Consider the following 136,011-nt stretch of genomic DNA (forward strand, 5'->3'; position numbering starts at 1 on the left):
ACTTAAGGGGGAAGCGAAAAATGCCGCTACGAATATATTCGTTTGCCGTTTTCAGTACGAAAAAGTTTCCGAACATATTCGTAGCCTGCCGCTTTTAATATAAAAATAATTCCGAATATATTCCGGCTCGCCGTCAGGAGGGTTAATGAACTGCCGTTGGTCGGAGTTTGAGTATTTTTCCCACCGTACTTTTATTTATAATATTGTTTGAAAGAATAATGTTAGATGTTTTTATTAGAGTATTTATTCATTGATTTCTTAAAAAGATGCTGAAGCTTGGGGATATGTTCCATTAATAAGCTATAAAAGCGATAAATGATACCATTTTTTACTCATTTAATCGGCTTTTTGCAGAATAATTTTGACGAAATAATTGTAGCAATTTTTTGAAAAAATTTTTGTCATGTAACTGAAATTATCTTTAGTAATAATACTTCAAATTTTAATGAAAGCACTGATGTAAGAGGATTTTTTCCAAACTTTCATGCCTTTCGAAAAATATTTCTGGAGTTCTTTAGTAATAATAATAATTATTTTTTCAAGCATTTATTTATGAAAAAAGTTTTTATTTAATTTGCAGTAATATCGTTAATTTTGACTATTAATAGAACTCTAATTGATGCCGATTCGGCTATGCTATGTTATGCTCTGTTTATTTTTAAATGTCAGGAGTGCTCTCACAAAATATTGTGAATGAAGCAACAGTGTGAGAATACTCGAAAGCCTCTAAACGGAATGAGACATTTTATAAATTTAAAAAAAAAAAACAAAAAAAAACAAAGATTTTATAAAAGTATATTAACACTAATTGCATTAACAAAAAATACAGAATACTTACTGTATCAAAAATTAAGGGTTCAATGAACCCACCTCCATTCTCACCAAGAAAAAAAAAACTTTATTCAAGCTTTGAAAAAAAAAAAAAATCTTAATACAACGTTTAAAAGCAACGTGATGTAACGTGATAAATAAAGGTTGATGTAACGCTTCAAAAATCGTTGATGTAACGTTACTGAAACCGTTGATGTAACGTTACTAAAACCGTTGCTTTTGCGTTTTGCAACGAGACATATTTTCGCTCTATCAACGTTACCAGTAACGTGATGTCAACGATTCAGAGCAACGTGATGTAACGTGATTTATGTTACTTGGGTAAGGGAGTCGCAATTTTCCACTTTCTCCCCACGCATCCACGATTGTTAAACACAGAGTTTGTTACATAGTTTGTCGTTTGAAATGCTTGCGAAAGTATCTAATCAGTATAGCTTTTTTTTTAAATAAATAAAATATGTCTTCATCGTTTAGGTCTATAAAAGCTTGGGGGGTAAACATTAGTGGCCGCCCTCGGTGCTCCTTTTAGACGGCACCATTTCATGCTTCAGAAGGGGGCCTTTCCCTTCCCCTGTATCCATACCTGATTACCGGTTCTGTCACACACTTTGAACAAAATGAAGCATGTGTATTAAGAGTAGATATTAATGGACAATGAACCAACACAATGTTCCCTAAAATTCTATTTTTCTTAAACTATGCTATGCTGTTGGGAAATCGACACATACTTTGACAATTGAACATCTAAAAATCAGCGTATTTATTCTACTTATTATAAGTTATCTTGTGAGAAATTCTTGAGGAATTTTGCTTGATTATAAGAACTATATGATGCGACCTGCGACGGCACCTTGCTTTGGCCATACTTGTGCGGCGCACACTCTGCACACCTGCTAGGATCGGCCCTGGCAGAGTTCCCAAACTTTAACGATTCGCGGAACCTTTGAAGAATTTGAATTTTCTCACGGCATCCTAATCTAGTTTTATATACATATTATTGTTACCGTAGACACTTCGCGGCACCCCTCATCCTCACCTCTTCCTGTGGCACCCAGTTTGGAAATCTCTGATCTAACGTATTATAATTATTATCACTATCATATTTATTTATTATTTTATTTATTTTATTTTTTGTCGCTAAAAGATTGGAAATTATTTGTGAGCAACTAAAACTAAAAATTTATTTTTTCTTTCAGAGTTTGGAGGGGGCCCGGGCCCCCTCAGCCCCTCCCTTATATACGCCCTTGTCAGAGACAGCCTGTGAACTTTTTCCATTTCCCAAACCCAAGGTCAATCCAATAAGGACAGCCTTTTGAAGACTTACCCAAGTAACACTGAAACGTTACGTCATCGTTACACCACGTTGCAATTAGTTGAAACATCGTTACCGTTTCCTACACAACGTGATTATCACGTTGCTTTATCGATTCGTTACAAAAAAGCGTAATTTTGAACCGTTACATCACGTTGCAATTTTTTTAAACTTGTAACGTTGACAAACAGTTGCAAAAGAAACGTTACTTATCATTACTTTTCGTTGCACCCTGCCTCGTCTTCGGCAACCTCCGAATGCTAGTGGCAATTTTCAGTAAACAACTTCTGGCTTGCTATGCCGCCATTGTTTTGCAGCTTCGCAATCGCGATCTCTTATCAGTTTTAGCGGTAAGTACTTTGCATTATTGTTAGTGTATTATTGTTAATATACTTATTTAATTAAAAAGAAAGTTTTATTACATATTTTTATGAAGTTAATGAACCGCCGTTTGAGTATTTTTCCTACCGTACTTTAATTTACAATATTGTTTGAAAAAATAATGTTAGATGTTTTTATTTGAGTATTTATTCATTGATTTCTTAAAAAGATGCTGAAGATTGGGGATATGTTCCATTAGTAAGCTATAAGAGCGATAAATGATACCATTTCTTGCTCATTTGATCGGCTTTTTGCAGAACGATTTTGACGAAATAATTGTATCAATTTTTTGAAAAAAATTTTGTCATGTAACTGAAATTATCTTTGGTAATAATATTGCAAATTTTTGTTAAAGCACTGATATAAGAGGATTTTTCAAAACTTTCATGCCTTTTAAAAAATATTTCTGGAGTTCTTTAGTAATAATAATAATCATTTTTTTCAAGGATTTATTTATGAAAGTTTTTATTTAATTTGTAGTAATATCGTTAATTTTAACTATTAATAGAACTCCATTTGATGTAAATTCGGCTATGCTATGTTATGCTCTGTTTATTTTTAAATATCAGGAATGCTCTTACAAAATATTGTATATGAAGCAACAGTGTGAGAATGCTCGAACGCCTTTAAACGGCATGAGACATTTTATAAATTGAAATATATATATATATATATATATATATATATATGTGCGTGTGTAAAGATTTTATAAAAGTGTATTAACAGTAATTGCATTATTAAAAAATGCAGAATACTTACTGTATCAAAAATTAAGGGTTCAATGAACCCACCTCCCTTCTCACCAAGAAAAAAAAAACTGTACTCAAGCTTTGAAAAAAAAAAAAAAAAAGAAAATGCTGAATACAACGTTTAAAAGCAACGTGATGTAACGTGATAAATAAAGGTTGATGTACCGTTTCGAAAATCGTTGATGTAACGTTACTAAAACCGTTGTTTTTGCGTTTTGCAACGAGACATATTTTCGCTCTATCAACGTTACCAGTAACGTGATGTCAACGCTTCAGAGCAACTTGATGTAACGTGATTTATGTTACTTGGGTAGTTGTTAAAATATTTTCATAGAGAGCCTCCAAAACTTCCCATACCCTAAACTTAACCAAACATTGACTAAAATTGTATTTCTCAGACTTCACTGACGAAATTTCTCCAGAGAGGGCCTCCGAACCCTATTCATTTCCTTAACGTCACCGGTTATAGACTAAATTTCAGTTTTAGATGTCGAAAAACTTCCGGATGAGAGCCGCCTAGTAACGTAAATTCACCAGAAATTGTGTAAAACTCCTGGGTTTATTCCATAGACTAATAATAAGAGTAGACCGAGCTTTCTCATTCTTGCTGATGAAGAAAATTGGTTCAGAGATGTATCATGTGACTAGTGGAAGGGCTTGGCGAAGACTTTGGCAGCATGGTTGCTAGATGGCAGCATTATCTATAGTTTGGCACTCGACATGTATTTTAAGACAATGTGTTTTCATTAAAAAAAACTTCCAGGTGCAGAGATTGAACTGTTTTTCTTTTAGTTATGCATTATTTTGACATTAGTAATAGTTTTTGATCAGTTTTCGGTAACTTTTATTTCATTTGGAGCTGTCAGCGTTGGCGTGAACGAAATGGCGTAAACGTTTTGCGTTAACGCAAAAATGTACTAATCGGTATCTTAAATTGAAACTGTAGGTAAAAATCTTACCGTTTGCTGATTCTTCTTGGTCGCTTGCATCTTTTATTGCTTAGAGAGTTATTGAAATTGACTAAAGAAAATGCACAATACTATCTAAACGAAAAACTCACTATATTAACAAAATATTTACAACTTAGAATAACAAATTTACAAATCGGACTCCATAAAAGATCATTCTTCCGTGTTCCATCAATTCTATTTATTTTATTTCGCGCTGGCGTGGATCGTCTGCTACGATTAACGCCCGCTGTTGCTCGGATATCCACCAGTCACATGGTTTGGTTTATGAGCAGCAAAAGGGTTGCCATAGCTCGGTCTACTCTTATTATTAGTCTATGGTTTATTCCTCAAATTTTTTTCTGTGTTTATTCCCACCTCTCAAAATTCCTGGGTTGTTTGCAGAAGAGTCCCTAAAGGCTCTAGTTCACATCTGTAACGCTTCCTAACAGAAATAACGTTCGCAAAGTTGCAGTCGATGCAAACAAGGTTGCAAAACTGCTGTGAAAATGTCAAGTTTCTCCTTTTTCTCCACGAATTCTGCAGCTCATAACTATAGTTGTTTATTAGTTAGTTAATTGGCAACGTTATTTTATGAGTATTCTTAAGAAAATGATTTGGCTGAAAGTTGTTTTCTTTCCGGTAGCAGAACACTTCCCACTATGAGAAAATCAATTTTTTTAGCACAATTTTAAATCCATATTCCTCCATTCTTTTAGTGACTATTATGTGGTACTGTATTAATTCTTCTTATTATTTTTATCGCTCCATATGTAGAGAAAAAATGCCCTTTTAAAGTGTACGCAGTATTTATTTGTCAATACCCAAACCACAACAGCAAAATGGGTCTGATATTTAGTCGAGAAAACGCACGAATTGAAGAACTCGATCCTGCTTCTAGCAATGCATATCGTTACCCTCCAAAGCAAGGTTTGTTGACATTTTTAATGCAATTCCTGTGTGTCTGATCCAAACAAAAATTTACTTTCAAATATTGTGAAATCAAATTACGTTTACTACTGAATGTCAATCCAGTTGTAAACAAATTAATATTCAAAACGTTTTGAAACAGATTGAGTTTTTCTTGTAGCGCTTTATATGTCACCAAATTATTTTAAAGAATTGTTTCTTTCTTTTTTTAATATGGTATGTCATATTGAATGGGAATAATTTGTCGATTGTAATCCCAGAGTCTGTTGGGGTAATTTGGGTAGTCGGGGGAATTCGGGTATAAGTTATATTTAATTGAACAAAATGAAAACTATTCATTTGGTACACTTACAAAAATTCACAGTTATAAACATCATCCTTACCTATGAGTACATGCTGAAGAAATACTGCCAGCACTCTTTTTGAAATTGATAAAAAATAAATTCAACTTTTCGGAGATGTCAATGCAATGCAAAAGAACTACTTCCAAATAGTGCTGCTAATTAACCTGTGACTCATTGTTTTTCAAGTTTAGGTATGTAGACATTACATATGTTTACATTAATTTGACATTGAATTGAAACATTTAACAAAGTTAGTTTTCATGTAATTAATAATTTTAAGACATGGGATAATTTGGGTATATATTACATTTTACTAATCAGAAGGACAAATAATGTTATTGGACTACAAACATCGTCATGTATGTGCATCCTCACTACCCAAGGTAATATGTGCTAAAAATGAATTGGAAGGTTGTTTAACACTAGAAAGACGGCGTTTTGCGTATACCTAGAAAGACTGGCAGCGGTCACTTTGACCGCCATACTAAAAAGATAGGAAATTCCTCCTTTCGGGATTTTTAACCAGAGAAAAGATTTGTTTCAACATGTCAGAGTTTAACTTAACAATTTAATCGTAATGTAGTCTGCAAATAAGTCTCAGATAGCCTTTTTTTAAATTTTATGTTTGATCAAGTGAAATACACATGCTTTACACAATTGGCATTGAGAAAGAGCAAATTTGTACAAAAATGAGGATATTTTCTTAGCATGTAATAACTAACAAGTACTATAATCAACCATGCATGTGTTTGGTTTAAAAAAAATATTTAAATATCGCAAGACACCGTACATTACTATCTTTTACAGTATTTCGAAATACTTATGTTATCAAGTCACATGTCGCCCAATCCAAAGTTGCGGGTGTGACATTTACACTAACTAAATTAGTCATCAGCAAAAATATTTTAGAGTATAGGTTTCAATTTTTATATTTTTCAATAAAGATTACTTGCAGGTACATTGATGCCAATTTGCAAGTTGATTGATATTTTATTTATTTTTTAAAAAATTAATTTCTACCCGTTGCGGGTGTGACATAAAAAGGACATGCATTTTCACCTTGCGATCAAAACATTAAAAACTCTGTGAATTATATCAACTGATCGAACTGGGTTTTTTTTTTATGTTAGACAGTAATACTTAACTAATTATTCTATACAAAAATTTAGATATTCACTCAATTAGTTTCACTGTAAAAAATATTCAAAGTTGCCGTTGCGGGTGTGACTTGTGTGGCCAATAAAATAACAACATACACAAATAGTTATCAATCAGACATTTTATGATTAGCACAGTAATAAATAAGAGAAATTGCAAATAACTAAGGAAATTTTTTTTACATAAATCTCATTTCCAATCTAGAATTGATGATTTCAGGGGGTGTTAGTTTTCTTATTACAATGTTCTGTTTCTCCCATGATATGTCGGACTGATTGGGCCAGATGTATACATGTTCTGAGGGGGGTTTTTTTCCCAAGTATTCTACTTGTACGTCTTCTCCATCTATTTGCTTGATTTGACCAATTTTTTTTTTTTTTTTTTGAGGTAGAAAACAAAACTAATTCTACAAAATCTCCAATAGCATTTATATTACCAAGGGAGATCGTTTCCGACTGAGGCAGCAATGAAACTGTTTTCAGTGCACTTTCTGCAGTTAGTGCCTGCCACTTGAATTGTACCCGTATCGATCGGTACAACATGGTGTACCGATTGTAAGTTTGGTATAGCTTTGTACAAGGCAGCAGCGTGCGTGAAGCATTTTTGCAACATCTTTTGTGATATCGCTCTCCGCAGAATAAAGTACTCTGATTTTTTTAAGAGCCTTTTCTGCTCAAATGGCAAAATCCGATGCAGAATTGACTGTTGCTCTACACTGTAGAACGGCAAGTGACACCTTTTTTTTTTTTTGTTACCGCACCAACACCATCCACAGCTCCTTATCTATGAGTCCTTGCAAAGTATGACCATGCAATTTTAATGTTGTAGTCTTTATGGTTGTATGACATTAACAGAAGATTGTACCCGTCTATGGATTGCATTACCAAAGGTTTGAGCTCTTCAAAAAATTGCCATCGACTTCGTTTCTACAGCTGGAGATGGTGTGGCCCCTTTTCTCAAAGATTTCTTTCTCTCTCTACACTTTCTCTGCCTCTCATTCTGGTTTTGCCTCTACATTTTCTTTTTTTTCATGGCCACAGATGTAATTTTTTAAAGTAGTTTCTTCGTAATTTCTATTCTTGCTTTGTTTCTTTCCCTTTCTTTTAGAAAATATTCCGAGTATTTAGCCGAGTTTTCTTTCATCTTTTTACGATGATTTCGGAATCTTTCAGTGCTGTTCATTCTTCTGCAAAAAAAAAAAAAAGTGTAAAGTGAATAAATATAGCACTACAAGTCCCAGAATACATTGTTGAACATGTTGTTTTTTTTTTTTTGAAGTTCTTTGAATTTTTTAACCCCAAATGAAATTAAAAACATTAAGTTTTGATTCATTTAAAACTTTAACTGACAGAATTTTATACAAAGTTTTTTTTAATAAATATTTTAATAAAAGTTTCATTACTATTTTTATTATTTCTTTATATTTATTTTGAATTTGAAGTAAAAAATAATCTATCCCTAATATTACATTATTTGTTTTAAAAAGTAAAGGGGGAAAAAGTCAAATGTTGAAAGCAAAATTATACATTTTTATACATATTAAAAAAGATAAAATATTGTTTTGGTTTTTTAAAGTTTTATTTAAAAAAACAAAAACAAATCTTACCTTATTGAATAGTTGCCTTAATTATAAATCAAGAAATACAAAAATGTTTCTTAGGAGAACCAATAATATAGAATACCAAACTAAATAAATCAACTGCACATGCTCTAAAGATACTAATTTTGAATTAACTGGGGGTCTAGACAAATAAGTCAAAGGCCAAAGGTTAGGCCAAAGGTTAAAACATTAGTGCTGTCATCTACATGCATTCCAGAATTACATTTGTGTTTAATTTAAAAAGATGTTGCGGGTGTGACTTTAACTAAATGTCACACCCGCAACAGGAACACGTCACACCCGCAACGCTTAATAACTCCAATTAAAACATTAATTAATTTTTTTTCTGTTTGTTATTCAAAGTACTTTAGTAAACTATTTTAGAATACAAAGTTTCAAAACTTTTAGGCAAATAAATTTTTCTGTGGAAATATAAATGCATTTTTTTGTTGCGGGTGTGACACAATAATTAAGAATAATTAAATATGCTTACCTTTTGTAGTGAAGATTAGTAGACATTTCTCTTCAGGAAAAAACTGTTGCTAATGAATGTCAGATTATGTGTGAAACTTTATAGATTTCTAGAATTATTTGTTCAGCTGTAATAGACCATGCAACATAAGCAGTTTTGGTGCAGTCTAGTTCGTACTGATATAGTTCCACTTTAGTAATTAAAATAAGAATGTTAATGACATAAATGAAATTTTTTTTCAATAAAATATGAAATAGTATACTTTTAACAGTGCGTATGCAAAATTTCAAATATATTGAATGAAATTTGAATTTTCATCCTCATGTCCACTTTTTTTTGGATTGGGCGATGTATATTAGTCATTAACAGTTTTTTTTTTTTTTGGCAATCAGAAGAAGTGCTCGTAGATTTATTTCCGCATAGTCAATTTCACACTATGTTAATCTTTTTCCTGAGGTAGATATTTATTTATGTGCAGCAAAATTGATTAGTGAGGTGACTTGGAGGAAATTGGAGAAATAGGAGTTCTGTTTTTGAAATTTCCCCCTTTTTTTTCGGCTTCAGATCCTTTTCCCTTTTTCTTTCACTGAGTTTTATATTTTGAGCATCAGTTTTTATTAGCGAGGTTTTTTCTGATTCTAACTTAGAAGAACAATCCTTTTCTGAAAATCTTGGCTCCGAAAAATATTGGCAATAATCTCATGAAAGCAAACTATTCTCACCGCTAGAAATATAATTCTCTTCAGATAAGTCAGACTTCATTTGAACATAATCTGTTTTAGATAAATCTGCAACAGTTTCAGGTATTAATGTTCCTATAAGTTTTGCTTGTCAACGGTTCTTCTCGGCATCATGAAGATAATTATGTGACTGAGCACTTCATTATCATCGAAGAAAATAAACGTCAATGCTTCAAGCAAAGCACATGTTTTGGTGCACAAAAGAATTCCAGCAAACATTTTTGGAATTTACCTGTTTATATTTACTCTTTTTAGACCCAAAGTAATTTCACGTGTCCAGTCACATGCTTTTCAAATTCACCTTTCTCAACTTTGCCCATTGTGCAGATAGCAGAAAACTGAAACCATGCAACCAACAGGTGTTTCGCATTTTTCTAACAGTTCAAAGAATTAAACCTGACCAGCAGGTACTACTCAAGCTCAAAAGAAGATTACTCACCCTGACAACTAACAATGGTCCATAGTACACATAACTGATAAGAGAAAAAAAAAGAAAACGGATGCATAAAGAAAGGTTCACTTAGCGGTCAAAATGACCGTAGTCCGTTTTTCTAGGTATAAACATTTATAGTGACTATAATAATAATCCTAAAGAGAAAAAAAATACTGTTGTATGATCTTAATAAATAGTTAGGAAAAGTCAATGAAGAAAAAGGAGTTTGAAAATTAAACGCAGCGAATATGAGCATTTGAAAATCGTTTGCGGTCAAAATGACCGCTTCCGTCTTTCTAGTGTTAAATGTAACAAAAAACTATTTCCTGTCCATTAACAGCTTGTCATATTGTGCTATTTTCAGTCTAAAATCCATCTTAATACTTTAAAAAATTAATTTTCATACCATCCTATTATTTATGTTGAACCTACATTCAACTTAAGTTTGAAAACAATGAGATCGTTATTAAAGCCATGCTTTACTCTTTAACTGTTACTATACCCAAATTCCTCCATCCATGGGGTAGTTTGGGTATAGTGAAATTTATGTTTGCCATTTACATGCAAATGGATCTATTAACATGTAGTTTGTAGAAAACTATTCTGGAAAATCATAATGCTAAGCTGAAACAAGAAAAAGAAAAAAATATGTATAGATAAATTTATTACAGGACTGGACAAAATGGTCATTTTCATACCCAAATTACTCCGACAGACCCCATACCTAAATCTTTTTTTAAAAAGAATTCTTTCTCTGTGTTAAATTTTAATTATTACAATTTCCTAGAGAACTAGTTCTCCTTGGTAGATCAATAAAACTTTTTATAATTTTAAATGAATTACTCGTTTGATAATTTTTAAGTTTTTTTAATTATCTAATGCTGAAAGCATGTCATAAAAATATTTTGATCCCTTGACAAGGGGAAAAAAAATCTGCCTTGATTATAATTTTTAATTTTTTTGAGAATGATGATTTAATTTATTTTGAAATTATGTAAATCTAATAGTAAGATAAGTAAATATTTTTAATTTAAAACTGCATTTTTCTGGTTTACCAAGTCTTTGATGGTTCAATTGTTTGGACCAAGGTATTATAAGTTACATTTGGAAGCTATTCTCTCCTTCATATATTGTATGATACCAAGGACGTACCAAAAATGTCCTTATTTGGCGTACCTTGTCAATTTGGAACATTTTCAGACATAATTGTAATATTGCAATTTTTTGAATGACTGAATTGTCCCTTTTCATTAGATGCATTAATTATGCGAATACCCATATTTTATCATTCAGCAAAATTTGGAATTTCATTTGGCAATTTGAAAATTTCACCCCTCCCAAAAATTTAAGTCTGCGATATCCCTGTATGAAACTAACATTTTAAATGTTTTTTTTTTTTCAGTTTCTTTTCAAATTTTGCATATGCGTACAATAAACACCTGATTATCTAGTCTTTCAAAATTTTAATTTTTTTTTTCATGGAGAAGGCTGATGATTTACTGAATGTAGATAAATACACCCTCTTTTACTTAACAAGTAAAAAATCTATTTTTCAAAATTCCTATTTCTTTTTTCAACCTGATTTTTAAATCTACACTATTTACAGCTTTAGATCTATGCTACTTACTACTGCTTACTTTTCTTATTGCTTACTACTTCTTTCTGATTTTTAGATCCACACAACTAGATGCAACTTTATTTTTAGATACACACAACTAGATGCAACTTTATTTTTAGATACACACTATTTATTTCTTTGGATATATTTACTGAGTTTTAGATGCGTATTACTTATGTACATAAACAAGTGACTGTGCCAGAATTGTTAAAAAAAGTTCCCCACCCCTAAGAAGGCACCATATAGATAGCTCAATTTTTACCACAGTTTAAAAATGTCAAAAAAATGACATTTTGATATGTATTGGATATTTTGATGTTTTCAATAAGCACAAACTAAAGTCTTCAAAATAGTAAATGCATCCTCCAATCACTCTTTATTTTCTTATATTATAATTACAATACGTAGACTTATACATAATGAAAGAAACCTTTATTTTATCTAAAATTTCATTTTACATTTCTAGAAATTTTATTGGAGTTAATTTAACATTAGTTGTTTCACTCATTTTTCTTCTGTTAGCTACATTTACACAGTTATATGATTCAGAAATAAAAAATATACATTCGTCGGTGCAAAGTCATACAGCATTTTCTTTTTCTCTGACCAATGTTCAATATTTAATTAGGCACTTTTAATGTGAATTAAAACTGTTACATTACTTATAATTTTATGAATGTAAAATAAAAAAGGAATATTATATTAGTTTGTTATATTAATGATGCAATAATACATCATTACTATAACAAAATATAGTACATAACTATGTAAAAATATAGCACATAACGTTTGGTTATTTTAAATAATAAATGAACAATATTACTATGATTGATATAATTTTTACATTGATAATACCGTAGTTGAAAAACTAAATATCGAAAATACCAAAATAATCATGATATTTTCAAAATAAATATTGAATATATATTGTGATATATATCATGATCTATATTTGCAAACTCTGATTTTCTCTAACTTTAAAAAAAAGTTGAAAATTGTGAAATTTTTTTTCCTTTAATGGCAGTAGTACTATGATCCACTTCCCGTGAAAATTTGAAGCGATTGGCAGGAAGTTTTCCCCGACTTATCTCAATCATGTCGTTTTGGAATTTCAGAGTAATTTATCTAATGGATCTGTTTTGGGGATGCAAGGAATAGTAATTTGGCCGAATACCGAATATTCCGCCCCAGTCAAGGCCGAAAATTCGGCTATTCGGCTGCCGAACAGTTAACTTGTTTTTGTTTAAAAACAAAGCACCGGTTGCATTTAAAACACATTTCTGTGCATTAAACAGCTTAAAATACTATATCACAATATTAAAAAAATGCTTCGGAGCAAATTATTTTTTGAAAGCATTAGCATTAACTTTAAAAATATTCGATGGAATAAAACTAAGAAAAGGGGGGGGGGGGATTTTTTGGAACACTTTCTAACGATAAGAGCTTTATTTCTTAGCTTTTGATACATCAATATCTTTCTACTAGAAGCATCATTTCACTATGCTTCTCAAATAAGGGAGGGGGGAACTAAAGAAACCTGAATTGTTGTAAAGTTTTCCGCTATCTGATGCTCATTTCTTATCATTAATATATTTTTTTGACTTCTAATTAGAACTATTTAAGTTATTGATTAATCCTATTCACCTTATCTAAAACTATTTAATTTTCTTTTAAACTGGCAATCTAAAAAACATAAGAATCTATTCAGATAATTCAGTTTATCTCCCTTTCAAAAGAACTTCCTTTTTCAACATTCATCTTTTACTTTCAAAATCTGTTCTTTTGACACCCAACCAACACTTGTTCTGTATCCTTTTCCCTTTAACCCATTTCAACTAATGGATTGGTTCTAACTGATATGAGTTATAAATAGCAAGAAGCAGTAGCTCTGTGCTGATCCAGGTTTTGGTTTAATCTGGTATCACATTTTTTTTTACTTTACAATACCTGTTCTTTCAACACCCTCAACAGTTGTTCTGTCAACCCCTGTACCCTAACCCCTTTCAAAAGAGTGGACTAGTTCTAACTGATAAGCGTCAGTAATATTAGTTGCTCTATGCTGGTATTTTATTCTGTTCTGAGTTCAAAGAAAGCAAAATTGATTTTTCTGTCAATAAAATAAGTATAGTTTGGAGTATTTTTGAACCCATACCAAATGATTACACAAAAGCAAGATGTAAATTATGCAAAAATATTCTGTGAAGAGGAGGAGTTAGGAAAAAAGCAACTACAAGCTCACTGATTAACAATTTGGCTAAAAAACATCCATAAGAGTATTGTGAAAAAAGTAAAATCAAGACTTGTGATGCAGTTACAGAAGTAAATACACCAGCGACACCCAGTACAAGTCAAGGTGTAAAAAGGAAGCAAGAAACATAAGATTAACTTATTGAGAAGAAAAAAAATTGGGACATTAATGACAACTGATCAGTAGAACTGCATACTTCAATTGCGGAAATGATAGCATGCGACAATCAACCATTTAGTTTTGTCGAAGTTGCAGGCTTTATTAATTTAATGAAAAAAGCTCAGCCACAGTATAAAATTCCCAGCCGGGAATAGTTCAAAGAGAAAGTTATTCCTTCTCTTTATGAAGATTGCAAAACAAAAGTCACAACATTAATATCAGATGCAGAATTCATGACACTAACATCGGATATTTGGACTAGTTCTGTCAACAATCAAAGTTTTATGAGCTTTACTGCCCACTGGATATCAAAGGATTTTATTTATCATCACACTGCACTGGAAGCTAAGCATTTTCCGGGAAGCCGTACTGGTGAAGTCATCTGTATGAGTGTTCAAAACAGTGGTTGACGACTGGATTCTGAATGACAAAATATGCGATGAAGAATCAAATATCATGAAAGGAGTACGTATTTCAAATTTGAAAAGTGAATCCTGCTTTCTACACTCCTTGCATTTGACTGTATGCGATGGTTTAACATCACAAAGATCAATAAGCAATTTAATTGCTCAAGGAAAAAAGATAGTTACACATTTCAGTCATTGAAACATTCAAGCAAATGAGTTGAAAGATCCTGAAAAACAACTAAATACAAAGCATGCCTACTCGATAGAATAGCACATATTACATGTTGGAAAGATTACTAGAACAAAAAAAACGCAGTTTCTCTATATGCTTCTAAATTTGGGGATAAACAATTTAAGTTCAAATGAGTGGTCAATTTTGGAAAAGGTGCTCCATCTTCTGAAACCATTTGTAGAAATAACGAAGCACATTTCACAATCAAAATCATTCATTTCTGAAGTCATCCCAATACTTACAACATTAAAATTATATTTGGATAAATCAAGTGACGTTTCTGGAGTTAGTACAATCAGAGCCGGCCTTAAGCCGATTAGAGCAAAAGAGCCCAATAGGGCTCTTTTTCCCCTCACAAAAATAAATACAAAAATAAAGGAAATAAAAAGTTCAATATGCTTAACTGATATTTAATCTGGGGGTATGGAACTGCTTTCAGTGCGATTAAGGATGTAGGGAAGTTTCCTGGGGCAGGCTTCCTGTTAGCGAATACATGTCCAAAACTACTAGTTTCAAATAAATTTCCTGAAGAAAAAAAACATATAGCCAGTTCAACATTTTTAATCCACATCTAAGGCCGTACCCGCTGTACCCTGTAACTTTCGCTCACGAGAAAGTAGGTAGTGGGGAACCAAAGTACAAATTTTTAATGATTATCAGCAGTTAATACGGTCCACAATAACGTAAGGGTCAAGGGCCTTTTCCAAGAATCTTACTAAGCAAATTAGCTGATATTGGAATAGGAGGGAAAACTTTCATTTGCGTAAAAAACTGGCTGACCAGAAAGAAACAAAGTGCAGTTGTAAGGGGAAATTATTCTAATTGGAGTGAGGTTTTAAGCGGGGTTCCTCAAGGATCTGTGTTAGGGCCTGTTTTGTTCATTGTTTTTATGAACGATATTTATAAAAATATTTCTGGGAACATGAATTGTTTTGCTGATGATGTTAAAGTTATGGGGAGTGTAGAAAATGAAGAACAAGCAAATCAGCTGCAAGAGGATCTAGATCATATTACAGAGTGGGCTGATAAATGGGGTATGACTGTTAATGTCGTAAATGTCAAGTGCTACATTTAGGGCATGGAAATAAGTGTACAAATTATTATTTGCAAGGTTCAGTCATTAGTCAGGCAGAAAAAGTTACTGATCTGGGCATCTTAATAAGTCAGGATTTAAAGTTCAGCCAACAGTGTAGCATAGCTAGTAACAAAGCTAATAAGATGCTTGGGTTTATCAATAGATCTATTTCAAACAAATCTAAAGAAATTCTTCTTCCCTTATATAGAAGTTTGGTAAGACCTCATTTGGAGTATGCTGCTCAATTTTGGTCTCTTTATCTTAAGAAAGATATTAATGTATTGGAAAGGGTTCAAAGGCGGGCTACAAGGCTAATAAATGAACTTTCGCATTTAGACTATGATTCCAGGCTTAGAAGGTAAAAATGTAGTCTTGAGCAAAGAAGAGACCGAGGAGACATGATTCAGTTGTTTAAATTTATTAAAATGAAAGATGTTACGGGGCTGAAATTTAGCACTGAAAACGGGACACGGGGTCATTGTTTTAAGCTATTTAAATCTCGGCTAACATGGATATTAGGAAAAATTATTATAGCAGGGTAGTGGAACCTTGGAACAGCTTACCAGAAGAAGTGGTAATGAGCACGGGAGTAGATAGTTTTAAGAGGACCATTGATCTTCACTGGGGATTGTAAATTGACTAGGACCAGTCTAGCTGGGCCCAGAGCCTGTTGCTAGTCATCACTTTTGTATTTGTATTACATGGGAATTGCGGGGGGAAAAATGCCAAAAATTATTTTTTTCAAGTTTTAATTCATTTTTTTCATTTTTCAAAGTAGTAATGTAACATTTATATTTATCATTTTAACCACTTTTCTAGTTGTTGTGTCCTTTCTAGGACTCGACCGATGCATCGGCGCCGATGATTCAACAATTTAGCCATCAGCATCGGCGGCCGATGCTAAATTGCACGAAACATCGGCCCATCGGCCTTAAAAACATCGAAAAGCCAATGGAATTGGCCGATGTTTTTGAGAAAAAAAAAACCTTTGATGTTTTACTTTTTAATACAAAGTAAAGGTTTTTTTCATATAAAATTGTTTACTAAATTTCAGCATGAATTTCTATTTTAGTTACCCATGAAAGAGTTTTTAATACCGCATTCAGGTACCAAACAAGTTAGTTATTGCGTTTCTTGTAGCTGGATGTACGTGTGTATCTCTCATTAGTCATAACTCAAAAATGGTAAACTGTAGAAGGATAAATTTTTGCATGTGGGGTATGCGTACGTTCCAGTTTTGCACTTCCCTTTTTGTTTTCGATTGTGTGTTCTGAATAGCCTGTTTACTCATTTTTTGTGGCTACTAATTACTTATTTCAATGTAAAACTAATATAGCGTCTCAGACTGACGATCATTTGGTGATATATGCCGATTTGGAGACCATGGAAACAAATATGAGATGGCAAAACCGGATTTTGTGTCATTTTGTTAGATTCCCGTTGGGCCGTTTAATTGTTCGATATTTGTAATATAAATCACAGTAATGCAGTCTTTTCTGTATCGCTTCGGCGGAGTTACAAGTTTGGGGCCCGTCGAAATACATTTTGGGGCCCTATTTCTCTATAACGGAAGTTGTAAAACATTTGTCATAAGCATTTTTGTAACTCCTACGGTGCCCCAATGGTTATGGGGCCTCTCGCGCAATTGCAACATTTGCTATATTTTAAATCTGCCATGCACGTCAAAACAAACTCTGGTGCAAGTTTTGAAAGGATTTTTCTGCTCAATGTTTATGATTATTTTGAACTATTTTTTACGACTATTTTTTGAATTTCAGAGAACACTTGCGTGCCCCCCCTCCCACTCCCTCAATTTCTGAAATTAAACTCTAGTTGTACTTCTGAGTTGTTTAAAACTAACACCATTCATAAAATTAGATTTTTTTTTTCAAACTTTATCTATTGTTTAGGAAGAATTTAGGGCATTAATGTAAGAAATTGATTAAAGACGTTTTGAATGGTGACGTAATTCGGAAACCGAAGGGACTTTTGAATTTTTTCTTCGTTCGTGCTGAAATAGATTCAGAAACTCTTCGGAGGCGTTGGTTTTAGCGGTTCTGTACTAAAAAAATTAGGCCGAGGTTGGAGCCGAAGTGTGAGTTACTGCAAAATCGTAGGATGACCCCCCCCCCATTTCGTAATGCGCCATCTTTTTTGCATCATTAATTGCGATCGATTTTTTTTTTCTATTGTAAGTAACTATTTTTATGTATTTATATAAAATCAATGGAATAACCTATTTTCGTTTTTTATAGAAACATTTCAAAGATTTTCTATTATGCAATTTTTTAAATTTCAGAAAATTGTTAAATTAAACAATTTAATTTGAACTTGTTTGTAAAGCTTCATAAAAGATTAAACAATCAAATTGTTCAACATTATGTGTGCAAACATCAGATGAAGTAGTATATGTATTCAGTTATTAACTTGGTGTAAATATTAAGTTTATTGTAGCTGCGTTTTAGGAACCTCGCTCTTATTTTTTTTTTCAGCAAACTTTGTCACTGTTTTAGTTTTTTGAAAAATGCAAAATCTTCTATTCATAAATTTTAAATAGTATAAAAATATTCCTATTATGATTTAATATTGTAATTTCTCTGTTACCTTTTTTGTTTAATTTGATGACTAATATATGTGTATGTGCAATCTTTCCACTTTAATTGCGTAATTTGTTGACGGTTTCATAATTTTATTCTTATTTATTTTATTTTTTTGAATGATTAAACAACATAATTTAATGTTTTTAAACTATGTTTAGTGTACCTAAATCCATACATCATTACAATATTACTAAAAACCTTAGCTATATGTTCAATTTAAAAAAAAATCAATTGGTTATTAAACAGTCTCTTTGTTTTTCTTCTTTTTCTTTCTTTCTTTTTTTTTTTTTTTTTGGCTGTTGTTCTTTCTCTTTCATCATACAGCAGTCAAAAAAGGAGAATCATAACTACATACTGATTGTACGTAGTACGATTCAAAAGTTCGGGGACAAGTTGTATAAAACCTTACCTAGAATAGTTCACATTGCCGAAGCACATCCGCTTTCAAAAGGTTACCTTGAGGGACTATATACTTCTGCCAGTGTTCATATAACTTTTGGAAACACTCTTGGAAGCCATGTTTCGCTACCTTCTATAATGCAGCTTTATCTTCTCCTGACGGAAGAAAGCGGCGTCCATGCAAATTTTTTTTTTGCTGCAAACAGGTAAAAGTCGCACGAAGCTAAGTCCGACGAAACGTTATGTTATTTGCTTGTCATATCAGAGTATTGACCAATTGAACCGTGCATCCTCAACATGAAAGTTGCCTTCTTCCCCACGATGAAGTTCCAGCAGCAGCGCAAGAGGCCTTACAGTATGTTGCGAAAATGTCTCCCAGGAGTGCTTCGAAAAGCTATACGAATGTTCTCAGAAGTGCGTTGTCGTTCAAGGTGACTATTTTGTGGATAGATGTGCTTCGGTAATGTGAACTATTCAGGGTAAGGTTTTATACAACTTGTCCTCGAACTTTTAGATCATACTCAGGGTTCGTACGCCCTTGAAAAACCTTGAAAAGTGCTTGAAAAAAAAAGTTCATTTTCAAGTGCTTGAAAACCTTGAAAAAGTTTTAAAACCTTGAAAAAGTTTCTTAGTGCTTAAATTCTCTCAAAAATCAACCAATTGTGTTTAAAAGTTTTAAAAAAGTATTTCACCAATGCAATTTTCTGAACATGTGTTCAGTATACGCGCGGTTCAGTGTACATCGCGAAAAATTGCTTCCGTGTTTGGGATTTTAAACCTTTTGCATCTTGTAAATATTTTGATGTTTTTTACAACCAAAAGATATTTTGACATGTGGTACCTTAGAATAGTTTATTTTTTGTTTAATTTCATTAATTAACAAAGAAATTAATTTGGAAACCATGACAACATTGAACTTACTCGGGTTTCGCGGAAAATTGCTCTTGTGTTTGAAATTTCAATCTTTTTGCATCCTGCAAATATTTAAATATTTTGGCTAATCAAATGTTATTTTCGCATATGCTACCTTAGATTACTATATTTTTTGTTTCATTTTAATAAAAAACAAATAAATTTATTTCATGGGAAACATGCCACGTCGAACGAACTCAGACTTCGCGAAAAATTGCTTCTCGTGTTTGAAATTTCAATCTTTTTGCATCTTCCAAATATTTAAATATATTCACTAATCGGATATTATTTTCATATTTGCTACCTTAGATTAGTATATTTTATGTTTAATTTTAGTAAAATATAAGTTTATTTTATGGGAAACATGACAACATTAAATTTAATTCGCGAAAATTTGCTTCCCTTGTTTGAGATTTCAATCCTTTTGCATTTTGTAAATATTTTTATATTTTTGGCAATTAGTAGTTATTTTGACACTGCTACATCAGATTAGCTTATTTTATTTTTTATTTTAATAACTAAAGAGTTAAAGAATTTATTACCTTGGTCTTGTTTAATTATTTGCTTATTTATTTTTGCAATTTTGAATTTGATTATCTTTACCTAATTTTTGGTCATAACAGATTTTTCGAAAAAAATTAAAATTTCAGCAGTTGAGCACCTAACAAATTAACTTAAAGTTTGTATTTTAAATATAAAGCTGATTTATATAAATTTATTAAGTTGAATTTTATTTATAAGTACATCATTTTTTTTATGTCTGCTAAAATAAATAAGGTGTATAACAGGGGTGGTTGTATTATGATTATTTACTTGAAATCCAGTAGTGTTCGTTTTTATGCTTTTACCTCCCTATATCTCCAATTTTCCCCTTTTCCTCAAATGTTCAAAATTACTACTTTATTAAGGTTGTGGGTACTTCGAGCAGCTTACTGAAAGAGGCTTTCATCAGCAAAGGGGTAGATAGCTAAAGGAGGGTCATTCATCTTCATTTGGATCTAATAAATTGACCAGGACCAGCCTAGCTAGTCCCAGTGCCTGTTGGTATTTCTGTGCAAAATATTTTGACTTAATAAACTATTTTATGAATTGTATGCATAGCAAAAGTTATTGTTGTACATATGTATATTCAAGTAATAGGGGTCTTAGTTTTAAAAATTATTCCCCCCCCCTCGCCCCATTTTGCTCTTTGAAACTTTCAGGTAATTTTTTATGAACTCGCAATCACAATTACACCTGAATATTATTGCCTTTCTAAATTTAAATTCTAATTTCAACAATAACCCATTTGTTCCCAAAATAAAACTACTTTTGTCATAACATATGTCAACTTCTTGTGAATCTTTTCAATTTCGAAATATGGCTCTATAAATCTGAACTTGCACATTTATTGTCTATTGCAAGTTAATCAAGGAAAGCTGAATAGGCTCAAGTTTGCATTCAGAGTATTTATCACTGTTTAAGCTGCTTTTGTATATTTTGAGGTGTAGAGACTGGACTGTGGACTTTCATAAACTTTTCTTACTTCCTAATTTTTAAATTTACTCGAGGACAGTTGAAATGTCTTATTGGCTGAACAGCTAATAATACATACATACAAATAATTGATTTGCATACTTATAAATGATTTGCAAACCTAATATTTTTAGAACTTAATAGTGCAAACTGAAATAACTTTCTGGGTAGTGTTTTTGTCCTAACCGCCCTTATATTGCAATAAACCACTCTATAGCTATTGTTAATAAATGTTGAAACCAGGGGGGGGGGGGGGCGGAGTGACTTCAAAAACTCCTCTCTGGCAATGCTATTGAACTTGGCTATTTTAGTTTCTTCCCATGAAAGTTAAAAGCACTTATGAAAGTTTTTTTTTTAAGTATTAATTTGCTGATTCTAGAAAATATACAAACCTCTAACTGCTGCAACCTTTGAAAAACCTCAAAATTAAACCTCTTGGTATCTGCTTCTCTTTATGACCAAACTTTTCAAACATTTTCAGAAAAACTTTCGACGCAGTAGATCTTTCATCAAAGTGTCTCTCGTTGTAAAAAAAGCAATTTTGTTTTCCTATACTTTTTTGTATTATTGCCTTATTTCTATGTGTTTGTAGTAAATGAAATCTGCATACAATATTTTTAGTACAAATTTCTGATATTGCCTTGAAAACAAAATTTTTTACCTTGAAAAGTACTTGAAAAGTGCTTGAATTTTTTTCTGCCTAAAGGGTATGAACCCTGATACTACGTACGTATGAGTTTTCAACTTACTATTTCATAACGTTTTTGAGTGACGCAAGTTTACGCGCACGAAGACATCACAAGAGAATTTGCGATAATTAACTGAGGAGGCGTTCAAAATGGATATTTCGGTCACCTATATGTTCTTAGGTACATATGCATGTGGGCAATTCCATGGTGTTGGACGTAAAAAATGAAGAAAAATTTCTCAGTTTTAGTTCCATTTACCAAAGATAAACTGTTCCAAAATGATTAAATTTATTTACAAGATACTTACTGCATCCCACTGAATAAAAAATCCTGTTAGTTTTTCAAAATATATCCCTAAAGTATAAATTAAAATTTTTTAAAGAGTTGGTGTCGAACGTAAACACACAAATAGTAAAATTGATGGTTCACTTGAAAATTATTAAAAGTCTGTGAATTGGCTTAGATTTTAATTTAAAAAACAGCTTAATTCTAAAGTATACTTATGATTGATGCTTATTTCACAGTTTTCAAATGACATTATAAAGAATTTAATTATTTAAAAAAATATTTTTTGCTTGGTGTCGGACGTAAATTGTTCATATTGGGCATAAACTATTGCTCTTAAGCGTAAATACATAACAATGATTACAGTTATAAATATGTAAATTATAGGTTACATATATGGAAACAAAATGTAGCAAGTAAATTCATAAGTAGGGTTGGTTGGGGGAAGTGGGACACTTGGGTAAGTGGGTCACCTCCAAAACTGAAATATGCATATGGTTTTTTATACTTTTTTATATTGATCATGTCATGGTTCATCACAGTGATTAGTTTTGCATATATTTGGGTTATGTGGATTTTTTTTTCTAGGTTAGAGAACTTAATCAAAAAAAAAAAAAAAAAATCTAAAAAATATTTTTTGGCAAGTTTAAGCAGCATTTTTGAAAGAAGTGTTTCCCGGTTAGAATTTATTTTTTTATGATCATTAAACATTCATGTACAGTTTAACTTAAAGTGCTTACTGCAATCAGAATTTTTGAATAAAATATTATTAAAAACTTTTAGAGGAGAGGCTCCACTTATCCCGTAAAATTTCGGTATAAGAGGTCCCACACTATGGGGTAAGTAGTTCCCCCATAACAGTGAGGATTTCAAAATCAAAAGCAACTCTGATGAAATATTTGTATTAGTGAAATACAAGACAACTATGATGACTTAGTAGGAATTGATAGTTCTGCTACAAAAGCTGGTGATTAGTTATTTGTGAAACTTACCTAACAGAAAACCATCAAGATTTATATGGGTTGAAAGTTGATAATGGTTCTTCCTTAGCAAACTTTACTTAGATGCAGTCGTTTAGTGTTTCCAATTCCTTTTTCCACTTATAGTTTTGGCGAATTTGCCAAAATTGATCTTAATCAACTGTATTATGTTCATTTAACACACCTTTTCTCAAAAGGGGTCCAACTTACCCCTATCAACCCTAAATATATATACAGTAAATTCTCTAAGTTGTTTTTTATGCATGTTTCATTTTAACTTTGAAATTAAAGGCAAAAAATGTAGAAACACAGTTGAAAACGTATGTCGTTTAAAAGAATGTAACAGTGTCGGACGTAAAAAAAATTTTACGTCCGACACCTAGATTGTAGAAAAAAATTATCACTTGTTACAAATTGAAAATAGATTACATCAATGAGATTGATAATCTTGCTTTGTACCCAAAAATACATGTATGTAGCTTTAAAATTATTGGCTCAGCATAATTAATTGCACATTTTGGTGTCGGACGTAAAACACTTAATGTACCCCAGAGGAATTCTTTTACATGTCAAAATGAATTATATTTTGACACATTTTTGCAACATCACCAGCACTACATTGGATCTTTAAATGGTTATTCATCTCAATTCATAATATTGGTATGTATATTTTGGAAAAAATAGAACTTCTTTGAGAGTCGCCAAATATGGTTTGAAAATACTCAAGATGTTGACCTTAGTTTAACCTCCTGTAACTTATTTATAACTGAAGTCATCAAATTTTAGACAGGCATTTCAAAATATACAACTCTTTACCTTTAAAATGATACCTTAGTTGTTTAGAAATTTTAATTTTGAAAATATGATCATCTGGTTGACCTTATCATGGAATTGCCCATGTACAGATGTGACGAAAAAACTTGTGAAGTTTGCATTGGGTGGTCATAAAATAGAAATTTAGGTCAAAATCTGATTTTTTTTGTGATTACAATTCCTTTTTCGTAAAAAGGAGGTAAAGTGAAATGAATCAATGATCCTTTAAATCCCTGACAATTTTATTAATTTATTTCTGTTTGATTTTTTTTTCCATTGGCTAACGGCATCGGCAATCGGCCATTTGGAGGAAAACAATTGGCCATCTTTGAACAATTGGCCAACAATCGGCATCGGCCCATCGTCCAAAAAATGCCTTCGGTCGAGCCCTAGTCCTTTCAATTATTTTTGAAGAAATCAATTTGCACTGAGATGGTGATCACTTCCAATAAAACATAATGCCAAGAAGGGCAGTTTTCTTTTTTTTGTTTCCTGCGAAAAAGTCCATTTTTGAGTGATAAAATATGTTAGAATTACTTGCACTCTAGAAGATTTTTATTTCTCTCTCTTCTTTTCTGATTAAAATAATGATGCGTTTTGAGGTTTTGTAAAGTTTGACTGTTCATTTCAATTTTATGACACTGAATATTTTAGTGCAATATTTTTTAATTTTTATTTTCTTTTGTTCTAAAACATCTAGAGAAAACTTCCACTTTTGCGATCATGAATTTTTTTATTTATCTGTGTCCTTGTTGTAGCAATTTGAAATTTAATTTTTCACATGATGTTTAACTGATTCAGTGTACTTCTCTGTTTTTGCATTGATATTTTCCCAGAATATGACTGCCAAACTTTCTGAACCCTTTGGTTAATTATATTTTAAAACTTGATAAGACTTATTTCCTTTATTTTGTAAATATCACATTCAAAATTGACCATTAATACACTTATTTTTGGTCCCTTGATTTAAATTTTTGTTTTATTTTGAAAATCATGATTTTGTGCCTCTATCCTCTATAAAACAAGCTTCTTTTTCCCCTTGTGAAGGCTTTATAAAAATGTTCATTATTCGGTTAACCCCTAACCCGGGAGAACGCGCGTCTCCTAAGCGAACGTTAGGACGCGCGGGGGTCATAGAATGACCCCAAATCAAAATTCATGCCTACGCAGTTGTAAACATTGTTTAATTTTTTTTTTAATCTCAAAACCACATTGCTTAATCCTGCTAGGCATTAAAACCTTCATTAAGACAAACATAAAATACATAAATTAACTTTTTGCGCGCAAATTTGTGTATCAACATGTTACGCATATTTTTTTACTTTCAGCTCATATAAATGTTGCAGATTATAACACAGTATATAAAATCACAAAATTAATCACAGCTAGTGTTCTAGAAGTGATGTTTTTAATATGTAAACTGAAAAATTTATAATAAAAATGTTTTTAAGTTTAATCTAAATGCTAAAGAAAATTATTCGTTTATTTTCATTTCTGTGAGAATGAAGATCTTTAAAATATTATTATTGTTGTAGAAAAATTCAAATACATTTCCACTGATAGAATGAGAAGGGCATGATAATCTAATTGAAGAAGTGCCCCTTTCATTCTGCTTTTCTAATTGGTGAATAACTGCAATTTTTGCCATTCTTTTTTTTTCTTCCAAGAAAGTTAAAATATATACATTTATTTTTATCTTAATAGTACAGGGAATACTTTCCAAATGCTTGTTTTAAAGTACAAAATGTTTTTAATGTTATAAATTTATAGATTAAAACAATTGAAACAATGTACATACCAACTTTCAATTATTCTTTGCTTTTCTGGAGACAACAATTACATACACTAAAAAGGTGTTCCTTGCAAACAAAATTTGCACACAAATTGCAGGCTCCCGTAGTTTTTATGTCCTTATTTCTTGGACAAAATATGCATCTTCCTTTTGAGGCAACTTTTAGTTTCTTTTTTGGATGTTCTTCAGATTCAGGGCGACAAGAGTTTTGTAGATGTTCTCTTAATTCATGGGACAAATTCGGATTATCCATTCTTTTATTGGTGTAATCATTAATGAGAGATAATGCTAAATCCTTAATAAAACGTCGTCTCTTTTGATACAAAATAGGCGGAACCTTATTTGACAGCAAAGCAATCCTCGCATTAATAGCAGCAACATTCAAAATTGAATAAAAAATCACTAGTGGCCATCTATTCGTTTTGCGAGCAGTTGAGTAATTTGCAGCCATTTCATCTACAACATCGACAGCTGCTTTTGTGCAGTTGTAAAATGTGATGATTTCTGGTTTCTTAGCATCTCCGGTGTCCATGTCAATAGCATCATCGTTATGCATTGTCGAAAGCAAAATTACGCATTTACTTTTTTTCGGAACATAAGACACTAAAGTAGCATCTTGCTGAAAGCCAAAGATGGAAGAATGTATTTCTCTTCCTTTACACATTTTAAAGTCAACAGGTATTTGTCTTTTATCTTTTCTCATTGTTCCCACCAGCGTAATCTTTTCGCTAAGTAAATCCTTAGCAAGTTTATAACTGGTGTACCAGTTATCTGTAGTTAGATTTCTACCGGATTTGTACAAAGGTTTCATGAAACGCTTCACAACATCATCTGGAGAATTTGACACTTTGTAGGGTCCATCTGGCTGGCAACCAACATACACTTCCATATTACTGGTGTAAAATGTCCATGCATCCACCAAAGCAAAGATTTTTATGCCATATTTTGCAGGTTTTTTAGGCATGTACTGGCGAAATCCACAACGACCACGAAAAGGCTCCAATTTTTCATCAATTGTCACGTATTCTCCCAAAGTGTAGCACTTTTGACAGTTTGTAACAAATGATTGAAAAAAGTCTCTTATGGCTGCGAGTTTGTCATACAACTGCCTCTGCTTTCTATCATGTATATTATCGAATCTCATACAACGTAGTAGAAACAAAAAACGTTAGTACGACATTGTTGTACGGAAAATGCTGACAATTGTTCCATCAGTTGCCCATAAATCCCGCACATTCAGTCGTTAAGTTTTGTGTAAACCACACATATATAATAAACCTAACAAAGCACGAATTTCGAGAGCATCCGTTTTACGTGCATCTCTATCACGAGAAAAATTTGGTGCGCATTTCTCGATAAATATGTTTGTACACTCCACAATTATTTGTATCATACTATCGTCGATGTATAACTCCCAACTGTTCAATGGGTTTGTCATATTTTTCGCTAGTCCTTTAGTTCCAGGTAAGTGCGATACAATATTAAAACAGCGAATTCGAACATTCTGCCTAAATTTAGTTTTCTTCCACTTTATGCCATCTTTTGCGAAAAACCATTCCGAATTATTTAGTTCTTCATTTTCTGAATCACCATCCTCTTCGGATTCCGTGTCATGCTCGCTGAAATTTTCATGATCTGAAAAATGTTCTTCCAAAAAATTATCAACTGCATTTTCTTCATCTATCGACTCTTCATCAGATTCAACTTCAGCTAGAAGTGAACGTAAATGTTCCATTTCTTTTTCATATGGAGTCGGCACTGTAACGCGCAGGCTAAAATTTCAACGTGATGCAAAAAGCGACGATCGAAAACGAGCGAAAGCTGTATCAGGCAAGCGAATTAGTTGATCTGTCAAGCGAACGCAAGGACGCGCGGGGTCATAGAGTGATCCCAGTAACTGACCAAACGTGTTTCGGCTGAATACAAATGCCTCAAATTCTTTCGAATTAGTGACAAAAGGTAAATGGGGGGTCGAAACTCAGCTACTGAGCAGAAAAAGAGGAACAGATGGCTAGTTTCCCAGAAAATGGAGGTGGAAAAGTGCTTGGGGTCATAAAATGACCCCTGCGCGTTCTCCCGAGGGGAGGTGAAAAAGTACGACGTAACAAGGGACGTGAGGTCTCAGAGACCTCTCTACTATCAATTTTTAAAAAAATTGTGTAATTAAGATACATTCCTGTAAATTCCTTTAAATATTCTTTGCACTTTTGTTAGCACGGGGAAAAAATATTTTTTAATTTTGAACTGAAATATACCTTTCCGAGGAAATTTAACAAATGCCTAAAGATTTTTCGAGATAAATCATATGCTGCAGTAAATAATTTATCATTCATAATAAAAATAAATCTTTTATCAATTAATGATTTTATTTTAGTTGTTTAATATATACAGGACATTTTAATACCGGAAAATTGATTATACCACATTACGGGAAAATTTTGACAGCCCTTTAACTATTAGTATTTCACGTCGTATTTCCAGGAAAAATTCAGCCTTTATTGTCCTTAGAACATCATTGCATAACTTTTGCAAACCATTCTCAACCTCATCTAGAATATTTTGTATTTCTTCCGCATAACGCGGATAAGATAAATGAACCTATATTGGTAGTTGTAACGTTAAGATCCATGTCTACTACTGTTAAAAATTGTAATACTGGAGGGGAGCAGCGGTCTCACAGAGCACTTCTAAGGAATACAATGAAAATTAAACCAAATGCTCTTGCCAAAACATCCTGATGAGCTAGGGAGGTATTCAAGATCACAAAACAAAAAGCTATTGGGAAAAACCATTCAATCAGGCTGAAAATAAAATAGGGGTGATTGGATGAACATTTGAGCGGTCTGTGAGACTGCACCTCCCTTGGTAAGGGTGAAAACAATTTAAACTAATTTTTAAACAATCATATCCTATTTTAACTTGAAACAGAACTTCATTAAAAACAAAAACTTTGTGAAGATTTATTGCAGTAAATGGATTATGCATAAGCAATATTTAAATCTATTGAACAAATTGCTCTATGTTATTCAAAATGGCAATTTATTATTTACAATTGCTTTTTTTTTCTTATTCGTAACTTATTACTTAAAAAATAGCATTAGCACACTCTATATATATTTTTAATGTTTAAGTTGAATTAGCCTATAAAAGTAGGGTAAAAAACCTTTTTAAATTTTATGTATGAAGTATTAAGTGTAGCTATAATATGAAGTTACTAGTAGTTTTAGACTTCAGGTCCCTTTTTGACCTTGCGGCAAATTAAAAATCTGCTTGGATCCTGGTGCTTATCATCAGGGCTGTGGAGTCGGAGTCGAAGAGTCAGAGCGGACTGATTTTGGGGTAAAGGAGTCGGAGTCGTTAGAAAACATGTCGACTCCGACCTTCTTTTTTACTATCATTTTCACTGACTCTCCTTGCATTTTTTAAAAACCGATTACTATGATTACATGGTTTGATTACATGTATAAAAAGCTACTAATGAGAAAATAACTGTGATTATGGCAATCAGCTAGCTTGAGTGCTTACAGAACTTTCTGTAGCCGTCCCCTAGTTTGCTTGCTTTTTAACTTAACATATAACAACCGTCAGCAAACGGTTTTGTTGCCTTCAAGTAATCACTTTCAAATAAAAGTAGAAATATAGTGTTTTGTTCAATCTCAGTTAAAAAATAGTTAAAGGAAAGTAACAATTTAGTAAGTTGAGGCCCGTAGCTCAGGTGGAAACTTTTGAGAGTGTTCGGCAAATTTAACTAAGTTCAGGCCTGAAAGCACGAATCTAAAAGATCCGATGAAATAATCTAGTGTTTTTTTTTTGTTTATTTATTTTTTTTTTTAATTAAGACCATTTCTATATGCTTAACTCTCTCCCCAAAAAGTATGGAACACAGTAAGTGTACGTGATTTCTTGGTTACAACACTCAATAGTTGCAGTTAATCTTAAAATCTTCATATTAAGGTTAATTCTAAAGCAGACTGTAAAATTTAAATTAAAAATTTAGCAAAGAAGAAATATAGGCATAGTAAAAGCTATTCGTACAAATTTGTATACCGCCGCATTTTGTGTAAAATTCGCTCCTGACGTATATGTGCCTTGTTTTCGCTGAAATTTTATTAGTGAAATATAATATAAAATGTTCGAGAAAATTTTCAGAATTAAAGTATTTATACTTTTTGCAAACTCTGAAATTAACTTTGGGTGTCATCTACCAGATGAGTGTCACCCGGGGCAAACAGCCCCCTTTCAAGAACTTAGGAAAAAAGGTTTTTTTTTTCAAGTTGAAACTTTCAAAAATTGAAAACACACGATTTTATCAATATGTATTTGTTAAACATTAAAAGGGGGCAAATTACGAGTAATCCTTTTAAATTATTGAAAAAAAAATGGTATTTTTAGTTATCTTACTTTTAAACTCGTAACTATTAGAAAATTTGATTTTTAAATTGTATTTCTAACATTGTATGCATCTTGGGTTTACAATAAAATAAAAAATTCGAACTTTTCATGAAAAGGAATTAATATTTTAATCTCTGTTTGTGGTTTTTCCCCCTTCCTGAAGGGGGAGAGGGAATTGAAAAAATACAATAAAATAAAAATAAAAAAATCTGGAGTTGGAGTCTGGCGTTTCAAAATCCAGGAGTCGGAGTCGGCCATTTTCCTTCCGACTCCGCAGCCCTGCTTATCATAGAACTGCAGACATTACAAATAAGTTTTTTTTTTTTTTTGAAAATGTTGTAAAAGGAATTTTAACGGTTATATCTGGACAAAATTTTGTATTTTAAAGTATCAGAAATATAAAAGGTTTTTGAGTCTTTTTATTTAGGTCATTCTTAAAGTATGGTTTACAAGGGTATTATAATTACTTTAATAAGATAAAATAAGTATCAACCCTTCCTAATATGTCAGGGGGAAACTATTTTGTATTGTTTTTTCGGGGTAATTTTGTACAGATATCTCTTAGAAACCATTCAATAATGTACACCATTAAAAATGACAGTGCACTGGATAATGAATCTGACATATGTGTTATAGGCTGACTTCATTAAAAATATTCAATAAACATGATGAATACAAATTTAAAGATGTCAAACTTTCAATGCAAAGTGACAAACAAGCTTTTTTTCCCCCAAGCATTCGGCCAAGGCCGAATAGTAAGCTAGGTATTCGGCGACAGGCCGAATAGGTGGAATATTCAGCCCAGGCCGAATATTCGTTGCATCAGTAATCTGTTTGAGTGTTAATTAAAACACATTAGCACCCATTTAATTTTGAATTAAGAAAAATATGTTTATGAAAGTAAATATGTCATTATTTAAGTATAATAGTTTTTTAATCAAATTTTTCAAAAAAAAAAAAAACTGCTTGGCTAGGGCTAGGTTTAACAAATTTATAAACATCTAGCAATGAGATACAATTATCACCTAGGTATTTAAAAAAAAAGAAGAAGAATACATCTCTGAAAATCAGAGTAAAATGACTGAATCTTGGTAAAAAAGTTCCAAGAATGTTGATGGACCTGATTGTCCTTAATTTGAATCTCAATGCTTAAGTAACAGGAAAGGTATAACCAGATAATATTGTTTCATCGGAAAAAAAATTCTTAATGTAAAATATATTAAACTTTTTTTTTTTTTTTGATCTTTAAGTAAATGCAATTAATACAATGTTCAAGTCACCTTTTTTTATGGTCAAAGTGTTAAAGCTTTTTCCTATAGTCTATAGTGTAATGATTTCCCCCATAGATATACATAGAATACATCTCTGAAAATCAGAGTAAAATGACTGAATCTTGGTAAAAAAGTTCCAAGAATGTTGATGGACCTGATTGTCCTTAATTTGAATCTCAATGCTTAAGTAACAGGAAAGGTATAACCAGATAATATTGTTTCATCGGAAAAAAAATTCTTAATGTAAAATATATTAAACTTTTTTTTTTTTTTTGATCTTTAAGTAAATGCAATTAATACAATGTTCAAGTCACCTTTTTTTATGGTCAAAGTGTTAAAGCTTTTTCCTATAGTCTATAGTGTAATGATTTCCCCCATAGATTTAAATTTTGTTTGTTACATCAAAAGTTGATCCTACACTATCTCTGTATATATCATCATTGCTACTATGCTTATTGCTCTTTTTTTAATACACTACTATACTGTTGCAGATACCTCAACTTTGATGTCATTGTATTTTCATGAATTATTTACAAGTACAACTCTTTTAATATGCTTACTAAGTTTTCTCCCTTGCATTATTAACCAAACTTATGTTTTAGGAAATTTTTTTGCAAGCCATTTCATCATGGGAGGTGAACGTTTTGAAACTACTATGCCTGAAGCATATTTGTTTGGAGAGAACATGGATCTAAATTTTCTAGGTGGCAGACCTACTCCTGTAAGTAACTTTTTTATTCTTACCTTTAATTAACCATTGAATTTTTAGAATTAAATTTATGTATATACAAAATAAAAAATAAATATATCATTTAATTTTTTTTCAGTTACTATTTTATTTAATATTTCGGTTGGTTATGTTAAAAGATGAATTCATTTTGTTGATTAATCAATATTCTCCCATGGATCCTTACAGCTATTGTTCTTTTTACTCACAGAATGTGCAGTATTTCCTACAAATTTTTTCACTCAAGAAATATTAAGTAACTAGCCGCCTTGACCGCCCTGCCTACATGCAAACCACCTGGGGTGGGTTGCTGTTCATCCTTGTTCTCCTGAAGTACACCAATCGTGTACTTCAGGGAATTCCTCCACATCCCTTTCTTGCTGTTCGAGGCTTCAAAAGAACATGCCTTACCACCTGCGGCAGAACATTAATTAATAAGTACAGGGGTGCCCATCCTCCTCAAATGTCACCCTCCCCCCCCCAATCAAAATTATTCCCAAAAACACACACCTAAAAATTTTAATGACACAATCTGTGCCATGGCACCCTACTTTGACACCTTTGAATCAACAGTGCATTGATGTAATCCCATTTTTCCCACGTAGCACGTCAAACTCACCACTCAAACCAGGAATTATTGTGCCAAGTTTTCTGTAACTTTGCTTTTGCACAATCAACTATTGGCACAAAGCCAGCTTTTTCATTAAATTTAAAAAATAAAAAAATCTGTAAAATAAATGAAATTGCAGTATAGTACCATAGTACGACAAATATTATCTCAACAAAAGTGATTTTATCATTAATTAAATGTACTGATTGATGTTATGTAACTTTTTTTAACTGATTTTTCCTTTGTGAAAAGCACGGGAAAGTAATACTTCTTTTACTTCCACTTGTTATCTCTTGTGTTTTTTCACTCAATAAAATGTCAAAACTATTATTTTGATATAGAAATATAATTATCTTAAACAAAGAAAGCAACATACTTACGTTAAACAGAAAAGTGTGACTCTTCTCTGGTTTTCCTTTTTCAACCAATGCAGATTTTTACACTGTTTCAAACAAAAGCCTAAATTTCTGCTGAACTTAAAGCCCAATGTGATTTGTTGTTGTATCATCTGAAAGCTAGCAAAATGGGTCAGTTTTTAGTAGATTTGCTCGATTGTAGCTCATATGGTTGTTTTTGAAAGCGTCGATTGAAAACTTTGGCACTATTTCAATTCTGAGTGTGTCCGATGTTTCAAAGCTTGTAGCTCATTGTAAAATGTGACTATCTTGATGGGAAAAGTGTTATTTTGTAAGATTTAGTCTGTTCTTTCCAAATATGTACTTATTTTGTGTGTAGGTCCTAGAGAAATCTCAGAAATTGGTTGTTTTCTCTGAATGCTGTTTTTTTTAACTCATTTTCCTTATATGTACCATAACTCGGTTACAGTTAAGGGTTGGACACAATAATGGGTGATTCTATGCTCCGCTTGGGCTCTTCTGTCACCCCCTTGTGTGGCAGATTCGATCGAACTCGCCATATATATATATACATATATATATTTATATATATATACATACATATACATCTATATATACACATTTATATATTGTACATGTATGTACAGTGAAGCACCGTTTATACGTTTCTCTTTTATATGTTTTTTAAATTGGTCTCTGCAGAGTCTAATATGCATTAACCTATACCCATTATAGGGTTTTTCATTTGTACGCATTTTTTTCAGTCTCTTCAAAAACATATAAACGGTGCCTAACTGTATATCTATACATATAAGGGTGACAGTGTTTCTTTGTTTCTTTCTTTGTTTGTACCCAATGGCCAGAAGACCCCCATAGCACCTGCAGCCCTGAAACTTGGCACAAAATTCAAACCTACCCCGGGGGTCTGCACCTCGAAGCCCGAATTCTAAATTTCTAATTAGTTTTTCATAATTAACTAATTAATCTGAAATTTCACATTTTTGCCTAATTAGGGGGTAAAAAAATCCCTCCACCCTTTAACATTATATGTCCTTGGAAAGAGCTTTCCTTTCCGAACAAGATGTTTGTTCCATTTCTCTCAATTTGTTAGAATAGGAGACATAAGAGATTTTAATTGCGATCCTAATTGAGCCAATTTTCAAGGCTAAACTTGATTTTTGTTTCTGCAGTGACGTCATCTTCGACATACGGATTTAATGTGCTTGCAGTGAAGTCATCTTCGGTATATGATTGCTTTCAAATAGTAGAACCAGTGGTTGCGCTGTTGTCATTTGTGTTAAATTTATTGTGCGAATGTTAATTGATTTTTGTTTTAATTTGAAAGTCGCATGGCGAATTTGGCGATAAACAATGGCGTTGCGGATGATTTGTTTATTTCACATTTAGGTTTTAAAGGGTGTTTACACATTTTAGTTAAAAATATGATTACTGATTATTTGACATCAGAAGGGAGGGGGGAGGTATTTTTTTTTTGTTCTGTATTTTTTTTTTTTCCTTTTTTCAAACGTTAGCTTTTCTATTGTTAAATATTTCATACAGGGTGCAGGATTTCCTTTTTGTCCTAGATGTACAATGTTTTTTAATTGTGTTGTTTTTCTGCTAGGGAGTTGAATCCTTTTTCGTGCAGGATACAGGATTTCCTTTTCGTCCTAGATGTGCCGTGCTTTTTAATCACAATTGCTTATCAGCCAGAGTTTGTTTCTCTCTCTAATCGGGTGGGTTACTGTAGCGCGGTTGCTTCCGTCGGACATTTCGCTGTACCTATTTTATGTTACATATTTGAGTACAGTAATGTTGGCGTAAAAAGGTGAATGACACAAAACACAACTGGAAGTAGGTATGGAAGTTACGAAAAAGATAGATATTGATTAATTAATACTGTTGCCAAATTTATTTAAACAGCTGCCGTAGGCAGCAAACTTAGCATAAAAACAGGAGGGAGGGGAGTGGACTTTGTTGGCATAATTAGAGTTAAGTTTAAAAATCCAATATTATGTTTAAGAAATTTAAACTAAGCTAACATTAAATGGCCGTGAAATGTCAAGTTGGAGACAAGCAAAAAGCATGTTTCAGAAGAAAATTCATTTATTAAATATGACTAGTAAATATAGTAAAACATCCCCATAAAAAGAACACCCCCAAAATATCACAACAAAATGAGTTCCAATAAATAAAGGATAAAATGTCACCAATCTGTCGATAAAGTCACTGGCCAGTTTGAAGTAGTCAATTCCAGGAGCGCACAAAGTCGTCCGGATTACACTTCAGGAACGCACTTGACAGATAGACTACATTGGAAGGTTCGAAGATTCGGCATACATATCCAGCAGAATTTATGGAACACACTTCCCTGACAATATCAATTTGCCGGACACAAAACAAGTGTTTCTTCACCTGGACTCATTTCATTTCCAGGACTTGGAATTCCAAAACTTGAAATGCGGGGTGATTAATTCATCACCAGTTACACGCCACTAAATCCCGCTAGCATAGCGGGGGAAAAACCCCTCACACGTGAGCCGAACTGGGCCTCACGATCAAAACAAAACTGGGGATCGATGAGAAGAGCGAGAGAGTGTTGCCACTCACCTCAATATATATATTCTATCAGCCAATGAGATTGCATGCCTCAATGATGTCATAATACTAAGTACAACTACAACTCATTTGTTTATTCCACTGCCGCGAATTTTCGTACTCCCTCCATGGTACGTGCGGTCTTAAACAAGTGGAATTAATTCAAATCAATCAAGTGACAACTCAACTTTTCTAAATCGACACATCGAGACATGCAATCTTCGACGGTTTTAGTAAACAATTGCCATTAATTATGGCGTGGGGGAAATGTCGATTGAAGTGTTAGCACCAACTAGTCGAATTCTACTTTTACCAGACTGGGCTTAAAGTAGGTAACAATTAACTTTAAAATATTTTTCTTTAAATTATCGGCTGTGGACCGAGAATAAATAAAATAAAATAATATTTTATGCCAACAAATTCCCCCCTTCTCGGTCACACAGCACTATACACTTCAAAACAATATGAAAAACTGACATATTTCAAACAACAATTTTAAAAAATTTTAAACACTTTTGAGAAACATTGAAAAATTTACACATTTGAATATTAAACTTTTACATTTTCATAATTACCAAAAATGAGTTTGCACATTTTTCTCAATGTACCCCGAGTCAGAGGCTTGGTGAACGTATTCGCAGGATTTTCTGCGCTTTTCACATATTTTAATTCAAATGTATTCTGCTCTACTAAATTTCTCAAAAAATAATACCTAACATCAATATGCTTTGTTCTGGAATTTTCTATAGGGTAATTTGAAAATTCTATTGCAGCTATATTGTCACAATTAATCACAGACCCATTAAATTTATATCCAGCTATTTCAAAATGTGATGTTTCTTCTAAAATTCTTTTTAACCACACCACTTCTTTTGCTGCGTCTGTTAAAGAGATATACTCAGCTTCCATAGTGGACAATGAAACACACTTTTGTTTAAATGTTTGCCAGATAATAGGTACTCTGTCAATGTAAATAATAATTCCCCCCTTCGAAATCCTATCGACCCTATTAGCAGCATAGTCCGAGTCAGAAAATCCATTTATTTTAATTTCATTTATTGCAGACAGACTTAATTTATAGTAATTTGTATATTTTAAATAATCTAAAAGTCTTAATAAACACTGCCAATGTTTTTTACCCAGATTTGCTTGAAATTGAGATAATAGATTAACTGTATAGGCACCATCCGGTCTAGTTTTCCCTGCTAATATAGGACAAACATCCCAATAAATTGCTATAAGGTACTTTCTCCATTTCTTTTATTTCTTGGTTCATTTTTGGACAATCACTCAAAGACAAAATTGTACCCTTCACTATTGGGAGGGTCGAATATGGGTATTGATACTTTTTAAAACTTTCACAAACTGTCTTAATATAAGAATTTTGGTGTATAAAAATCCCCCCATTTGTTTCTTCAAATTCTATCCCCAATAGTTTTTTAGTTCTTCCTAATTCTTTAATATCATTATGTTTAGATAAATCCTGAATTGTTTCCTGAATTATAATTTCACTTTTTCCAAAAATTATGTCGTCTACATACATCAATAAAAATACATTTCTGTTTCTTGTATAAACACAGTTACTACATTTAAATTTCACAAAATTTAGACCTTGGGGAACCCTATCAATTTCCAGGTACCAATTTCTCCCCGATTGATGGAGACCATATAGCGATTTCTTTAGACAACATACCCAGTCTTCCTTTCCCGGGATTACAAAACCCTGTGGTTGTCGCATATAGATTTCTTCATGCAAATCAGCATAAAGATATGCGTTTTTCACGTCTAATTGGAAATGACTCCAACCTAGAAATATCACCAGAATTGAAAAAAAAACATTCTAATCAGGGAGAAATTGATAACTGGGGAAAAAACCTGTGGATATGATTCACCTGCCACTTGTGTATTTCCCATCGCAACCAACTTTAAACCTGGCAATTTCCCCTTTAGCATTCCTCTTCAAGTCATAGACCTACTTATTACCAAGTACTGGTTTACCAACTGGCTGGGGAACTAACTGCCACACCCCCCTTTCTTGAATCACTTTCATTTCTTCCGACATGGCTTCTTGCCAATGTTTTACTTCTGAGGTTTTTAAACATTGGTTATAGTTTTGGGGAATTAGCACTTCTGATAAATTTGCCTCTGGCTCGGGTTCAATTTGTTCACTAGGAGAATTAAAAATATCAAACAAAGGTTTATAAGGTACATTTTTACTCTTGAAATCAAATAGTTCAGGATTGTAAACAATGTTATTCTCCCTACAGTATTCCTCTACATCATTGGGTGACCTCAACCTTGTTTTATTTCCCTTTACATAACAATAGATGTCTGTACGGTCCCCTTTCTTTCTTTTCACAGCATCCCTTACCCATTCAATTTCCTCACAAGGGGTGGGAACCTTTATTTCATCTGTTTCTTTATCTAAGAGAACTTCACTCATAGGTTTAATAAAAGAATAGTCATCCTCATTGTTTACATTCCTATCCAAATTTGATTTCCCCCAAATTAAATTTTCCCTGAAGTCCACATTGATAGTTTCAAAAATTTTCTTCAGCTCTGGGTCCCAAATTCTGTACCCTTTTGCTTGGGTTGCGTAGCCCACCATTATGCCCTTCCTACTTCTTGAGTCAAATTTCTTTAAATTTGGTTTTGGCATGCCTCTGTAGGCAATACATCCAAACCTCCTGAAATGCCTCACTGAAGGTTTGTTTCCCCAGAACAGCTCAAATGGAATTTTCCCCCTTTCCTTTAAAACTTCTATTCCTGACGTAATTGAAGCATAAGGCGGCATCCCCCCAAAATTCTTCTTGTAGTCCCGAGTCCTTCAGCATCACCCTTACCCCATTTATCAAGGTCAAATTGTACCTTTCTACCACTCCGTTTTGTTCGGGAGTATAAGGGTTGGTTCTCTCTATGCTGATTCCTTCTTTAATTAAATGGGTCTCAAAAATAGAATTTGTAAATTCCCCCCCATTATCAGACCTTATGGCCAAAATTTTCTTGTTGAGGGCTCTCTCTACATACCTCTGGTACCTGAGAAAATATCTAAAAGCTTCATCTTTTGACTTCAAAAAATAAATAGTAGACTTCCTGGAAAAATCATCAATTATCGTGAAAATATATCTTTTCCCCCCCTAGTGACTCCACCGGAAATGGCCCTGCTAGATCCATGAAAAGAAGCTCAAGTTGTCTTCGAGACCTTATCCCTGGGGTGGACTTAAATGAACACCTTCTTTTTTTCGCCATAATACAAGGTTCACAGTCTGGCCTGTTTTTCCTTTTATATTAAGCCCTTTGACACAGTTCTTCTTTTCAGTTTCTAAAATGCTGTCATAATTAATATGGCAAAACCGTTCATGCCACAACTTCAGGTCTAAACCTTTGACCTCGGTTACATTTATGTTTGGTGGTGAGTCACAACTTTGATTACTTAAAAATGAGGTAGGTTTTACAAAATACAATTTATCAATTAAAAATCCAGTCTTAAACAAGTGGAATTAATTCAAACTAATCAAGTGACAACTCAACTTTTTCTGAATCGACACATCGAGACATGCAATCTTCGACGGTTTTAGTAAACAGTCGCCATTAATTATGGCGTGGGGGAAATGTCGATTGAAGTGTTAGCACCAACTAGTTGAATTCTACTTTTACCATACTGGACTTAAAGTAGGTAACAATTAACTTTAAAATATTTTTCATTAAATTATCGGCTGTGGACTGAGAATAAATAAAATAAAATAAAATATTTTATGCCAACAGACTTTTTTATTCAACGGACTTCCTTTAAATTCTTAGCCCGGGCATCACCGTGCGGGTACAGCTAGTCAGGGCCAGATTTTGAAGTGTGGAGGCCCCGGCGCAACGAAGGAGTGGAGGCCCTTAATAAGGGTTCGAAAAGATCATCAAATTTCGAAAATATCCGATACTTTGATATATATTCGAATATTTTGATAGATATGTATATTTTGATTGATGATATATCTGATATTTTCGACCCGTAAAAGTTAGGATATTTTGTAAAAAATTTATTGTGGGGGCCCCTTTGTTGTGGAGGCCCCGGGGCAGTAGCCCTGCCTGCCCTCCCCTAAATCCGGCCCTGCAGCTAGTAGTGTAATATATATTGTCACAGTAGTGTAATATATACAGTCAGTATGTGTAATATATATTGTATATATACCAGGTAAATTGGTGCCATAATGCATCGAAACTCTGTTTCGACACTGCTTTTCTGAAAAATTCTGTCTTAAAAAAAACAAGTTTTTAATTAATTTTTCAATTTGTTTTTAATATTGCACTGAACATTGTTGCTTCATTTATGTGTTGAACAATTTTCACGGAATTCTGAAATAAAAATTGGAGGCTAAATCATTTGTTTGCTGAAGAAAGAATTAGACCTTAACTTCTATCCTCGTCATTCTCCGAGCTTTCGTCAAGACTTCGTAATTGTCCTGATAGTCCTGATAAAAAATATTTTATTTTAATTTCCTGTTTCTCAGCTTTCTGCCTAATATACCTGATTTTCTTTCTTTTTTTAAAAATCAATTAAAGGGCTCCCACAGGTTTTCAGTTCAAACCTATTTATTTGTTTTAATTTCCCATGTTTTCTTGCAATTTACATTTTTTTTTTTTGGTTTAGTTTGTTACTAAATATTTGTTTACCATTATATATACTATGTACTTTACTAAATTGCTACTTTTGCGGTTTTTTAGTTGAAAGATTTTTGGAATGTTTTTGTTTTTTGTCTTTTTTTTTTTTTTTTTATACTTTATATGTGCCGTCGAACTCCGCTATAGCAAACTCTCAGCAGACTTGCTAATAAAGATTGCTACATACGATTTTTCAAAAAAAAAAGTCAGAACTTGCTCAGATACTACAAAAATGAATTGATGAACATCTTTTATAATGCAATATTTCTCTATTACTAATTAGGGTAAAATTAAGTAAAATATTAAAATAAACAAACTATAAAAATCTATCTTTTTTATTTATTTATTTTCTTTTTTTAGTGTGGGAAGAAAGATTATTTTTGGTTACAAACTGTTTAATTTTATATACATTTCTTTGATTTTTCTGTCGCCTATTGTTAACAAATCTACGACATGTGTATCAAGTTTATGTCATAAAAATTTTGCTCATAAAACTGACAGCTTCTTGAAAAGTAAAACTCTGCCAGATAGTGGCTACAGTTAATTTAGAGAGGAAAATTCCTTACAAATTGAGAATTAGGCTGTTTTCAAATTTTGGAATAAATTTAACATAATTCCCTACAGAAAAACCTTTTCACTTGCCTCATAGCCACTCATAGTCAGGGGAAAGTTCACAATATTTTAAGAGAAACAATGTGTGAGGATTGGTATAGATCAAAGTATTCTTTTGAAAGAGGGATAACTATTGCAAAAGAGGGTGTTTGCCTATGGAAAAATTAGTAAGGTTATATAGGTGCACAAGTACTATGATAAACTGAAATTTTTTGAAATCTATGGATCACTATATCTGATTCTCCAGTGTTTGGTGATTGTTACAAACTTTTGAAGATATATTGACAGCATAGGGCTTCATTTGGTACCATTTAAAAGGTTCACCACACCCAGGGGTTCATTGCATCCTGGTTTTGTTATAGCGGACTTTGACTGTATGCATAGATATATATTATATGTAAATATATATGTATATGTATTGCTTTCTTTTAGTTTCCATATCCAGCACCTCAACCAAATGAACCCACAAGAACATTAAGGAGCTTAATGAACATAAGAAAAGAGTCACTAAGATTTGTGAAGTAATATTTGTACCTTTCATTTCTTTTTAGAATTTTAATTGTCTGTATGGTGTCATAAAATATTTATTCCCTTAATTTCCTTTTCAAAACTTTTAAGGTGATCATTTTTGCAGAATACGTAGCTTAATCATGTGGGTTTTACTAACCGAATGCATTTGTTTGGATACCCTAATGCTACAATGCATTTAATTTTTATTTGAAAATTACAAGATAAGAAAAAGTTAAATATATTTAACGCTGATTTAATTGAATAAATTAATAAATGATTTCATGCAAATTTAAGCCTATTAGACAATTTACCCACAGGTCCTTAAAAGCCCTATTTTCAAGTGTTGTTTTTAGGAGCCCCTCTAAAGGCAATTAACAAAGTGTGGTTATCTTCTTTCAAAATTTTTCATTTGATGGTTAGAGAAAAGATAAGAGTTAAGATGTTAAGATATTTTTTCAAATTTTGTTCAGCAGAGTTTTTGTATAAATACTTTAACTATATAATAGCTGAACTATTAAGAAATATCAGCCTTTTCCATTGGAAAGGAATATTGTGAAATAAGATAATACAGTTCTCATGAGCCTTCAACCAGAGTTAGGCAAATTTTAGTTGCAGGAACAATTAAAGATTAACAATTGATTAATTGGTAATCGTAATTGGTAATCAATTGTAACTGTGAGAAATTACAATTAACGATTAATTAATTGTTAATTGTAGTTTGCTACAATTAATAATTGTCAATTATTTTGCGAATTTTAAATAAAACTAACTCTTAAAAAAAATACTGGTTTTGTATAATATACTGTACATGCGACAGGTCTACCTGGGGTGTGGACGTTGGACGGTTACCATGTTATTATTATCTATTTAAATACACATGTTAGCAACTAATAAAAGATCCATGCTCAACAGTAACTTTATTACGAGCTATAAATTATTTACTGCAGCATTTACGTGTGGAAAAAGCTTGCCTAGACGAAACTAGTTCGCACGGCGAACAAAAATCAGCACTGAACGAAAATACGAAATTGAATAATACTTTGGACTCTGTACCCTGCGCTGTACCTATTGATACATAAAGTTAATTGTTAGTTTTAATTTACGTACGTAATTGTTAGTTTCAATTTTTAGTACGAGCGATTCTTCAACTTGTCCAACGAGCCTCTTTCGATCCACTGATACAACCTCTCTCAAACTCTGACAGTTGCTCGTAATGTACACGAACCCTGCAACGAGGCATTTTTTAAGTTGTTGAACGGTAATCAGAATCACAATCAAACCGAAAATTTTAACAACCATTGAAAAACTGATCCTTATATTCATCTGCTGGAGATCAATCTATTCATTCATTGGACACAGTATTTTAATCATTTGCATATCTGGTCAAAACATTCATCCATACAAAATTTCAAAGCAATTGGATGATTGCTTCTTGATGCATCAATTTTATTGTTATAGAGTGTAGAAAGAGAGCGAGCGAATTTTGTATATTTATATGTTCTGTTTACTCTCCAGAACCACTGTACATGTTTCAAAAATCCTTCACTATATGATCTCTACATAATTACAGAGTAACATTATATTATCCATAACTATTTCTATAATCTATTCTAATAATATAAAGCTGAACAGTTTGTTTGAACACGCTAATTTCAGGAACTACTAGTTTGAATGGAAAATTATTTTTGCATTTAATAGTCCCATTTATTAAGGAAAGCTATAGGTTATATAACATTATGCAATGACAAATAGGAGTGGAGCAGCAATAAATTAAAATTAAATAAATAATAATCATAATGCATTTTTTGTTATATCAATAGCTCAAACTTTTATTGCACAAATTGCTCAGTCGGTAAAGTGCTGGGCCAGCAACCTTAGGGTCTTGGGTTCAAACCCGGCTGCTAGCAGGAAGATTTTCAACATTTATTACTCGGCTCATTTAAAAATTATTTTATTAATCAAGGATTTTCAATTACTTTTTATTCAATTTTGCTTTTGTTTTGATTTTCTTATTTTACGGAAAACATCAATGTGGATAAGGGTGTGCGTAATTTTTTACTATATATATATCATAGAATGATGTACTTAAATTAGTTTTTTAATACATTGTTGTCTTATTAACACGGGTGAAATCATGGGGCACAGCTAAAAATTAAAAAAAAGGAAAGTAAATTGTTTCACAGGGCAATGCTGGGTATGTTTGCCAGTATATATACGTATATATATATATATATACAAGGGTCTGACCAGAGGATATTTGGGTCCGTTAACGGACCCTTCACAAAATCCCATCATCCAAAACGGACCTTTCACGAAATCCCTATCAAACAAAACGGACCTTTCACAAAATCCAGATCAACCAAAACGGACCCTTCACAAAATTCTGATAAACAAGAACGGATCTTTCACGAGTAGTTTATTGAAAGAGCAAATCTGAAAGCAAAATAACGCATATTTCCATGGATAAAACCGATATTTTTTGAAGTCAAATTAGAAGGATCAACTTATACAAAATCTGCTAATTTTGCAAAAAAAAAAAAAAATCATCACTACTAACTTTTTAATTATCGCCATTTAGCGTCTGGTGTTTAACCTTTATAATCACTTCATTAGAAAATATTCTCATCATTTCACCAGCTTGTCAATATTTGCGTTTTTATGTTGCTGTGCGATGTTTAACTGTTATTTTGGGAGAAAATTATATGGGTTTGATTTTTCGATGCTAACAAGGATGATTAACTTTAAATAAACTTTTACTTGCCGTTTTTTTTCTTTAAATGTCTACATTTTGAAAAATACAATCTTTTAACATCCAATATAAGAATCATATTGTGTTCTTTTTTCAAGCTAACTTCGCTTTATTAGGATGCAAATAAACGAAAAGTCTATTTTTATTAGAACACGCATTTCAAGTTTTTAAAGCAAAATTCCATTTTCTTTATGAGTCAAAAATTAAAATGCTGAATCGATGATTTAATTTTATTTTTGCTTCAATTGTGTCCACAGATATTAATGATATGTTTATCATAGGACTCTAAAATGCAATTTAAAAATAATTTTATCGAAAATATTTTTTTTATAAGCCGTTTTTATGCCTTTGATGCCTTCACTTTGAGAATTGCAATCTCTTTGCATCTGCTATGGGAATCCGATTTTTTGAATTTTTGATGTTTAATATGCTTTGTTAAAAAGTAAACAAATAAAATCTCTTTTTATTTTTGTTAAAATCATGGAATTTAAATTTTAAACGAAATTCTGTGCTTTTTTAAGAGTGTCTTGGGTCAAAAAGTTAAAAGCTGAACCCTTGTCTGAATTTTATTTATTTATTTTGTTACAATTATTTTAAATGCTATACAGAAATATTATTAGTATAATTCAACATAATGTAGAATGGTAGAGAAATATTTTTAGTTGAGGGAGTGATGCCCTTTTTTTTTTTTTTTTTTTTTTTTTGCGAAATTTGATTTTTCACAAAATTAATTCATTTTTCACAAAATTATTTTATTTTTCACAAAAAACGGACTGACCCTGTGAAAAATCCTGGACAGACCTCTGATATATATATATAATATCAGTATTTCTTTAAAATCCATAGTTCTATGTTTGCTTAGGTTCAGCCTTGAAGTTGATTTGCTAACTTTAAATTAAGGCAACAATATTAATATTGTGAAGAGACAAAGAGAGGATTTTGTATGTTTTTGTGTTCCAGGTAATTTCCTGAGCCATTGTACCTATTTGAAAAATTCCTTCACTATCTGAAAGCTATTTAACTGTACATAGGTGATACATTAACCATATACATATTTTTTTTTTTTTTTTCAATATTTCTTTAAAATCCACTTTTCTGTGCTTGCTTAAGTTCTGCCTTGAAACTGATTTATTAAGTTTGAAGTTAGCAATATTATTTAGTTTTGTTTCTGGCTACAATTAAAATTTAAATTAAGGCAGCAATTTATTTAAATCTAAAAAATCTGTTTAAAATGAAGATTACAGTACCTGCATAATTTTTGTTTGAAATAGATAATTTTCAACTCAATGAAGACTGGGGCGCTTCGCTAGTACCATAAAAAAAAGGCTATTTATTTTGAATTTTCAGTTTTTATTTTTTTTATTTATTTTTTTTTTTTTTTGAGATAAATCAATCCACCCAGTAAAAAAAAAAAATCAATCAATCATTTATTTTTAACTCGGTAAAGTGAATAAGTAAAGTCCCTTTACTTTTGGAGGCAGTCTCCCGCTCATCCTAGTAAGAGCCACCTTATGTGCCCATTCATGTTGTACCAGTTGTGATACTGTTTCTCCTACCAAAACTTGTAGTCCTAATGAAGTCTTAGAAATCCAATCAGCTGGCTCTAGGCCAATAAAAGGAGAATCAGAACTTTTTTTGCAAAGTAATCTATTATTTCTTTATCTTTGATAACTTAAGTGTCCAGAGACTCAATAGAGAGTTCTCGTTAAGATTTAAAAGAGTGCAAAATATATTATTGTTTTCTAAAACACTGAAAAGTTACTAAATATCATTCAGGGCATAAAGGGCTATTAGTCTGTCAAAGCAGTTATCAACACATCTGTCTCTGCAGCCTATGTTCAAGCAGATTTTTTATAATGCACCAAGATGGTAGTCCTCATCCCAGTAATAAAACTGTCCAAAGGATGAGAATGTTTAGTGCAATCATGAGTGCAAAATGCTCCAGTATCAAGCAACACTCAATTTTTATCTATTACTTTAGGTAATTTTGAATTTGAAGTACATTTTCAATTTAAGTACTTAAGGTTTTCCCAGTTGGACCAAATAAGAAAGTCTTTTTACTATTACATGAATTATATTTTCATATAAATATCATGTAGATAAAAAAATAAGATGTATAGATATAATTTTTTTTTTAAATAGAGTTCCTGACTTGGCTGTAGAGGGAGAGCGATCTACATCAGATAATTCTTCTAATGTAGGAACATCATATAATATTGATTTTACTTTTGATGCAGATGTACGTTGTGGAATCACAATTTATTACTTTTGTACAGAAGAAATAACAGCAAATGGTGTTATGTGAGTTTATGAAATCTTATAAGTTATTTCCATTGCCATAAATACAGGGTGTCTGAAAAGTCTTTTGACACAGCAAAAAAAATTCATAGAAAACCAACTAATTGTCGTATGAATATGGGTGATGGGGGGTATGCACAAGAATACTTAACAGGTACGCTTTTTTTTTACTGTGATTTTCAAAAAAAGAAAAGAAACAAAAAAAAAAATCCAAATTGTGTTTAATGGTGCCATTGTACTATCACAGTAAGAAAAACGAATGTAAGATTTTTGATCATTTTATTAAACAGAAAGCAGTAACTTTCATCATTAGAGTTGAATGTGTACATTGTTTACATAAACTCTACTGTAGTTCATCCCATGTTCTTGCCAGCATGGACTGCAGACATAGTTTAGCCTACTTGGGTAATTTGCATTTTAATATCTTCAATATTATTATGAACCTTTCATTTGGCACAGGTTTCATCGCCTCAAATTTTACCAGTGAGGTTAAAGCAATGTACAACGCATTGCATACTTAAATCTTACTCAACGACACTGACAAAGTCAGTGGTCTTGTCATCTTTTGCGACTCCAAAGCTGCCTTAGAAGCATGATATAAATGTCAATCAAGACTAACCCATGATATCCAACATCAATTTGATGAAATTAACAAACTAAACAAGATATGTATACTGCAGTGGATACCCGCACATGTGGGCATCCCTGTAAATAACGAGGCAGACCAACTTGCCAAGGATGGGAGAAACCTCAATAATGAAATATCCGTCGAGGTCTTCTTAATGATGCTAATGTGATTGAAAAGTTCTGTTTAAGAGAAAACGCCATGAAAACAAAAGACTCACTGATATGTGAAATAAATGCAAATAGAGACCATACCAAAACTAGAAACCACCATAGGACTGGTCACTCTAGAGGTATGCAATCCAGAGAGATGGTAATAGAACCTACCTTTCCTGCAGTTACTGATGATACATGACTCACACCAAATCATGTTTTTGAGTTCCCTGCCATTTTCAGATCTCTGGCCCAGCTTGGGGAATTCTTTCCAGTCGACATCAGTTTGTACTCCAGCAACATCAAGGAGCTGGCCGACTGTGTTTTGCAGATACGTGGATTTATATGGTTCTTCCCATGGACTCAACACCACCACCATATCTTCAATATTAGCAATGCTGCACAATTTGACACAGGAAAAATCTTGAACCTGTGAAGTATTATGGAGTAAACTGCATATTCATACAATCATTTGTTGCTTTGTTTGAATTTTTAAAATGTGTCAAGGACTGTTTAGACACCCTGTATATGTAGCTTTATGTATAGTAGTGATGCTGTGTCATGAGGAGTGTTATGTTTTATAGCTGGAGTGGCAAATAGGCAGTAACCGTTTCTAACTTGAAGCATCTGAAAACTATCTTTGGTTAATCGAAAAAATTTAAATAATGAAAAAATAAGTAATAAAACAATTTTTAAAAACCCTGGGAGATATGCTTTTTATGGTACAAAATGATGTGTCAGTTATTGTATTTTCTCAAGAGAAAGTACAGTAAATCTCTTGTATTAAAAATCTTCCTTTGTAACATAAAACAACATTTTCTATTATTCTATTTATTTATTTATATTGCAATCATTAAAATGTCATAATTTTTGCAACATTTTAACATTGGGCAATAATTCTACTGTATTAGCACTCTGAAAATGCTTTTTGGCTGTAAGTTATGATAGAAAGTGACTAGATTGAAGATGAGTAAAACATCAACATGCCGGAATCTTTAATGATCTAAAGACTGTACAACCCAATGTCCCTGCCGCTCCTCAATTTTATAGTAGGACCAACCTGCTTTAAAGTTGAGAAATGGATTGTACAGTGTGACAAAAACTGAAACCAGTGACGAACTTAATGAAAACCAGAACTTAATGAAAGCCTCTGCTTTAGAAAATAATAGTGAAAAAATTGTGATGGAAGAACTGGACAATGATCATGATAAACCACCTACATAAATTTTCCACACCAACACCAACAATGTTTTTCATTTTACCATTCATTAAATTAAGCAGCACTCGATATAAGAACCTATGGATCACTGAATGAAATAAAACTGCAGCTAAGTTTATCTGCCAAAGAAAATTTCATCTGCCATACGAAAATCTACAATTGTCTTTTTTTACCAATTACACTGCTCAACACAATTAAAGGATATTGAGGTTTTGGGTTGATTTTGAACCTGGAGAACTTTTTGGATGATTGATACATTATCGACAGGCGTTAGTAAACTACTTGAGACAAAAATGGAAAAAATGCACTTTGTGCTTATGAAAAAAAGCGATAAAAAATTGGGGTTTTTTAAAAAGAAAATCGCTTCTAATAGGGGGTATGGTAACCCCGGACGACCAGCAATGTAAAACACCTCTAAGGCATGGAATTAATGAGGGGCTGGGGTATTCTGCCCCATTCCTCCTGAAGCGCTCTTTCCGGTTCTTGGAGAGTTTGGGGAGGTGGTAGGCGTCCAAAAACTTGTTCCCTAGAATGTTCCAAACATGCTCTATTGGGATCATATCTGGAGAACACGCTGGCCATTTCATTCGTATGATTCCTTCCACCAAAAGAAAATCATTCATAAAGTAAGAACGATGTGGTCTGCAATTTTCGTCCATTAACATGAAGTCACCTCCAATTGCTGCAGGGTAAGGGACTACAATAGGTGTGAGGATCTAATCCCTACTTTGATGAACGGTCAGAGTTCCATTCGGAATGACATGCAGCTCGGTGCACCCATCAATGGAGATGCTAGCATGCACCATCACACCACCACCACCAAATCTGACACTTTCGGGCGCGAACGCTGGATTGTTTCTAGTGCCAAGATCCCTCCAGATGAAAATACGCCATTAAATGGATAAAAAAAAGAACGGGACTCGTCAGAGAAAAAAATATTGCTCCATTCATTTCTTCTCCAATTCACATGCTCTGTTACCCACTCCCTGTATCGCAACGGTGTCTCGCAGCTAATGTGACATGACTATTGGTCGAGGAGCATACAGACTTACAGCATGAAGGCGATTTCGGACAGTTTGTGTCAAAATTGTGGTGCCAGTACTCGAACGAAGGTGTCGTTGTAGTGGGGTGGCATTCATACTTTGGTGCCTCGGAGCCGTTAAAGCTAAATAACGGTCTTCGTTGAGCGTTGTTGACCGCCTGCGACCTTGCCCTGATCTACAGCCAGCATTTCTAGTCTCCAAAAACCGTTTCCATCTTGTAGAAATCATACTTTTGCAAAACTCCAATAGTTTCTGCTGCCTTGGCTTCCCTCTAACCTGACAACCACTTTAAAAGCTTCTGATTCCATTAAATGAGTTCGTTGAGGCATCACATTCATCGAAACAACGCGTTTACTGAATGTCGATCATTATTTTCTGCTTTGTCTTACAATAATTTAAGAGTGAAATCTCATTCGCCGCCACTGAAATGTTGTCTTCGACGTCAAACTCAAAATTTGCATACTGCGACACTTGAAATTAAGAAGAATTTGCATTTGTAACTCCCTTCTTCGATTCTATGCAAAAAAATATTTGCTAATACCTTTTTTTTGTACAAAAACTTAACAATATCCTTTAATTGTTTTGAGCAGTGCATTTTTAATGATAAGCCAGCTTTAATTTTTATACTTACAGTAGAGGTGCATAACTTGTTGTCCGCTAGCCAAATGCGACCTGCTGCATAGCAATGTAGTGCCCTCGAACACATTAAAAAAAGAAAAATAGAGTAGGGAGAGGGGTTTAGGGAAAGAAAGAAGAAAGCAAAAAAAAAGTTCTCCTGATAAGATCTTAAGTTGCACACACCAGATCAAAATGCTCCTTGATTTGTTTAAAAACTGATTTCAGACCTTTGATGGTAGAAATAATTTACATGCTCCTAAAAATTTCTATTTTCAAAAGCTTACTGACTACTTAATAATTGTTTAATTTTGATGTAGTATTTGTTCTAGTAGCCACCATCACCATAAAAAAGAAAAGAAAAAAACCCTGCTATTTTGAAAAAACATGGTATATTCTAGGAGTGCACAGCCCTTTTGTATTTTTCCATATTATTTGCTTGGAGTACATACCCATTGTCCTCCTTTAAAATTCTAAATAACCAGTCTGGCACATGCCCCAGTAGTTTGCTGATATTAATGAACATTTGAAAAATTTTGTAGAGAAAAATACTTTGCCGGAAAAAATATGTTTCTAAGAGAAGAAAAGATGAAAGAGAAAGAGTGATTTAAAGTATTGTAATGAAAAGTTTCATCATTTCACTAGTACTTAACAGCTAAGTAGTTATTCAAAGGTAAAAACGGAACTAAAACTAATTTTTTAACTAGTGATTTATTGTATTTCAACAAATAAAAATATAAGGGTAGAAATCTAAAATATTACTATCGAAAACTACAACTTTTAAATCTTGTTAGAAAAGAAAAACTTCAGTAAGTTTTCGCACAAAATTTTTATTCAAATAAATATAAAATCCAAGGAGAGCAAAAAGAAGCGGTCCTTGAGCTCAATTCTTTCTTTATTGGTCATAATTCTTGCCTGAAATTACATTTTTGAAGTTTTAGTTTTGAAAATTGCTGCAGTTGAGTACTAAAGCCCTATCTTTTCCTCTGAAGTTACCAACAATAACCCTGCAGTCGCACTTTCAAGACTACAATTTCGAAAAAATACTATTCTATGCAACAGTTCTGAAAATCGTCTAAAATTGCGGTCTTGAGAGTCGATTTCAAAGTACAGGCATGGGAGTGTCACTGAACTCCATCATTTTGCCTTAATACCTACTAAAAGGTGGCCTACAATTGGGTTTATAAGTCTGTAATTTAAAAAAGAATCCAGGGAGGGTCCCCAAAATCCCACTCTCAACATCATTAAAAATCCTCTAAAATTATTTTAGGGGTTGCTGAACTCAATCCCCACCTTTAGCGTTCCCAAAATAGTTGATCGTGTTTTTAAAACTTCGATTTTAAAAAACTTCCTCTAGAGCCTACTAGAATATTATTGAAGATCCTCTAAAACTGCATTTTTAGAACTTCATTTTCTGGAAATTGCTCTGAACCCCTCCTTCTCTGCTTTCACTACCAAATTTTGGGCCTACATATCATATTTTTAAAATTTCAATTTCTTAGGATTGTCGGGGACAGGCACCTCTTGAATCTCTCTTCTTAAATTTCTGTTGAAGGGTCCATTACCCCCCCCCCAACATTACCAAATATGGCTAAAATTGCGTATTTGGAATTTTATTGTCGAAGAAGCGCCGCAAAAGAGTGCTTAAATCCTATCCCTTCTCCTAATGCTTCCAAGGATGGTTAACAATCGTGTTTTATAGACACACTGGTCATTAAATAACAATAACAGTAATAAATCAAAGGTTCAATAAAACTTCCACTTATATCTCAAAAAGTAGTATTCATTGCAGTACAAAAACCAGTACTATCTACACACTGTAACACAATAGCTGTTGCACCAAGTGCAGAACTTTTTTAGCAGTATACTGAAAGTGAATATACTTTATACTTACTGCGTATGTGAGCATGCTGCATATTGTTAAGCATCATTAACAGCGCATGATTATATTTTATCTAAATGAGTTTTAGTTATCCAAAAGATATCATTGGCTTGAAAGAACAATAGTATTTATATAATTTTTAAACAGTTTTTAACATTCAATAATATCAGAATTTCCTAAATTAAACTTCTTAATATCATTTTCTTTAGTCGCTCACCTTAATAGCTGTGGAGAAATTTCCTTAATTATTTGAAACATATATAATTGGGGAGAAAATTGAATATAGAGTTAAAAGAAATGGTTTTTTTTTACATTTTTCTTTCTTAAAAGGGAAGAAAAACCTACCATAAAAATAAAATTACAGCACGCAACATTCTTTAAGGCGACAAGCTATAAAATTATAAATAAGGATTTCAGTGAAAAAACTAGTCTTCTAATTAAGCCTTAAAAGGAAGAAAAAAAAATGGCTTCTTAGGGATTTTAATCACCATAATAGAAACCCTGAATTCGATATTTCCCACACTGTTCTTATGATTAATCTTTTACTGTAGTTTAAGACTTCAATTTAATACCACATTATACACTCCTGTTTGTGAAAATTGCAACTTCATGAAGGACTTACGGGAGTGAACTGAAAATTGCAGGAAATTTAAAGTAGGGCATGATATGCAAATGATTAGAATTGCAGACCGGTAGCACATGCTTATGCTGAGCAGCGCCCTCTGTACGGTGGATCGAACCTAATATAAACAGACGGCTGTAGAGAGGCGTGTATGATTATGGGTGGTTATATGCTAGAGTAAACGTTAACTGAATCTTTACTATGCCTCTTCGACGAAAGAAAGTGAAATTTGAGCAAATTTCGGAGTTTGAACGAGGCAGAATCGTCGGCCTTCGTAAAGCTGGATTGTTTTATCGTGCAGTAGCTGCTCATGTGCAGCGTAACAGCAGCACAATTATGCATGTTTGGAAGCAGAGGACGGACGATCATCGGATATCTCGGAGATCCTTGAGTGGACCCCGAAATGTGACGTCAACTCGCGATGACAGACACCTGGTGCATATGGCGCTGACGGACTGCACAGCTTCTTCTAGACAATTGGCAGCACAGTGGACAACAGGTGTTTCATTGTGTGCTTCAACAATTCGGTGACGTCTACTGCAGCGTGGGCTGCGCAGAAGGATTCCTTTATACAGGATTCCGCTGACGCTAAACTATCGCCACTTGTGGTTTCAATGGGCCAATGTGCATAGGAGCTGGAGTGCTGATTGGAAGCAGGTTGTCTTTTCTGACAAATCCGGCTTCAATTTGTGGTACCATGATGGCCGAATTTGTGTCAGGCGCTATGCAGGTGAACGGCACGTTCCGGAGTGCATTATCGAACACCACAGTGGACGAACACCAGAGTTATGGTCTGGGGTTCCATAGCATATCATGGACGATCACAATTGCTACGAATTGTGGACAATTTGAACAGTACCTGATACATAAACGAAGTTTTACAGCCCCAAGCTATTCCTTTCCTACAAGGATTGCCAGGAGCTGTATTCCAGCAGGATAATGCCCATCCACATGTCGCCAGGACTGTCAAATCCTACCTTGATTCGCAGCAGGTACGGCTTCTTCCCTGGCCTGCATATTCCCCGGATATGCCACCGATTGAACATGTGTGGGATTTCGTTGGGCAGCGTCTCGCTCGTGATCCTCTTCCTTTTGCTTTGACAGAGGAACTTTGGTTGCACATACAAACAATATAGGATGCTCTTCCACAGGCAGATATTCAAACTTTGTTTCACTCCATGCCGATCGTATAGCAGCTCTTATTGCGGCGCGTGGTGGCCACACAAAATGCTTATTTCTATCTCTTTTTATTGTTTGTTTGGTTTGAAAATGTAATCATTTATTAGTACCATTGCCACTCAACTGTGTATTAACTTTTATTCAACTATGATGCTTCCTTCATGGTGTTGCAATTTTCACAAACATGAGTGTACTTCAGAATTTGCGAGTATTTATTTGAGTTGTGGTAAGTTAAAAAGGGTAAGCTAAAATCAGGGAAAATAATGAGTTTTTCAATTTCTGGTTGGGAAAAAAAATTGGAAATTTTTTCCCGCGATGTTGGTTGATCCCCCAAATTGTAGCCTCAATTTTTGTTTTAAATTTCTCAACTAACATACCATGGGTGCAAGACCTTCCGTCCCAGGTTGGATTTCCGTCTTGGACAAAATTTCCGAGACGGAGGTCGGGACGGAAAGAAATTCGATGACTTCCTTTCAGTTTTTACTTAAAAAAGAAAATTTCAGTGTTTGAAAAATATGCTTCATTTACTGGACCATTCCATAACCACGAATTTACATCGACGTTCTCTCGGTTTTCCGCCATGGGCTTGTTTTGTTTGCAACGTGGTTTTAGAGGAGTGGCTTTTAGACTCGCGACAATTGACTTTTTTTTTAGATGTAGCTCTGTTATTTCCAACTCACTGCATTGCAGACCGCGCAGTTGCTCACTATTCTCCCTGATTTTTCGAAATAATCGGCTCTAACTGATCATCCTTTCGTTTTTTTCATTTGCGGGGTTTTTTTTTTGCAAACTTTACACGCATAAATGAAAATAATGTACGCTCTTAAAATGTCTTAAGAGTTGAATCTGAATCACCGGTTGAGAGTGATTGCTGACAAGATGAAATGTTTTCACCACAGCAAAGGGCGTCCACATACCAGGTAAAACGGAAACTATCAGGAATTTTGAAGATTTTAATGAAAATGGGAATTTTGGAAATAATCGGGGGGAAATTTCAAGCTGGTTGGAAACACCGATGGGCAACCGTTCCTGCATTTTTGACAAAGACTTGAGGAATCACTAAAGTCCAATATCATTGAATCAAGAATGGAATATGGGGAGGAGGGAGCAGAGAGAGAAAGGAAAGGGAAAAAAAAGAACGGGAGCACAAGTTTGCGAAAAAACGCTGCTCTTGCAAAGATAAGTCCGCAAATTAACCACGATACTGAGGTCTTAAAACGTTTATATTTTGGACAATCTAAGAGGGGGGGGGGGACTACTAAAGGGACTCAAATATAAAATATCGAAAAACTGAATTTAAAGCCATTTTTGAAGCTAGGAGTGGTTTGATATTTCTCCTCTGCAAACTCTTAAAAATTTAAAAGTCAAAGTTTTAAGCCGTCTTTAATGATGTAAAAGTGGGGAGGGAGAGGTTTTAAATAAAAATCGAAAACTGGAGTCTAAAAACACTAATTTAGGCAATCTTTGATGACTTTATGAGAGATGGTTTCGGTGTTCTAACATGAAAATGTTTTGTAGCTGATGTATTAAAAACTATTTGAGGCTATACTTAAATGACTTAAGTGAAAGGGCATTTGGAACCCGTAAAAATGTGTTCAAGACGGAAATATTTTCCGTCTTGAACACATCACCAAACTTACACCCATGTAACATACTAATACATTTCGTAATTATTTCAATTTAAGAGCACAAAATTCCAAAAACTTTCATCAAAGTAAGTGTTTGAAAAGTGCCTACCATGCTGTGAAAATTTCAGTAGTGATCCAAAACTGCATATTTCTGTATTCCAAGTAAAAGTTAGAATTTTTCCCATTTTTTCTGAAAAACATCAGTATTTAAATGTTTTTCAAGGCCAATGGTCCGATGTTTTCTCCAAGTTAGCATCGGCTGACAATGCCATTGGCAAAATTTATGAATCATCGAGCATACATCGGTCGAACCCTAGGAAATTTTGGTAAAAAGAGTTTCGGATAAAGTAGGTTCTACTGTACCAATAAACTTGATTTGATGTCAAATTACATAATAATAAGATAGTGACATTTTGTAGGAGTTTGATTTTGATTGTATACTTTTAATTCAATGGTATATGATAACACAGGGAAGGGGAACAAATGTTTTTTCTTTGGTGTCGAGAGTTTGAGAACTGACTTTAGATACTATTGGGGCTCTAAACCAAAATAAAAAATTGTTTTTGTCTTGCAGCTCTAGTTTTTCAGATAAGTGCTGCTGTTTTAGCTATAATGTGTAGTTTTAACTCCATTTTGTCCACTTCTAGAGCAAGTACAAGCTTCTGAAACAAGGGTTGCTTCCAGCATATTTGTCCTATTGTCAGTCTGCAGTCCAGTTATGTTCAGGAAAATTCACTACATTGAGTAAATATCTGGCAAGTTTAGTAAATTCGTTGAAGCGTTCTTACGTTTCAATGAATTAAAGTCAATTTGTAAGTTCTCGTTTTGCATATATTTGCTTCTAGTGATCTGTGATGAGTTGGATCTTTGTACATAATATTTTTAGGGCCTGATTAATGCTGGGGGTGACCCCAAAACAACAATTGTTTGGGGGTCCTCAGCAGTTATACCTTATAAACATAAACATTGATGGTGGACCAGGAGTTGTGATTTCAGCGGTGTTGAGGTGTTGAACCACTCATTCAAAATATTTGTTGGGAAGCAGAGCATCCCATGCTTGTAAAAAAAAGGTAAATAAATAAAGGAGAGTACCTGAATTTTCTTTCCTTTTGTTTAATAACAGACTACTTGAATTTTAGTCTTTTTGTGAACCTTAAAAATTATGGACCCATGTCCAACAGCCTAATCAGTCTGTTTGGTAATTGAGTTCTAATTATTTTTGTAATACAATAGTACTAAGAATCCCATGTTTTGTTTTTTATTTAATCTGTGGATGTAACTTTAACTTAAACCCGTGTGACGTATATTTCAATCTTAAAAATGTGAGCTCCTGGGCAAAAACTGATATCATGTTTGAACTCAGGGCACCAAATTACAATGAAGCACCGTTTATATGTTTTTTCTTTTATGTTTTTATCAATTACACCTTTTTTAAATTGGTCCCTGCAGAGTCTAATACACATTAATGTATACCTATTACATGTTTTTTCATTCATACGCTTTTCATACAGTCCCTTCAAAAACGTATAAACAGTGCTTCACTGTAGCTCCAAATAGCCGGGCACCAAAATGATTAATTTCCTGTGTAATATGTCCAAAAAATATAAACTTTTTCTAGTTTATCTTTTATTTATTTATTTTCACTTATTCATCTTTTTTTTTAAATTTATTTATGCATATGTTTTCTATCATTTATTTGTATATATATTTATTCATACATTTTTTCTCTCTTTTTAATATTTATAGTTACACTCCTCGAGATGCTACTATGAATTCCGAAACTTATCATTATAAAAAAGGAGTAAACCAACAATTTAGTCAAGTCTCACATGTTTTTGATCCAAGCAAATATTCTGAAGAAATGGTAAGCTGTTTGCTTTTTAACAGGGTTCGTACGTCCTTAAAAACCCTTAAGAAACCCTTAATTTCATCAAGCAAAATTAAGGTCCCTAAAAAATCTTGAAAAGTCCTTAATTTTCTGAAAATTTCCTTAATATTTTAACCACTGTATCAAGTTTGGTCCCCTTTTTCTTATTTTTTTCTTTTTTACCCGTTCAAATCTTTATAATCCGCGATATCTGCCGAAAACGTATGTTTTGAAGGCATGCCAACCACGTTAAACACGTACTTCGCCGAAAATTGCTTGCCTTGTTTGAGATTGCAATCTTTTTGCATCCTGCAAATATTTCAATCTTTTTAAATGTTGGAAGGTTTTTTTTACAATATGCTACTTTATATTTGTTTATTTTTTTCATTATTTCAATAATATTTTTATTTCTTAAATTTATTTTAGAAAAAATGCAAAAGACTACCGAAAAAATATTAGCCAACTCCCAGTCTCTGATTGTATTTAAACTTGTCATGATTACTATTTTTATGTATTTAAAAAAGATTTCAATATATTTATGGTGAATCTCTAAAGGATTTGGTTAGGATTTACAGCTTGTAAATTTTTTTGGAATTTGAAGATTAAAAAAAGCAACTTCAGTTTTTTTTTTTTTTTTTTAAATCGTGAAATAATATTATGAAGTTTTTTAAACAAACTATGAGTTCCATTGCAAGGAAAAAGGATAATCAATTATATATATATATAAATTTATTTTCAATTTTTTTTTTTTTTTTTTTTGTGAAAGGAATATTCACCCCCCCCCCTTAAAAATATATATATATATATATGTAATATTGATATTATTGAGTGATACAGCCAAGATTGAACTCTGGCTCCATCAACCGCTTTATTCAAGGACTCAGGAGTTAGAAATTGCTTTCTCTCTTTCAAAATTTAAATTTATATAGAAATAAACAAACTTGTGAGAAATAGTACGATATAGCACATTTGTTCGAAATAGGATTTTAGTAACAATAACAGATCAAAAGCAATAATAACAAAACACTAGTTTAAATATTCAGTAAGTTATCGCCCTATAGCCAGGGCTAAGGCAGAAATACATGAAATACACCGCAAGCTCAGTCAATTCCAATCGAGGACTGCAGTTTCGTGCTTATTAGCACTCATCAGCCCGGCATAGGACTAACTGAGCTGGAGGTGGAAAACCTCTTAAGAAAGCCAAGAGTGCCAAACAACTGGTAGCTAATATAGAATTAGCACTGACCAGCCGAGTGACCAAAACAATGGTTCGGTTCAACTCAAATATTGCAGGCAAGGCAGGTATATTCAGTAAGTTACCGCCCTATAGCCAGGGCTAAGGCAGAAATACATGAAATACACCGCAAGCTCAGTCAATTCCAGCCGAGGACTGCAGTTTCGTGCTTATTAGCACTCATCAGCCTGGCATAGGACTAACTGAGCTGGAGGTGGAAAACCTCTTAAGGAAGCCAAGAGTGCCAAACTCGAGTGTTCAACTCGATTATTCCAGCAGTCCTCGGCTGGAATTGACTGAGCTGGCGGTGTATTTCATGTATTTCTGCCTTAGCCCTGGCTATAGGGCGGTAACTTACTGAATATACCTGCCTTGCCTGCAATATTCGAGTTGAACCGAACAATTGTTTCGGTCACTCGGCTGGTCAGTGCTAATTCTATATTAGCTACCAGTTTGTTTGGCACTCTTGGCTTCCTTAAGAGGTTTTCCACCTCCAGCTCAGTTAGTCCTATGCCGGGCTGATGAGTGCTAATAAGCACGAAACTGCAGTCCTCGGCTGGAATTGACTGAGCTGGCGGTGTATTTCATGTACTAGTTTAAATATCTTGAAGAAAAGAGATTTTAGTTATTTTCCTTCAATTTGCCTCTCACTCCAACCATGTATGCTAAATAATAATGCTTTAATATACAACTAATTTTCTACAGTTATCCCCATTTTCCTAATCTTTTTTTATGACTGAAATTTGAGAATTAAATGCTATGTTTTAAGAACGATATGTGCCATCTATTGTATTAATTACTACCCAATCATTTCAAGCATAATTAATAGGGAAAAACTTTCGTATTATGTTTGAAACTTTTTAATTCGCTATTTTTTGTTGAATTTTGGAATGGCATGGACTCAAAGGGCACTTTGATCTCATCTCTCTTCTGCTTGATTTAAAGAACTCTTTTTTTTCGGGGGGGGGGGGGATTCCTCCTTTTTGCTCTTTGATCACTCTCATCCCTATGATGTGAAATTTTAAAATTTTAATCACTGATAATGGGACATCCCAGTCTATTGCGCCTCTCCCTGCTTTTTGGAAACTGATGCCTTTGTGCATGTGTATATATATAATATGTATCATGTTCTCCCCATATGGTATACGTAAAACTATCTAATCATTTTCCCGATAAGTCCTTTTTTTGAGAGAGAGTCCATAAAAAGTCCTTAATTTTTACTTTTAAAAATGAGTATGAACCCTGTTTAATGTTTTTGATATTGAGACTGCAACAATGGCTTTAAAATGGTATTTCAATTGAATTGATGAATTTCAAAGGGCATTTTAAAACTGAATTCAAGCATTGCCATTCATTTTGTGTTGGGAAAATTATTAGATTTGTTTTGATGATATTTATTGAAACTTAAGTCTTGCACTGATTTTTAAAAAAAAATTATTTAAAAAAAAAAAAAACTAGTCGAAGTTTTTTTTTTCTTCCTGTTCCTTTATTGGTACAAATTTTCTTATGTTTGTAAGGCAAATTGTCTTAAGGCTAGAATCAAATACTGGAAATGGCATCTATCAAAGAAGAAACTTTAATATGATATTAAAGTTGGAGTTTCTTCTCTTTGATAGATGCTTTGATAGATATATATCCGAATGCAAAAAATTATTACTCGCCCAATAGACTATAATTTTAAGATTTTAGTGGTCCATTTTTGCACCCTGATTATAAGTAATGAAAATCAAAGAAAACAGACAAAAATAGGCATGAAAAATTCAGTAGTTTGACAAATAGAGTCAATTAGCAGTTTTCAATAGACAGTTCAATGATGTTTTCTATTACTTTAAAAGCCCTTTTAATCTTAAAAAAGCTCATAACCTTTTCAGATTAATTAATACTAAAACGTTAAAGGATAAAAATTGATTTGTATCAGTAGTTAATTGTTAAGATGTTGTTCACTTTGGAAAAGAATTGTGCAAAATTCTCCACTTCAGATTTAACAAAAAAAAAACAAAAAAACTTTTGATTGAAAGTATACTGAATATTAAGAATAATAATTTGAAGAATAGTGTAAAAAATGCTCCTAATGACATTATTCTGCATGTTTTTTGACATTAAAAGATTTTTTTAAAAAAAGGAATTACTATTGAAAAGTTTTTCATAGCATAAACCTGTGCGGATTACGTAACACTTGACATTTTGTAGGATCCTCCACTTCTTACAATACTCATGCAGCGCAATTCTAGATTTCTCTGAAAGAGATTATTTTTGTTGAATGAAGTTTTTTTAAAAATCTCTTTGAAACTTATTTACAAATTGTTAAAAAATCTGATTTTCGCATCTTTTGATACAAAGGAAATTTGCTCCATCTGCCACCTATAAAAAGAGATCAAACCGAAGGTATTGAAGGAAATTTCGTAAGTTATTCTGCAATAAAGGAAAAGAAGGGTGAGATGACTTTTAATTGAATTAAGAAGTAGAGTCATTTTTAAAAAAAAAAATGCAGTCCACACTAACATGCATTTCATTTCACATTTTATAATCGATGAAAGCTATGCATTGATTCACTTTCAAAGTGTAAAAATAATGATGTGTACGATGTTTGTTTAATGTGTGTACAATAGTATTTTTTGCGTTATTAATGCAAGGTAAACAATTGCTTCTACTTGTACCAAATACAAAAATCACATGCAGTTGGCTCTCTGTTTAACGACTTTCAAGGGACCACAAAAAATCGTCCTTAAGTAAAAAGCGTCCTTAAATAGAATGCTTTCAACACTATAGTGGAGCATCTGGGACCGTGATAAGCCGTTGTTAATTAGAGAAAGTCTTTAAATAGAGCATCGTTAAACAGAGAGCCAACTGTACTTCTTACTGAAAAGAATTTTTTTTCAATTTTCCTCAAAGTAGTAATAATGAATTAATTTTTAAGGCAGTGAGTATGAGTCAGATCATTTAGGTAACAAAGACGCCATTTCAAAACTAAATGAAACCTTTGAACCAATAATGAATTCACCACTATAATTAAAAAGTGATCAGGTTTTTACCTGTTACTAGTATAAGCAGTTGTTTGTATTCATTTTTTAATGCAAGCAACACAGTTTCTAGGCCATAGTACACATAATTCTTCTAATGCTTTGAAAGTGAACCCACACATAGCTTTAGTCGATTATAAAATATTAAATGAAAGGGATGCTTATATGCACTGCATTTTTTTTTTTTAATTTACTCTATCTCTTAATTCAAATCAAAATTAACTCACAATTTTTTTCAATATTGCAGAACAACTTACAAAATTTCTTTCAATGCCTTCTGTTTGATATCTAAAAAAAGATGGCAGATGGAACACATTTCCTTTGTATCAGAATATGAGAAAATCGGAATTTCTATCAATAAATTCAAAGAGATTTTAAAATGTATTTCAATCAGTAAAAATAATCTTCTTTGGAAAAATCTTGAGTTGTGCTGCATGAGTAATGCAAGAGTGGAGGATCATTGTCAGATGTTACGTAATCCAAACAAGTTTATACTATGAAAACCTTTCAATAGTAATTCTTTTTTTTTTAAATTTTTTAATGTCGAAAAATTATTTTAGGACGCTTAGAAGTATTTTTTATGCTATTCTTCAAATTATTATTCTCAATATTTAGTATACCTTCAATCAAAAGTGTTTTTTGTGAAGTTTAAAGTGGAAGTTTTTGCACAATTCTTTTCCAAAGTGAACAACTTTTTAGCACTAAATTATTGATACAAATAAATTTTTTATCCTTTGACAGTGGTGTATTTGTTCTGAAAAGTTTTTAGTCTTTTTTAAGCTTAAAAGAGCTTTTAAAGTAATAGAAAACTTGCATTTTCTGCAAAACAATTTTTTTTTTTTAATTTCAAAATAACCAAAACACATCCTTCCATTTTTTTCTACATAACAAGAGAATAATTTAAATATGCTACAAAAAATATTTAATGCAGATCGTAGTTGGTACACCAGAGCTATAACTTTTTTAATGTCCTAATTCAAAAAGCACAAAAACTGACTTTAGATAAGGAGTGGCAACACCTAACTATTCACAGAATACTTTCTGCTTTTTACACTGAAAGTGAAAATCATTAGCTTGAAATTTATACTAAATTCAGCTTAATTGGTTGGAAAATAAAGAAATTAGAGAGATTTTTAAAAAAAATTGCCAATACAGTGTCTTCAAAAAATGACCAAATGTCAAATTTTTGAAAAATTTCTCCAGAGCGGTAATTTTTTTTTCAAAATTTCTAAAAATAATAATTTGGGCTTATCTCATATCTATTCCTTAAAAAAAATGGACAAAATCGGAGACATGACAGCACATGACATTAGGCAATTTAACGTGAAATGAACCTTTTATGAAACAATTAGTAATTGATATTTTATTATTTGGTGATGGTTAAATTTATTTCATTTAATCAAATTTTCTATAAGTTTTCATTAGTTTTTCTTTCATTTCATTCATTAGTTATATTTATTGAGAATACCATTCAATACCACTTTTCTTGACTGAGTTTTAACAAGGTTTAGACACTAACAACCTTTAAAGTAATTGGGTTATTTGTTTTGATTCACCGTTTAAGGCTTACTCTTGTTTTTCTTTTTTTTAATTTGAAATACAATATAATCCTATTTTTTAAAATGCTTTCTACATAAGTGCCTACCTAATTAATAACTTCTGCATGATTTTAAATAATTTTATTCATAAAAAGAAAAACCTGTGTGCAAATATGTATTATGTGCAACAATGTTCATATGCATGAAAAAAAATTAGCTTTTGATTTTAAATACTTATCTAATTTTCTTTTTGTACTAAGTCTGTAGTTGCTGTGGAGAGGCAATAGATTCTGTTACATTTAAAACCGACCAGATTGTTAATCATAACTTATTATAGCATAATGACATTCTACTCAAATATAACTTAACATTTTCACTTTTGGTGGCTATATAGGATTTAAATGACACAGCATTTTTCCACAGAAAATTATGAAGAAATTTTTGAAGTTCATAGACTGATAAATTTTATCCAGATCTGTTAGGGGCAGAAAATTTTGTTTCATCTATTCCTGGTAATACCTCACCTTTTTGGAATGTTTGCAAAAATGGCCCAAGTTTCTGCCAGAATTTCATCAGAATGTATCGAAAATCTCTGAATTGCATTCAATAAATCAATGACGCTTAAGTCACAGCTAGCCTCATCACTGAGAGCAGTCTCTGGTTGTTTCTATGATTGAGCTGAATGTTAATTAATCTGTTACTACACTCATATTCTGTCTCTGTTATATATAATTCAAAAAGAATATGATACTACTAGTGGAGTATTTCTGCTTTTAAATTTTTATTTTAATTATCTAACTAAACTATATTTTATGAAATATCATGTTTTTACCTACTTGATTTCCAATTTTTGCGCTGAAGTGAATAACGGCTGGCTAAGCCATAAAGTGAGGCCAGTTAAGGAGGAGTCTACTGTAGTTACAAAGTTATTATAGTAAAAATTAGAACTGACTCAAATTCTGAATTTTTGTTTTTGTTGTTTTTTTTAACAAAAAACTTTATTTATTTTTCTTTTTGCTGTATTTCATCACATGTCAAGGTTTCTTCTTCATTTTGTGCATTGCCCATTTGACCTTTTATATTTTATTATTACTACTAGTTTATTTCTCCAAATAATATTATTAACAATTGTTTCAGTTAAATTATAAATTTGAAGATGAGATCATACCTGTTCTTATTGAATGTGTTGCAGAAGAAGGAGAAGGTAATTGCTTTTAATATTTTCATGTTGGTTCATTTAATTATAATTGGTACAGTTTTTAAAATTATTTTAAAAAACGAAAAAATGAAAAAATCCCAAAATACCCTGGGGCTTCATCAGGGGGTACTCCCCAAGGGTAGGGAAAAACCATGAGATGTTTCGTGAGTGCTGCTGGCGAAATTGCCTAAAAAGCAGCACTAGTCCCTGACATCTCACAAAACTAGCCATAGGGGCACTGAAAGTCCAGAATATCTTCATGTCAAGAAATAAGAACATTGAACCTTTTACAAACGATAAATGCAAGTTTTATATAAAGAAAATAGAATAATATTTAAATTACAGGAGAACAAAATTCATACCTGAATTCAAAATCAAAAGAAAGAACGTAAAACAATCAAATTCAAGGAACTGAAAATTGACTACCGCTACTCCTCCACAAGCTTGCAAATGTAATGTTTCGTATGTATTAATATTTGTATTTTCCTTCTGAAGCGTAAGTGTATAAAAAAAAATTGCACGATGGCAAAATTATTTGCCGCTTTATCAACTGTAGTTATAATAAAACTATTTTTTAGGTCCTCTATACTTTTTTTAAGTTTTTTATCAATTATGTTGTTGTTCTGAATCTCCTGAAGATTATAACAATAACTGAATTCATCCAAAATATTTTTCTTCCATTCTAAAAAGCCTTCAGTTGGCCAATTGTATTTATAAGCAAGTTTTAATATGAAAATATCCAATTCTTTGCAAAATACTTTTTTGATCGTTCTTTTACTTATGTGACTCTGCGATCGATATTTCGAACCCTTTTCCATCAACTTTTTTAATGATTCATCTTGAATTATTCTCAAATCTCCTGTAATAATAGGCCCATGATCCTTATCAATATAGTTTTCAAAGATGTTTTCATTGCAGATACAGTCCGTTTCTTTCCTTTATTTGATCAATATTCTTACTGTAAAAACTGTAATTGCAAATAAGCTTTTTTAAATTATTTTCATACCTGAAGACCTTACGTATATTACATTTATATTTAAGTGGGAAATTCAAAGATCTTAGAGAAATTAATTTTTAGATTTTTCAAAGATCTTAGAAAAATTAATATAGTTAAATCTTCTGTTTTTAAAAGACATTACAAAATTTTCCCCTGGCAAATTGGTCAGGTTTTTTAAATTGACAAAGTTTTGTCAATTTAAAAAACCGATGTTTTAAGAGTTTTGTTCGCAGGGTCACATAAGTAAAAGAACAATCAAAAAAGTAATTTGCAAAGAATTGGATATTTTCTTATTAAAACTTGCTTATAAATACAATTGGCGAACTGAAGGCATTTTAGAATGGAAGAAAAATATTTTGGATGAATTCAGTTATTGTTATAATCTTCAGGAGATTCAGAACAACAACATAATTGATAAAAAACTTTAAAAAAGTATAGAGGACCTAAAAAATAGTTTTATTATAACTACAGTTGATAAAGCGGCAAATAATTTTGCCATCATGTGTAAATTTTTTTAGAAACTTACGCTTCAGAAGGAATATACAAATATTAATACATACAAAAAAAGTCACAGAAGCTGAGTCCTGTTTAAAGAAAAGAATCCTAGCCTTCGACAAAATTCTAAACACACGGCATCTCAATTTCAATTTTCCTCTCCTTTTTATAACGGTTAAATTTCATAAAAATCCAATAAAGTTCAGATTTGTTACTAGTGGAACATACTCCTACAATAATCAAGCAGGTTACATATTTTGCGAAAAACTTAAAAATATCTTGGCCAAAATTGCAGAAGAAAAAAGTTTTATAATTCTGAATAACCAGAAAGTTCTGGATCTCATAAACAGTGGTAAATACCATATTCATAGTATTAATACTTTTGACTTTGAAAATCTTTTCACTAACATTCCTCACAAACTCATAATCAATGTTTCAAATTGACTCTTCGACAGATATGAAAAACACATCAATTTAGAAAAACACTCTTGGATCAACCTTGTTAAGTTTTGTATTTTTGAGAATTACTCATACAATGGTTCCAATTTCTACAGACAGATCAATGGAATACCGATGGTCACATCTTTTTCTAGTGCATTTCCAAACCTATTTTTGCATTTTTATGAATCTATTTTTTTGATAAACAGCAGAATAGAAGCATTTAAATATATTGATGACATTATTATTTTTAATAACAATGATTTTCACAATTTACATAAAGAAATTTACCCACATGAACTACTGCTGAAACAAACAAGGATGAGTCAGTTAATTTCCTTGATCTCAATATTCAACTGAATAATAAAGTTCCCAGAATAGCTTTGTATGATAAATGTCAGGATTTTGATTTTAAAGTGTATTCTGTAATTCATTTTCACAGTTGTGTCAATAGAAAAGTGTTCAAAAATATAATCATTTCACAAATTATTAGATATAAAAAAATATGCAATAATAAAACAAATCTGAAAACCAATTCAAATTTTAACTGCAACACTAACTGAAAACCAATATCCGGAGTATCTTACGAAACATTTCATTTGCAAGCTTGTGGAGAGGTAGTGGTAGTCAATTTTCAGTTCCTAGAATTTTCTGTTCCTTGAATTTGATTGTTTTACATTCTTTCTTTTGATTTTGATTTCAGGTATGAAGTTTGTTCTCTTGTAATTTAAATATTGTTCTATGTTCTTTATATAAAACTTGCATTTTTCATTTGTAAAAGGTTCAATGTTCTTATTTCTTGTCATGCTGATATTCTGGACTTTCAGTACCCCTATGGCTAGTTTTGTGAGATGTCGGGGACTAGTGCTGCTTTTTTAGGTAATTTCGCCAGCAGCACTCACAAAACATCTCATGGTTTTTCCCTACCCTTGGGGAGTACCCCCTGATGAAGCCCCAGTGTATTTTGGGATTTTTTCATTTTTTTCGTTCTTTTAAAAGATTTTTTTCTTTCTTGTTCAATCCTTATGTTGATATAATTTTTTTTTTTTTTTCAATGTCGTTATTATTTAACGATCCCATTTTTGTGGAAAGTGTCTTTAAAGAACTATGATTCATACATTCTTCCTAAAAAATTTTTTCCAACTTAACATATTAGAAAAAGATAGATTATTTTCTCTTTTTTTCTGTGGGTGTGGCAATTAATAGTAATTTTCTTTATTTCATTTTACTTACAAATGTAAACCTTGGTATGCTACTTTTAGTAATTGATTTGTGCATTTATTCATAAAATTTTAAATATGCTAGAAGCATGTTTAAAATCAAGAACTCTTTTGGCTTGTTTCTTAGAAATTAGGGTACATTGAGTATTAGACAGTTAAATGTTTTTTTTTTTTTATAATGTTTTGAAACCACTCAGCCTAAAACTAAAACTGGAGAAGAAATAAAAGTTTCAAGCATAGCATAATTATTGTATGCAATCTTGAATTTTAAAAGCAGTTTATTTATCATGATGGCAAGTAAAAACTTTAGAGGCTTTTAGCTTTACTTTTTGATTTTCTGAATATTTCTTGTATTGCTTTATTTTCAGAGCCAAGACAATCGCATGTTGTCATAGCTGTGGTTGAGAAAAATTTGGATGGCACGTACACTCTTAAACCACTTAAACAAAAGCTATTTGTGGATGGTCTTTGCTATCTGTTGCAGGAAATATATGGCATTGAAAATAAAAATGTGTATCAATCAAAGGTAAATGGTGTTTTGAATTTTTAATGAATTTGTTCCTGTTGATAATATTCAGTTGAATTATAAAATACCTGTATCTGGCATATTAAAAAGATTTATAAGAATTACTACAGACTGAAGTCTGCTTTATTAAAGAGATATAGTTCCAAAAATAATAATACTAAACAATTTATCTGCTTCATTGCCATATAATTAAAAATCTGTACAAAAAATACACTTATAGCTTTATTTCATTTATATTTTTAACTGCCTTTCCAGCTCTCAAAGAGTTGAAACTTTTTTGTAAAATGTGTCTAATGGAATACTTTGCTACATCAAAAAAAAAATTTATTTGCTAAAATAAAATATCAATATTAGACATATTTATTTATCTTAGGGAGTGGGGAGGTAAGGATTTGCGCATTCAAAAAATTATTTTTATTTTTTGTGTTTCTTTGTAGTTAAACATTTCAAAAATATATTATTAAAATTTAATGTCAATCCAAGCAAAATTCTCAGTTATTAAGTATTTAGTCTCCGCTCCTTCCAACTGTAGCTTCAACAGCTGCGGAAATCTGAAGCTGCTCTGACACCTCAACGTCAGTGCTGCCTGCTTGGGATTAGTTTGATATAATTAAATAAATATCGAAAGTAAAAGAGGCAGAGGACATCAAAGCTGCTACAGGGACTATACTTTGTGGAGCTGGCATTGATGATTTTAGCTTCTAAAACTTGAAACCAAGGAAGTGCCCACTCATCAGCCACTTTACCAGTTATTTATAATTCACCAAGTTTTGCTGATTAATCGGTGGGAAAAGTATTTTCCAAAATATTTTTTTTTAAGCATACCTTCAACAAGAACTCATGATTAATACGCTTGTTAACAATAAATAAATGCAATTTCCTGCAAACATTACTATTACATGTAGTATGAAACTGTACAGAGTAAAAATAAAACATAGTTTAGAAAGTGTATAAAACTGAATAAAGTAACTAAAGCATCATTTCCTAAGTTAATGTTATGATACCCTTACCTCTGCTTTAGAAAACGCTTTTTTTTTCAGTTATTTTGCTCCTTGTAACTATACACATGATTATATCATACACAACTCACTCTTTAAGTTACTAATTTTTGAATCAACGAAACAATAATTATTGTCAAATATCATTCCATATTTAAATAAAAGTGAGTACATAATTTATTATTAATATTACTAATTTACAAAGTGATGGTTAGAGTAATTTTTAATTTATTTTGAATAAATATACGCATGTACACAATGTTGCTTCATTTTTCATGTGTTATAATTTTTCTTCTTTAGCATAATACTGCTCAATAAACTTATAATATTTTTTTAAGAAGAATAAAAGTGATGGATCAAATGTCTACTAATAATTTTTAAAAGAATTAAATTAAAAATGCTCCTAAATTAGTCTGCTGACCACAGGCTACCCCCTAATATTTTAAACATTTCTTGCCTATAATAAAGAATAAATACCTTTGTGCTGAGAATTAAAAAGTCAGTAATCCAACGTTATTAAGCACAAAACTTGCAAATGATTGCAGACACGTGTTTCGGTGTTACAAGGAACACCTTTTTCAGTGCAAAGAAGTGTGAGCTTTTGGATGAAAAGTCATTCGAGAAAAGCAACACGGTGGAACAGGAGATAGTATAAATATCAAAAAATAGAAATTAAACAAAACAAAAAAGATAAAATGACACCTGGAGACAAAATTTTTTATATAATTCCATCAGGAAAAAAAACCCTTAAGTAATACAGGGTGGCGACAGATCAGGGAAATCAGGGAGATCAGGGAAAAGTCAGGGAACTTTATTAATCAGGGAAAAGTCAGGGAAATATCAGGGAATTTTGAAAAAATAACAAAAAATCAGGGAAAATTGATTTTATGAAGAATTTTTTTTTTTTTTTTTTTTTGCTTTACAAAATTAAGTACTCTAATTCCCTAAGCATTTTTCGCCAATTATCTGTTCAAAAAAAAAAAAAGTAAAATAAATGAGGTGCGATTATACACTGCCGCATATTTGTACATCTTTTTTACTAAACGTCAAAGTATTGAATCTTACTTATTAACCACAAGATAAACTTCCTAAGATTGCTTCTGTGTCTGTTAGGTTGTTTATTTTACCTAGCTTGAAATTTCCTTATACGCTTTCAATGCTACGTAATATAAACAACCATACAGGCAAAGAGGAAGCCTTTGCCTTTATTCCATTGTCTCGAAGTAATTAGTGTACTGTAATCATGATTTCAAGAAGAAATCTTTGGTTTTTGAATTAAGACCTTAAAAGCTTAAAAGTTATTACTTCTTTGCATTTTTAATTTAATTGCTAGAATTGAACTTTCAATTATTTGTTGTCACCGCAGATTATAAAGGTTTTCTTTTCTTCAGACTTAAGGGATTCTTTAATTTTATAACCAAGTTGTATTCTTCTTTTATATATTTTGAAATTAACTAATTGATTTTTTTTTCTTGCATTTCAAAGTTGTTTGTTACAAAAGCAATCTAAGATTTTTTTTCGTTACATGCTGAAATCATTTGAAATAGAGTTAACTTGTGTACTTAAGTAAATATCTTTATTTTTTTTTATTGATAAAATACTGTATTCATTCATTAAAACCTATGTTCTTGATTAGAGAAAAGCTCCCTATGAATGGATGTCAAATGGTTTCATCTGTTTTGCATAAATATGTCAATTAGTTATATAAGAACAACTACATTACTTCAATTCTTCCACTATTACTTGTTATTCTTGCAACAATTATTATACTGTTTGAAAACTTAGTTCAAAATAATTTCAATTACTTTTTAGTTCTATGATAAATACACATGTTTTTAAGAATAATTTTAATAGTTTCTTAAAATTCTTATGCTAAGTGGTTTCTTGAAGTAAAGTTTTTTTTTTTAATTTTCTATAACCTTTCCATGTAGAAAAATTTAATATGCTGTTTTGTAGGGGTTTCCCCCCCCCCCCTCCAAAAAAAATTGACTTGATGTGTTTTTTAAAACCATTTTATTAAAAAAGTAGCATCTTTTTAAAATATCTTTAGTTCAACAACTTTACACAACTTAAAACGTTTAAAATACTGCATTTTATACAAACATACAATGGATTTCAAGTAGAGCAAAGAAAGAAAACATTATCATTGGTAACGTAAATCAGGGAAATTTGGTGAACCTAATCAGGGAAATCAGGGAAAAGTCAGGGAGCTTTTTTTCACAGTTTCTGTCGCCACCCTGTAATAAATTTTAAAAGAAAACCCATAAACAATGCAAAAAGTCCAGAAATGAAACCACTCATAATAAATTAGCAATAAATTTACCAGCGGGAAAAAACTATGTATGGAAGCAATGTATCAAATGGAGAAATGCAGAAAAAAAAACAGACTGAAGGATAAACATATTGGAATTAGTTAATCACAAAACAAAATAAGAAAGCAAAAAATGAAAAAATAAAAGTAAGAAATGTACGACGTTTACATAAAAATAATAGAAAATCTAAACCAATTTTAACAAAGGAGTCCACACAGAGGAAAAATAGGGAATAGCAGTAAGATCGTTAACTAAATTAGAACGGTTCCTCAGGATGTGGAAATATTCCCAAAAATCAAGATCCAACGAATTGGGGCATTTTTGGATAATTTGATAAGAGTTAAAATTAAAAGAGTGATTGTTATGTATTTATGCTTGTAATCGTAATCGTATTTGTATGTGTAACTGTAACCGTAACTTGTTCACTGTAGTTAGTCTGTCCTCAAAAAGTTCGAACGGCTTCGGCCGCGTGTGTGTGTACGTGTTAATAAATGTATCGTAATATACTTGCAAGCCTTGATCATTCGTCTGCTGCTAATGGATAGTGCTACACGCAATACACCCCGTACACAAAAGTTTTGGCGACGAGGACCGGATGATGAATCATCGCGGAATCAGCAGAACGAACTTTTGTGTTCTTTGTGAACAAAATCGAAACTGACGCTGATGCAATTCTGCATGTTCTGTAAGTTGTTTTCGCCTATATCAAGACCAATTGCAAGTATTAAAAGCATTTACGAGTGTTAATTTTTGAAATTGTGTGCAAAATTTTCGCCATCATGTCTACTATCGGAACTCTGAAACATTTTGACGTATCAAAACCTTTGTCGTGGGACTCTTACTACGAAAGATTGGAATGTTTCTTTGAAGCAAATTCTATTGAAAAAGATGAACAAAAACGTGCTGTTTTTTAAGCGTATGTGGTCCTGACACATACTCTGTAATACGTTCCTTGGTATCACCGAGCGTCCCAACGAGTATCAAGTTCCCAGATTTGATTAAAACTGTTAAAGCTCATTTTTCACCCAAACCATCCAAAATATTTCAGCGATATTTGTTTTATCGTAGGAAACAACAAAACGAAGAAACAATTTCTTCATTTGTTTCTGAATTAAGAAGATTGGCAGAACATTGCAATTTCGGAGCATCGCTAGAAGTAATGTTAAGAGATAGATTGGTTTGTGGAATTAAAGATGAAAATCTGCAACGAAGATTACTCTCTGAAACTTCTCTAACGTTTTCGGATGCACTGGATAAAGCAATTGCAGCGGAAACTGCTAGTAGAAACGTAAAATAAATACGAAATTCTGATTCGTTATCCGTGAAACCGATTCAAGTCAGGAATAACAACTCAACTCTCAAGTGGAATCAGAAACAGAATGTAAACAAAGATCGTTCAGAATCTAAGAACTGTTCTGGCTGTGGAGGTAATCACCCTAGAATACAGTGTAAATTTAAAGATGCTGAATTGCCATGTCTGTAAGAGGAAAGGACATATTGCAAGGGTATGTAGAAGTAAATCTAATAATTTTCCAAATAATAAGCAAGTGTTTAAGAAAAATTTTAACACTAATTCTGCAAATTTAATCGACACTGTTCCTGATGTTGAGTCTCTACAGTTAAAATATTTATGTGTAAACAATGTTAACTGTTCAAAATTGAAAGCTACTGTTCATATAAATGAATCGCCAGTTATTATGGAAGTTGACTCGGGTGCTAAAGTTACAATTATTGATAATTTTACATTTAAAGAACTGTTCCCTACTAATCCTCCGAGATTAGAAAATTGTCCTTACATAGTTAGAGATTACAATAAGAATGCTGTCAAAATTTTAGGACAATGTGACGTTGACGTGCATTATTCATCTTTCAAAGGAAAACTTCCAATTTTAATTGCTAAGGAGCCTAGAGAAAGCTTGCTAGGCACAAATTGGTTTGAGCCATTAGGAATATGTTTAACTGGAAATCATAGGATCAGTAACTTAACTCTGAACAGTGTGGTGGAAGAATTTTCAGACGTTTTCAAAGATGAGTTAGGGATTTACAAAGGTGCACATATAACACTTAAATTAGATCCTACCTTTCGTCCAATCCAATTAAAAGCGAGAACGGTGCCATATGCACTAAAACAAAAAATCGAGAAGGAATTGCAACGGTTGCAAGAACAAGGGGCAATTGAGCCGGTGGATTATGCAGAATGGACAACTCCTGTGGTCCCGATTCTAAAATCCAATGGAGAAATTCGACTTTGCGGTGATTATAAATGCACATTAAACAGAGCTTTGGGTCAATACCCATATCCAGTTCCTGCTGTGAGTCAAGTGTTAGCTGAACTTGCAGGTAGTCGTTATTTCATCAAACTAGATCTTTCGCAAGCTTACCTACAACTCACCGTTGATGAAGACAGTGCTATGGCCCAGACAATCGTAACTCACAAGGGTGCATTTAAATGTAAACGCTTGCAATTTGGAATATCTTCTGCTCCCGGAATTTTTCAACAGTTCATTGAAAGGCTGTTATCGAGTATTCCAGGCGTGCTGCCGTATTTTGATGATGTTTTAATAAAAGGATCAACTATGGAAGAACTTACAGAAAGATTCAGGCAAGTTTTAAAGAAGTTTTCAGAATCTGGCTTAAGACTCAACAAGGAAAAGTGCATCATCGGAGCTTCAAGTATTCAATATTTGGGATTTCACATTGATAAAGATGGAATTAAGCCAACCAAAGACAAGGTTGATGCTATTCGCAATGCTCCTACTCCCAAGTCCAAGGAAGAGCTTCAAGCATTTTTAGGACTTTTAAACTTTTATCATGTGTTTTTGAAAAACAAGGCTGACATAACCGAACCACTTCATCGTCTCTTAGACAAGGATGCTCACTGGACGTGGACAAACACTCATCAGTCTGCATTTGAAAAGGTAAAGCGACTCCTGTCGGCGGAAACTCTACTTACTCATTTTGACGAAAAGAAGCCCATCATTTTAACTTGTGACGCATCTCAATTTGGAATCGGAGCTGTGTTAAGTCATCAACTAGAAGATGGCACTGAAGCTCCAATAGCATATTATTCACGAACGATGAATAAAACAGAACGTCGATATGCACAAATCGACAAAGAAGCATTGGCTATTATTCAAGGTGTAAATAAGTTCCATAACTTCTTATTTGGACAGAAATTTGAAATTCGCAGCGATCACAAACCGTTGTTAGGACTTTTAGCTCCGAACAAACCTATACCTTCAATGCTCTCTCCAAGAATGCAGAGATAGTCGATCATGTTAAGTTCATATGATTACAATTTAGTCTATAAACCAGGAAAGGAAATAACCAATGCTGACGGTCTAAGTCGCCTTCCACAGCCAATGTCGTCCAACGAAGAAAGTTCTCCAATGGAAATTTTGTTGTTGGAAGCTTTGAAGAAGCCGCTTTTGAAATGTGCTGATTTAGCTCGTCTTACGGCCCTAGATCCCATATTATCTCGAGTTCTCAACTGGACATGGAGGGGATGGCCCGAACGAAATCCCGATAAGGTATTTGAACCGTTTTACACAAGAAAGTTAGAACTGTCTGTACACAAAGGTTGCTTGCTATGGGGAGCAAGGGTAATTATTCCAAAAAAAGCTCAAGCTGACCTGTTGGGAATATTACATAATACTCATCAGGGTATTGTTAAAACTAAAGCTCTTGCTAGAAGCTATGTCTGGTGGCCTGGCATCGACAAAGATGTAGAAAAGGTGGTCAACTCATGTGAAACGTTTCAACAGACAAGAAATGTACCTCCAAAAACGGCAATTCCGTTGGAAAACACGAAGACTCCATGGGCTCGAATCCACATCGACCATGCGGGTCCATTTCAAAATTCGTTATTTCTTATTGTTGTTGACTCATTTTCTAAGTGGTTGGAAGTAGTGCGGGTTCCTTCCACCGAGTCCGCTGCAACGATAAATGCATTAAGAAAATTATTTGCTACTCATGGTATACCCAATATACTAGTCTCGGATAATGGTCCATCCGTCACTTCTGAAGCATTTCAAGATTTTTTCGTTAGGAACGGTATTAAATTTGTTCCTACAGCACCACATCATCCATCTTCAAATGGACAGGCGGAACGCATGGTGCAGACACTAAGAATGCCTTAAAGAGAATTATTACAGGAAATTGGGAATACAGACTTGCAGCATTCTTACTTTCTCAACACGCGACACCAAATTCTACTACAGGCGTGTCTCCTGCAGAGCTGCTGATGAATCGAAGATTAAAAACATGTCCTGACAAATTGCATCCTGACTTATCAGAAGCCATTAACACTAAACAAGAACGGGACAACTTAAATAATCGCACAAGGGTAAAAATATTCGCTCCCTTAGATGCTGTTTATGCACTAGGATTCCCTCCTCATCGGAAGTGGGTTCCCGCTACAATTACAGAAGTTCTTGGTATGACTACGTACCTAGTAGAAACAGATGAGGGCATGGTCTGGCGAAGACACGTTGATCAACTAAGGAGCCGGGTTGTTCCGACTTCTCAGTCGGATATTTCTGATAATTCCGATGAAATCTACTCAGATATTCTACAGAGATCACCAGTGCAAGCTCAATCTTCAGGTTCTTCTCAGGACTCTCCTACATTGTCTGATGATTTGCCTTTAGTAGGTGACGTCGACAACGGCCCAGTTCAGTCTTCGACTAATGATGATCCTGGCGCAGTGACTGTAAGCGGCCCCAGTCCTGGGCCACAGTCTCGGAGGCCTGTTAGGAACAGGCGTCCACCAGAATGGTTTAAAGACTATAAAACTTAGGGGGGGGAGGAATGTTATGTATTTATGCTTGTAATCGTATTTGTATGTGTAACTGTAACCGTAACTTGTTCACTGTAGTTAGTCAGTCCTCAAAAAGTTCGAACGGCTTCGGCCGCGTGTGTGTGTACGTGTTAATAAATGTATCGTAATATACTTGCAATCCTTGATCATTTGTCTGCTGCTAATGGATAGTGCTACACGCAATACACCCCGTACACAAAAGTGATTCGATTCCCAACAGTGTTGAGCAATACTGGATTTATTCAGCTGTTGTTTTCTCACATAGCTTTGATGTTCTTTTAACCGAAATTTCAAAGAACGGCGGGTCTGTCCGATGTATCCGAGTCCGCAATTGCAAACAGTTTTATAGATCCCACAGCAATTAAGAGGGTGAATAGAATCTTTAAGAGAAGAGAAAGAAAGTTTATTAATAGGAGAAAATACCACTTGGAATTGGAATCGCTTCAGAATCTTAGCAACCTGAAAACTGATACCAGGGAAGAAAGGCAGAACAACTAAATTCTTAGTGTTAAAAGTTCTATTAAGAACAACATTTGAGATTTTTTGCAAAGTTTTTTATAAATGGAATTAACTGAGGTGGGCGGATAGTCTCTATCAACAGCAACAGCTCTTAAATAGTTAAGTTCCGCATTAAGAAGCTCAGGTGAAGAACAAATATTCATTGCACGATAAACATATGTGTTGAAAGCTGAATATTTTTGATTAGGAGGGTGAGACGATAATCTATGGGGGGGGGGGGTAAGGAAACAGCAAAAGGTTTGCGATAAACCGTAGTTTCAAAACCGGACTCAGTTCGAGAAATGAGAACATCCAGAAATGGAAGGCAATTATTCTGTTCTTCTTCACAAGAGAATTGAATATGAGGATCAATGGAATTTAAAATAGATAAAGCATCATCAATGCTTAGTTGATCGTGGTTCATAAGAACAAAACAGTCATCAACATAGCGAGCATAGAATTGAAACTGGAGTTTCTGAAACAACTTGACCTCAAAGTAATGCATGTAAATATCACTAAGGATGGGGCTAAGTGGGTTTCCCATTTATACTATGTCGGAGGGTTTGACAATGGGAAACCCACTTAGCCCCATCCTTAGTGATATTTACATGCATTAAATCGGTTAAAAGAACATCAAAGCTATGTGAGAAAACAACAGCTGAATAAATCCAATATTGCTCAACACTGTTGGGAATCGAATCACTCTTTTGATTTTAACTCTTATCAAATTATCCAAAAATGCCCCAATTCGTTGGATCTTGATTTTTGGGAATCTTTCCACATCCTGAGGAACCGTTCTAATTTAGTTAACGATCTTACTGCAATTCCCTATTTTTCCTCTGTGTGGACTCCTTTGTGAACTCGTTTTTTTCAAAATCACTTTTTAAAAATCTATGTTTACTCCCATTTTAAAACTGCTTGACTGATTCATTTCAAACTTTGAAACACATTCTGCAAATCAGAAACCTCCCCCCAGCAGTGAATTTCGGATTATTCTTTCTTAACTTCCAAAATGGCTGAATTTTTCATAAAATATAACTTTTTAACTTTAAGTGGTCGCCAAAAATTTTAGCGAAAGGGAAAAAAATCGGAAACTGTTGGGAGGAGGATTTATTAACACTTCGACTACATTCAAATAATTTTTGATATGGGATAATTGTTAGCTGAGATACCGTGAACGCGGGAAATCGTCTTTCTCTAAAGACACTCTGGGAAAAAGCTCTGTCACCAGCTTGTCAATGGATATTTGTTGATCCAAATTTTACAAGAAAATCTTAAAACTATACATAATTATGCTGTAGAGGTTTTAATAAATTTAATGAAACCATTTTTATAAAGTAAATTTGTAAGCTGAACCCCTCTCCCCCCCTCCCTTGACAGGTATAGAGACTTCTCAATTGCAGGCCTACATAATGTCATTCACCTAATGATAGCAATCTGTGCACTCTATTTGCTTACATGTTGCATAAATTATAAGTGCAAGCACTATAATATATTCCAAGCACTCTAAATAGATGATTATTTTGTCGTCATCAATTTCCTGTATACAAATCTCACCAAGTAGACTTCATTGGCAGCAACATTCAGGATACACATTTAAAAAATCTTAAATTAAAAAATTGGAATCAAAAGGCTACTAGTGCAGATATTCCCTTTGGCCTTAGTTGTAATCAAGACTGCAGAGTCGGAAGGAAAATGACCGACTCCGACTTCGGGATGTCAAAACGCCCGAATCCGACTTTTATTTATTTATTTTTTCAATTCACCCTCCCCCTCATGAGAAGGGGGGAAACCTCTATGCAGAGATTGAAATATTAATTCTTTTTTATGAAATTTAAGTGTTGTATTTTATTGTAAACCTAAGATGCATACAACATCAGAATTAAATTTGAAAACAAAATTTTTCCAGTAATTATGATTTAAAAATTGAGATCACATAATCATCCCATTGTTTAAAAAATTGATTGATCATTTTTAACAAATAGATGTTGATCAAATCGTGTGCTTTTTATTTTTGAAAGTTGAAACTCGAGACAAAACAAAAGATTTTCTTGCAAAGTCAAAAAACCTTTCTTGAGTGGGGCGGTCCGCCCCAGCTAAGACCCATCTGGTGGGTGACACCACAAGTTAATTTCAGAGCTAATAAAATATATATATACTATAATTGTGAAAAAATTTTCAAAAAAATCTGAAATTATATTTTATCTATAAAATTTCAACGAAAATTAGGCACTATACTTGTATTGCGGGAAGATATGGGGTACATGTACGCCTGGAGCAAATTTTGCTGAAAGTGTGGTGGCATAAAGCTTTGTACAAATAGCTTTTATTTTCATATAATTCTTCTTTGCTCAATTTTTAATTTTATTGTCTGCTTTAGAATTAACCTTAATATGAAGATTTTAAGATTAACTGCATTTATTGAGTGTTGTAACAAGGAAATCATATACTTATTTTATTTCATACTTTTAGTGAGAATCAAGCTGGTAGATATAGTCTTTAGGTTTAAAAAAGATATATTTTATCATATATTTTGGATTTGCGCTTTCGTGTGCCAACTTTTATTTGAATTAACATAGCACCCTAAGTTTCCTACCAAGCTACGGGCCCCAGCTTGCTCAATTCCTTTTACAATTTTATAACTGAGATTGAAGTTTTAAAAAAATGTTATATTTGTTTTAAAGTGATTACGATAAAATGTTAGGTAACAAAACTGTTTGCTGACAGTTGCTATAAGTTCACAGATGTTAAAAAACAGGCAAACTACAGAACAGCGTAGCTGGCTATTGCAGAAAATTCAATTAACAATCAAACCAGCTGGTTGCTAAAGACAGTTATTTTCTTATTAGTTGGCTTTTATCGAACCAATTGGTAGTCGGTTTTTAAAAAGTACAAGGAGAGTCAGTGAAAATTAAAGACAAAAAAGAGCCCGGAGTTAAAGACGGCATGTTTTCTAACAACTCCGACTCCTTTACCACAAAATCAGTCCGACTTTGACTCTTCGACTCTGACTCCACAGCCCTGGTTGTAACACTTATGGGGACTTTGTTGCCTGCCCAGCAATGCTGATAAGTACTTTTTATTGCTACGTAAGTTTGTTGCCATGCAATTGCCAAGTCACTATATTTATTATAGAAATAACAATGTCTAACATTGATAAAGTTTACTATAAATGTTGCAAGGAAACTTAATAGAAAACTATTTATGTCAAAATTGTAAAATTGGTGCTTTCCAAGATATGAACTGAAACAGTCAACTTGGTTTCACCTGAGATCTCATAATTTTTTACAGTGGAAGCAAGTGTTGCATGTTTTCACATTTTATGTTGTTGATAGAACATCATTTCTTTTGGTAGGTATTACTTCCTTATGCATTGAATATCAGTTGGAAAATGAGGAAGATAAAGGGATATTCTTATCATTGGGAATTTGGCGCGATCATCAAATTTTGGATAACAATCATTTCATTCTCTCAACAAAACCAGGGCTGTGGAGCCAGAAGGAAAAAGACAGACTCCCACTGGGACTCTGAATCCTGAAATTTTAGACTCTGACTCTTTTACCCAAAATCAGTCTGACTCCGTTGGTCTGACAAAGTTGCAGACTCAGAAAGAAAACCTCCAGCTCTGACTCTTGAAATTTAAAAGCCTTCGACTCTTGACTCTGCCTCCTTTTCCTCACAATTATCACGACTCCCACTTCACAACTCCTACTATAACTATGCAGCTCTAAGTAAGACATATGCTGAAATACATAAGCTCTTACCTAATCTTTGGGCCAAGAAACCTGGTTGTTATTATTGAATATAACAATACCTCACTTCCACTAACTTTTTGATTGCAAGGGAGCATCATCTGTTGGTTAATTAACTAGAAATAAATGAAAGCTGCTCGAATACTATGCCACCTGACTGAAATTTCGGAATGTTCCTATATTTCTTCCCATTACATTCTAAATACTAACTGAATTTAAAATTTCAAGCCGATGTGACTGTGACAATGACACAATTCAAGATCTTCAACTGGCAATCAGTTTAATTTTAAACTATTAGTATAAATGGAACAAAATTTTGAAATATAGCTCACTGATTGCATGTCGTTTTATTCTAAAAAATCAAGCGTCCAGCTTTACCCACTACGAGGTTACAAGGAGGTCAAAAATGCCCTGAGTTACTTTGAGAAAAGGATGGTACAGTGCTTTTGTTTGAATCGACTTGGCTTGCTTTTGCTCAACTTGGCAGGAGCACTGCCATGCCATTTCAAAAAGTGATGTATGCCATTAAGTGTGACGAAATTATCTTCCCAAAAACTAATTCCTAATTTAATTCTTTTTTCCTGAAAGCGAGTTTATATCTTAAAGTATAATTGGTTTACTTCCATATAGTTAAGCTTTATCTTGATGGAACAAATCCAGTTGGAAAAATTCATTACTCTGTACATAGTGTGAAGTACTGTGTTCTCATTATATATAGCACTATTTTTTCTGTGTCTTTTAGCTGTTTCTTTATTCCTGTAATGATGTGTCACTTATTGTCACTTATTTATTTTAGTGCTAAATGGGATTAAAAATAGCACAGTACAAATGATAAATTTTCTTTGTTTCAAATATGAGGCTGATTTGTATTATTATTTACTGATTAGTTATTGATGTACTTAGTACCCTGTGGGATAATACTTGAGCATCAATATTTTTAAATCTTTTTTTTTTTTAAATTATAGAATTTTAATACTTTAGTTTTCTATTGTGTCTTTTATTTATTTTTTAATCTACACTGTTTATAATTTACTTCTCTTTGCATAATTTAGGATGCTGCTGATGATGATTGTGAAGACAGTGGTTCTGAATGTGTTATTTGTATGAGTGATAGCAGAGACACATTAATTTTACCTTGCAAACACCTATGTTTGTGCAATAGCTGTGCGGACTCGTTGAGATATCAAGCTAATAATTGTCCAATTTGCCGTGCCCCATTTAGAGCATTATTGCAAATAAGAGCTGTGAGGAAATCCAGTACTGCCCTCCCACAAGTTAGCCATGCTGAAAATCAGGTAAAACTGCATAATTAAATTCTTTTCCAAAATATATCAATGCATGAATGTATTGTTTTCACTTAAAACTCTATGATTTTTTTTCACTACATTTCCATTTTATTTTTCATTTAGCCATCTCAAGATATACCTCATGGTTATGAACCTATATCTCTTATTGAGGCATTAAATGGTCCTGTTCAACCCACAGCTCCATTAGTTCCTTCTTTTGGTAAGATAGATCTTGTTTTATAGTATTTAAAACTTTTATCTATAAATAGAGTTGAGCAACAATCAAAGTGCATAGCTTCGAAAGAAGGTATCTCCAATTCTAATTTTTGCATAAATGCGTTTTTTAGTTTTTTCAGTGCAATACCTAGATAGACCAATAACCTGAGATAGCCAGAGAGTTTGAAAATGTTCTAAACAAAACAGGAAACGTTACTGTAACTGATATATAGTTGTTTGAAAAGATATGAGGCAGTGAGAAGCAAAGGGATGTAAGTGGACATTTTCAAGTTTTGAGTAAAATGCATTTAAATATAATGTCCTTGTTAGGTTTTCATTGATTTTTTTTTTCTAAATCATGCTGTACAGCAGCACCTACCAGGGCTACTAGTATTATCTCTTGCCCCAAGAGAGAGGAGAGATCCACCTATCATTTGTACTGTTTATCTCCAAACTTTTAATTTCGCCACTTACATCCCTTAGCTTCTCACTGCTTCATATAGGCATTTTTCCTTGAAAAAAAAATTTTTTTTGGAGATACTTTTGCAGCTATATGCTTCAACTATGTGGTAGGCAAATACTTGATGTTTAATTAACTCTTGTTGTACTGCTAACCTTTTCTGATCGAAATAGAAAATGCAAAATAGCTTTTCTATGTGGCAAATGATCATGGAAAGCTTTCCCCTTTAAAAGTATGATGCTAATGTTTCATATAGGAATCCCCACATGTTTTGCGGGTAATGAACCAAGGTATTATCAATAAAGTGTGAATGTATATCGTTTGCCTTCCCACCCATATAAAAAGTGTTGATGCATTTTATTTTCATGAACATTGCTTAAAAATGGTCTAGTTTAAAAAAGTTTGTTTCTATAATTTACTAAGGATGCTGCTTAATTTTGTCATGGGTTGTTATTAATCCTCTGATGGTATGACAATCACTTGTTCTGTCCATTTCCATGAAAAATATTGAAAAATATCATTTGTTTATAATCAAAACTTTTTTTTCTCTAATTAGTTCATGACAATTATTTTTAATAAATTAATATAAAACTTGGGGGAAAAGCATTTTTTTTAATTTTTTTTTTAATTCTTTAAAATTTTTCTGTTCTGGCAAAAGACTGGGTTGCTACTGTTCAGCTAAATAGCTTGAGTAAAATGTGGCAAGTTTCCAGTTCCTCATCTCATCCTAGACCCCTTTAACTTGGCATGTGTTAATTCGATCAGCTTAAGCATTCTAGGCTGAATCTGGGTTTACAAATTATTGTCCTTTGTGAGACAGTTTGAAAAAAAAAAGTTATTTCTGCTCATTTCTACTGCAAAAGTTAAATGGAGTCCTGATTCTTCACACAAAAAAGCTGTATGCCTAGAAAGCCTGAAGGGACCAATTTGACCCCCTCCCCCCAATTAATGATTTTTTTTTTTTATTTATTCTTGAGTGAGTTCACATACTAGACACTTCTTCTCATATGACTAAATAAAAACAGAGTGAATAATAATGCACAGTGATATTCCAACTGACTGCAAAAAAGGGAAGGTAAATTTCAAACTAGAGAGTAGCATTTTTTTATGTTACAACAAAAAGTCAAAACGAAGTAATTCACTACTTTTTATTGTGAAATACTTTAGGGCCGACTGTGGTCCCTCCCTTCTGCATAGGTATAGATTTCAATATTTTTGCTCCTATGAGGCTAATGGCTTAAACTTGATTGTATAAGTACGCAAATACAGTTATATTATAAAAAAAACGAGAAAACTCCCATTGCATTCCGCTAATATTTGATTTACTGAACAGCAAAGTACAAGAGAGACCACACAGGCCCCTCCTATCACTGGATTGTCCAACGAAACTGACTGTCCTGTTGACTGTCCTGGTCTATCCACTTACTATCGAATGAAAAAATTAAAATTTAAAACATATACAATAAATGTCCTCATTTAATGTATGTATGTAGAATTGATAATGTTGTAGGGATTTTAGAATCAGATAACAACACTAATGCAGTAATAATGGAACAAATGGCTGAAATTTTTTATCCACCACCTAATGTAATTGCTTGAGGCTTCAAATCTTTGATGGAGATTGATGAGAACCTTAAACCCTAATTATACTAATTGATGACAATATTTATGAAGCTATCACTGCAGTGCTCGTGCTCAACTATCCGTAACTTGGGTCCCAAGGACCCATTAATGAAATAGATTTGGGTCCTTTGGCGGAAAAAATGAGTCCCTTAAATTTTAAACAGAAAATCTTAGCACGTAATTGAATAATATACAACTATTTATACTTAGGGAAAAGAAACTATCCACATAGTTATTTGAAAAAGGTATGAAATAAACTAAATTGGTTAATTTTGCCCTTTTTTTCTGTGATTATCATATGTTCAAATAATACACTTGCAAGATTTAGTTATTTGAGAAACTATTTAGTCAGTTACAATGAGGTAAACTCAAAATTTACTTTAAAGTTGGATTTTACCATGAGATAAAAAATAAATACCTTTGATTGATCAAGCAGAAAGCACTCCCTTAACCTTTGCTTTCATAAACATTTTTCTAGGTGAAAAAAAGCAACTAGCCCCCCCCCCCCTCCATCAATTATCAATGGCAATTTCATAGAAATAGAAAAAAATCGCAAGCGAATTAACACAACGCAAAAATCGCGATCACAAAAACGAAACATTTTCTCACATGAGTATGAAAATTGCTCATTTGCAATCTTAAATTAGAAAATTTGACTTCATTGTGACTCTTTTAAAATATCTGTGTTGGCTTTGGTGCTACTTTTAAAATTTCGCCATTTTCAAAATGGCGCGATCGATTAATACGTGACTTTTGCAAGTCCAAATAAAAATAGCCCCTCAGAAATAGGTGAATTACTAGAAAATGAACAAGGTTCAAGTGCTTTTGTATAAAATTCATATTCATAAGTAATTTAACAAGAAAAATTTTAAGTTCGGAACTTTGTGTTTTGCGCGATCGGGAAAATGTTCGCCATTTTTTTTTCACCCATCCTTTTATTGAGGATGCAAGATAATAATTTTCAAAAGTAATTCTGGTTAGGTGAATGCAAAATAGATAAGCTTTTACTACTCAGTTGTCCTGTATCAATCCTGAAGATTGCATTGAAACCACTCTTACTTTTGATCTTTATTGTTGTTTTCAGGAATTTCCCTGAGATAAAAGTTGAGGGAGAACTTATTCTTAGAATAGAGTACAATGGGCTATTTATGAACTTGCAATATTTTGCTCCTTGAGCTCTGCCCAGGAGGTCACTGTAAGCTCTAGTCTTATCACTAAAATTCCATTGACTGGTCAACAGTAGGGGTGTGTTTGAATAGCTGATACAGAGATAGGGTCATTTTAATCCTTTTCTGTTGATTCTCCTGGTCATTGAAGCTTAAAAGCATTCACTAGATAGATTTTCAGCATTTTCCACAATTTTTTTTCTGGTTTTTATCTTTTGGGTGTTCTGGGTCCCTAGGACCCGAATTTTCGCGGAAGTTCCCTTTCCCGCGAATTTGCGTAAAAAACCCGCTATAGCGCGTAAACGCGAACCCTGGACTTACAATCTAGTGTAAACACCGAATCATACAGCTTAACTGCTCAAATGAGGAAAGTGGTTAGAATCTTGTGTCTGGGTGTAATAATTTACTTGCTGTTATTGTTGTAATTATTATTATTTGTATATTTATTAATTTCATTTTGTTGTTACCACTGTTCCTTTTCGTAAGTGCATTCTTTTCACTACACCAACAGGTTAATTAATATTGTCTGTGGAAATCAACAATTTCTTTATTGATTAATGTAAAAAAGTATGTATTTTCCAGCATTGTTTGTTATAATCAGTTACTTAATGTTATTAAACCTTTTTCCTCTGAGTGTGATCATACTAAGTGCTCTCCACTGTATGTATTTTTGATGGAATATATGCATGCAAACATTTTTGAAACATTGTTTCTCTAGACCTGTATTAATTGTGCCTTTTAATTCATCACATATTATATTTTGTATTAACATATTTCTATTAATTCTATTAAGTTAGTTTTTCTTCTCATTATTTTTTTTAATGCATAGATGTATTCTTTAAATTAAATTGTTTTTCTGTTCACATACAGTTCCAGCACCTATTCCTCCTTTTTCTAATAGCCCTGACATTCGGCAGAAGCATCGTCATTTAGAAAGGTGAGTTACTGATGTACTTTATTGAATATATTGATAATATTATTTACATTTTGTTTTTGTTTTCTAATTTTGTCATAAATGGTAAATGGGGTATTTTAATATTTTTATTCTGTAGGCACCATTCCAGTACTGCTTCCTTAAGGCTCACTGATAACATAAATTCTGATAAAGAAGATCTATCATCTGATAAATTGCGAAGCAAATTAGAAGGTACTTCAGTGCCTGAAGTTGTTGTTGCTGCTATGATGTCATCTGATAAAGCTGTTCACAAAACTGAATCTTTATCACTTACTAGAGGAGAGGGACGTAGACATAGAAAAGGTTTCCGAACTTCTTCTGCTCCAGAAAAAATGAGATTACTTGCAAATTCTATGCAGATTGTTAATGAAGTTGGCTGTGCTAAAAGGAAAATGGTAAAAGTTCAACCTTTTGGTTTTTGGTTTGTTTTCTTAATCCCTCTTGAACATTTCCTTAAATGCATGAGTAAGTTTTCTGTCAACTTAAGATGTAGTTTTTTTTGTTTTTTGCCTATGCTATCTTTTAAAAAAGTTTATACACAAGGGGGCTATGCACCCTGCTCACTTTGCTCACCGTCCTGTTCACCACCTGTGATGGATAACAATTGATTATGTGTTGCTATTTTTATCAATTTATTCCTTCAGCTTCCTAAGGTTTAGAAGGATGAAACAAGCCAGAATGGCTTCCCCTAGATATGTAGACAATGATACTAGTACTGATTTTGTAGACATTGACAGTCCGGAGGAGATAAGGTTACAGACAGATGCACACAGTTTTTTTATTTTATAAATCTGAATGATTTTTTGTGTGTAAGATTTTTAAACACCATTGTCTTGAAATCATTTTTAATGATACATCATTGACAGATGGCATGACTGAAATTCTTGAAACTGGACTGAAACATTTTTTGAGTTTCTGGAATATCAGAACTTTCCATTAAATCATCTGCAAAAGTGGAAATTGTTATTTTCTTTAAATATTTTTTCTTATGAAAAGGCTTAGATTTTTATCATTTTCTGAAAACCCTTAAATAAACTGTTGCTATCAAATTTTAAGCTTATCCATTTACTTTTTTTTTTTTAAATCGGCTTTCTAAATGCAGTTCTGAAAAGTGCATCTATTTTTCGACTGTACATTAATTTTCCTTACTGTAAGTATAAATAGTAGCATATATATGTGCTTCATTTCTTACAGGAACCTTCAAGCAGGATTTGCAATTACCAACTTCCCTTTTCTATTGTCTTTTGTCAATACCTTCAGTTATATATAACTGCCATATTTTATGTAACAGTATTTCTAAATCCAATCTGTGTTTTCCGTAATGTCATAAATTTTTCATCTGTAATTCAACCTTCTGACTCTAGACCATCGTTTCTCAACTGGTAGTTGGCAAACCTTGGGGCTTCGCAAGAGGTACTAAGGGATTCATGAAAATAATAGTGTACTGGCGGAATTTCAACATACTTTTTTAATATAAAGTCTTGAGTTGAAGCTCTTTTTTGTTCATTATTTATTCATTTGTATCTGGCACATTTGACACTCTTTGCATGAAAATGTTAGCTTATTTGCTGACATATTTCACATCTAAAGAATTAAGGCTGTCATTACAAGGTGTGAGTTTTACTACTTTCATTGAGAATGATAAGATTAAAGCCCTGCCAAAAAAGTTCCACTTTAGAATACAATGAATTCAGATGAAAGAATATGAATGCTTTGGTTTTCTTAGAAGCTTAAGAAAATTCAGTTAAACTTCATGGAAACATTACCATATGCAAGCGACTGAAACACTTTTAGTTAATTTTCGATGCTTAGTTTCTGTACCATTTGAGTGTGATGAAGAGCCTTTCTCTTGATGTGCTTTGACTTGTGATTGTACTGCTGTTTGTTACTATATTTTTCACACTACATAGACTACAATTTACTCAACAAGTACAATAATTTGTTGAAAAAGTGAAGAAATGGCTAGCTGCCTAAAAAGACCACAGGAAGTGTGAAAATATAAATTCCTTAAGAACATTTTTTTGTTTGAAATTTGCGGCAGTAACAGGTACGCAGCAAAAAAATCAGCGGAATTAAACCATGCAACATAATTTGCTCTGTATGGAAAGAAGGGTGAAATTTGTGCCGGAAATTTCACTCGTAAGAAGTAAGCTTAAAAATAATTTTGTTATCAAAAAATACTTCTGTTGTAATAACAGGGTGGCGACAGATCAGGGAGATCAGGGAAAAGTCAGGGAACTTTATTAATCAAGGAAATATCAGGGAATTTCAAAAAAAAAATAACAAAAAATCAGGAAAATTGATTTTATGAAGAAAAACAATTTTTTTTTTACTTTACAAAATTAAGTATCCTAAATCCCTAGGCATTTTCCGGCAATTATCTGTTCAAAAAAAAAGTTGAATTAAAGAGGTGCGATTATAAAGTGCCGTATATTTGTGCATCTTTTTTCCTCAATTTCAAAGTATTGAATCTTACTTATTAACCACAGGGTGAACTTCCTAAGATTGCTTCTGTGTCTTTTAGGTTGTTTATTTTACCTAGCTTGAAATTTACTTTCACGCTTTTAATGCTACGTAGAATAAACAACCATACAGGCAAAGAGGGAGCCTTCATTAATGCCTTAGCTCCTTTGCCTTTTTTCCATTGTCTCGAAGTAATTAGCGTACTGTAATCACAATTTCAAGAAGAAATCTTTGGTTTTTGAATTAATACTGATAAAAGCTTAAAAGTTATTGCTTCTTCGCATTTTTAATTTAATTGCTAAAATTGAAGTTTCAATCAAAAAAACTTTAATTTTTGCCGTTATACTATTTTCTGTCGCCGCAGATTATAAGGGTTTTCTTTTCTTCAGACTTAAATGATTCTTTTAATTTATAACCAAGTTGTATTCTTCTTTTATATATTTTAAAATTAACTTATTGCTTTTTTTTCTGTTTTTTTTTCTTGCATTTCAAAGTTGTTTGTTACAAAAACAGTCTAAGATTTTTTTCGTTACATACTGCAATCATTTGAAATAGAGTTAACTTACTTAAGTAAATATCTTTATTTTTTTATTGTTAAAATGCTGTATTCATTCATTAAAAACTTTTTGTTCTTGATTAGAGAAAAGCTCCCTATGAATGGATGTCAAGAGGTTTCATCTGTGCATGTTTTGCATAAATGTGTCAATTAGTTATATAAGAATAACTACATTACTTCTATTCTTTCACTCTTACTTGTTGTTCTTGAACCAATTATTATAATGTTTGAAAATTTAGTTCAAAATAATTTCAATTACTTTTTAGTTTTACCATAAATACACATATGTTTTTAAGAGTGATTTTAATAGTTTCTTAAAATTCATATGCTAAGTGGTTTCTGGAAGTTAAGTATTTTTTTTTTTTTTTAATTTTCTATTATCTTTCCATGTAGAAAAATTTAATATACTGTTTTGTAGTTTTTTTTTTTTTTCCAAAAAAAAATTGACTTGATATGTTTTTAACCCATTTTTTTTTTTTAAAGTAGCATCTTTTTAAAATATTTCTTTAGTTCAACAACTTTACACAACTTAAAACGTTTAAAATACTGCATTTTATACAAACATACAATGGATTTCAAGTAGAGCAAAGAAAGAAAACCATTAGCATTGGTAACGTAAATCAGGGAAAAGTCAGGGAACTTTTTTTCAGTTTCTGTCGCCACCCTGAATAGTTAGTTAATTATAAGCATTTCTATAATTTTTCAATGGGTTATTATTATTCTGCCCTTTTAGTATACCAACAAATAAATGATTCAGTATTCAAACAATTAACGTATACGCTGTATAATTTTTATCAAACAGCTAGTTTTTTCATGAAGACATAAATTCAGAGACCTATCTAAATTGATTCAAAGTAAAAAGATCACACACATGTAGTTAATCTGAGATAGTTTTCTGAAAGGTAATTTTAAAGATAATTCTTCAACCAACGTCAGATTTAGCATTGTAGATTAATGTACAATGGCGAATTTACAGGTGTTGGGGCCGTTGCAATGCAGTTTTGGGACCCCCGGAATATATTATAAAAAAATTCATATTCTTTTTTCAATACCCTTCAGGGGTCCTATGTCCATGGAGGGCCCTCGCTGTTGATAGTGCTTGTTGTGAGAATTGCAAAATGGGAAATCTGCTACTGTAATCTTACTGTTGTAGCAGAAAAAGACATTTTAAAATTTATTACTCTTTTCAACAATGTTTCTATGTAAAGAAGGATTTTCAATATACACAGAGATCAATACAAAAGCAGATTAAATACTGAATCTAATGCGGGACTGAAACTGTCAAACATTTGAGCCGAGCTGTGAGCTTTTTTCCACAAATAATCCATTTTGAGAGTTTTTTTCAAAGTTGACTGAATTTCCACAAATTATTATCACTGGGTTTGCTTCTGTTGAATTTGTTTTGTATTTATTTTGTAGCTATCATTTTAGTTCGTAGCAATGTTGGTACTTCCATGTTTTGCAATTATGTTTTCGTTCTTGTTATTTATAAAATCATTTTCCCAACTTCTATTATGTGTGTGTGTTTTTTTTTCGACCATTACTTGTTATTGTTCAAAGGGTTTACCAACTTTATTCTCATTTTGGAAGGGGTTCAAAGTGGAAAAAGGTTGGGAACCACTGCTCTAAACTTAAGCCCATTAAAAACTGTGGTTGACCTCCCAAGTGCCATTGAAAGAATATTCTAAACTTTTGGCTTGGCATGAGTTTTATTTCCTGGCTAACAACTTATTTCAAACACTGAAAGTTAATTTGCCATTTTTTGGCACCTTGCTGTTTTTATGTTAGTAGTTTAGTAGTAGTTGTTGCAATGCATGAAGTCAATGTCCTTATAATTTCATGATATTTAATTTTGTTTTCACTTCAGATAAATTCCACAAATTTTCTCCACTCTTCCTCAAAAATAGATACCATTGTGATATTCCATTGTGAATCCTTTGTATGAAAATTATTTTGTTGTACATAACTTCTTTACTTGAAAATATGATCTATATCATCTACAGTCACTTTTAGTACAGAAAAGTACAAACTTTTCATGTGTGTTTGTGTCAACTATACTGTAATATTAATGTTTTTCATCTCCAATTTAATTAGAAATCTATTTATTTCTTAAAATATGATTTTCATGCTTGTAATTTAGTTTGGTTGTTTGTATGTTACTATGTCATTATTATATTCTTTTACTAGAAAACTAAACATTGCTCTTATACTATGTTTGGTTTTAGTTGCATTTTTCTACCCTGCATAAAATTGTAGTTAATACCTGTATTCCTATTTATAATTAGTTCCATTAAATTGTATCAAACAGGACAACAATGAACAAAACTCATTATCTTGCAATTTTGACATGATTTCTTTATCAAGCTTTTTAGCTAAATAGACACATGCATTAAATTAAAGCTTGCTTTAAGTGAACCATGGAAAGAATAAAATTAAATTTCCTTTAAAATTTAAGTGTTTCTTAGAATTTCATTTTGCATTTTTAATACTTTCAAACAATGGTTGTGTGTTTTTAGTATTTTTACTTTAAGCTTGGTAATTTAGTAAATGTTTGATCTAATCTCTTCATTTAGTCAGCTATTGTTGTATTAAATGAATTGATTAGCATGTGTTTTGAAAAATCCACAAAATCAAAGTTAATATTCACAAGAGAGCGAACAAATCTCTAGAAATAAAAAGTATTTCTTGATTAGTTTTTTTTTTCTGTAACTTAGATATATTTTATGTACTCACATGTGAAAAATTGGCGAGATGTTTTTGTTATTTCCTCTGTCAATTTTCATTAATCATACTTTCCAACCTTATTTACATTGACCAAAAAGTCGGCTTATGTAAGGTGCTTTCAAACAGTGATAGCAAAATCCCCTATAATTAGGGAAAATAGCAAATCATTGCAGGAAGAATTTTTCACCCACTCCTTGCCTTGAGGAAAGCAGATTAGTTCAAAGTAGTATTGGGGAACTGTATGTTGCTACATAAACTATTGTTTTCAGAAAACTTTGCTCCTGGATCTTTAAGGTAGTTCATTGCATTTCCTTTGTAAATGTGCCATGAAAATCTAAATGTTACAACAAATTCTTCTGAAACAAAGACATGAAACATGTGTTAAAATTTTAAATCAGTCTTAGAGGATATTCTTGATATTTGTATCATTATTATGTTTATTAAATTTCAAAAGTCAGTTATTGTCTCAAATTCGTAAATACAATGCATTATATTTGAGCAAGCATTTTAAGAAGTTTTTTCCAATAATTGTAGGATAAAGATGCTGAATTAGCTGAAACTAGATCCCTCCTTGAAAGTAATGTTGCTGTGGAAGATAATTCTGGAAATACTTCTTCCCCGAAACCTAGCAGACCTTGTAGCAGAAGTAGTCCTATATCATTATCAACTCCTCATTCCTTGCATTTGTGTGAGAAATCTAGTAAAGGTAAATAATCATTTTCTATACAGTGGACGCCGGTTAATTGAATTAGTGGTAAATTGAATCAGGCGCTTTAATGAATCAAATCATCAAAAACAGAACAAGACCCAGCTTCATTGACTTAGCCACTTTATTGAACAGCTACTTTATAGAATCAAAATTGTTTAAAACAAACATGATTCATATAAGCGGTGGCCACTGTACATACTTTATTATAAGTGATTTGTGTGTATCAGATTCTTTGTTCTTTCTGAAATAACTTTTATTTCCAGTTTAACTTTTCACTGCCAAAATAAATTAACTCATTAACTGCCAAAACTTATAATTGTTGTTTGATTTTGATATAAGTTATAAAAGTTACTATTCTGAACCCATACAAAGTAATGTACTGTGATAAAAGAAAAATTGCACTTACTGTTAGAAATATAGGATTTTGTATCAAGGCAACACCAGTAGAAAAGGAGCGTGGATTCTAAGTAATTTTATCTAGAGCCATATTGTGGTTTCAATGCGTTTTTATTTCTTTAAATGTTTAGTAACTTTATTATGATTCTGAAATGTAAAGAGCACCTTTTAAGAAACTGAAATTTATTAAAAGAAGCACATAACTGCACTTCAGAAACTATTAATTTAAAAAAAATGATTATTATAGTTCATACACGATAAACTTCCCTGCAGATATGGTATAGGGCAATATTATAAACATTGCAGTCAAACTTCTGTTGCAGTATCTCTTTCTAAAACTTATCAGTTTTTGAAATGTTTTTAATTATTTTTTATCCTTGTCTGTGTCTGCTGCATTTCTGCTATTAATCGATGAGCAGTCCAATAAGATGAAGTAAAACAATAATGTGAATAACATCCTTAGAGTTGTCGTTTAAAAACTTTAAAATAAGAGAAACCAGGGCTAGTAGTGACACTTTTGTCATTTTTTATATTACCCGAAGATTTGAACTGATGTGAAACATTTAATGCACAGGGTTCGTACGCCCTTGAAAAACCTTGAAAAGTGCTTGAAAAAAAAAAGTTCATTTTCAAGTGCTTGAAAACCTTGAAAAAGTTTTAAAACCTTGAAAAAGTTTCTTAGTGCTTAAATTCTCCCAAAAATCAACGAATTGTGCTTAGAAGTTTTAAAAAAGTATTTCACCAATGCAATTTTCTGAACATGTGTTCAGTATGCAACATCGCGAAAAATTGCTTCCGTGTTTGGGATTTCAATCCTTTTGCATCTTGTAAATATTTTGATGTTTTTTACAACCGAAAGATATTTTGACATATGGTACCTTAGATTAGTTTATTTTTTGTTTAATTTCATTAATTAACAAAGAAATTAATTTGGAAACCATGACAACATTGATCTTACTCGGGTTTCGCGGAAAATTGCTCTTGTGTTTGAAATTTCAATCTTTTTGCATCCTGCAAATATTTAAATATTTTGGCTAATCAAATGTTAGTTTCGCATATGCTACCTTAGATTAGTATATTTTTTGTTTAATTTTAATAAAAAAACAAATAAATTTATTTCATGGGAAACATGCCACGTCGAACGAACTCAGACTTTGCGAAAAATTGCTTCTCGTGTTTGAAATTTCAATCTCTTTGCATCTTGCAAATATTTAAATATATTCACTAATCGGATGTTATTTTCATATTTGCTACCGTAGATTAGCATATTTTATGTTTAATTTCAGTAAAATATAAGTTTATTTTATGGGAAACATGACAGCATTAAACTTAATTCGCGAAAATTTGCTTCCCTTGTTTGAGATTTCAATCCTTTTGCATTTTGTAAATATTTTTATATTTTTGGCAATTAGTAGTTATTTTGACACTGCTACATCAGATTAGCTTATTTTATTTTTTATTTTAATAACTAAAGAGTTAAAGAATTTATTACCTTGGTCTTGTTTAATTATTTGCTAATTTATTTTTGCAATTTTGAATGATTATCTTTACCTAATTTTTGGACATAGCAGATTTTTTTTTAAAAAATTTAAATTTCAGCAGTTGAGCACCTAACAAATTAACTTAAAGTTTGTATTTTAAATATAAAGTTGATTTATATAATGTTATTTATAAGTACATCATTTTTTTTTTATGTCTGCTAAAATAAATAAGGTGTATAACAGGGGTGGTTGTGTTATGATTATTCACTTGAAATCCAGTAGTGTTCGTTTTTATGCTTTTACCTCCCTATATCTCCAATTTTCCCCTTTTCCTCAAATGTTCAAAATTACTACTTTATTAAGGTTGTGGGTACTTGGAGCTTACCGAAAGAGGCTTTAATCAGCAAAGGGGTAGATAGCTTAAGGAGGGTCATTCATCTTCATTTGGATCTAATAAATTGACCAGTACAAGCCTAGCTAGGCCCAGTGCCTGTTGCGGGTTATCAACAGGCACTGGGCATGGTATTTCTATGCAAAATATTTTGACTTAATAAACTATTTTATGAATTGTATGCATAGCAAAAGTTGTTGTTGTACATATGTATATTCAAGTAATAGGGGTCTTAGTTTTAAAAATTATTTCCCCCCCCCCTCGCCCCATTTTGCTCTTTGAAACTTTCAGGTAATTTTTTATGAACTCACAAATCACCTGAATATTATTGCCTTTCTAAATTTACATTCAAATTTCAACAATAACCCATTTTTTCCCAAAATAAAACTACTTTTGTCATAATATATGTCAACTTCTTGTGAATCTTTTCAATTTCGAAATATGGCTCTATAAATCTGAACTTGCACATTTATTGTCTATTGCAAGTTAATCAATGAAAGCTGAATAGGCTCAAGTTTGCATTCAGAGTATTTATCACTGCTTAAGCTGCTTTTGTATATTTTGAGGTGTAGAGACTGGACTGTGGACTTTCATAAACTTTTCTTACTTCCTAATTTTTAAATTTACTCGAGGACAGTTGAAATGCCTTATTGTCTGAACAGCTAATAAATACATACGAATAAGTGATTTGCATACTTATAAATGATTTGCAAACCTAATATTTTTAGAACTTAATAGTGAAAACTGAAATAACTTTCTGGGTAGTGTTTTTGTCCTATCCGCCCTTATATTGTAATAAACCACTGTATAGATATTGGAAATAAATGTTGAAACCCGGGGGGGGGGGGGGGAGTGACTTCAAAAACTCCTCTCTGGCAATGCCATTGAACTTGGGTATTTTAGTTTCTTCCCTTAAAAGTTAAAAGCACTTATAAAAGGTTTTTTTTTTAAGTATTAATTCGCTGATTCTAGAACATATACGAACCTCTGACTGCTGCAACCTTTGAAAAACCTCAAAGTTAAACCTTTTGGTATCTGCTTCTCTTTATGACCAAACTTTTCAAACATTTTCAGAAAAACTTTCAACGCAGTAGATCTCTCATCAAAGCGTCTCTCGTTGTAGAAAAAGCAATTTTGCTTTCCTATACTTTTTTGTATTATTGCCTTATTTCTATGTGTTTGTAGTAAATGAAATCTGCGTACAATATTTTTAGTACAAATTTATGATATTGCCTTGAAAACAAAATTTTTTACCTTGAAAAGTACTTGAAAAGTGCTTGAATTTTTTTCTGCCTAAAGGGTATGAACCCTGATGCATCATATCATTAAAGTAAATCTTGAGCAAAATATTTATTTATAAAATAATTGTCAACATTTTAGACGTTTATCATAACATAAAATGGAATTTGCGTAGCCTCTAAGTTTGAAGCAACTTGCCCCGTAACGGGGCTAGTAGTGACATGCTTGAAGCACATTGTGACACCCAAAGAATGCATACAAATTATGTAAGAAAAGCAATAAATGGGGTATTTTACATTAGGAATGAAATAAGTATTCATTTGTAATACTCTGAACATAAAAAAAAAACCTTCATATTTGCAATAACACTTTAAATGAAATGAAAATAAAATACAGTAAACTCCTGATTATCCGCGGAATAGGGTGGCGCGGTAGCCGCGGATAAGCGAAAACCGCGGATAATCCGAATAATAGGCAAAAAGCCATACTAGTGTATATAATAGCTATAAAAATATGAATAACACTCACATATACATGCAAATTATAGCTAAAAACAATAACATTGAATGTAAAAATTATATGCAAAAGCTAAAAACGAACAGTAACACACATTTCTCAGTTTAAAAAACATTTAATAACTATAGGTATACATTTACCTTAAATTTTTACAAAATAGTCGGTTAGTTGTTTCTGTTTTTTCATTTTAAAACTATTCTTTTTAATTTGTGATTAAAGTTTTTTCAGTAGCATCTTATCACAAAGTGATGTGTCATCCTGCTCCTCTAAATATTTAATCAGTCCGTCGACGTGAGTGAGAGCTGCTTCGTGGCTGACTTTGCTCTGCTGCTCTGCTCCTCCGTCTTCTTCATCCTCATCGTTCACTGCACTAATTTCTCCAGCCAGGATCTCGTCATCAGTGAGATATTCGAAGCCGGGATCGCTAGAATCACAATTCATCCATTCGATAATGTTTTCTTCATCAATATCCCTTCCTCCGGGAACAGATTTCGCCAATTCTGCCAAATCAGCTGCAGTAACTTCTTTCTGTGAAATTTCTGTGGGCATTTCAACTTCTGGTAAAAGTTTTCTCCACGATTTTACTAAAGTCGTTTTTTTTGACAGCTTCCCAAGCACTGTTAATGTCATAAATGCTGTCAAGAATCGTGTAATCTTTCCAGAAACTCTGAAGATCATTTCCCTCTTCAATCCTCTTTAACAAAAGGTTGGTACGATAGTTTTTTTTCATAGCAGCAATTACACCTTGGTCCATGGGCTGGATAAGTGCCGTAACGTTAGGTGGCAAAAACTTTACGAAAAATTTTCCGTCTGCTGAGTTTAAAACACTTCCCCCTGGATGAGACGGGGCGTTGTCAATCAACAATACGGCTTTTTCCGGCAAGTTTTGGGACTTGAGATGCTCTCTCACTTGAGGAATAAAATGTTCTTTGAACCATTTCTGGAATATATCTTGGTTCATCCATGCTTTTTGTTGATTGAAATAGTGATTGGGCAGATTTTCAGCTCTTGTGCCTTTAAATGATCTTGGTTTTTTTGCTTTCCCAACCACTAAGAGTTTCAGTTTTTGGTTTCCAGTTGCATTGCTGCAAGTCATAATTGTGTATCGTTCTTTACTAAATTTATGACCTGGCGTTTGACGTTCTTTTTCAAAAGCCAAAGTTCGAGTTGGTAGGCACTTCCAATTAAGACCAGACTCGTCTGCGTTGTACACCTGTTCATAAGAAAGATTTTCTTTCATTAAAAACTGTTTAAATTCCTTCTTGAAGTTTTCTGCAGCTTCTTTGTCAGAACTTAGTTTTTCTCCGTAAACTCCGATTTTTCTAATACCGTGACGATTTTTAAATCTTGACTGCCATCCTGAAGACGCATCAAATGCCCCTTCAATTTGAAGCTTTTCAAAAAATTGCTTAGCTTTAGCAGCAATTATTGGTCCGGATATGGGAGTACCTTCGCTTCTTAATTGGTTCACCCATTTGAGTAACGCCGCATCCAATTCTTCATAAGTGCTGGTTTTCATAGTCTTTCTTTTTTTCATGAATGTTGAAATGTTCGTTGCAGAGGCAAATTGTGCCAGTTTATCTTTTTGTTGCAGGATTCCTCTTACGGTCGATTCTCCAATTCCATACTGTAAACTCATGTGTGGAACCATTTGCGACGTTCTGAATTATTTCCAACTTATCTTGGATAGACAAGACAACTTTCTTTCTTTTTTTGCTCATTTCTGCAAACCATTTTCAACTGAAGGCAAGCAAGTCAGACTAACAGTTTAACTGACACTGATTAGGACTCCAGCAAACAGAGATAAGAGATTCGTTATGACATCAATCCAAAACAGAATGCAACTGATTGGTTGCCTGGAATAGGGCTGGAATTCTGGGGGGAGTTTCTTGGAATGAGTGAGGTCGGAACAAAAAAAAATCGTGAAGGGGAGAGAAGGGGTTTTTATTGAACAATGAGTGTAAACTGCTTAAGGACTGCAGGTGTATAAATCAGGTTCCAACTAGTCTGGTTTCGCTAACTTTGGAATTTGGATATGATGGAAAGGAGAAAAAAGAAATAAGAATCTCGAAAAGTAAATTATGCACTTGCAAAGTAAAAATAGGTGCATTTTGCAACATTCAGTAAATCATCACCGTCAAGAAAAAAAATTGAAGAGACCCGCGGATAATCCGAGCAGCGGATAATCCGACCGCCGATAATCGGGAGTTTACTGTAGTTTAATTATCAACGCTTGTGAACTCTTTTTTAAAGACACATTGAAAAACTGCGTTAATTGAGAAAAATAAAATGTAGACCAGCAATAATTTTTTGCCATATTAATCTTTGATTCTGTTCAATGTGTAGGTCAATATCCTACAGGCCTACATATTTTTATAATCACTCATTATCATTGCTTGTTTCACCATCCGATGTGCTGTTAATGCAAATGAAACAAGGTTTATTTTTTGGTACATTTGACATGAGACCAGTTTTTAAGTGTCATGCATTGTACCCAGTCTTCTACGGATCTAGAAACTTTGTATTGCTAAAAGCAAACTACACATAATCAATTTTTATCATCTTTAGAGCTATTCGAATCTTTTTTCTTCAATTTTTCTTATAATGTTGGTGTAATTTTTGTGCACTTTTTAGCACTTCCATACAATTTAAATTTTGTCTTCTTCAATTTGTTTCTTGCATTCTCTTTCTTTTTGTTTTACTTGAATTTTCTCTTTGGGTGGGATTGCTAGAATAACAGGTTTAAAACATTTACAAGCAGAGTACACTTTCAATTTCCAGCTTCAAGTGGCCGTTTAGGCGGAGGTACCTTTTACATTACAAAGAAAATGTATAGTGTAAAAGGCACAGGTACCTTTTACATTATTAGCTATGTAAAAGGTACCTCTGTTACATTGCTAATGGCAACTGTCATAGACTCATCTAATTCAATGAGATTTCTCCATTCTGAAGACTTCTCTGCATTCTTACTATTATTGACTAAATTTATTGCTGAAGTGTGGGATATGATAAGCTTCATATTTATTATTTTCACTATCATTATGGTCATGAATGCTCTTATCTCTTATGGACAACAGACCTTGGCAAGTAGGAACATAGTCACAACCTGCCTCCTTGACTTTGTCACAACTTGCCCAGTGTGCCATTTTAAACTTTACTGAAAATTTTACGCGATAGTATCATGATCAACAAATGAAATGCATAGAATATCAGCTCAAAACAAAGGTATTTAAATTATGTTAGGAAAGTTTTCACACCTTAGTGTCCCTAGTGGCAATCACAATTCCAACGCAGGTCACAAAATTTACTTTTTCTGTAGAAAACACAATAAATATTTTTATCTTGAAAACAGGCCAATGCTATACTTCCAAACTTACACAAGATACTAAGACCATCAACCTGCTCACTCGCATGATGCAACAGGTGTTGAAACCTATTGACTCGGTCAGGTGGGTCGATGGCACAACTTACCCCTGGCACAACCAACTCCAGTCTTCCCTAATGGGGCAGTTCCTGAAATGATCACCGTCCACCTCACCCTAGCAACACAGAAAACAACAGAGCGAATCCTTTACTCAAATTCTATGCAGATGTTTTTGCAAATAGTCATGACAATTACACGAAAACAAGCCACTCCAACAGACCGAGGCAATGAATTGGGGGTTTTATTACTTTTATTGAGTGGGAAATTCCACTTTTTACTCACAGCTGCATCACTTAATGAAGTAATCAAGTTATTTTTCAGTTTGTTAAAAGCAATTTGTTTAATGTTGCGCAGAGGCAAAAGAAAATCTGGTTTTGTCGTCAGAGATCCAGCCTTAACAAGTTGATCCCCCTGCTGATTTCTGAAAATGTCACAATGATTTGGAATACATTGGAGCACAACACTTCCCTAGTTTTCTTAAGATCAAACAGTTTCATTCTGCAGGAATGGACATGAGCATTTTCATTATACTTTGTATTTGTCAGTGACAAATAAGCTGCTTGTAAATCAATGGGAAACACAATATTGTGTTTGGGGCTGTTTTTTAATTTATCAATAGCAAATGATATAGCCGCTATCTCTCCATCAGAATTGTCACAATGCTTCCCAACTGGACAGCTAACACTAGAAGTACTTGAATATGCTCCAGCACCAGCTTTTTTTATTGCATCTTCAACTAAACCATCTGTATACACGTTAAACCAATTTTCAGGAGGGTACCTATCATGCATAGTTTCCAAGGCTGCACTTTTTAACTCACTTTGTATTTGAAATGTTATCATTGCCTTCTTCACCACTAGCTTCTGTTATTTCTGGTGGAACAATGTCAGTTTCATCATCATCTGAGTTTACATCGAAAAAAACCTTTTACGGTGCCTTTTCAAGGTAAGAGATATTTATCTTGTCACTTCGGACTGCAGGTCCACAGTCAAAACACTCAGAATAAAATGAAATCTTTCTACCTGGAAAGGAGATGAGACAGAATTTGAGCAAAAAAAAAAACATAAAAGAACAACAATTTCTATTAGACGTAAAAATAAATGTTCAGAGCAAAATTTTTAACTGCAATATTTCTATTGATATTCTTAAATCTCAAACTGAAATTAATGCAAGCATAAATTTTATATTATACTTTTTATCCTTCTTTTTAATGACAGTTATGTCAATGCAATACCAGCGAGGGTTACATGCCTGACCTGCTGCAAATTGTACAAGAGTTATCTTTGCAGCCCAAGGGCTCAAAAAACTATGCCTACCTTTTTGTAACAATTTTGAGGCTCTGAACAGATGAATTAATTGTAAAAGGAATCCATTTGAAGCCACCAGAAGAATACATTTTTATTCCCTACTTTTCTAAGCAACAGAGAGCACTGGTGTACATCCAAGTTGCTTTCATCAAGTTTTCTCTTCCCGATCATTCCGTCATTTGTTGCTGAAGAGTTTTGTGATTTGTCAATCATCGTAAGTGTAAGGTTTTTTGTTCTTTCCTAGAGGATTTTAAACATTGAGTAGATTGGCAAAGGGGGGGGGGAGTCAGTGCCTTAGAAAATTGGCTCTTAATGGAGGTGGTCGCTATGTAGAGGTTTCACTGTATCATGAAAAAATGCATTGGTAAGAAAACTTAATGCTTATTTACTTAAAAATCAAAATCAATTTTTAAGTTTTCATTTTTCTTGACTGCTAAAATCTTGATTACTTCATTGTTGAAAAATTGTTCAGTAAGAAGAGTAAACATTTTTTTAATGTCCTCACAAAAAGCATTGAAATACATAGTATGTGTAACTAATTTGAAATTTCATGAAAACTACTGATATTTTTGATTAAATTCAGAATTACCCCTGAAATGTGTATCTTAATGCAGTGGTTAATTGAGGCAGTTAATAGCATCATCAGATGAACTCTCAGTTGGTGCAGGCTGATTCATTTTTAAATCGCAAATTATTATTTACGCAGTATATGATAAATAATCATTTCGTCTATATAAATTGATGATCCTAAAATCAAATTTTCAGAGGTACTGCTTGTTAGTAAAATCTTTTGTACAATTCCAAACTTATACTGTCTTGATTTAGGATTTTCTGTTGTACAATTACAATTAAAATTTGTTTTCATGGACAGGAATATGTGCAAGGAAAAGCAAAAAAGGATTAATTTTTCATGCATTGTATGAGAGATTATGTTATATACATTTAATTGAGAAAGCTAAGGTGCTTCGTTAATCATTTCTATTCATTTCTGTGCATAATTTATACTGTGAAAAAACTTTTTATCTCACTGAAAAAAAAATGCTGTGCTTGTTTATGTTTGTGCTGTTATGACCAGCTTAATTTAACACTAGAACATGAAAATCTAAGTTACTTATGATTTACTTATGATTGGAGTACAATAATAAAACCTAATCTGCCGCCCTTACCCATCTTCCTTTAAGTTTTTATATTGAAAGTTGACGAAAGAAGTAATCTAAAAATAGGGTGAACTTGCCACACCCAGAAGTTACTTCCCGGGCAAGAGCCCTGCCTTGTTCCCCCTAGATCAGGGACTAAATCACGGTAAAAAATTGAAATTAAGAATACTGCAATAGATAAATATCAGTTTAAATTTTTGATGTAATTATGAGAACTTTCCCTTCCATAGTATTTTGCCAAAATCAAATAGCAGACAATGTCTGGCCAAAACTTAATATTTAATGGGTTTCCCTAATAGGGTAAACATTTTTTGCACTATTAAATGCTTGTTGATTACTAAAAGCTTTTTACTTCGTAAAAAGTAGTAGAAATGGTTAGATTTGGATTCTCATTAAATTATAAAGAATTTGGTTTTTTTTTTTTTTTTCATGTAATGGATTTAAAATGACACTATAAATCATGTGAGGAAAAAAATTTGATGTTGTAATATATTCTTTTTAAGCTAATTTAAAAACATGCTAACAATGTATAAAGGGCAAATAATGGGAAATATTTATTCACGCAACAAATGAGATTTTTTTCCAAAATTTAAAAGTTTATTTAAATTTATGGTTTATAAAAAGAGTTAGTACAAGAGATGTATGGGCAACATAAATTTGTTTTCCATTCTGATTTCCAAACATGAGAGACATATATTAGGAACAGTCAATAAATAACAAGACAGAGGATATAAAACATATTTTCTTCGACATTCTTCAAAAATATTGACCGAAATTGTTTAAACACTTATCTCCACTTGAAAATTAGTCGCATAGTTCCATGCTCATAAATGTCCTTTGGCTGCTGCTGGCACCAATTACGCGTGCACTCCTTTACTTCATCGTCCAAATAAAATCGTTGTCCCCAAAGTGCCTTCTTGAGTTCCCCAAAGATGTGGGATCACATGGGAATATTTCTGGACTATAAGGGGGGTGGTTCGAGATTTCCCACTTAAAATTGTTTAAAAGTTTTTTTTTTTTTGCATTTGCTGTGTGTGGTCCCAGTAAACTTTCATGTACGTTCATCCTGTTGAACGACAACACTAAATCACAGACAGCCAATGCCAAAAAAAAAATACTTTCATGGAAATATAAGTGGAAAATCTTGAACCACCCTCTTATAGTCCAGATCTATCCCTGTGTGATCCCATATCTTTGGGGAATTCAAGAAGGCACTTTGGGGACAAGGATTTCATTTGGATGATGAAGTAAAGGAGTGCATGTGTAATTGGTGCCAGCAACAGCCAAAGGACTTTTATGAGCATGGAATTATGCAATTAATTTCCCAGTGGGATAAGTGTTTAAGTAATTTTGATCAGAATTTTTTGAGAAATGTCGAATAAAATCTTTCTTATAGCCTCTGTCTCGATATTTATTGGCTCCCTTATATGTACATTTTTAATACAACATTCATCGCTATTATTTTAGTAATTATCCAAAATGTACTTTCTCCAATTCATCAAATTTTAGCTTTTAAAAACTTTGTCTACTAATTTCATGCCTTATGCTCTTGCTATAGATACTTCACCTGGTGGAGAAGATTCTGATTACTATACTCCAGAGGATCCTAGTTTGACAATACTTGTTGATCAAGGAACTGATACCAGTTTAGACACACCACAAGGTATTGAACAAGGATCATTAACTGATTCACTAAGCAAGTCTCGTGGTGAGTATTTCGTAACTGAAAAGCATAAGATGAATCGTGAAAGGCATGTAGCTGCAGATGAACCATCTGTAGTTGATCATGACTGTGCTGTTCTTGAAAGCAATAAGAAAAATCCTGATTGTATTAAAATAATGGAAAGTTCTGAAGCCTTAAAATCTTCATATTGTAACGCTCTTGCTGTAAATTTAGAAAATCCGAATTCATTACCTGGAACACCAGCCAGCAATGCCAGTAATCATAGTAGCGGGGACAGTTTCAGCAGTACTTCAAGTACACGTTTACTGCTGCAAAATCAGAGTTATGATACCTTGCCAGAATAAAAATTCAACAAAGTAAATTAAATGCACCTTTTGAATTAATCTGAATATAATTTTTTATTCAAGCTTATTTATGTTTACTTGTACAGCAAATATAGTTTTGATATTATGTTCAAGCAAGGAGATTAGTACAAAAGGAAACAAAATTTAGCTAAATATTATTTTATTCATCAGCTGAGCGAGTAAAGCTTGGGTTAAAGAATTAAAGTGGTGAATGTACAAATAGTTAAATATTTTCTATCATATTGATCCTGCATTTTCTGCAAAGATATTCTTTGTTAACATATTTGTTTCACAAGTTGTGTATCTCCATTAAAATTGAAGTTCCTAATGCTCTCAATATATTGGTAACTAAATTATATTTTTTCAGTTGTTTAAGGCGGAGTGAATAATTTTTTTAAAAAAGTACATTTAATATACAGTAGCCCCTCGTTATATCGCACCTCGTTATATCGCTCATTCGGATATATCGCTCTTTTCTTCTGTCTCCCGAAATATTAAAGCCTAAAATAAGAAAAAACTTTTCTTTAAGTTTTAAACCATTTCTAAAAACATATGGTATTGCACAGAGAAGGTCTCTTTCTTCTCTATTTTGTCAATGAACAAAAGGAAGCAATTCTTCTGAATTCGCTGGAAAAGCAACAGCAATTCCTGTCATCCAAATGTACATACCCGTACAGTATATTTCAGTTTAAGATGGTCTGTAAACTACTTGACATCTTCTTTTGTATTGATACATTGCCTTTACAAGGAGTGAGAGACATCAAACAAGTGTCGTAGTAGCCCATGTAAAAAAGAACATACGCCCTTCTTTTAGTACAGAAAAGATTTGTACTTGGTTGCACAAACCAGGATTTGCATCAAAAAAGGGAATAATGATCTGGATGGGCGAAATAGTTTCCTGGAAACAATCTGGTTTCTTTTACTTTTCACATCTTTTCTACAGCAAGTAAAACGGATTAGAAAACCTACTCGGAATAAGAGGGTATTGGAATGCTCATTCTTATCTCGCGGTAGCTCAGAAAGACCGTCTTCATTCGCCATTTGATAATTTTAACTTTCTGACGGTAAAAATTTACTTAAATTTCAATCTTGTTTAAATTTCAATAGGTGTGATAGTACCCACATCGAAAACTTAAGAAACTAATGTCAAAAAGAACGAATGCCAATTTACTTGTGTATTAGACATAACTATTTTTAATGCCGACCGTTATATCGCACTTTCGGATATATCGCTCTTTTTCTTTGTCCCCCGAAAAGCGCGATATAACGAGGGGTTACTGTATTCGCTATTTTTCAAAATATTTCTTATATTGTGACTGCTCAGTTATTTCTTCAATCATGCAATTTATTCACTCATAAATCATGTAGAAATGAATTTATTACATTATTTGTTATATTACTAATGAATTCACATTTTATTATATTATTAATAAAATCATGGAAATGAATCTACTTCTCAGTTATTTATTCAATCATACAATTTATTCGATCTTAAGTCATTTAGATGAATTTATTTTATTATTTATTATATTATTAATGAATTCACAATTTATTATGTTATTAATGAAATCACAAAAATGATATATTTTTTTAAGAAGTTGCATATTCCTTATCTCTGCTACAACTAAATTTATGTTACTACTACTACTATGTTACTGATGCTCTCAATAATACATTGTTAACTCAATTAGAATTGTTAAGACTAAGCAAATCATTCTTTAAAAAGTAGATTCACTTAATATATTTGCTTTTTTTTTTCCAAAATATTTCATCAATTGTTGATTCTTAGTTATTGATCCGATCAGAAATGAGTTGATTTTTTTTTTTTTAAATTGCAAGTTACTTATCTTTCCTCAAAAAGCATTAAAATGTGAAAAAATATTTAACCCTCTTGGTGGCATGACCAAGTATTTTTTTGTTTTCTATAGAGTTTAACTTTGAGTGGGAATGGCCCTGCTGCTAGGAGAGTTAAATGATGTACAACAATTTGTGAAATTTTTTTTAGACGATAAAATGGAATTTACTAAGGTTTAAGAATGTAGTTGCATGGAAGTAGTGTGATCGGATGAAAAATTTTAGTAATTTTTTCATTTTTTCCTCTGCACATGATTTCTTTGCAATTTAACAACTCAATTTTTAATGTACAATAATTTTTGTTGCTTATTCATGTGTTATTGTAATCAAGTTTTTATGCATTTATTGCTAGCATTAATAAACAGTGTTTTTGTTTGCATTTTCTATAGTGTCAAATATTTCTTTAAAACTTAACAAAAAATAGTTAGAAACTTTTTTTATTCAAATTATTTTTAATGCAGTTTTTTATGCTGTTATATTTTCTTAACTGAGTGCCTATTATATACTTTAAATTGTTAAAAATGCCATAATGAATATCTCGCATTTTATTCTTGATTATTATGTAAGATGCTTGCAAAAATGAATTGCATTTATGTCCAAAGTGCTGTTCTAATACATGATGAAAGAGCATCTTTCTCTTGTTCATCTTAATACACATTTCCAGCCATAACTACTATAAGGGTGGTTTTTAAGTTCAAGAAAAGAAAGGTTTTTTTTTTTTTAATTTTAGAATTATATTATTTAAAAATATATTTTTTTTCTCTTAGTCTTCTCTATGTTTTGTGCTTTCAATGTAATATTTCTCAAATAATGCTCTCAAATGTATGTTTAAATTGTGTGATATTTTAAAAATTAATTGCTTGTTTTATATTTTAATCTTTCATTTAAACTGCCTTTTTTTAGTAATGTGCCTTTTTTTTACATGTGGAATAAAAAAAGCTTTGCATTACATTTTTTTTATAATTTTCTAAAACTAAGTATGTGATTAAAACTATTCAGCAGTATTACAAAGTATTATCAAGGAAATGTAAGTTTGTGCTAAAATTAATTAAAGTGTTAGGGAACTTAGGAATACAATGGGTAAAAGGGCAACATGAGATACCGCTAGTTCATTAAATAATTCTTGTCTGGATCTGCCTATAGTAAAAATACTTTTGTGAGTCGTAGGTAAACAAAAGCAGACATTTTCTCATTAGTTCTGCAGAGTGGTTGAATGTCATTAGTTCTGCAGAGTGTTTACTAAAAAATAGATATACTTTTGCAGCCTTGGGTAATTATTTTGGTGCTGTATTATATTATTTTGTTAATATTATTACTGTGATTTTTATTTCCTCAAATAAATATTTACCATAAATTATTTTTTGCATCTTCTAAAAGTTTTGAAAAATTTGCACCTTAACCACTTGACCATTTACATGCAAAAGCTTCAGTCAATTGTTTCTGAGAGTTCTTAAGCCTAATAATTTGAAAGTGCAATAAACATTTCTGAGCAATAATTAAGCATTAATTCCTTTTTAAAAAAATGAATTAATGTGGCAAGTGAATGAAAATATTTCTAAAATTTCCACTTTTGTAAAGTTGTTAGATATGCTATTCTCTTTTGATACATACCTTAAATGAGTCATAACTAAAGTATCACTTATTAAATTGTTGGTGAGAGTAGCAACTATTGGTACACTGAGTCTTGAAATTTTATTTAATACACATAAACTCTTACATAGATACTGATATTCTAGAAATTTAATCTCAAATTCTAGCAGCGTCATTTTAATTGTCCAACTAGGTAAAGTTTGGTAAGACTTGTATAACCTTATCAGACAGTATCTAATTTGTTTTTTTAATTTTGCCTTTGATTTCATAATCTAAGTTCTTATAATGTCCTATGGTTATGAATTGCTCAAGACTAACTCTTCTTCTGCTTGTGTATTATTTTCTTCGTTCTTTTAGTTTAACCTAACTTTCATATTTTATGTATAAAGTGCATAATTTTTTGTATGTTATTAGAAGCTGATCAATCTTGCTTTTTATCATCAATTTGTATGCAGCACCAAATCATTTCCTTGCTTAACATCAATACCTTTGTATAATAGCCACTAGCTACTGAACCCATCAATGGCTTTGTTCTGAGATTTAATTATTTTGAGAAGTATTTTTTATAATTTCATCGGCCATGTTCAATACTGCACTTAAAATTGAAGCTCCAATCTTTTTTATTATCATCACATTCCATTATTTTCTTTCGGTCTAAAAATAGTCTTTATTCTATAATTTTTTTCTTGCTTTCCTAAAGTTTAGTATATGAATAGTTCGAAATCATATTAATGTTAATGGGTTTTTTGTGTGTATTGCTAAATAGTTATTTTTTTCTACTTAAATGTGTGAAAATATCACTGTGTGTTTTTAGAAGGATCAGTAAATTTTGATGGTAATTTGTATATGCTTTTTGTTTGATTTTAGGAACAACATACAATAAAACAAGTATGTTTGCCTGATCTTGTTGAAGTCCATAAATACAGTCGGATAGTAGCTATAACAAAAAAATCCAGTATTTTCTGTTTTGGTTATAGAAATTTAATGCTTGTCTTGTGTGCAACAGTTGAATTACTGTATTTTAAGACAAATAATTAATAGAGGCTTTTCTTGAAATGAATGCACTGAACTCTCTGTATGTCCTTTGTAGAGTATGGTAGAGTTGGCATTTGTTTTGTAGAACAATATATTTATGGCCTAAGAGCAAGAAATGCTCTTAGGTCATAAAGGCTTATTTGGTATACTATACCAAATAAGTATATTTGGTTTCTAATATGACTTATTTGATATTAGTTTTGTTGTTGAAGAGTCATGTTGATGTTACTTTGTCACTTTTTGGGAAAAAAAATATGAAATCCCTTGTTCATAATGATTGAAAATTTTCTTTTAATTTCTGTATTTTGCTACTAAACGTTCTCTTTGTCATTGGAACAACGTTTGCTTGATAAAAAAAAAATCCTCCCACAAGTGCTTATTGGAGTATTTTGCTAATTAAAACACTAAGCATTTATTTACAACTTTAACTATATGTATTAAAATAGTCAAATTTAGTTCTTATTTCAAACCTCATTTTTGTTATAACGTCATGTAAGAACATAAGGGGAGGAAGAAAATAATTCCAAGCAATCTAAAGGCTTAGTTTATATTCTATGGCAGTTTTTTCTCATCTTCAGAAATGTTATAACTAATCACACATACAATTTAGAATGACAACTGAGAAAATCTTCAGTTTTTGCAAAAATGTTGAGAGGTAAAAAGTCTGCTTTGAACTAAGTGGATTTTTCAATTTTTGACAATGTTGCTTTAATTCTTGGCAAATTGCTAAGAGATTAGGCTGGTCAAAGAATACAGTTAATTAAAATTTTTAAAATAGCAACAAGTGGGTCATAGTGGGGGGGGGGGTATTTGTTGTTCTTCTGCATTGGTTCCTCAACAAATGAGCTCTGCAGTTGGAATTGGTTTGCAATTGGAAGATATTTTCTTATAAAATAAAACTTCATACACCATCCAAACTTTATGCAATGTGATGACAAAATATTTAACTTTAAAATTTCACAAAATGTTAACCGCCTCTAAGCAAGTCATAACATACCAAGAATTAGCAGAAAAATATTTTTCTTGATTAAAGATGTAAAATTTCTGGAAATTTTGAAGTTGTGGGAAAAAAACGGTTGTTCTTCCGGTTTTTTTCTGGAAAAATTGGAAAGAATGGAAAAATTGATTTTTTTTATAAATAAAAATAGGGTTTCTTAACAGCTCTTTTTCATTTAAAGTGTTAAGCATTAAGAATTGTATAATATATACACATCTTTTTCTGCTTACACATACATGTAAAAGTAAGTTTAATTAGAAAAAATAGCCTTTTTGTTTTGTAACTGAGAGCTTTCTTGGTTAAACACCAGAAATAAGTCAAATCATTGTTCAACCAATAATACTGGATAAGGTGTGTCTTAATCGTAATAATTACAATTTATATTTCAGATTGCCTTTGAAACGACCTGATAATACTAATTATTGACTTTCAAACTTGATTGATATTGTTAGAAAGAAAAACTAAGTATTATTTCCCATCTTTGCAATGTAACATAACTATCTGAAAATGAAAGTAATTGAGTTTTGATTTTTTCCACTTCAGTGTAAGTCCAAATCAAAACTAAATTGTTTTTTCTTTATCTTTCCAACAGAAACCCCAAACCAAAACTGGGTAATGGTTTTTAAAGCTGAACCAAAGCTTAAACTGGGGTGTCAGTTAACTATACGGCCGTGCTAAGCACAATAGTAAAAGTATTCATACCTGCACTTTCGAACAAAGTTGAGTTATTGTAACTAAATTGTTCTCTGTTTCGTATTTTACTTAATAAATGAAATGTTTTAGGGTCATTTCATCGGGAACTATTTTTTTTTTTTTAAATTCTGGGAAAAAAAGGACATTTGAATCAAATATATGGATGAGCAAAACTGAAAAACGCAATATCTCAGTTTGAACTCAACTGCAGAGTCCACTTTTGTGCTTAGTATGGCAGTTTTCTAAATGCTAACTGTAAATTTTATATAAATTTGGAAAAAGGCTTACTTGTATAAATAATAGTCAAGTAATGGCAGTACCAGTCCTAGTTATTGAATTTTTTAAAAATTAGTTCTGAGGTAGGTGACGGGGCACTTGTGAACACAACATTTAGGGGCATATGTGGACAGTTTCCATATCCTCTTCGTAATATAAATATTAGTGTAGGGCTGTTATAAACGTTTAAAATGGTGTAAAGGTTTATAATTTATATTTTGTTGCAGAAAAATTATTAACTATAAATTCAATAAAGTAAAGAAATATTTTTAAAAAAATTCTATAAAAAAAAGGACATCTGAATCAAATATATGGAAGAGGCAAACTTTAAATCTCAATATCTCAGTTTGAGCACACCTGCAGATTCCACTTTTGTGCTTAGCATGTGAGTTTTCTAAATGCAAAATGTGTAAAGTTTATATAAATTTGGAAAAAGGCTGACTTGTAAAACCAATAGTCAAGTAATGGCAGTACCAGTTCTCCCAAATGATTTTTTTTTTTTAATTAGTTCTAAGGTAGGTGATGGGGCACTTGTGAACACAACATTTAGGGGCACTTGTGAACACAACAGTTAGGGACACATGTGAACAGTTCCCATATCCTGTCCGTAACATAAATATTAGTGTTGGGCTATTATAAGTGTTAAAAATGGTGTAAAGTTTTATAATTTATATTTTGCGGCAGTAAGTTTGTAAATTTATAGTCAATTATTATTACATTACTAAACTAGTTATTTTATTGTTTTTTTATGTTATTAATTCTTTTGCTCCTAAATAGTTGACCAACAATTTAGTGTTATATAATATTTACAAGATTAAAAAAAAATATATTTGCCTTTAACTAAAAACTGAAGCCTAAAATTATTTTTAGTCTCATCATCGTACTCTGCGTGAAGCTTAAACACACTTATAACAAGAATTAATTTTACATAATAAAGTATTCTTTGTATTGTTTAGTCTTACAAGTTTTTTTTTTCTGTTGATACTGTGATTAGAACATGCTATGAAACTTTAAAATTTGATAGTATGCAGAGTTATATAATTTGGAAAAAATGTTTTTTTTTTATTGACAGTTACTGTACAATTTACACTGACACAAACAACTGATACTTGGTTCCAAACCCTTCATTGTGATTAGTATATAGGTATATGTTTTATATTAAAGAGTTATTCATTGAAATATGATGCCTGTCCTGTATTTTTCAATCATGTTCATATATGCCCTAGGCTTGTTCACATGTCCCCCCCCCCTATAGGGGCACATGCAAACAATTAAATTTATATTTTTTTAATTCAATAAAGTGAAGAAATATTTTTTTTTTTAATCTGAAAAAATTCCAGGCTACGAAGAAAAGACTATTTAGTCATGTAGACACTTTTTGCTCTGAAAAATTTATAATATTTTTTGAGATATTAAGAAATGAAAAAGTGTTCACACATGTGCCCCCTTTTTCACACATATATATATATATATATATATATATATATATATATATATATATATATATATATATATAAAACAAATAAAACAAATGCAGGGAAAAACTTTTCCTTTTCAAAAAATTTGGTTGCCTCTCCAAAGTATGCATTTTTTGGATTTTTTAGCATGTTAGCCTAACTATCCACTTGATGTTGCTTTGTAGTTCTAGTACTTACTATTTTGAGATTTCCTTGACATATATGAGGTGTATTCAGTAAATTACCGCCCATTAGCCAGGGCTAAAGCAGACATATGTGAAATACACCGCCAGCTCAGTCATTTCCAGCCGTGGACTGCAGTTTCGTGCTTATTAGCACTCATCAGCCCGGCATAGGAAAGTGACTGAGCTGGAGTTGGAAAACCTCTTAAGGAAGCCAAGAGTGCGAAACAAACTGGTAGCCAATATAGAATTAGCAGACTAGACGAGTGACGAAAGCAATGGTTCGGTTCAACTCGAAGATTGATCGCGAGGCAAGGTATATTCAGTAAATTACCGCCCATTAGCCAGGGCTAAAGCAGACATACGTGAAATACACCGCCAGCTCTGTCATTTCCTGAGACTAACTGAGCTGGAAATGACTGAGCTGGCGGTGTATTTCACGTATATATGAGGTGTATAAATTTGCTGTATATGCCATTTGACAGTTCAATTTTTCTGAAACTTTCATTTTAAGTGCCATTGTAAACTGGTAACTCCTAGAAGTGATTAATTTCATGTGCCAGTAGACTCTTTGTTCTCAGGATATGTCAGGAGGTTAATGTTTCTCCCACATTTCTTTATGTATGAAAGAAAAAAAATAAAAATACTTATCAATTTTATAGGTATGATTGAACTTGCCATTCTTTGCATTGTGCTTTCATAAAATTAAATATCTTTGAAAAAAAAAATGAGGTTTTTAATTTGGCCTTAATTTTCTTTCCACTGTTACAGCAACAATATGCTCATTAACAAATATATGGGATGGACACAAATGTTTACTCTAAATTAAGTTGCTTATAAATTTGTATGTAATCTACTTACAACCATAGTTTTCAGAAAAGTATAAAAGTTGATTAAAATTTGTTTGAGTCACATGATATGATTTCATAACTTTTTGGGCATTTTGTGTCAGCCAACCACATGATACAATGCACTTTTTCTTGTGCAGAACAACTTTTACAAACTAAACAGCAATAGCCCTTGTGATACACCTGCATGTTAATTTTATATTTCTGCAAAAACTTAATGATTGGTCCAATGTATCTTCAAAAGCAAACCAAATCTACAGTTACAAAAGTTGTAAAATCCAGACTATAAATTCTCTCCTCCCTGTGTAATAGTAAAAATATATGCTGATAATGCATTAAATTCTGTGCCTAATTTCGGAAGGAAGATTCTGTGCCTAATTTCGGAAGGAAGAATGCGCAATACAAATTTAAGTTGCTTCCATTCTCAACTTTATAAATAGTTTCAAAACCTCTCATCTAGCAATATGTGTTTTTTTCTTTTTTTTTTAGTCTCGCATATTTTTTCAACCTTTGAGAACTATGTCTTGTCTAGAATGTTACATTGCTGATTCTAAGAAAACAAAATTCCTTAGAGAACAGTTTATGTTTGCATCAGGTTCTAATGCTTAGATCATAAGTCTAATTTTTGCTGAAAAAGTATCCTATGATGAAACATAAGTTTATTTATTTATTCTCCAAAAGTGACTTTCAATAGTCAACTACGTGATCTGATTATACATTTTCAAAATGCAATTAAGACTATCATGAGCATGATATGTCTGCTTAAAGCCAGTTGAAATAGTTTCTGAAGAATACGGTTTCATATTCGTAGTTCTCAGAATCTAAAAGTATCAAGTATTTCATTTATGTCAAATGTATTATCATATAATTTGATGAAATCAGTATGGAACTGTTTGACACCCTTATGGTAGTTATGAAATCAAATGGACAAAAGGTATATTTAATGAAAATAACTTATTCCACCAGTAAAGAGTGTGCCTACATATATGTACAGTAAGCTTCTATGTATCCACAGAATAACATTGTTTTCACCCATGAATTAATGACTCCCATGCATAACCCAATAAAATGATGAAAAGGGATAAAAATGTATTCAACCCTTTGTCTGGCGAAGAAAACTTGTGTGATTCACTACCCAATACCACCATTCTTCACACACACTTGTAGTTATGTGTTTATTGAAGGAAAACTATAAACTTTCAGCATCATTTTAATTTTCAAATTCACAGGAGTAATTTGCCCTGTAACAGGGCAACACAAAGAATTATTTTTGGGAAAGACGCATAAAATATAACCAAAGCAATTAATGCATATAATTTTTCCAAAGAGTATATCTATACAAGGGGCAATTACGGTATTGGTTTAACAAAGCATATATATATATATATATATATATATATGCTAGCGGCAGTTACAGGATTAAACCATTTTTATAATTTATAACATCTACACAATAAGTTATGACTTCAATTTTTACAAAAGGTATGTTAATTGCTTTTGTGTTTTCTCATTTTAAAACTCCTCTACATCAAAAAATTAAAGAACTTAATGCTGAAAAGTAAAAATTAGAACAACATCGAAAAAAGGCAAACTTGTGAAAAAATTGGAGGCAGCTGTTAGAAGGTTGCAAGGAACCCCTTTTGAAAATTGTGTTTCTCCTTGTGTTGAAACATCGGCTACTTTTAACCCCAAACCATATGTTTACAATGTTATCCAAATTATGCTTTTTTAATGTTGTTTATATTTTTGCCTCATTGTTTATTATTGATTTTTTATTAGCACTGTCCTGTCACAAAGTTACGAACTAAAATAAAAATAATTTCTGCCATAGCTTTTCATGACTTGTATATACTCTTTTAACCTCTTTACTGCGAGAACTTCTTCGCCAAAAAAGGTCATTTTCTGCGTAAACATTTTGAAGAGAAATGTTCACTTCCCAGCAATGCATTTGGTTCCAGGACCTCCTGGGTTGCTACTCCTTTCGTTTTACAAAGGAGCTTCTGCTTGATCAATCTAGCCATTATGGGGATCCAGCGCGCGATGGTTTCTAAAGAGTGGGAGGGAACGCTGTCCCTGAGGTGCAAGGGGTAGGTTGACGATGACAGCTGGAATGTATTCATTTTGGCTTTCTCTTTTCTTAGGTTTGTTCTGGAAACCATTTTGAAATTCTCCTAGCTTCAAAAGGACCTCTAAGCATTTTACTACGAAATTCCGAAATATTTACTTATATTCAGACAGACGTTATATATTTTGTAAATGCTAATCAACTAGTTTAGTTATTGAAATTTGCTGTTCAACTTTTAAAACTGCGCAATTAAATCAATTTAATTTAAAAATTGAAAAAATAAGATTAAAAAAAAATTGATGGAAGTTGAAATAACTTTCCCTTACCACAAACTGTAAAATGAAGTTCTTTATATTCTATGGATAATTAGATTGCTTATTAAAACTGCGAAGCTTAGTATTTGCTACATGATCATACTATGATAAGCAATGTTATTTTTTTACAAACTAACGGTTTGTAGTTTTGCTGCATAAATTTTAATATAGTAGCCAAAAGCTGGGGCATTAACTTTCATCACGTATGGCTTGAGTCACACCCATTTACTTGGGTGTGCTACTGTTTTCTTGGTTCCAACCAACTTAAAACCAATGTTTTCTAGCAATGAAATTCAGACTGAAACATTTATAATTTATCCTGTTCTATATTAATAATTTCAAACCGGCAAAAAATTCAATAGCGATTGTATTTTTTTTAAACGATAAACTTGAATGCTTCGTATATGTTATATTGTCATTCGGTACCGACGTCTACAAACTTACAATTGAAGAAGAGTTTGCTTACAAAATGTAACTGTAGATGGGGCAAACCCAACCTGGCAGCATTTTGAAGGCTGAGCAGATCCTAATGATAACATTACGACGCTATCAGGTTAAGTTTACCTCAACTGTAACTGAAATCAAAATCAAATGCAGGATCCGACTAAAATATGGGGAGAGGGGCGTAGATAGACTTTGATGCTCTTCCCCCCCCCCCCCCCGCAAGATTTAAATTTCAACATAGTGCTTATTTTCCTGAACGTGCGCCCTCATACTTCTTGCGCCCCCCCCCTCACTGCGGGGTTGCCATGTGCGCCACTGGATTTAGCCATTGGCTAAATCAAAATCTTAGTCACTTAGGAGCATTTCAAAAGCAGGAGCCGTAAGCTACCGCCCAGTTCCCAGATGGTAATTCTGATTACGCCAGTGACTGCTATAATACCTAAGCACTAAATTGATTTTTCTTTCAACCTTTTTTGACCCGCGGGCCGGCAACATCTTTTTAAAAGAACTCCCGGACCGGTCAGTTTTTTTCCTTGCCTTATTTATTATTATTTTTTATATGAAAAAAAAAGAAAATGACTCGCAGAACCTGAAAAATCTGCTAAAAATCTAATCTGACCGGAGAATCCCCCCCCCCTTTTTTTTCTCCTTTTCTTTTTATTTTTTGTTTTGTTTTTTTTTTCTCAAAAAAAAGGGAAATTTTTGACTTGCGGATTGTTGTGGAAAAAGTTAGTGGGCAGTCGAGTTTTTTTTTTTTTTTTACTACATATTAGAGATTTGTTGCAAAACATTTTATAGCAAAGGTTGTAGATAGCTAATTGTTGTAACAACTATTCATAAGTAAGTGAGCATTTGAGAAAAATCAGGCAATTTTGAAAATTAATCACCAAATTCATGCAAAAACCGTTACATAGGATATTATTAGACTTTTACATTTATTTCTTTATTTGTTTTTGAATAAAGAATTTTTAATTTGTTTATTTCATAGCTGCGTCACCCGGGCTTCAATCGGTCTACCTCGAAAATACACGTTATGTCAAACGATCAGGCTAAATAATATTAAAAATCTTCAAAATTTCCTGACGAAGCGAGAAAAAGTTACCAAAATAGAAAATTTTTAAATCCCCCAATTATTGAAAAAGCCTCAAAACAAAAGGTAGAATTTTTTTGTTCATATTCGAGAAAAAAAAAACGGCAACAGATCTCTCTTCTCAATGATTTTCGTCACGCTACTAATTTTTATAAAATCATTGTTCAGCAATGACCGTAAGCAGCAACGAATTTCAAATTGAAGGCTTACCTAAATCTTAAGATTGAAATTAGTTAAAAACAGTTGTAACTCACTTTCTAATCACCTTGGGACATTGGAACAAATGATGCAGAAAAATCAGTGGTTTCCATGGATATTTTATTCTAATTTTTGTGAGCATTTTTTTTTTTTTGCCCTCATATTATAGAAAAACGCCATTTTTGGATTTTATTTTTAGAATTCAAACAGTTTGGTTTTTCTTTTTTTTTCGCGTTCGAAAACCCCCTTACGTTCTTTCTTGGGTGCTCAAGTACCTCCCTGCCAAATTGTTCGAGATCCGACGTAAACTGTGGATTTATATAGGGCGCCATTCACACACGCATACGTATATATATATTGACTGTTTTATTTATATAGATTTTAAATCGAGGACGAGCAAAAAAACCTGAGGACCGGCAAATTTTTCCTCCTTACTGGTACCGGTCCACCCAACCACCAAGCAGGGGAGGGAAGGGCCCCCAAATAAAGATGGTGACTTGCACAGGGGAGGGGAGGGCCCCCAAATAAAGATGGTGACTAGCGACTCAAGTATCGTTGTCGGGTCGTGGGAGTACGTATTCTTTCGGCGGAGATGGGGGGGGGGGATTTGGCTAAATTGTCATCTGCGCTGTTTTCTTCATCAGAAGATTCTTGGTCATTAGAATAAATACTATAATCAGAGCTGTCGTTGCTCGAATAATCTGCGTCTGACATTATGAAGCATATACGTATTCGCTAAGAAGAAAATGTTCTAAATGCATCGAATGTTCAACAAAGAATGAAGGCTTTCTCGTTGTAGATATAACAATGTAGCTACTGTGAAGTGCGCATGCATAGCCAGTATACACCTTATCAGTCAGACATTGCACCCATGAAAAGCAAGAGCAAAGAATTAATCCCCTTTCAAAAGAAAACCTGAACTATTGTAGAAGAATCAACATGGGAATTCATGCTTGAACGAGCATTAGAATCTCGTTTCTGTGATTAGAATTAGTACTCGAAAAAGATCTGGGTTGTGTTAGTATATGTTTAAACTAATGCACATATATTATACGTGTATATATAAGTAAGAGGGGAAAGCATACATTTTTGTATTTTTATCCTTTCTTCTTTCAAACTATTAAAATTTGTTCTTGTTTCTTAATTTTTCATATTCATGGCTAAACGTCCCAAGTGACGGTGAAAATTTGATCATGATAAAAACTAAATTGCTTGGATTCGGTTGCAACATTTGTTAAAAGGGAGGAGAATAAAAGGGGGAGGGGAATAACGAAAAGATCGTATAAGAAGTATTCTTCTCCTAATATCGATCCAATTTATGTGTATAATCAAAGCATCATTTAATTTTCTTGTTCATATTTATTGAAAATATATCGTGAATTGTAGGGATATTGCTTCGTTTTGAATACATCCAAGATTAGTTAAATAAATACCTTTGTGTCAAAAAGTAAAATAAGAAGTGACACAACGTCAAAAAAGCACAAATTACAGATTACTCCAGACACGTGCTTCGGCGTTACAAGGAAACGCCTTTTTGAATGCAAAAAAAATGAGCTTTCGGATGTCTTTTCCTCCATAAGCTCATTTCTTTTGCGTTGAAAAAGGCGTTCCTTGTAACGCCGAAACACGTGTCTTCAGTAGTCTGCAATCGTGCTTTTTGACGTTGTTATTTCTTATTTTACATTCTAGATTGTTTACTATATGCAGTAGAACCTTGTCCGAATCTTCGGATACTCCGAACAGATTTTTTTTTTTTTTTTTAATTTTATGGAAAGTATTACCGGAAGAGAACTAAATGTGTTAAAGGAAAAAAAAGAAAAATAATTTTTCAGCACATATTGATTTGAAACACATTGAAAAAAAAAAAAAAAAAAAAAAAAGAAAAAAAACGCAATACAGATTACCTCATTTACCTTTTAACTAAAAATATTAAAATAAACTTTACTTGAAATTTACTTTACATTAAAGATGTTTTGAGGTGAAGAGACAGGTCGAGTTTTTACTGGTGAAGTGATGATACTTTTGACGAGGAAGAAATACTATTCCTTAGGTCTCATAAACATAATGTCTGTTCGTGAAACCTAGAGTCTTTTACTATGTTTCACTGATTTTAAATATTTTTTTTCCTATAGCAGAACTATATTTTACTTTTTCAGCTTCAGAATGAAAAGTAAGAATATTCTCTGATCAATTTCTTCTAAAACCAGTCATCTTGTGTTGAATGTATACTAGAAATAAAAATGGGATTGAATATTTATTTTGTTGAAATGGAAATTTCTTTGCATAGGTATTCGCTGCAATGAGATTTTACTGTACTATTTAATGATTTTTTTTTTATCATTAATTAAATTTATTATTATTTTATTTATTTATTTATTTATTTATTGACATTTTTTTGACTTAAGATTTTCTATTCAAATTCACCAGCTGTTAGTGAATCTTGCTATTATAAAACTTCACTTTCCACAATTGTGTTTGTGGCAAAGAAAGGAGGGCTAATGGAATGCACTGATACGACAGCGAACCTGTTTCCGCATTCATCTATCTCTCTTGGGAGTGTCTGAAGTCTTTTATTCCCATCGCATTCTAAGCGTTTCTGAATAGATATCTTTTTGGGGTGCAAACAGCTCACACACACGTGTTGTATTTTCTACCTTGTCACTCTATAATAGTAAAAGTGACCCGATGTGATAACTGCTACTTTTTAAATCTTATTTTTTTTAAAAAAAGGAAAAACAGGAAGAACATATTGATTAGAATGAAAACTACTAGCCTCAACTTGGGATTTGGGACCACAAAAAGCAACAGCATAAGTAAAGGTGGTTTTGAACGATTTTACGTAACAATTTGCATTATTTTTACCATAGAAATTCAAATATTTCGGGAGGCAGCATCCCTTCCCCTTCGTTCTCCTAAACTACATCATTGCAGATTGATACATTTAATTGATTCACGTTATGCCACGATTTTTTTGCACTACGTTTAGTTTACACAAACTAAAACGCCGCACAAGTTTAGATTCAGCTGACTCTTTGTAATAAAATGAAAACGACCAACTAGATTCTCTCTCTGTTTACATATATTTATAATCGACTAGTATGGGGGACAACTGCCCTCTTTTCTTTCAAAAGAAAAGGTTCCTATTATTTTATAAAAACTAAAAAATGTAGCATCGAATTGAAAGAAATACCATATGACCATTAATCCCAATATTTGAGGTCGTGCCCCGGACATTTTGAGAAAAGGTCTGTTAATCAATAATAACGTTAAAATTAAATTTTAGAAAAAGTCACCTGTACACTGTACAGGCGCCATCTACCTACCCCCCTCCCCCTCCCCTCCCCTCATGTATCTCCAACTTTTTTGTGCACCAGCTGCTTATGTTCTCTCTAATTATATCTTTATCTCTCGCACTCTTGCAAGGAAAGTGACACAACTCAAAATTTGAGAAAAACGTACTAGATATTTATTTTAAATCTAAATTTAATGCTCTTTTTTTTTGCCAACAAAACTCGCACAATACTTCTGGCATATGTCGAATTTCTCGGGTAGAGAAAGAATTTCCGACCCCACAATGTGATATAATTTCAAGTCGTCAGGATGCACCCCACCCCCTCCTAGGAGCTCTGAAACATTTAACTGAGACACCCTGCATATATAATAATGCATCATGTTTCTCTGCAGTTTTTCCAGTTCGAGCTTTACCAGGTGTATGAGAAGCGTTTCGCAATTTCATCTTAAAATAATTAATATTTTCCTTCGAAAACATTTGCATAAAAGGTGCAATATGTAAGATTTTTCTATTTTAAAATAAAAACTTGAAGCACTAGGTGATTAATAAGTTTAACATCGTTTAAAACAGCACTAATTTGCAAAAAAAAAAAAAAAAAGGTGCAGATAGAAGGGTATTGCAGTGAAGAGGAGGATTGCAATGAGAAACTTGTAATATAAGAAGATGTGAGCTTTGAATGTTATAAGGTAATCAGAACATCCAATAAAGTCCATATCTAAGTTTAAAAAAAATTTCTATGAAAAAGGTCTGCCTTGCCCCCCCCCCCCCCTTTTCCCGAAACATGTAACTGGAGTTTTTGGTAAACTTGTGCTGTTTCCAAAGTTGTTGATTTTTTCCCCATTTACTTTTTAATTCAGATATTTATTTATTTCATACTAGGAAATTTATTAAGAGCTTGACGGAAAGGCATTCTGTAGAGAAAAGAAAAGCGCAAAACAGATATCGGTATAACAAGTTAGAATTTTATCTTGAGAGGGGTTTGTCCTAACAGTTCGTAAATAAATATATTTCAGAAGACTTGAATTGCAAATATCAGTCCAAGTTCAGGATTAATTTTAAGTGATAAGTATTGTAGATTACCTCGAATGTTTAGGAGAGTACTCTGAACACATTGAATTTGCTCTAAAAACCTTTCATACTTCCTCTTCAAGAGTTGATAAAGCATAAGAGTTTCGTGATGGTATTACATACTTCATAAAAAATAATTTAATTAATCGAAAAGTATGCATTTTATACCAATAAGCTCGTACCTTTTTGCTTTGAAAAACGGGCTTGTAACTCCAAAACAGATGTCAGCTTTTTTTTTTGGGGGGGGGGGGACTTTGCATTTTTTTAAACCAAAATGGTGCTTTTATTTCATTATTTTAAACCACTTGTAAACATGATCTTTTTTTTGCAAATATTAAAAATTTAATTTTACGGAACTGTGTTGTGTGACAAGAAAATTTTCCTCTCAATTCCGGATTTAACGCAAAAAATCGAAAAGAATTCATAATAAAAAATAATAAGATACATGAAATAACCCACATTATTAGATTAAGTTCATATTCCATCGGACAATAGTGTCACTTAGAGTTCCTAGGGACGCTAGTGCCATGAACTTTCATTTTATAAGAAAGATTAAATTTATGATATTTTTGAAAAAGTATAATTGACAGGTTATTTATATTTGAACAGATTAATAAAGATTTTATGCAGGCAAGCTAGTTATACTGTTTATATTTATTTCAGACTAAGATTTGTAACTCAGATCTTTTTGTATTTGATAATTAATTATAGTGAAAACTTCATTTTCAGCATTTTGCGAGAATATTCATTTTTAGTACCTAATTTCAATCTAATAATACAATTTCTGAGTACACATCCATTTCAAGCAGCGTTAGGATGAACTTATTCATAGCTCTCGAACACGTGCGCCTGTCCAGTGAGCGGAAATAAATTAGATCGACAACTGACTCTCCACCTACTGGCGGTTGCTCCTTTTTCGGAATTTATCTTAAGACACCCGCGGTTAGTTGCTTCGAGTATTGCAGGAAAGTCCACTGCCCCTACTCAAGGGGCTCGGGCTACACAGTTAAAGGTACATAAACCTCACCCCGAGCTCAGCTCGGGCTACGCAGTTAAGAGGTTAAATTTTATAGTTCTTCCCAAAAATGCTTAGTTATGTTCAAGGAAAGGGTAGATCCAGTCACATAGTGAATTTTCTCCATTTCGCGTCAAAAAATTAAAACTCGAATATTGGAATGTGTTTTGCTACTATGAGAGGATCAATTGAACTAGATGAACATAATTGCAACAGAAAATTAACTTCTAAGTGCATTAGTTCTTTTCGAAATTTGCTCTGTAAGGTTCAACAAGAGGATCGCGTACTGAATTTTTACATGCCGCTTCAAAAAAAAAAAAAAAAAATCTGAATATCGAAACATGTTTTACCATTATGAGAGGCTCAATTGCACTAAATGATCACTCTTGAAGCAAGAAATATCCTCTTAAGTTTTATAGTTCTTCCCAAAAATGCTTAGTTATGTTCAACGAAAGGGTATTTCCAGTCACATAGTGAATATTTTCCATTTCGCGTCGAAAATTAAATCTCGAAAATCGGAACGTGTTTTCCTACTATGAGAGGATCAATTGAACTAGATGAACAAAATTGCAACAGAAAATTAACTTCTAAGTTTAATAGTTCTTTTCGAAATTTGCTCAGTTAGGTTCAACTAAAGCCCTCGATCCGTCTCTTAAGTGGCGACACGCTCCAGCGTCCGCCATTTTGTGTCGTTCCGCAACTTTCTCCCTATCTCAACAGTAGAAAAATGCAGAGTTTCGCTCATTGAAAAGTATCTTTTTATCAACGAATGTTTGCAGATTTTTGATCGTAACTTATGTAACTGATAATATACATACAAAATGTTGAATTTTACCTTATTATTAAACCGAATATTAGTAAAAAGGTGTTTTGAAGAAATGTTCGACTATTTTTAAGAGTAATTTCTTTTTTTCCCCCATATAGACCTTCTGAGTTACAAATTACTTAAAGTGTTTAAATATGCGTTTTATTATTAGAAAGTTGGTGTAATAGAACCAGGGGCGGATACAGAAAAATCTCTCGGAGGGGACCCGGGAAATTGAATAGCACCTCCTCCTCCCCCTGCCACATACGGTGTTTCATAACAAAGTTTTCATTACTTTATTTTAAAATGTCTTTTTTTTTTTTTTATTTTTTTAGGATCCCTTAAGCTAATGATCCACTTCTAAGAACATACATATTATGTACCAATATACTTTGAATGTGGACGTAAAACATCTTTAACGTTTCAAGCCAATTAAATACTAAGCCATAATAATGTTACCGAAATGCTATACAATTAGCGGTTTTAATTTTAGGAACAATGTCGTAATGATTATAACACGAGGGCAAGGTTTTTCAATAAAAAAATATACCCATACCTCATTTGAGGTTTTAATATTATTTTATAATATTTCAACTATAAAATATTATTTAATTAAGAAAATCATGGCTATTAAACATATAGGTTTTACTGAAAAATTCAGGACAATTTCTGTGTGGATTTCGAAGCAGTTGCTGATTGTTCTTGAAGCCATGATACAGTTGAGATAACATATTCATACTACATACCGCATCCATTAATATCATGCTTTTCTCAGGAAACTACGATATGATTTCTTTCATTTTGCATTTTTTATAAGCTGAAAAAAAAAGCTATTATTTCGCAAATAGCTTCCTGGATCAAAATAATTCTTTTAGGCACGCCTGCACATTTTTTGAAGAATGTTAGTTATTGATTCCATCAAAGAAAAATTAATGGACGAATCGCGATATTACGTTCCCTTGAATTCAAAACCAGCGAGTTAAATGTATAAATGTATTCTGCCACTCTAGGACTTCAGTATGACTTCTTTAGCAAACAAAAATGCTATTATTCAAAATATGCTCTATGTGTGTTTTGTGTTCTGTTTAATTAACTATATAAAAATGCTATGGAGAAGTCAATTAAAAAGTAGTGAATAAAATAGTTAAATAAATTCATCCTTTTGGGGGGACAGGCCTCCTGCCCCCCTCCCTTAAATCCACTGCTGAGTAGAACAGTAGTGAGCTAAATTAACTATGTCATAAATTATTTGTGGGCAACAGTTAAACTTATTCATGCAAAGCACTATCATTTATATTACTAATGTGTGTAGTTTTCTTTCTTTCTTTTTTTTTTTTTACCAACACTTTCTTGTTTCTCATGACGATTTAACATTAAAAAATGCCTTTCATTTAAACCTGATTTTTAAGGCTACTACTAGTTCTTAAAAATTCAACGAACTGATAATAAAATGTAACCAGTTTTAAATCAATATTAAAAAAATAATAATAATAATTGAAATATTTGACACCAATAGGAATTCAAATAAAAGAGTTCAGATTACATCTGTGACGAACTGTTATAAATAGTAATAATGAATTTGTAAATTAACAGATACTGGGATAAATAATATATATATATATATATATATATATATATATATATATATATATATATATATATATATATATATATATATATATATATTTTATTAAAAAAGTTTTCACATCAAAATAAAAATTAAACGAAAACATATTTTTTCCGGGCAAAAAAAAAAAAAAAAATCTTCACGTAATTATATAACTTGGCTTGAGTTACATGTTACTGTAATCTCAAAGAAGCTTAATTTTTTTAATGAATAATTTCATACTTTTAATATCTTAATTTTTACGCTCAAAATAGATAAATAATTAACTTGGTAACACACTGAAACTCATGGCTATGACACAATTAAAAGCAAAACGACGTGTTCTTAAAATAATTTTGCTACAGTTATTGAGACATTTTGAAACTAACTAAACAATAGAAAATTTACATTACAAATAAATAAAATAACTACTATATTTAAATTTTGGCGGTTTTGTTATCTTAAACTCAGGAAAATCAGTTTTGAAAACAGGGCAAATATTTTCCTACTGCTAGCAATTTATTAGGCGCCGTTACATAGTTGAGCTTTACAATATTTGAAGGAACTATTTATGATGATTTTAGTGAATGTCCTTATTATCCCATGAAAATTAACAAACCATCAGACAGTTTTATGAAAAGTAAAAAATATTACAATTTCAACAAGAGTTTCATAAAGTATCTGAAATTGCGCAGCAGTTTTGATGAAAACATTTAAAATACATAAATAATCTTTCAATGTACTTCGATATAGTAATTTTGAACTGTTAGAACATCTTAATGCTCTACACCAAGGCATCTTCACATTAAAGATAGCGTTTGATGAAAAATACGAATAGCCAAGAGAAAATATCTAGTATTCCGCACAGTGAAATCGCACAGGCAACGACACAAAATGGCGGACTGAACCCACGTGACTGCCCACCTCCAATCGCAGTCGAAAGCGGCGCGCAGTGCATGGATCAAAGTGTGTCGCCACTTAAGAGACAGATCCAGGGCTTTAGGTTCAACAAGAGGAACGCGTACTGAATTTTTACATGCCGCTTCAAAAAAAAAAAAATATGAATATCGAAACATGTTTTACCATTATGAGAGGTTCAATTGCACTAAATGATCATTCTTAAAGCAAGAAATATCCTCTTAAGTTTTATAGTTCCTCCCAAAAATGCTTAGTTATGTTCAACGAAAGGGTATTTCCAGTCACATAGTGAATATTTTCCATTTCGTGTCAAAAAAGGAAAACTCGAATATTGGAATGTGTTTTGCTACTATGAGAGGATCAATTGAACTAGATGAACATAATTACAACAGAAAATTAAGGTCTAAGTTCAATAGTTCTTTTCTAAATTTACTCAGTAAGGTTCAACAAGAGGATCGCGTACTGAATTTTTACATGCCGCTTCAAAAAAAAAAAAAATGAATATCGAAACATGTTTTGCCATTATGAGAGGCTCAATTGCACTAAATGATCATTCTTGAAGCAAGAAATATCCTGTTAAGTTTTATAGTTCTTCCCAAAAATGCTTTGTTATGTTCAAAGAAAGGTTAGGTCCAGTCACATAGTGAATTTTCTCCATTTCGCGTCAAAAAAGGAAAACTCGAATATCGGAATGTGTTTTGCTGCTATGAGAGCATCAATTCAACTAGATGAACATAATTGCAACAGAAAATTAACTTCTAAGTTCAATAGTTCTTTTCGAAATTTGCTCAGTTAGGTTCAACAAGAGGAACGCGTACTGAATTTTTATATGCCGCTTCAAAAAAAAAAAAAAAAATCTGACTATCGAAACATGTTTTACCATTATGAGAGGCTCAATTGCACTAAATGATCACTCTTGAAGCAAGAAATATCCTCTTAAGTTTTATAGTTCCTCCCAAAAATGCTTAGTTATGTTCAACGAAAGGGTAGGTCCAGTCACATAGTGAATGTTTCCCATTTCGCGTCAAAAAAGGAAAACTCGAATATCGGAATGTGTTTTGCTACTATGAGAGGATCAATTGAACTAGATGAACATAATTGCAACAGAAAATTAACTTCTAAGTTTAATAGTTCTTTCCGAAATTTGCTCAGTTAGGTTCAGCAAGAGGAACGCGTACTGAATTTTTACATGCCGCTTCAAAAAAAAAAAAATCTGAATATCGAAACATGTTTCAACGTTATGAGAGGCTCAATTGCACTAAATGATCATTCTTGAAGCAAGAAATACCCTCTTAAGTTTTAGAGTTCTTCCCAAAAATGCTTAGTAATGTTCAACGAAAGGGTAGGTCTAGTGACATAGTGATTTTTTTCCATTTCGCGTCAAAAAAGGAAAACTCGAATATCGGAATGTGTTTTGCTACTATGAGAGGATCAATTGAACTAGATGAACATAATTGCAACAGAAAATTAACTTCTAAGTTCAATAGTTCTTTTCGAAATTTGCTCAGTTAGGTTCAACAAGAGGAACGCGTAATGAATTTTTACATGCCGCTTCAAAAAAAAAAAAAAAAAAAAAAATCTGAATATCGAAACATGTTTTATCATTATGAGAGGCTCAATTGCACTAAATGATCATTCTTGAAGCAAGAAATATCCTGTTAAGTTTCATAGTTGTTCCCAAAAATGCTTAGTTATGTTCAACGAAAGGGTAGGTCCAGTCACATAGTGAATTTTCTCCATTTCGCGTCAAAAAAGGAAAACTCGAATATCGGAATGTGTTTTGCTACTATGAGAGGATCAATTGAACTAGATGAACATAATTGCAACAGAAAATTAACTTCTAAGTTCAATAGTTCTTTTCGAAATTTGCTCAGTTAGGTTCAACAAGAGGAACGCGTAATGAATTTTTACATGCTGCTTCAAGAAAAAAAAAAAAAATATATAAATATCGAAACATGTTTTACCATTAGGAGAGGTTCAATTGCACTAAATGATCATTCTTAAAGCAAGAAATATCCTCTTAAGTTTTATAGTTCCTCCAAAAAATGCTTAGTTATGTTCAATGAAAGGGTAGGTAAAGTCACGTACTGAATTTTTTCCATTTCGCGTCGAAAAGGAAATCTCGAAAATCGGAACGTGTTTTGCTACTATGAGAGGATCAATTGAACTAGGTGAACATAATTGCAACAGAAAATAAACTTCTAAGTTCAATAGTTCTCTTCGAAATTTGCTCAGTTAGGTTCAACAAGAGGAACGCGTACTGAATTTTTACATGCCGCTTCAAAAAAAAAAAAAAAAAATCTGAATATCGAAACATGTTTTACCATTATGAGAGGTTCAATTGCACTAAATGATCATTCTTAAAGCAAGAAATATCCTCTTAAGTTTTATAGTTCCTCCCGAAAATGCTTAGTTATGTTCAACGAAAGGGTAGGTCCAGTCACATAGTGAATTTTTCCATTTCGCGTCAAAAAAGGAAAACTCGAATATCGGAATGTGTTTTGCTACTATGAGAGGATCAATTGAACTAGATGAACCTAATTGCAACAGAAAATTAACTTCTAAGTTCAATAGTTCTTTTCGAAATTTGCTCAGTTAGGTTCAACAAGAGGAACGCGTACTGAATTTTTACATGCCGCTTCAAAAAAAAAAAAAAAAAAATCTGAATATCGAAACATGTTTTACCATTATGAGAGGCTCAATTGCACTAAATGATCACTATTGAAGCAAGAAATATTCTCTTAAGTTTTATAGTTCTTCCCAAAAATGCTTAGTTATGTTCAACGAAAGGGTAGGTAAAGTCACGTACTGAATTTTTTCCATTTCGCGTCGAAAAGGAAATCTCGAAAATCGGAACGTGTTTTGCTACTAAAAGAGGATCAATTGAACTAGATAAACATAATTACAACAGAAAATTAAGGTCTAAGTTCAATAGTTCTTTTCGAAATTTGCTCAGTAAGGTTCAACAAGAGGATCGCGTACTGAATTTTTACATGCCGCTTCAAAAAAAAAAAAAAATCTGAATATCGAAACTTGTTTTACCATTATGAGAGGCTCAATTGCACTAAATGATCATTCCTGAAGCAAGAAATATTCTCTTAAGTTTTATAGTTCTTCCCAAAAATGCTTAGTTACGTTCAACGAAAGGGTAGGTCCAGTCACATAGTGAATTTTTTCCACTTCGCGTCAAAAAACACTTGCGGTGCAGTACATTGGTGGTCAACTTAGACAGGTGGTCAACTTATAAAGGGGGGTAATGATTTTTTTTTTTTTGTCATTTCTTTCACCATGTATTCATTTTTTGACTAACTGACACTTACCCTTTCTGTTCCACTCACTTTCATTGTTTAGCATTACTTTGAAACAATAATTTAAATTGTTATTCAAATATTTTAGAGGTTATTTTCTCAGAATGACGTATAATGTGTCATGCAAATTTAAAATTTCATAAATTGATCAAAAATAAGTCTTATTGTTTATGAAAAGTTACTCATTTGATATTAATAGTTCCTAAAAATTCATAGCTAATCAAAAATTACAAATTTTTTGCTTTATTTTTTTCTCATACATTTATAACCCCATGAGGATCTACTACTTTTCAACAAAATAACTCCTTATTGAAGTTTGGTGCACTTATTAGACTAGTTTTGGAAATTCCATATGTGTCCCAGCTAATTTTCTCTGGATTTCTCCCTTTTCAATTAATTTTAATATTTCATACTTTTTTCATTCTCAAGCTCAACTAACTTTCTTTTTGAAGCCATTTTATTTAAAACTATAACACAACGAGCAACAAGCTGGACTCTCATAGTTCGAAAAGGCAGTTGAAAATGAAAATGTCCTATCTTTGCACCAGAAATACTGCAATGCAAGTAACTTTACACTTTAGCACAATTCCATTGTTGCCACAAAATTTTGCAACTTTTCTATTGACAAATGTTTTCATTGAACAGAGAGTACAAAAGGCAGTCTCAAATAGAACAACAAAAGAAAAACAAGCTTGGCGAATAAGAGGGTTCTTAGTAGTTTTCCCATGTGGTTAAACTCAAAAGGAGGTTCAGTTATGCTGCTGTTTCATTTAGTTGGTGAAATGCTGGTCTGGCATCAAAAATATTCTTGAAAAGCTATAAAAAAATTTGTTTTTAATTGCTAAATAAAATTAAAAAAAATAAACCAAGTGGTCAACTTACAAAGGGATTTTTACAATACTCCAAACCAAATTTGGTGTTCATTAGTGGACAAGATAGACAGGTGGTCAAGATAGGGAGGTGGTCAAGTTAGAGGTTTTCCTTCATTATATAAGATAGGACTAATTCCGTTCCTGACAAAATCGGTCAACATAGACAGGTGGTCAACTTACAAAGGTGGTCAACTTTACAGGTTTTACTGTATTGGAATGTGTTTTGCTACTATGAGAGGATCAATTGAACTTGATGAACGTAATTGCAACAGAAAATTAGCTTCTAAGTTCAATAGTTCTTTTCGAAATTTGCTCAGTTAGGTTCAACAAGAGGAACGCGTACTGAATTTTTACATGCCGCTTCAAAAAAAAAAAAAAAAAAAAAATCTGAATATCGAAACATGTTTTACCATTATGAGAGGTTCCATTGCACTAAATGATCATTCTTGAAGCAAGAAATATCCTTTTAAGTTTGATAGTTCTTCCCAAAAATGCTTAGTTATGTTCAACAAATGGTAGGTCCAGTCACATATAGAATGTTTTCCATTTCGCGTCAGAAAAGGAAAACTCTAATATCGGAACGTGTTTTGCTACTATGAGAGGATCAGTTGAAACAGATGAACATATTTGCAGCAGAAAATTAACTTCTAAGCTCAATAGTTCTTCTGAAATTTGCTCAGTTAGGTTCAACAAGAGGAACGCGTACTGAATTTTTACATGACACTCAAAAAAAATAAAAAAATCCGGATATCGAAACATGTTTCACCGTTATGAGAGGCTCAATTCCACTAAATGATCATTCTTGAAGCAAGAAATATCCTCTTAAGTTTTATAGTTCCTCCCAAAAATGCTCTGTTATGTTCAACGAAAGGGTAGGTAAAGTCACGTACTGAATTTTTTCCATTTCGCGTCGAAAAGGAAAACTCGAATATCGGAACGTGTTTTGCAACTATGAGAGGATCAATTGAATTAAATGAACATAATTGCAACAGAAAATTAACTTCTAAGTTCAATAGTTCTTTTCGAAATTTGCTGAGTTAGGTTCAACAAGAGGAACGCGTACTGAATTTTCACATGCCGCTTCAAAAAAAAAAAAAAAAAAACGAATATCGAAACATGTTTTACCATTATGAGAGGCTCAATTGCACTAAATGATCATTCTTGAAGCAAGAAATATCCTCTTAAGTTTTATAGTTCTTCCCAAAAATGCTTAGTTATGTTCAACCGAAAGGGTAGGTCCAGTCACATAGTGAATTTTTTCCATTTCGCGTCGAAAAGGAAAACTCGAATATCGGAATGTGTTTTGCTACTATGAGAGGATCAGTTGAACTAGATGAACATAATTGCAACAGAAAATTAACTTTTTTGTTGTCATTTCTTGCCCCATGCATTCATGTTTTAACTAATTTTAATACTTTAAACTCAATTTCATTGTTTAACATTACTTTAAAACAATAAGTAAAACGGTTTAAAATATTTTTAGAGATTTTTTACCAGAATGGCGCGTAAATTATCATATAAATTTAAAATGTCTGTAAATCGATCGAAGAAAAAAAATGTCTAATTGCTTATTAAAAACTACTTACTTGACATTAACAATTAATAAAAATTTATAATAAGTCAAAAGTGACTTAAATTCTTTGATTTTTTTCTTGTACATTTGTAATAATAGTTCAAAAAATACATTACTTTTCACTACACTACTTTTCAACAAAATAACTTCTTAAAGAAGTTTGGCGCATTTTTTGGGACTTAACATAAGCCCAATGGTTTTAGATAGAAACATAAATATTCATTGGTGTTTTTAAAAATGTTTGGTTGCTTATTTGATGCATAACTGATTAAACTTTTAGTACAATCTAATGCTGTTGCCAAGTGGTCAACTTACAAAGGGTTTTTTACAATACTGCAAACCACAGCTGGTGTATATTAGTGGTCAAGATAGATAGGTGGTCAAGATAGAGAGGTGGTCAAGATAGAGAGGTTTTCCTTCATTATATAAGATAGGACTAATTCCGTTTCTGACAAAAGCGGTGAATTTAGACAGGTGGTCAACTTACAAAGGTGGTCAACTTTACAGGTTTTACTGTATTATGAACGCCATTTTTAACCGCGTTGAATTATTACCTCTTTATAAACTGAACATGCCCACAATTGGTACTCGGGAACCCCTATGAATCAAGTTTGAAAGCCTGAAGTACATTCACAATTCCATCCCACTGATTGAAGAGAATGAAGGACATGATAACGAGAGGAAGAAGTAAAATTATTTTCGTGGACATTGCTGCCTTACGTAAAATCATTCAGCTGAGCAATAAGAGTCTGAATTTTTTCCCGCTGAACTGCGTATTTCAAGATCACCTCGAAGCCTTTTTATTCAAACAATTGGGTTTGAATAAACACGTACTTTGAACGAGAACACACTATGCAAAAACAGATTAAAATTACTCTTTTTTTACAGGCACAGGGTTCGCACTCAATTTCAGAAATAAAATGACGGAATTTTGGAGAAGTTTTGAAGGAGTAAAACGAGATTTTGAAGGAGTACTAATGGGCTGTCAGTTAATAATGTTGCACTTTTTTCAACATATTTGGCCCCCTTTCCCCCCCTTGTCACAAAGTGTCACACTTCACCTAACTCTTCCTCTTGCCACATGTCATATTTTTTATAAATATATTGTTACAATAACTGATGTCACCCTCTCTCTTCCCCTTATCACAATTTCATGAACTCGTCCCCCCCACCCATCACTTGTGGATGACCCTTTTTACAATATCATATTTGCGATTTACTAAACAATTGTTTTTTTAGCACACTCACTTAGTATAGTACATCAACGTATGTATTTATAAATATTTAAATAATTAGACAACCTGACTTTTGGTGCTGTGAGTGTGGTGGAGGGAGAAGCAATAATCATAAAACTTGAAAAAATAGCCAAGCACAATTCAAGCATGTTTTACTTCACTTGTGAAACGTCTTAGTTAACTAATAATATTTTCACCTTCAACTTTCATGACTTCTATATCAATTTGTAAATCACATCTCTGTGAAAATATATATATATATATATATATATATATATATATATATATATATACACACACACGAAATTACAATAAAATTGCCCTTATACAATCGCCCTTGCGATGAAGTTAAGTTTTCGATTGAAATATTTTAATTATTGTCATAGAAGAAGATTATGTAGTCTTGAGCAAAAAAAGAAGGAGTTTTGAAGGAGTTAAAACCAAAATGTAAGAGTTTGAAGGGCCCTTCAAAAAAATTTCCTAAATGAAGGAATATTGGAGGAGTTTTGAAGGAGCGTACGAACCCTGAGGCACTGTACCGATAACTGTATTGTAATGTTCTGTAGTTGAATGGCGCGTAAAATAAATTAAAAATGAAAGAGTAAGATGCAAGAATTTAAGTCCCACTGAGTTTAATCAGACATTGCACTAGCTGCCAATACAAAATTCAGCACCTCATCTCAATAACTCGTATAGCTTACTTGACAGAGTACTAGACATTAATGCAATAGAATAGATATGCATGCATTTCCAATCTCCCTATATAATGAGACACCCCATAATCTGAACACTTGTGTCCGGTCCCATGACTGTTCACAATAGAGGGACTCCACTGTATTTATATTTCTCGTTGTTTATAATTAGTTTTCTTCATTAAAATATACAATTTTATTTTGAATATGCGTGAGGAAAAAGGTACGGGTAAAGAAACAGTATAGAATATTAAAATAATAATAATAATAATAATAATTTGAATGTTGACATCTTGAATTCAAATTATGTTTTTCGCAATCATGAGTGTGTGTGTGTAGGCGTGTGTGTGTGTCTGTGTGCAAGCATGATTGTGTGTGGGTGTGTGTGTATGTATGGGTGTAGGATAGAGACGCGACCTGGAGACGGTTTTCGCTAGAGTAGCATCATCGTGAGGCCGGTCGACGGTGGCGCTCCGGAAGGAGGCGGGAGGGGGGGATAAAATCAAAGACGCCAAAAACAGTCAAATGAGGACAATAAGCAATGTGATTGCTCAAAAAAAAAAAAAAAAAGAGGAACAAAGTTTCATTTCTATCGTGTGTCTTTACGACATTTTTTTGAGCAATCACGATTGCATATTGTTCTCATTTGACTGTTTTTGGCGATCCTATCATTTTATTTTCCCACCGCTACCCTCCGCACCATCACCGTCGACGGGCTCCTCACGATGCTGTTCCTATAGCGAAAGCCGTCTCCAGGTTGCATCCATGTCCTACACACACGCGCATACATACACAACTACACACACACGCAAACACATATACACACACACGCATACATACAGACACCCACACATACATACACAAAAACATACACACAACTACCCACACAATTCATGCCTGCACACAGACACAAACACATATGCCTACACACATACCCCCACACACTTATTCCAGAACAGCACACACATAACCTGTACACACAAACACACACTCCTACTTACACACACTCGTGATTGCGAAAAACATAATTTGAATTCAAGATGTCAAAATTCAAATTATTTTTTTTCTTTTATTTTTCACTGAATTAAATAGTTTTTGCTTTAAAGCTGTTAGCGCTCATAAGCTTTTAAAAAATCAACGTATTGTTATCAAAAAATGACAATTATAACAATACTAACTGACCAGACATCATTTCTTTGTTGCAACAATGCAATAGATCTTCAACAGAGGGAACTGGATGGAATTATTTCACTTTTAGGTGGATGAGATACGCATAGCGTTGAATTCCAACCTAAGCGCTTTGAAATTTCAATTTAATTTTGAATTTCAGAGAAGAACTTCTCCAAAAGTAAGACAATATTACTTTTTTCATTTTCTCTCAACAGAGATCTTCAAATTAAAATTTCAAAGAATAAACTGCAGTATTTTATAACAGTAATGATTCCCTCATACTTGGTTATATTTATGGCAATTTCAGATACCGTTAACAAGAACATGATTAAGACAACAAATGAGCTGTTGATCAAATGCGAAAGAAATATTTTAGATATTGCGATTGATTTTCGACATAATAATAAAAATAATAATCATATTCCTTAAATATATAACTTTGTTGTTAAATGAAAAAGGATCAAATTAGCTTTGCGCTTAAAATGACTGAAGTGAAAAACCAAGAAAAAAAAACCAAATTGTCAAAAATATAACCATTTGTCAAGATAATTTGTGCTTTATTTACATTGGTTTTTCACTTCAATCAAATTTGTTGTTAGTTTATACCTAATTTTAAAGCTATCAATGAAATTTCTTCTGTTGCAGAAAATGTCGTTTTTCTTTACAATAATGCTGCCTATTCTGTAACTGTTCTTTTACGATTGATCTAAAGTATAATTTTCATATTTCCAGATGAGAGCAACTGTGTTTTACAGCGGACTCTTATCCGTCGTTGCTACCTGCTCCTTCTTCTACAGAAGACGACAGAATAACGGGTAACTTTTAATCTCATTAATCTAAAGCAATTTCAAGCAAATTTATCAGTTAAAAAAAAACACTTTTTAAAAATAAAGTCAATAATGATGCTATATGTGTACATTAAAAAACAAAATAACATTATTTGAAACTTTCCTAATGTTTAAGATGGTAAAATATTTAATCCTTGACCGAAGATACTTTGACTTATGACTTAATACACTATTGACCCATGCTCGTTTTCTCTT

At 32.4% G+C, this 136,011-nt stretch overlaps 1 protein-coding gene across 1 annotated transcript; it reads left to right on the plus strand.

Annotated features, from left to right (window-relative positions):
• The first annotated feature begins 4,928 nt into the window (after positions 1 to 4,928).
• LOC129218169 (E3 ubiquitin-protein ligase MGRN1-like) lies at positions 4,929 to 105,734 on the plus strand. Its single transcript, XM_054852383.1, has 13 exons — positions 4,929 to 5,150; positions 31,887 to 32,005; positions 41,273 to 41,361; positions 46,242 to 46,400; positions 57,109 to 57,226; positions 64,159 to 64,225; positions 67,738 to 67,895; positions 81,327 to 81,569; positions 81,684 to 81,780; positions 85,896 to 85,962; positions 86,078 to 86,375; positions 92,258 to 92,429; positions 103,902 to 105,734. Exons 1-13 carry the CDS (start codon positions 5,063 to 5,065, stop codon positions 104,369 to 104,371), a joined length of 2,145 nt encoding a protein of 714 aa, XP_054708358.1. The 5' UTR covers positions 4,929 to 5,062; the 3' UTR covers positions 104,372 to 105,734.
• The last annotated feature ends 30,277 nt before the right edge of the window (positions 105,735 to 136,011 follow it).

This window comes from Uloborus diversus, chromosome 3, assembly GCF_026930045.1.
Source record: "Uloborus diversus isolate 005 chromosome 3, Udiv.v.3.1, whole genome shotgun sequence".
NCBI lineage: Eukaryota > Metazoa > Arthropoda > Arachnida > Araneae > Uloboridae > Uloborus > Uloborus diversus.

What these genes read in the sequence shown, in the direction of transcription:
- LOC129218169 (XM_054852383.1), top strand. Translation starts at nt 5,063, where the DNA reads ATGGGTCTGATATTTAGTCGAGAAAACGCACGAATTGAAGAACTCGAT. An exon ending in TAGGTGGCAGACCTACTCCT is followed by an intron (nt 32,006 to 41,272) that starts GTAAGTAACTTT and finishes GCTTTCTTTTAG; the next exon opens with TTTCCATATCCAGCACCTCA. An exon ending in GCTGTGCTAAAAGGAAAATG is followed by an intron (nt 86,376 to 92,257) that starts GTAAAAGTTCAA and finishes CAATAATTGTAG; the next exon opens with GATAAAGATGCTGAATTAGC.